The sequence below is a fragment of the Symphalangus syndactylus genome, chromosome 18 (genome assembly GCF_028878055.3).
Source record: "Symphalangus syndactylus isolate Jambi chromosome 18, NHGRI_mSymSyn1-v2.1_pri, whole genome shotgun sequence".
Lineage (NCBI taxonomy): Eukaryota > Metazoa > Chordata > Mammalia > Primates > Hylobatidae > Symphalangus > Symphalangus syndactylus.
In genome coordinates, this window is record NC_072440.2 from 22,460,024 (window position 1) to 22,599,071 (window position 139,048).

A 139,048-nucleotide genomic window follows, 5' to 3' on the forward strand; every position below is an offset into this window, starting at 1 on the left:
TACTTGGGAAGCTGAGGTGGGAGGATCTCTTGAGTCTGGGAGGCAGAGGTTGCAGTGAGCCGAGATTGTGCCACTGCACTCCAGCCTGGATAACAGAGGGAGACCCTATCTCAAAAACAAAACCCCAAACCAAAAAAACCCACCCAAAACAAAAAGAAAAACACGGCAAGAAGGCCAGGCTGTAGTGTGAGGGGCACCCCCTGGAGCTGTGCAAGGCCACCATCCCGCAAAGGCCTCAGGGTACTCCCTGTCTCTGGCAGGCCCTGGTGAGCATCTCAGCAAGTCTGCTGGAAGGCTGAGGGAGAAATGTCTCCCCGAAAGTCATGGGGCCTAAGTCAGCAGGCCTGGGCCCTATGTCTCCCGCAGCAAACCTACTGTGTGGCCTTGGGCCATTTGTTTCACCTCTGGATGTAGTTCACTTAGCTAACAAAGGCTTTTCTGAGCACCAGCTGTATGCAAGGACCTGACATGAAGCTGGGGGCCAGTGCAGGCAAATGGACACGGGTCCTGCACTCTTAGCACTCACAGGCAACCACACAAGGAAGTGTAGCCCTATTTTGGGGGCTCAGTGGGGAGGGAGAAGTGCAGTGTGCTCTGGGAGAGCGTAAGGAAGGTTTGGGGCTGGTGGGAGCTGCATCTAGAGTGGAAGTTTCGGCCTAAGTGTGCCAGGCAGAGGTATCTGCATGTGCTAAGGCCCTGAGCTGGAGGAAGGCAGTGAGTGAAAGGAAGAAAGGTAGCGAAGAGGCCCCTTTTTAGGGACAGAGGCTGTGTCACACAGGGCTTTCTAGGGCATCCATTCCGGTTAAGGCTGAATTCTGTCCCCCCTAAATTTCTATGTTGAAGTCCTAACCTCCAGAGCCTCAGAATGTGACCTTATATTTGGAAATGGGGTCATCACAGTTGTAGGTAGTGAAGAGGTCATACTGGAGCAGGGATGGCCCCTAATCCAATACGACTGGTGTCCTTAAGAAGCGGGGAGGCCAAGCACGGTGGCTCATGCCTGTAATTGCAGCATTTTGGGAGGCCGAGGCGGGTGGATCACCTGAGGTCAGGAGTTTGAGGCCACCCTGGTCAACATGGTGAAACCCCATCTTTACTAAAAATACAAAAATTAGTCAGGCATAGTGTCATGCGCCTCTAATCCCAGCTGCTAGGGAGGCTGAGGCAGGAGAATCGCCTGAATCTGGGAGGCAGAGCTTGCAGTGAGCCGAGATCATGCCACTGCACTCCAGTCTGGGCAACAGAATGAAACTCCATCTCAAAAAAAAAAAAAGATGGAGATTCAGACACAGACAGGCACCCAGGGAGACACCACGTGAACATGAAGGTATCACTGGCATCCGCAAGCCAAGGAACGCCAATGATTACCAGCGCAGCAGAAGCTAGGAGCAGGCCTGAAACAGCTCTTCCTTCCCTTGCAGCCCTCAGAAGGAACTAACCCTGCTGAGGCCAAGCCTGGACTTCTGCCCCCAGAACTGTGAGACAATCAGTTTCTGTTGTTTAAGTCACCCAGTGTGTGGTGCTTTGTTAAGGCAGGGCTAGCAAACTCAAAATTCCTACTTGCAAAATGGACATAATGGCTCCTTCTCTCCTGGGTCTCCCAGAGGACCTGTTGGGTTAACCCATTCATTCCTTCAAACTCTCCAACAAGGTCCAGAGCCTGGTGGCCAAGGGCTGTTTTGGGTCTGAGCCAGACCCAAAACACAGTTCCTAGTCCAGGGCCCATAGTTTAAAACCAAAACTATGAAAATGGGGGCTGAGTGGACGGGAGTGATGCTAGGGGTGGGGAGAGCTCTGAGGCCACTGGTGTCCCTGGTGGCCACTAGCCATGGCAGACAACACCCTCCAAGAAGACCCAACAGGCAGAGGGCAGCCCAGGCCCCATGGGGACCTTGGTTCCTCCCCAGAATCCCAGCAGGCCTCCAGCAAGCCTCACAGCAGCGTGTACCACACTGAGGGGTGAATGACGGGCACACATGAGTGCACACTTGTGTGTGGAGGGTGAGACAAACCTTCACTTTCTCATAGGCTCAAAAAAAGTGCCTGGGCCGGCTGGGCGCAGTGACTCATGCCTGTAATCCCAACACTTTGGGAGGCCAAGGTGGACGGATCACAAGGTCAGGAGATCGAGACCATCCTGGCTAACGCGGTGAAACCTTGTCTCTACTAAAAATACAAAAAATTAGCTGGGCCTGGTGGTGGCACGGGCCTGTGGTCTCAGCTACTTGGGAGGCTGAGGCAGGAGAATTGCTTGAACCCAGGAGGAGGAGGTTGCAGTCATCAGAGAACGTGCCACTGCACTCTAGTCTGGGCGACAGAGTGAGACTCCATCTTAAAAAAAAAAAAAAAATAGGTGCCTGGGCCACACTCAGGGTCCCCTGGGGTCCCAGACACCTCAGGTTCTGGCTCACACTCTCCTGGAACCCACATCCTCTGTCACCATCTTACAGGTGGAGAAACTGAGGCCTATGGTTGGGGTGGGGTGTATCAGAGCCTAGCAGGGGAAGAGCTGGGATGTGGCCTCTCCACCCTCCTGTCCGCTTTAATGGCCGGCAAATGTGTCAATATTTGCTCAGGGGAACTGCTGGCTCAACAGGCCCCAGAGCCTGCCTGGTCGCTCCCTCTGTAAGATCAGGTATTGCCTCTGAGCTCCAGCCGAGACCCTGCGCCTGCTCTTCAGAAGGGAGGGGCTCTCCCTGCTGGGCCGTATCAAACGGCAGCTACCAGAGGGAGAACGGAACAAACGCACGATGCCCATTACGTGGGCAGCAGTGGCAGGTGAGCTCCTGGCCACCCAATCGGGTTTGAACCCCAGCGCCACTGCCTCTTAGCGCTGAGTGCCTTTGAGCCAGCCTCAGAACCTCTCGTAGACTCAGTTTCCTCATCCGGAAAAACGGGCTCCCACGCCCATCTCAAAGGCCTGTCGCAGGGCTGCGGGGACGGCTGGCGCGTGGCTCTGTGCTCCCCAGGTCCGGCAGGGGGCGCCGCGGGTCCTCAGTCCTCGCCCGGTCGCCGCGTGGTATCCGACCCGCAGCTCCGCTCGGCTGGACTCGTCTCTATTCGGCCACACTTGGCTCCACTCGGCCAGGCTCGGCTATGTTCGGCTGTATTCGGCAGCACTCGGCCAGACTCGGCCTTGTTCGGATCTGCTCGGCTTCGCCCCACGCCGGAAGCGCAAAGGCACTTTCCCGGCGCGGCTGCGGCTCCGCCTTCGGGGCGCGAGGCCCGGCGTTGTAGGCCAGAGACACAGCTGCTTGGCCCTTGGCGCTGTCGTGGTTGTGGGGGTCCCGCTTGCCTGGGCCCTGGGCCATGCAGAGGGAGACACGAGCCAGGGTTTGAGGCCGAAGCGGGTGGAGAGAGAGGGGCTCCCCGAGCCTGGCGTGGGGGCGTCGTTCGCCTTCTTTTTGCAGGGAGAAAGGGAGAGGTTGGCGCCTGCCGCACGCCCCAACAGGCGGGCTCTGTCACTGTTCTGTCGTGTCGGGGGAGGAAGTTGCTGCCCCTCAGTGTCCTCCAACAATCAGCAGGTTTCCCGCCGGGGCAGAGGGCCTGGCGCGGCGCTGGCGCTCTCCAGACTCAGTGTCCCCTTTTGTAAAACATGACAGCCCGCCCAACTCCGCTGAACACCTTTGGGATCCGAAGTCCTGAAAGCCCAGGACGGGGAACCTGGGTCCGGAGAGCGAAACTTTCCCCGGCCCCTGGGCGGGTCAACGCGGGGGATTCGGTAGAACCAGGCCCGGGGCTCTCCTCGCGGGAGGAAGCCGGTTTGTGTGTGGGGGTTGGGGGTTGCTGCGGGGACTGCGGGGTTTTGGAGGAAGAAGCGAGTGCATGGGCGCCCTGGCCTGCCCCAAAGTTCCCTGAGGGGACGGGCTGGTGGGACGGGCGCAGGGCGGGGGCCGGGGGGCGGGGAGCGTCCCAGGTTCCTGGGCGCGGGGGCTCTGCCCAGCAGGAGGCGCTCGCGTCTTCCTTTGTTGAAATTGATCTCTGCGCTTGAACAATTAGATCTGTGACTTGCCACTCACAGCCTACATAGCGGACGCCAGAAATCATCATGTTTACTGTCCTGTCTCCTTTTTTGACAGGCACACATTTTATTTTTTAAATACATGAAGCGCGCGGTGCTTTGTAAGCGCTGACTGAATGTGCCTATTTTCACACCCTCTCCTGACCCTGGGCTGGAACGTGGGCGAGTGCAGGATGGTGGCCAGGGGCGTGGCTCTTGGTCAGTATGTGCCTCATCTAGCTCGTCTGTAAAATGGACAGACGAGGTAACACGTGTGCCTACCTCAGAGCATTGTTGGAAGGATTAGAGGAGTCAAGACATGGAAGGCCCACAGAATGGGTGGGGCAGAAAAGCCAGCTTCTGGGGGCAGGGGAAAGGGTGGGGAGTGGCTGCGGAAACAGGGCCCGTACCCTGGGTTTCTGCGTTGGGGTTACTCCTTTGCTGCTGGGGGTGATAGCAGCGTGGTGAGAGCCACCCTGGGCCTGCGCTCCTCCTGGTCATGCTGTTGTCCTGGGTCCCAGGGTGCCTGGGAAAGGGCACACAGCTTTACTGATGGGTGGCCAGTGGGGAGCGTCCCCATCGGGCATTCCACCAGTCGGCTCCGATGGTCCTGGCCTCCCCATGTTTATCTGGCCCAGGGACACCAAGGCTCAGAGAGGTAAACTTGCCCGAGGCCACACAGCTAGGGGGGGGGAGCTGAGTCATCACCCAGGTTTGTCTGCCCCAGGGCTGGAGCTCTGTCTCCAGGCCACCTGACCAGCTGAGGAGATCGTCAGAAAGGCTGGGATACCAACGGATGACGCACAAATGGAGGAATTTTCAGGCACGGTCAAAGCTAATGGGAGGGAAAATATTGAACTGTAATATTCCAGAGTTCTCTCTTGTCTGCTCTGACTCCTGCCAGCTGCCCTGCACCTAGAGGGACAGGAGGCTCTTCTCTGGGGCATTGCATGGCCAGGAGCCAAATGAGCTGGCCCCAGAACCTGGTGAGTTGCCTAGCTTTTCAGACCTCAGCCTCCTCACCTGTGAAGTGGGTTGAGCAGCTCTTCTCTGCAGAGGAGCTGTTGAGGGCGGTATGGAATACTGCCAGGCACACAGCTGGCCCTTGACAAAACCATTCCTGTGTCCCCAGCCTATTTCTCCCCAAGTCCCATTGATCGTTCTCTCCATCCCCATTTCTTCAGAAGGTCAGGTTTTCTAAGCCCGAAGGCTTGGAGCCAGCCAGGAGCTGTCTCCCTCTCCAGTGCTGCCGACTCAACCCTTTTCCCTTAGAAGCTGCAGGGAGGGAGGCTCCCCTTGGCTCCCTCCCTCTGCAGCCCTGGCTCTGCGCCCTGGGAATGCTGCCTGGGGCAGGGCCACGTAGAGAGCAGGGCCAGTGCAGGCCTTTGGGTGTTCCCAGCAGCCAAAGTCCTTTAGTCTGCTTTCCTTTGGGCCCCCTTGCACCCCTGAATGGACGACCTGGGGGATTCCAAGTCGGTTTGGGAGGGGTGACAGCACAAGGCTGGAGGTTGGGAGAGTCTGGGTGTCATCCCAGCTTGGACTGCAGTCTGCTACGTGACCTTTGGGCCAAAGATAAATCCTCCCTGGGCCACAGTGTCCCTGCTGGTCAGATGAAAGAATCAGATGAGATCATTTCTGACGATCTTTCCAGGCTTCATATTCTTCTGTTTGATTATCCCCCCCAAATAAATTGGAAATTGGAGGCCCAAGGATGAGCCCTGGTTGAGGATGCACAGCCCAGGGGCTGTCCCATCCTCCACACTTTGTCCAGCTGTGAGTGGGGACTGGGATTTAGCACCTGAAGCCCCAGATTTAAATGTATCCCCACTCCCCGCTGGGGTCCCCGCACTCCTGCACCTCCCTCCTCCCAGGACGGCCCTGATCTGCAGGCATTGTTCCCCACCCATGCCCAAGCCCCAAGGGAATTCCATCGGGTTGGAGAGTCTTCCCTTCTGTAGGGGGCTTTGCTCCTCTCTACCAGTTATGTGACCTTGGGCAAGTCACTTCAGCTGCCTGACCCCAGCTCCCTAGGACTAATTGAAGTAATGGATATAAACACCCTTTGGGGACCAAAAGCCCCTAGAGAGATGAGACCTGGCCCAGGCAGTAAGTCCTCGACAAATGTAGAATAGGAAGATGCTGTAAACAAGCCGGCCAAAACCCACCAAATCCCTTGGTGGAGGGCAAGGGACATTTGAAACAGTCTTTATACAGGAGTCTCGGGCCCCAGGAAGCCAGGGCAGAGAGTCTGTGCCAAACTTCCCCGTCTAACAAGAAGGAAACTGAGGCAGGACCCTGCCAGACCCAGAGGCAAACGGGCCACCCTCCTGTGAACTTGTTGGGGGTCATTTCCACAGGGGAATAGTTCTAGAAGACCAGGGTGAGTCAGTAACAATGGCAGAATTCCAGTCAGAGGAAGAAGACTTTGGTGTAGCTGGGGCTGGAGCATGGAGGAGCGACTTGGCTGCCGCCCTGGCCCCGTGTCAGAGGTGTTAGAACCAGAGCGACTCCATCTTGAGTAGGGGCTGGGTAAAATGGGGCTGAGACCTGCTGGGCTGCATTCCCAGGAGGTTCGGCATTTTTAGTCACAGGATGAGATGGGAGTCGGCAGGACTGGTATCATAAGATATAGGTCATAAATACCCTGCTGATAAACAGGATGGGGTAAACAAGCCGGCCAAAACACACCAAATTCAAGATGGTGATGAAAGTGACCTCTGGTCATCCTCACTGCTCATTATACACTAATTATAATGCATCAGCATGCGAAAAGACACTCCCACCAGCGCCATGACAGTTTACAAATGCCATGGCAATGTCCAGAAATTACCTTATACGGTCTAAAAGTGGGAGGAAAATCTGGGAAAGTTCTGGGAAAATCTCCTCCCCTTTCTTGGAAAACTGATTAATAATCCACCCTTTGTTTAGCATATAATCAAGAAATAACTATAAAAACAGCCAACCAGCAGCCCTCAGGGGTGGTCTGTCTATGGAGTAGCCATTCTTTTGTTTCTTTACTTCTCTATAAACTCGCTTTCACTTTACTCTGTGGACTCACCTCAAATTCTTTCTTGTTCGAGTCCAGGAACCCTCTCTTGGGGTCTGGATTGGGACCCCTTACCAGTACCATTTTGCTGGTGAACCACGAAGGGACGATACCAGAGAAACCCCCCAACCCAAAGGAAATAGACTACAGCCCCAGTTGGCTGACTTTGGGTAAGTGAGGGATATTTTATTCTGGGTAATGTATGGGTTTGGGTTAGGTTCCCTCCTCAGAAATAGGGGGTTAAAGGCCCATCTTAGTAAAGGGCAAAGATGCTTGTCAGAAATTGGGTTAGAGGCCCAACTGAAGAAGGTTGGAGTCCTTAGGGAGTTAGAGGTTCTCCTCGGTCAAGTCCCTTGGTAGGGAGAAATGGATTAGGCACTATGGGATGTTAACCACTATTCTCTTTGGATTGATCTGCCTTTCACTGTTTGCTGACAGCTGTGAGTGACAGGTTAGGCACGTACAGGATCATGGGACATGGGGAGCTTTCTTCTCCCCAAAGGGGGAAACTTCAGAGATGATGAGATTGCTGGAAAAGATACCTTTGCTACTGACAAGCGACCTCCTGAACTACTGATCCAGTGTCAGTGGAATGGATGCCTCTGGCCTCCCTGAGCTCCTCAGATTCTCCACCCCCCAGCAGGCAATGCTTTCCTTCCTCTCTCCTTTCTCTTTTCTATCTTTTCTGTCACTCAGGGTGACTGTCCACTCTTCCATCTTGCCCAGCCACCACATGTTGAAACTCCTGGTTGGAGGGCATTCCACCTCACTTGGAGTGGATGAAAGATGACAAGGACCATTGGGAGCAAGTTTGAGCCTTGCCAGGTTGATGTTGGGCACTGAGTGGGGTGGCCAGTATCCTGGAATAGAAAATGTTAATTTGGTTTCCCCATGCAGCCTGTTGGACAGCATCTTACGAAATTAAGAGGCTTTTGCCTGTGGTTCCATGAAACGGAAAAAGACGATTTTCTTTTGTAACGTATCTTGGCCCCCATAGCAATGGCACAGTAAGCAGGGCCATCAAAGCCACAGAGAGAAAGGAAACCCAGAAACTTGGCATGCTGGCAAAGGGTAAGAATTTCTTGCCAGTCAAGCTTCTGGCCTCTCTTGGTGCAAACTGGTTGAATAAATGATAAAAATCACTGTTTGTCTCTCCTGCAAGGAATTTGATTAATACGAAAAAGAATTCGTGGGGGCTAGTCTTAAGCTTTAGAGAATCTGGTGTACTTTGTGCTATGAATTTTTCTTTCTGTGTCAATCGGTCATAAAAAGAGGTACTATAGGAGAGAATGTGGGCCTAGGACCTCTGTCAGCCCATTATTCAAGTTGGCCCAGCAAACTCGTCAGTTACAAACTTTGCATCAGGTCCCTGAAAGAAAAACTAGATGAGGTTTCTGTCTTGTCTTTTTTTTACGTCCTTGGAAGTTTAACCTTGTGACCATGTGGGAGTACTTTCTCTTAGTCTCCACCATCCAGAGGACAGGAAGTTGGGGCTTCATGTGATAGCCCTAAAAATTATCCTGAGCAGTTAAAAGCCTTTGCAAGCTTGAAATTGGCTTCCCTAGGCTCCTTCCAGGAAAGAAAACAAAAACTGTCTAGTGCCGTGGCTCAGTAGCTAAGGCTTTGTCCTTTCACAGTGAGGACCCAGGTTCAATTCCCACCTTAGGGAATGAGTCCTTTCTGGTTTAATATCTATGTGACCTTTGCCATTTATTCATTCTCTTCTCTTCCATAAACAGCTTCCGACTTCTCGTTTGAATTTTCCTTTCTCTGCGCTACCCTTGGTGATTCTAGATCTCATAGAAACTGCTTATCACCTCTTTGAAAATACCTTGTATACCTGGGTTAAGTGCTAACCTTAGTTAAGGCTTACTGGTTTCACCTGGGAAGTTACTGTTGGTGAAGTTCAAAAGCCAGAAATATTGGCTGTTTGTCCCGGCTAGAGTCTGGTAACAAGATTTGGTTAAAAGTCACCTTAATTAAAAATGGATATCCAAGCTATACATATATTTAAAAGGCCTTTATCCTTTTTTTTTCTCTTCTTGGCTCTTATTTTTCTGAAAAAAAGTCTTTATTTTCAGTCGACTTAATTTTTTCCCCCATTTTGTCTTCTTGCCACTCTTGATGCCCCACCTGAGAGGACCTAAGATAAATTTTAATAGCCTGGGGCTTCTCGGGAGAAACAGGAGGTGCTACAGACCCTGTTTTGGGAGAAACCTCTGTTCTCCTCATGGACCCCCAGGAATTGAAAGCAGATAGACCACTCTCAAAATCTAAGGCTCTGCTCTATTTTGTATTGTGTTATCTGACAGTTTTGACTTTTGAGGATATCAGAAATTACTTTGCATTTTAAGAGAGCTTTTAGCCTTGCTATGTAATAACTAGGTGGGAAATATACTTTTAGGGACGGCTAACGGCAGTTTTGTGGGGATACTTGGCTCTTCGCACATTTGGATCAGAAAAGCATGCTCTTGGCCACCTAGAAAGTATGGAAGTGTCCCCACCCTCCATTGAAAGATAAGACTGCCATGGGGGATGAGCTGATTCCCTCTCTTTGGGATCCAGGATCCAATATAAAAATGAGGCCCTTAATTTTGGGGATCTGTTTTGCCTTCCAGCTGTGCCTGCTTATTAGGCCTTAGAAACTGCAGGCTTTCCTGGCCCTGTTTCTTGAAGGGCTCCACCCTGAAGTCAGTAATCCAATTAAGTAACTTAAAAATTGGCAAATGAAAAATCTTACAACTACTGGATCTTCTGTCTGTCTGGTATTTATATATGTTATGTGTGCGATGTTGAGATATGAAAGAGCTCTGATTAATTGGCTTAAAAATAATAAGTACTTAAATCAAATATTTTGTCGGAAAAATAGAAACATTAATGCCTTTTGGTTCACATGACTTTAATAATCTTTCTTTGGGAAATAAAGACAGTTTTAAAGATTATCGGTAACATTAAAATATCTTCAAACTTTAGACATTTGGTCTAAATTAGGCAGGTCAGATTTTAGGCTTGCTAAATGCTTCAAGGTCATAAACTGCATCATTGACTTTTGAAAATTGCCCAGCTTACCTGCTTTGGGGCCATTTGATTCTAGATAAGGCCTGGGGACTTGTCGAGTTAGCCATGCCCCCAGCTATGCTGGAAAGAGTCAGACCTTATCTGCACTTCTTCCTGGTGTCCTAGGCTCCACACCTGGAATATAATTAAAACCGCTTACTTACCAGGTTTTTCACCAAAAAATAAAAGTTGCTAAGAGTTAACATTGTAATATGTTATATGTAATTGAGACTACTAGAGAAACAGTTTTGTATGCAAGGTGTGTAAGGAAAATATCATATGCTTTTGGTAAGAAGATTATAAGAAAGCACGGGAATGTGGATTTTCCCCCTGCTTTAGAGGGTTACAGGATTTTTTCAAGTTAGGTAGGATAAAGCTGAAGGTTTGAGCGAGTTGTGGAAGGTTTGTGAAAGATTAATCTTGTAAAAGAAATTCTGTGTGAACTTATTGGCTTAAATTAAAGGGATATTATTCAGTTTTTCCATAAATTAAATATGGAATAAAAGTATAACAAGGTTTTCTTAGAGCACTGGTATACTCTTTAACAAGAAAATTGTAAAGAGCTATAAAAGGTTTATGAGACTCTTACCTCATGGTCAAACATTAAAATTGGATAGAGTTGTCTATAAGGCTTTATTATGAATTGGGTTTGACATTAATAGTACACAAATACAAAGGTAAAATTTGGCTTTCTCTCTTGAACAAGTTTTTCATGTAATATTGAAAAATAATTAAAGATTTTTGTTTGCTTTTTGAATAAGCTATAGGAAAAAGAAAGGAAAGAAAAGAGACAGTTTTTTTGGAAAGCTAAGTCTTCCCTTTATCAGTGAGTAAAAGTTTTTGCCCTTAAAAACATCTTTGAGTTATCATTTTGGCCAAATAAATGACTTACGGTGACCTGGGATGCCATTTTGTAGTATCAATGTTTTAAATTTTTGATATTTGACAGACTTTCCAAAATCAAATTCTAAGTTGTGCCTTTTTCTAACCTGATTAGTCCTTTAGATATTAGGTCCCCTAAAGTCCAAAAATGACATATTTAGCTTATTTGGTACATTAAAATAATACAGGAAGCATTGTCAAATATGAAATTGTGTTTGGCTTTCTTTGGGCTGTGTTTATATCAGTATGTTATTGGTATGTGTTCCAAAATTATGGGAAACTCCTAAAATTCTGATATGAACATTATCAATACTAATAATGTACATTATCAATAATAATTATAATTGTTATGTTAAATTATTATGTGCCACAGAGGTATCCAAATTTCCTAGTCAATGATATTAATTCTTTAACCATGGCTGCTCTAAGCCTTTCTGTCATCCATAGACAATTGTTGTCTTGTTTTTATTCTCTTCAAAAGGTGGTTTATAATCAGCTGTAGGACTCTGATGAGTACTCTTAAATGCAGAGAGAAAGAAAACAGCATCCAAGACTCTCTTGGAAAACTAACACATATATATCAAGCAAAACAGGAATTAATTGCATAGACTGAACTAATAAAAGACTGAAATAATCTTTTATGACTTTTTGCTTAAAATGTTGTTGATCTTTCTGTTTTTTCAGAGTCAAGAAACCCCCCCTTCTTGAGCTATTTACAGCTTTTAACAATTGAGTAAAGTACGCTTCTATAAGGATTATAAAACAAAGATTTGTCCAAAACCAAAATTTGGAATATTTTTTTTCTCTTTACCTGATTTCTGCAGAATTTGGAAACTATTTGTGAGTGTTCTTAACTTATGACAATATAGTTATTTGCATAAGTGCAGTAAGAATCTGTTTTTCCTTCTTTCTTCTTCTTTTTTTTTTGTAACAGGACACAATTAGAGAAACTGGTTATTTAACAAGGGTTTGACTGGAATGGCATGCTTTCAAATATAAACAGACTTCTTTAAGGAATTAAAGTTGACTAATAGAGCCAATAAAAGCCTCTTGGAAAAACTGGTCTTGTACCTTGTGTATGAAGTCCTGTATAGGGTTCCTGACCTGTGGTAAGTAAAGAATGTAACTTTCTGACAGGCCTGGGAGCCCCAAGTTATCTTGGGACCTCAAGAGGAGAGGAATTTATCTAACTCATACAGGTTCTTGCAGGCATAGGTAAATCCATGGCTGGGCTCAAAGCTTTAAAACATCTAATCTAAGATACCTTATGAAACAAAGCCAATTTTGAAAGGAGCTGATATGGCAAATAATTATACTTGCTGCACTTTATGCAAATAATGAAGCCAAGTATAATAAGACTAAAGCTTATTTTGCAAATAAATTGGTCCTACCGTGATTTGTTTTTAATAAAAAATGGGAGACTGGAGAGAGAAAAACGGTGTTTCAAAAAATATGGTACACCTGTCATAGATTCTAGTCTCATCCATTGTTTTTGAGTTTTTTTTCCTACAATTTAGACTGACCTTGCTTCTTTCTGTGAACCAAGTAGTCATCTCTTGACTGCGTCTCATCAGAAACAAGAGGGATGGATAACATAAAAATCTGGATCAGTATCTAATTCTGGGCATGTATTGGAATCGTCTAGCAACTCCATATCAGCTCATCTAGCAATTCCTGTGACTAAGAATGCCTAACCTCCTGGGATTGCAGCCCAGTAGGTCTCAGCCTCATTTTACCCAGTAAGTCACAGGCATTCTTGCCCAGTTCATGGAAAGCCTTCTTATTTGGATTACTTGGGATAATTTTACTTTGCTGCTGTAGAATATATTGCTGTTATACTCTTTGTGTAAGAATGCAAGATAAGCTTAATCAATGCTTTCTTAAACTGAACACCTACTAATCTTCCAGATGTCACCTTTTGTTAGGACTCAGAGTTATGAATGACTCTGAACACACCAACATTTTCTTACTGGGCTCCTCTCTGCACCAAACACAAGAGACTCTGATAGTTAGGCAGGAATATCATCGCCTCTGTTCAGCCTGAAGAAGTTACAGAAGATGGATCTTCATCCCTCTACAACCCTTCAGATTAAGCGTTCCCTCGTAAAAGAGAGTAGGGAAATATGTCAGAGGTGTTCAAAATAGGGCAACTCCATCTTGAATAGGGGCTGGGTAAAATGAGGCTAAGACCTGCCGGGCTGCATTCCCAGGAGGTCAGGCATTCTTAGTCACAGGAAGGGATAGGAAGTTGGCAGGACTGGTATCACAAGATACAGGTCATCAAGACCCTGCTGATAAACAGTATGCGGTAAACAAACCAGCCAAAACCTGCCAAATCTAAGATTGCAATGAAAGTGACATCTGGTCATCCTTATTGCTCATTGTATGTTAATTAAAATGCATTAGCATGCTAAAAGACACTTCTACCAGCACCGTGACAGCTTGCAAATACCATGGCAATGTCTGGAAATTACCCTATATTGTCTAAAAGGGGGAGGAACCCTCAGTTTCAGGAAATTCCCACCTCTTTCCTGGAAAACTCATGAATAATCTGCCCCTGTTTAGCATATGATCAAGAAATAACTATAAAAATAGCCAACTAGCAGTGCTTGGGGCTGCTCTGCCTATGGAGTAGCCATTCTTTTGTTTCTTTGCTTCTCTAATAAACTTGCTTTCACTTTGCTCTGTGGACTTACCCCAAATTCTTTCTGGTGCAAGATCCAAGAATCCTCTCTTGGGGTCTGGATCAGGACCCCTCTCTGGTAACACCTGCATGATACCTCAGGAGGTCAGCCTGGTCATTCACCCAACAAACATGGGTTAAGCCCTCCCATATGCCTGGCACAAAGGGGGCTGAGGACTGCAGTTCTGGAACACCTGGGCTCTGAGAGGCGATGTGAATGTGGTAGCAGGGCCAGGATTCTAGCCTGTGCCTGGAGGGCCAACACCTGCACCTTCTCTGCTATCCACCCTGCCTCTGTGACTCAGAGAAGTTAAGCACTTTAGCTCAGGGTGGACTCAGGGCTGCCTCCCCCTTCCTGAGCAACCTAGGGGCTCCTATGCCCCATCCCTGTGTCCATTTCCCAATCATCAGGGGGCCTCAGACTCCTGCCTGCTCTGATTTTCTAGGCCTTTGAATCAGACAAGACCCCATTGGATCACCAAAGAGTTAAGCAAAGGAAATCCCTGCCTCCCTTTATCTCCGCAGAACCCAGAGGCTGAAAGGGAGGGAGCAGGGAGGAGGGGAAGTGGGAAGCGGCTCTGCCCTCTCCCTCCGCCCTCCCTCCGCCCTCTCTCCCTCCATCCCCTCCTCTTTCCCTCCTCTGCTGGGCCTGGGGGTCTGGGCCAGCAACAAGTTAGTATTGCAGACATGGGCCAAGGAGCCAGAGGCCATGCAGTGGCTCAGGGTCCGTGAGTCGCCTGGGGAGGCCACAGGACACAGGGTGAGTGACCAGAGGCTCCTCAGCTTGGGGGCTGGGGTCAGAGCCTGGAATTCCTCTCCTCCCTCCTTGCTTCCTGGAAGCATCTCGGGCCCTGCTCTCTCCCTCTGACTGGGACAGCCTCTCCAGGCTCTCCCCTCCACATTTCCTCCTGCCTCTGGCTGAGGGCTGCGCTCCACTGCTCCCGGTTTGTGCCCGCCCCTACCCGGGCACACACAAACTCAGCTCTGCACGGCCTGCCTGGACCGAGAAAAGTTGCCCTGCCTCTCCCTCCCCAAAGAGGTCCCAGCTCCCCAGTGGACGCAGCAAGGACCCCAAAAGTCCTCCCTATGACTTGGTTCCCACACTTGGTCCCTGCCTGGCACCCACCCCCAGAGCTAGTTCGTGATCCTAGCTGCGGTTATGATTCCTTGTTAACGGCTTCCTGATTCCTGCTCCCAGGCCACGGTTCTGTGTCTCACAGCCTTTGACTCCCATCTGGCTGGGGCCAATAGGAAACAAATGCTCCCAAACCATGCCAGTCCTCTGGGAGAAGTTCTTCCCATCCCATGCAGGCACAGGGAAGAAGTCAAAGCACACTTTTTTTTTTTTTTTTTTAAGTCTTTTATAAGGCAGGCACTTTCCCTGCATTGAAATCCTTCCAAATTACCTGGGAGGGAGAGGGTGGTGTCATCTCCTTGTAAGTAACAGGGAACAGGAAGCCCAGAGAGGTTCAGCCACTAGCCCTAGGTCACACAGTTTGCAAACTATTCTGGGTCTCAGATTTGACTCTAAGACTTCAGCTTTTCTCATGAGGTCATATCTATGACTGGGAAAAAGAAGGGAATTTTGGGATTTCCAAAACCACTGGGATTTGTTATTTATAAGTAAAAGTTGAGGATGACGGTCTCAGACAGGGAGGATGTTGATCTCTGAGGATTTGACCTCCTTATTGAGCAGAACCCGGAACCCATCCAGGGTGGGCAGAGAGGAGCTTGGAAAGAGTCACCTCCGGGAAGAGGGAGGTGGCTCTGGAGACTTCCTGTCCAGCCCCCTTCTCCTGCTGCTACCACCCAGCTCTGGGGGTGGGGGGCAGGGCTCCTGCCGCTTTATTTATTTTTAATTTTAATTTTTGAAAAACAGAGACAGGATCTCACTATGTTGCCCAGACTGGTCTCGAACTCCGGGACTCGAGTGATCCTCTCTCCATGGCCTCCCAAAGTGCTGGGACTACAGGAGTAAGTCACTGCACCTGGCCATCCTGCCCCTTTAAAACTCTGCCCTCACCTCAGTGCTCAGCTGAGATAGGGTGGCATTTTAAAAAGTAATAATTGTACCTTGTCTACATGTATTAACCACAAAAAAAAATATTTTTGAATTCTACTAAATGTTAAAGGAGAACAAAAAGGAAATAAACAAAGAAACGCCAGAAGTGTAAAAACCAGTCTGGTTTCAAAAGCAGAGTTTCTGATCCTGTGATAACTCGGCGCCAGCCCCCAGAAGCTGCACCACCTCAAAGGTCTTTGCCCGGCTTCCTGCCCACCCAACCCAGGACTGTCTCTAGCGCCTGGTGTCCAGGCTACTTCCTGCCTCTCTCCTGGAGCCCTAGACCCCTTCTTGGCCAAGGCCAGAGACAGATCTTCACCAACACTTACACTTTTCTGATCCTTTAGAATTTTTCATACCTCCTAGTCCTACCCCTTAATTCCAATCTACCACCTTGGCATCTGATTGGCAGGTCTACGATGATTGACACAATCATCTTCCAATGAATTAACTCTCTCTCCAGAACCCTCCCTGCAGGGCTTCTGGATAAGGTTCGGTTGCATAGATCGTTGACTGCACAAAGGTGCTGAGCAGGGAGGTGGACTAGCGCCAGCTCTTGCCAAGCTGCACACCCTCAGCATCACGTCCCTCCAAAGGGGACTCTTATCATTTCTAATGTGTCCAGAGGGGCACCTTCTTTACTTTGCACAAAGGCACTCGAAAGACTAGCAATGGGCTGCAGTCAAGGACCCAGTATTCCTTCTCCTGACTGCCCAGCGATGCAATGACACCATCCCCGCGCACCACCCCACATGCTCTCATGGACGTTGCTTTCTGTCTGCTAGGATCAATGAACTCTCCTATCTCTTTTTTCAGAACTAAGGTGTTCTCACACCAAAGCATGGGCTCAGCCACCCATCCCCTCTCCTGAGAACAAGCCTACAGAATCCTCCACGTTTGTCCCCAGTGTTCACTAACCTCTGTCCTCCTGCCCGGAGGGCATGTGTTTGCTGGTGATAGTGGAGTCGGTGGCAAGAAAATGCCAGAGGGAGGTGCGCGGGCGGGAAAGCATTTGATGGTCTCCTGGGTTGCCACCCATGGCCAGGTGGGGCATCTTCTCACCTGCCCCAGCAAAGCTTCCTGGGATCCCTGTCTGCTCTCAGCTGTGGCTGTTTTCAGAGGGGCTTCATCCTTCCAAGGCCTGTGTGTAGCAGAAGCCTCCATGGACTGGGTGCCGGGAGACTCAGCATCCAGGCCCTGGCCTGCCACAGTCTCCTCCCAATCTTGGGGACCTTGCTGCTCTGTGGAGGTCTCAGTCTTTTTGTCTGATAGATGGGGACGATAACCTTCCCTCTGGAGTTGGGTCAGGAGTGCTCTGGCTGGGGGAGGCAGCACCCACCCACCCCAGGCATCGGCGCATAGTAGATGTTGAGTGAAGTATAGTTCCTGTCCCTCCTTCCTTGTTTCAGGTCACCATGGGGACAGCCACCCTGGGTCCCCTCTGGGCAGTGCTCCTGCTCTTTCTCCTGATGTGTGAGATCCCTACCGTGGAGCTCACCATTGACAGAGCTGTGGCCAGCGGCTGCCAACGGTGCTGTGACTCTGAGGACCCCCTGGATCCTGCCCATGTGTCCTCAGCCTCTTCCTCTGGCCCCCCCCACGCCCTGCCTGAGATCAGACCCTACATTAACATCACCATCCTGAAGGGTGAGTGCCCTCCCGTGGGGCCTGGTAGTGGACAGGGAGGGCCAGGGAGCTGAGGTGGAGGGAGTAGAGGGCAGAGCGGAAACCTGTCCAGACTCCCCTTTCATCCTGAGTTATTGAGCCCCAGTGTGAGCCTGGACTGTTCCAAACACTGATGATGGAGCGTGAACAAACCAGACCAAGATGCCTCCCGCCTGAACGTCTGTTCTCGGTGGGGAGATGGGCTGTGAGCAAGGGACACATCACCTAAGTTAGTGGAGTGGAATGTTCGACGGTGATCAGTGCTCTGGGAAATGAAAAGGGGCTTCAGGAGTGCGGGTCTGGGCTGCAGGCTGCGTATTGAATGGGGTGGTCAGTGGAGGACCCATGGAGTGCAGGCTCCTAAGAGGTGGCGGAGGAGCCTCCTGGCAAAGGGCACAGCTGGTGCAGGGGCCCTGGGGCAGGGCCGGGAGATGCACCAGGCTCAGATCACACAGGGTGCTGTTGCCACTGGCCACTGTAGGGACTTGGGCTCCGCTGAGTGGAGTGGGAACAGGGGCAGGTTTGAGTGGGACAGGGACTTGATCCCACCCAGGTTTCAAATGGATCCCTCTAAGGTCATATGGAGAGCAGCCAGCGGGGGCCAAGCGTCAGAGCAGGCAGCCCTGTGGGGCCTGTCCAGGTGAGGGGCGTCCAGGTGAGGGCTGTCCAGGTGAGGGGCGTCCAGGTGAGGGCTGTCCAGGTGAGGGGCGTCCAGGTGAGGGCTGTCCAGGTGAGGGGCGTCCAGGTGAGGGCTGTCCAGGTGAGGGCCTGTCCAGGTGAGAGGCATCCAGGTGAGGGCCATCCAGGTGCGGGCTGGCTAACCGCTCTCTCAATAGGATGCGGAAGGACTCGCTTCCCTTCCAGGCTGTGGTGGCTCACGGCTGTGACCAGGCCTTGACATCCTTAGCTTCCGTCTCTGCCCACAACAGCCCGTGAGGTCAATATTTTCTTATTCCTCCCACTTTGCAGATGGGGAAACTCAGTCTCCTGGGGCCACACAGCTATCAGGGATGGAGCCAGGATTTGTTCCTGAGCTCTCCCCGGGGACACTCCACTGCACAGCCAGTGGTCACCTGGCACCTGGCCTGCCCTTGTTCTGATTTCCTGGTGAGGACATTGCTCTTCCTTACACCCCCCTCCCCACCCAGCTTCCCCAGGGCTGACTTAGCTCTCGGCATGAAGTTGAAGAGGTGCCTGGCTGCTGATGGTCCCTCCTCATTGCCCTCCGCAAACCCAGGGTCACTGCTTCTGGGCCCAGCTCAGCAGCCTGCTGGCAGGCGGGTAGGCTGCCGTGGCTGAGGGACCCTGAGCTGGCTTTGGGAGTCCTGGGTCCCAGCCTCACCTCTTCCGCCCCCTTGCCCAGTGAGTCAGGCTGGTCTCTCCCCTGCCCTGAGCTTGCTGCCTTATTTGTAAAAAGAGGATAGCCCCTTCATCCTGTCCACTCTCCACTCCTTCCTTTCCCTGGGCTGGGGCACAACAAACTTTCTGCACAAGGTCTGGAGCTGTGCAGGTGAGGACGCGGTTCCCCAGCGAGGCGGTGGAGCCAGACCCCCGCAGAGCTGTGGACTTGCCCTGCCCAGCCCCCTGGGCTTCTGCCTCAAGGGCCTGTGCCCTCCTTTCTGCCCCCTTCCCCACCTGTGGAAAACACAGGGCCCTTCTAGCCCATGCAAGGATGTGGTTGCTGGTGTGACTCCAGGCACTGTGATAGGTGGCAGGGAGCGATGTGAAGTCGGGTCCCTCCAGGCATGGGTGGTCACCTGCTTTTCTTATGTTCAAAGTCAGCCTGGACTAAGGGCCGGGCAGGGCTGTGCCTGCCTGGGGGCCATTGTAGATGCTGCCAGACCTCAGAGCAGGTCGAGATGGGCCAGCCGTGCTGGGTGAACTGTTCTGCCTCTTATTTGCAGAGTTTGCAAAGTGCTTTCCCACAGGAAATTTTGTTGAGGGCTCACAAACACCCCTGAGATGGACATAATCCTCTTTAAAATATAGACCAGAAAACCGAGACCCCAGCCGTGGAGTGCCTGAGGTCACACGGGGCAGGACTGCCAACCAAGGGCTTCCTGACTCCTAACCTGGGCTTTTCCTCCAGGTGGGCAAAGGTATTTTTCTTGGTTTCTTCCCTGGGTCAGAAACCCAAAGTATGTTCCAGCACACCCCACATCCCCGCCAGCCTGGACTGCGCTGTGGTCCTGGGGTGGGGGCCTGGGCCTAGCCTCCCAGAGACAACAGTCGGACCCTCCCTGCTGGGTGAGGGGAAGTCAAGTCACCCTGGGGACAGACCATATTTTAAGTCCTGCCTCTTCTGCTCCTGCACTGTGTGGCCTGGGGTAAGTCACTTAACCTCTCTGTGAAGTGAAGATGGTCATGATGTTTTCTTTAGGCAGGCATTGGGGGAGGCGATGTCTGGCATGCAGTAGGTGCTAAATAAATGCTGGCTTCTTCTCTGGGCCAGGACAGGGGCAGAGCCGTCACAGATGAGTGTGGGCACCTCCTTGGAGCAGGCTCAGATGTCCACCCTGACTTGTCCCCTTTTTATCCCCACAGGTGACAAAGGGGACCCAGGCCCAATGGGCCTGCCAGGGTACATGGGCAGGGAGGGTCCCCAAGGGGAGCCTGGCCCTCAGGGCAGCAAGGGTGACAAGGGGGAGATGGGCAGCCCCGGCGCCCCGTGCCAGAAGCGCTTCTTCGCCTTCTCGGTGGGCCGCAAGACGGCCCTGCACAGCGGCGAGGACTTCCAGACACTGCTCTTCGAAAGGGTCTTTGTGAACCTTGATGGGTGCTTTGACATGGCAACCGGCCAGTTTGCTGCTCCCCTGCGTGGCATCTACTTCTTTAGCCTCAATGTGCACAGCTGGAATTACAAGGAGACGTACGTGCACATTATGCACAACCAGAAGCAGGCCGTCATCCTGTACGCGCAGCCCAGTGAGCGCAGCATCATGCAGAGCCAGAGCGTGATGCTGGACCTGGCCTACGGGGACCGCGTCTGGGTGCGGCTCTTCAAGCGCCAGCGCGAGAATGCTATCTACAGCAACGACTTCGACACCTACATCACCTTTAGCGGCCACCTCATCAAGGCCGAGGATGACTGAGGGCCTCCGGGCCACCCTCCCGGCCAGAGAGCTCGGGTGCTGGTCCCGTCCCCTGCAGGTCTCAGTTTGCATTGCTGTGAAGCAGGAAGGCCAGGGAGGTCCCCGGGGACCTGGCATTCTGGGGAGACCCTGCTTCTTTCTTGGCTGCCATCGTCCCTCCCAGCCTATTTCTGTTCCTCTCTTCTCTCTTGGACCTATTTTAAGAAACTTTCTAACCTAAATATTCTAGAACTTTCCCAGCCTTGTAGCCCAGCACTTCTCAAACTTGGATATGCATGCGAATCACCTGGGGTTCGTGTTAAATGCAGATTCTGACTCAGCAGGTCTGAGTGGCTCCAGGATTCTGTGTTTCTAACATGTTCCTGGGTGATGCTGATGGGGTCAGTCTATGAACCACACTGGAGCAACCAGGTTCTAGGACTTTCTCAATATTCTAGTACTTTCTGAACATTCTGGAATCCTCCACATATTCTAGAATTCTCCCAACATTTTTTTTTTTTTTTGAGACAGAGTCTTGCTCTGTTGCCCAGGCTAGAGTGCAGTGGTGCAATCTCAGTTCGCTGCAACCTCTGCCTCCTGGGTTCAAGCGATTCTTCTGCCTCAGCCTCCCTAGTGGCTGGGATTACAGGCGCCTGCTACCATGCCTGGCTAATTTTTGTATTTTTCGTAGAGATGGGGTTTCACCATATTGGCCAGGCTGGTCTTGATCTCCTGACTTCAGGTGATCCACCTGCCTCGGCCTCCCAAAATGCTGGGATTACAGGTGTGAGCCACTGTGCCTGGCCTCTTCCAACATTCTTAAATTCTCTCATCCCTCCAGGGCTCCCCGTGCTATGTTCTCTTTATCCCTTCCCCCTCTTCTCTTGCTCAGGCCTGCACCACTGCAGCCACCGTTCATTTATTCATTCATTAAACACTGAGCACTCACTCTAGGCCGGGTCCCGGGAAGGGTGAGGGGGTCAGACACAGGCCCTGCCCCTGCCCTCAGTGACTGTCCAATCCAGCCCAGGCGGGGAGAGATGTGTACATAGGTTTTAAAGCAGACCCAGAGCTCATGGGGGCCTGTGTTCTGGGTGTTCAGGTGCTGCTGGTCCTCCATTACCCACTGCTCCCCAAGGCTGGTGGGACGGGGTCCCGGTGGCAGGGGCAGGTATCCCCTTCCCGTTCCTCATCCACCTGCCCAATGCTCATCGTTAAAGCAAACCGCAGGGGGCCTTGGCCAGGTCCAGGGTTCTGTGAGGAGAGGACCCAGGAGTGTGGGGGCATTTGGGGGTGAAGGGGCCCCCGAGGAATGGAACCCACACCCATAGCTCTCCCCACAGCTGATAACGGCAGCCTGCGAGAAGACCTGCCCTCCTCACTGGGATCCCCTTCCTGCCTCCTCCCAGGGCTCTGCCAGGGCCTTGCTCAGCCCCTCCCACCAAAGTCATCTGCACTTCAGTTTCCCCAGGGCCTCCAGCTGCCCTCAGACACTGATGTCTGTCACCAGGTGCTCTCTGCCCCTCATGCCCCGCTCACTGGCCCAGTGCCCCGACTCTCCAGGCTTTATCAAGGTGCTAAGGCCCGGGTGGGCAGCCCCTCATCTCAGAGCCCTCCTCCGGCCTGGTGCTGCCTTTACAAACAACTGCAGGAGAAGGGCCAGGGAAGCCCCAGGCTTTAGAGCCCTCAGCAGGTCTGGGGAGCTAAAGCAAAGGAGGCACCTCAGGCCTTCCATTTCTTCTTCCAGGGTGGGGTGGCCTGGTGTCCCCCTAGCCTTCCAAACCCAGGTGGCCTGCCCTTCTCCCCAGAGGGAGGTGGCCTCTGCCCATTGGTGCTCATGCAGACTCTGGGGCCGAGGTGCCCTGGGGGGTGATCTCTGGTGCTCACAGCCGAGGGAGCCGTGGCTCCACGGCCAGATGACGGAAACAGGGTCTGACCAAGTACCAGGAAGACCTGTGCTATGAACCACCCTGCCTGATCCCGCCCCGGCCTGACCCCGCCACACCCTGCCATCCAGCATGATTAAAGAATGCTGTGTACTCTTGGCGATTCAGACTGGTTCTTTCTGCTCGGCTCCCTCTGCCCACTCTGCTCGCTCCCTGCCCACAAAGAAGCGAGCCCCCAGGTCACTCACGCAGCCGGTGCCCCTTGGAGCTAGTGGCACCAGCATAGAGTCAGCCTTGTCACTCTCTGGTTGTGACCTCGGGCAAGTCCCCACATCTCTGCGCCTCAGTTTCCTGTCTGTAAAATGGGGACGATGGTAATCTACATCATGCGGTGGACATAAGGATCAGATGCCAGGTTGCTTGATGAGTGCCGCGTTCATGCTCAGCATCTACCGAGCGCCAACTGTGTGGTGCAGAGCTGAGCACCCGTGCTGTTTATGCTCCAGTGAGGCACACGCAAGCATCCCCACCTCCCGCCCAGGGGACCCTGTCACGTGTTTTGTGTTTAATTATGAGAGAACCGTTGGATCTTCTCTGTGGGAAAACACACACTACTACATTGTACAGTGGAACATCTTGATGGGTCTGGCTTCTTTTTTTTTGAGATGGAGTCTCTCTCTGTCACCCAGGCTGGAGTGCAGTGGCACAATCTTAGCTCTCTGCAACCTCTACGTCCCGGGTTCAAGTGATTCTTTTGCCTCAGCCTCCTGAGTAGCTGGGATTACAGGCGCCCACCACCACGCCCAGCTAATTTTTGTATTTTTAGTAAAGATGGAGTTTCACCATATTGGCCAGGCTGGCCTTGAACTCCTGACCTTGTGATCTGCCCGCCTCGGCCTCATAAAGTGCTGGGATTACAGGCGTGAGCCACCGTGCCCAGCCTGGCTTTCTAATATGTCGTCAAGTTTGGACTCTCTAGGCTAGCCTGGTGGCTACTCGCATAAGTATATTTAAAGTGACCGACGCTGATTTTCCAACAGACTTGACGGGTCATCCTGCTGTACTCTGTGTTGTCCCTGGTGCGTTGCATGGCTTTTGGGCACCAGGTAGAAGAAGCGTGCTATCAAGAACCGACCATCTGCACCTGTGCCAGGATTCAGCCCAGCCCAGCAGCCCACCTTACAGGGGCGGACAGGTCTCCGTTTCCCCGGAGGTCCCCTGACACTGAAGGGAGGCTTCCCACTGCACCTCAGTGTCATACGGCTCTTGCCAAAGAGGCTGCTCCCACGTCAGAGGCTACCCCGGGGAGCGATCTGCAGCATGTTCCTGGGCCAGGCTCTATTTGTACACAATCGGCCTCACCAGCCTCGGGACAAAGGCTGCCCTGAGTGCCAGCCAGGAGCCTTTTGTCGTGTACAGCACAAGGATGAGCCATTTGCTGATCGCTCGGGCAGCAAAGCTTTGAAACTTCTTGCCAAGTGCCTGCAGGAGGATTGAAGCTTGCCCTTTGTAAACTGAAGCCAAGTCCCCCAGACAGTTCCAGGCCAATTAGTTCAGGGAACAGAGGCCGGCTGTCTCTCTGTCATCCCATCTGACCCACTGCACACATTGCTCCACCCAGGGCTCAGATGTGGCCTCTGGACTGTCTAGGCCAGGTTTTTTTTGCACTAGGTCCGGGTTTCTGACTCAATGGCATGGCCCGGATGGGTGCTAGGAGCCACTAGATCTTTGTGATAGGCTTCTCCCAACAGGCACATTCTTGGCGGGGGTTGGGCAAAGGTCCTGGGAAACTGGAGGCCCCCAATCCTGCTGCCAGGTCTGTGGGGCACAGCGCCCCCCAGGAGATCTGCCATGCCTAGTACTGGTGACCTCAGCAAGCTGGCTGAATGCCCGTGTAATCACCTCTGCGGCAACCCCTTTCGGTTACATATTTTGAAAACGTTTTCTGCCTGAAACGTTAGGCAATGAGGAAGGGGAAGGAAAGGGTGGTCAAGAGGGGAAGCAGCCGTGGGAAATGAAAAATACCCGTGACAAGGAGTGTACCCCAGACAGGGTGACCTCACCTCCACCTTGCCATCGTTTTGTTGAGTGGCCATGGGCAAGTACAGGGAAGATTGAGGGGGAAAGGGTGATTAGATGGGAACCTGAGTTAAAATCAGGGGCAGAGCTGGTGCAGGGATTTTAGCTTGATGGTGTCCCTGGTGACCTGCTGTCTGGATAGATGGGCTGGATCCATTTCATGGGCTAGGTTAGGTTGTGTCTGAAAGTGTTCGGCCTTCCTGGGAAGATTTGCACAGGATCTCCTCTGCCACATGGGAGTGTGGGGAAGGGAGTAGATAATTCTTATGTGGTGATCTGGGAAGGCTTCTTAGTGGAGGGGACATCTGGGAAGGGCCTTGGAGGGTGAATAGGAGTCTCAAAGGCACTTGACATGGGGCAAGGAGCCGATAAGAGGAAAGGGTTGCAGGCGGACCAATGTAGTCTATGCTCTGGGCAGTGGGAGAGACCAGTAGGTTAGACAAATGTCTGGAAAGGAGGCAAGGAGAGCGGAATGGGGTTTGAGACAGGAAAGGCATGGAATGTCAGGCTAAGTCTAGGGTTGACCTCTTAGGTGCTGGGGTGATTTTAAGAGGCAGATCACTCTGCAGTCAGGTGGAGCTTAGGCTGCAGAGGGTGAAGCTGGAGGCAGTGAGGGGGTCTGTGCCGTGGTCCAGGGGAGGACATAGAATGCCTAGAAACTGGGTGAATCATGATGTCATCCTGGAGAGGGAGGCATGTCCCCAACTGACTTTGAAGTTGGTGAGAGATTCAACAGCAGAGAGGAGGCAGGAGGGCAGCTGGGGGGTGTTGGGGGGGCGGGGTCCAGCTTGGATTAACGGTCTACCAGAGTGTTTCTCCCACAAGGCTTTCGTTAGACAGTGGGAAGCCAGCAGGCCGGGGTGCCAGGAGGTGGGCTCCGGTGGCAGCTCTGCCCAGGAGAGTCCCTTGTTTGGCTGGAGGACTGGAGGGTGCGGGGCAAATCGTTTAGCCTTTCTAGGCCCCCATATTGTCCTTATCTGTAATATCAGATGCAAAAGCCCTTCTCTCTTACCCCACTGAGGACTTCAGGGTATCCAAGGCTGCAGGGGCATGGCTATTTTCAGAACCCCAAACCAGGGCCCATGGAGAAGTGGCAGTGGGGCAGAAAACGTGAAATTAGCAGCAGTTGTCCCAGAGAATACTTAGTGTACGGGACAGGGCTGGGGAAGCCTGAGAGAGGTGGTGAGTGCTCAGACGCTGGCGTGTATGGAATCTGGAGCCCGGCTGCGGGTTCTGACCCCAGCACACCCTTTCCTTAGACCAGCTCCTGGTTCAGGCTGCACATTATTTTTCCTATAGTATGACCTGGGCTTGTCACTTCCTTGCTGTGAGTCTTGGTTTTGTTCCGACATAGAGGACTCCACGTGACGATGTATCTGGGTATTAGCAGTGTCTGGCACACAGCCGTGCTCAAACGGCATGGGTTCGATGAGTGACCTCTCTGAGCATCGTGGGAAAGGTGCGGAGGGAAGTGAGAAGCAACAGTCCTTGGCCAGGGAGGAGGCCCTACAGCGCCCCCTTCTCTCCCCGCCTCCTCCTCCACTTGGCAGGCCCGTCACAGTAGCCACATACTGCCACGTGTGCGTCTGGAGGAAAGGAGAAACACAGGCAGAAACTTAACATGACCAGAAACAGATGTCAAGAACATTATGGGTGAGGCCAGCGGATGGCCGCAGGAGCCAGAGAGGAAGGAGGGATTTCCAGGACACGAGTCAAGGACGCACGGGGCTAAGCTGGCGTGGCTTTGGAGCAGCTGGCCTTCAGACCCAGGAGGACAGGAGGCAATGGTGGCCAGCACCTGGGGGCTGGGGTCGTAGCACACAGTCAGGTGGGCTGTGGAGTTGCAGCCTGGAGGTGGTGGCATTGGCGGCAGAAGTAGGGTTGCTTCGCGGGAGGAAGGAGTCATTGGAGAGGGCTGGCTGTAGGCATGTGGAGGAAAGAGGTGACCCTCTGCAGGTCAGCAGTAGAGTGGGAGGGTGGGGCGGTTTCTGCAGGTAGGTGGCTGGCTGATGTTCACTGCTGGTGGGAAGGAATGGATGCCACAAATGCAGATGTATACAAAACAGGCCGTGCTTTAGTTCTCTGAGTAAATTTCACTCCCATTAGGCATTTCCATGGGCTGAAGTCAAAGAAATGTGATTTTGGCCAGCTGGGATTCCTCCCCACCCCCTGACATTTCCCTGCGGCTGCATCTAAGTGCCCCTCCCTGCCAGCAGGGAGGAGCTGGGGCACTCCATATCCACGTTTCCTCTGCAGAGTTTGGCAATGTCCCGTCTGCTCTGGGCTCCGGGTCCCACTCCCATACCTGCTGAATCATGCTCACTCCCACAGCGCCTCCCGGGTCCTCATCCCTCTTGGGACACCTGGGTGCTCCCTGTACACAAGTTCCTTGCCTCTCTGAGAGCTGTCTCACCCAGCCCCATCTGGCTGGATACACCCTGGGGCCATTTCTTCCCTGGGGTCTCAGCCGCCTTCCTAGGGTTCTTCCCAGGAAGAGAAGAATGGCCCCTCTGAAGCTCAGATGTCCCAAACCTGTTGGGGGTCTGCCTGGGAAGGAGGAGACAGGATCACTTTGGCCAGGAATCCCAGTCCTAACTCACTTCTTGTTTCCCCTCTGCACCTCCCCACCCCGTTACCCAGGGATGACGCTCCTTGAGCTCACCTGAGCTCCTCTGAGTGTCGGGAGAGGGCTCAAGGCAGCCTCTCCCAAAGCTTTTGGTGGGGCTCTCCTTGTTCTGAAACCTAAGAACCTGCAGCAGCCTCCCTTCCCCCCTCTGCTTTTTGCTACTTAGCCTCTGTATTTGTTAAGATGCTTTTGGGTGCAAGGTACACATATTCAACCCAAAGCAGCAAGAGAGAAAAGTAACCCTAAGTCCCAGGTAGGGCAGCTCAGGGTCTTTCATCAGCAGCTCAGCAGCTCACTAAGGACCTGGGTCTGCCCCATATCTCCACTCCTAGCACAACAGCTTTGCCCTTAGGCCAATGATATATGATCTGGCTCTGTGTCCCCACCTAAATCTCATCTTGAATTGTAATCCAAATTGCAATCCCCACATGTTGGGGAAGGGACCTGGTGAGAGGCGATTAGATCATGAAGGCGGTTACCCTCATGCTCTTCTCGTGATAGTGAGTGAGTTCTCACGAGTTCTGATGGTTGTATAAGGGACTCTTCCCCCTTCACTCTGCACTTCGCTCTCCTGCCAGCAGGTGAAGAAGGTGCCTTGCTTCCCCTTCGCCTTCCACCATGATTGTAAGTTTCCTGAGGCCTCCCCAGCCATGTGGAACTGTGAGTCAATTAAACCTCTTTCCTCTCTAAATTATCCAGCCTCAGGCAGTTCTTCATAGCAGTGTGAGAACGAACTAATACAGCCAGCTTCCCTCAGGGCCACAGGATGGCAGTCCCAAGATGGTGGCCATGAGATTTCTGTTCTGGGTCCAGGTGTCATACATATCTGGGTGTCACCTGCCAGGTCCCAATCTGTTCTGCCAGTGTGCAGCCAATCACTGTGACTTGGGTTTTGCAAAAGAGAAAAGATTGATTCACAAGCCTGCCAAGAAAGGATGTGGGAGAACAGCGTTCAAATCTGCCTCCCCAAAGATAAGGTTTAGGGATATGAATGGGTTAGAGAAGTGGGGTGGTCTAAGGTGTGGGGACAGGTGATTGGCAGTGGGGAAGAATGACGTAACCGGTTTGTTCTGTACAAGCATAGTTGGGGTTCATGGCATTTCAAAGGACACATACAGAAAACGGATGCATTGGCCTGATCTGAGGGTGGTGCTTTTGGTCCTCCAATATCAAATGGCCATCTCTTGGGCACATATACGGGCCCAGTAGAAGGGTCTCAACCGGTTTCAGCTGGCCCAATTCCTGAAAAACAGCCAAAGCCGCCATTACCATGGTGACTTATGAATGTTACCTTTAAAGTAGCCAGTGAAGGTTAAGTTTCAGCATTCAGTGGCAAGGCTTTCAGCTTCCTTGGCTTTCAGCTTCATGGAAAAAAGTCTCAAAACCCAGCGACGAACCCTTCTGTTTCATGGATATGGCAAGGGTGGGTGAAAGAGAATCAGAGATTCTTCTGTCCAAAAGCGTCTCCTCGCTTCTCATTGGCCACAGCTGGTCACATAACCGTACCTAACCCAACCTCGGGGAAGCGAGATTTACCCCTGAACCCTGAGGGGCTGGGCTGGAGCCCCAGGCAAGATCAGAGTCCCACCCACAGGTTGGGGTGGGGCGGGGAGAAGCTGCTGAGAGTCCAGTTGGTTCACATTTCGTAAAAGCTCTCTGGCCATATTGTCAGATGCGGGTACCTGACTCAGCCAGGGTGTATTGGTTCCAGGAAAGCTTCCCAGATGTGAGAGGCAGCTGGATCCCTGAGCATCCCCTGGTTATAGTGTTTAGCAATAGTTGGCTCTGCTCATGAGGCTTCAAGCTCTTGGGGCAGCAGGGCCACAGCAGCGCCAATGTTACCACCTCCGGGACCCATCCCCAACCCCCCTTGGCAGTTTAGTGTGTGGTTACGGCTGAAGCTGCTGGAGGCACTGCCTGGGTTCAGATCTGAGTAAATTAGGGGAGGTCACGGAACTTCTCTGTGCCTCAGTTTTGTCACCTGTAAAATGGGGATGATATTAACACTATCTTCACCAAAGGGCTGTTGTGAGGATTAAAGGAGTAAGTATATGTAAAATACTGGTACGTAGGAGGTGCTCTATAAATGTTAAACATTATTTGAAGGTAGACACTTTCTTATATTTATTTTACAGAAGAAGAAACTGTGAAGTACAGAGAAACTGATTAACTTCCTTCCTTCATGTGTCATTTGTTTACCCAATCAATAATTATGGATTGATACCTATTCTATAGGCTTGGCCCTGTGCTAAGCACAGGGGACAGTGTGGTGAGCCAAAACCCCACACAGTCCCTGCCCTCATGCGGCTTCCAGTCTAATAGGGGACAGAGACATTACACAGTCACAGCAGGGCTTCAGCAGGGGGTAAGTGCTGTCAAGGGAGAAGCAAATTTGGAAGGGAGAAGGGGTCAGGGAAGGCCTCTCTGAGGAGGAGGTGGTTCAGCTGAGACCCAAAGATGAGAGACACAGCACAGCTGGTGGAGGGGCCAATATGGGTCAAGGCCAGGAGGTAGGAGGCTGCTCAGCCCCTCCCAGGAACTGAAAGAAGGACCCAGAGGCCGGAAGGAGCCAGGTTTTGCAGGACCTGGGATATTCAATCTTGTCCAGTGGGTCTCACCAGAAGGAAGGAATGGTTTCCGGGAAAGAGGGGAGGCTCATCCAGGACCTGAGCTATGACTTCTCAGAGGATGGCTGGAGGATGGGACACACCCTCAAGCTCTTTCGGTGGTTCTCAAGACAAGGTAGGGCTTCTTACAGGAGTCTATGAGGAGCCTTGTGCCCTCAGCCCCACAGCCAATGGTGGCTGGAGCCAGCTTGCACCAGAGCCGACTGCATGCATGTCTTCCCGATCGCAGATTCAGAGACATCATGATGCTAGCTTGAAATGGGTCATGGTGGCAGGATATATACTGCTAGAAATTGGCAGATGTTGCGATTTGCCAATTTCTAATTAAAGCATTTAAAAATTCTTACAAAACAAGGCCTTCATTAGAAATGTGGCTTGGGTGGGGACTGGGCCCAGCGAAGGAGGCACTTTGGGTGTGGCTCCAGGCTCGCAAGATCTCCTCTTCTCCGGGGACCCCTCACCACTGCCCACCCCCAAAACCTCAGCCCCTTACCCCACCCTCGGGCCCATCTTTCTACCTCACTCTGGCCCCTATTGGATGGTTGATGGCTCCAAGGGAGGCCCCAACCCTAGCAGGGCCAGCTTGAGTCCTGCTCTGCAGATTCGGGAAGCAGAACCACAGCCAGGAGCTGATGGAGCTAAGTGCATTAGGAGGTGCAGCCAGGGATCCCAAAAGCACAGCAGGCGCCAAGGTCCTGGGGCCACCCTGGCTTTTCCTTCCTGCAGGTTTGGTTGGGGCTCTAGCCCCTTGCCTCCATCCTCAACGTCACTTTTTTTTTTTTTTTTTACTTTACCTTTAGCTAGTAGGAGTTGAGTTATCTTGCTCACAACCAGAGAGCCTCAACTGAGGTGCCAAAGGTCACAGAAACGCAAACCACCTACTTGAGAGGGAGAATTAAAGCAGTAACAGGTCATTTCAATCCTGACTACATTAACCGAGCGTCTGTCCCAGGAGCTCTGGGGATCCATAAATAGCTCAAACAGGTCAGATCCCCTTGCGGGTTCTCAAACCAGGGGAAAGCTCTGACCCGCAGTAAAATGAGGGAAACACAGTGTATTGGGGCTATAAAAGAGGTTTATATAAGGTGCAAGAGTAGCGAGCTCAAAGGAGGAGCAACAAACTCTGCCCATATGTGTTTGGGTCTTGAAGGCTGGGTAGGAGTTTTCTAGGAGGAAAGGTGAAGAAGAGGATTGTGAGCAGTATTCTATTCTGTACAATCGCATCTATAAATCCCATAAATACTTTTTGAGAACAAGTCAAGCAGTCTCTTCTCACGTGGAGCTTGCAGTCTAGCGTAGGCAAAGGCATGCATTGGGGATCACGTGGCACATTTCAGGGAGTTATAAATTGCTTCGCATATTCAGGAAGCATCCCATAGTTTTCATCCTTCCTCCAGTTCTGCCTGGCTCCCTCCTTCCTTCAGATTTTCCCATCGCCTTCTCGTGAGGTCCATCTACCCTGACTGCCTTGTTTAAAATTGCGCTCCTGATTCTCTGTCTCCCATTTTTTCTTTTCTGATAGCGTTTGTCATCTTTTAACCTCCTATGAAACTTACTTAGTCCTCATGTGTATTGTCTGTTTCTCACCCCACTCCCCATTAGACTGTAAGCGTCATGAGGGCAGGCGTCTTTGTTTTGTTCGCTGTTGTGTCCTAAGCCTCTAGAAAAAGAGTTTGGCACATAGTGGCTCCTCAATAAATATTATTTGAATGAAAGAGCGTGAGGCCAAGCGTGATGACTCACAACTGTAATCCCAGCCCTTTGAGAGGCCGAGGCGGGTGGATCACCTGCGGTCAGGAGCTTGAGACCAGCCTGGCTGACAGGGTGAAACGCTGTCTCTACTAAAAACATAAAAATTAGCCAGGCATGGTGGCCGCGCCTTGTAGTCCCAGTTACTTGGGAGGCTGAGACAAGAGAATTGCTTGCGGGGGGCAGAGGTAGCAGGGAGCTGAGATGGCGCCACTGCACTCCAGCCCGGGCAACAGAGTGAGCCTCTGTCCCCTGACCCCTCCCAAAAAAAGAGCGTGAGTCCTAGAATTTGGGAGGTAGTAAAATCCACCCTCATCCGTAATATCAGAAGTTCCACAGGCTGGCAGGATCATCCCAACACGTGCCCAGCTTCCAACCAGAGAAAGGCGCTCCCAGGATTTTGCAGGATTTCTTTGGATTTGCTGCATGTTTATCTTTGAGATTGCTTCATCTCTTTGGAGATCAGCAGTAAAGTCCTAAAGACAGCAGGAATCTGTGTGTTTGCGGAGACAATGAGGAAAGGAACTGGGGGAAGTGTGTGTGGCCCGTGCAGTGAGGCTGGGAGGCCATGAGCCACGTCAAGCAGTGACCGCGTGGTGGAGGACCCCAAATGTGGCACCCTTGGGATTGAGAGGTGGCCAGAAGAGGCAAGTCGACTCCCATGATGCCTCCACAGAGAGGGATGGAGGCTTGGGTTCTAGACTCTCCACCCCCAAGAGGCCACGCCTGTCATTCCCCCAGCCCCTTGGTGGCGCTGCTTCCCCTGTGGCAGACATGCATCTCTCCACGGCTGGGGGCAGCGGGGACAGTGCAGAGTCTGCCCCCGCTGCTGGCCTAGCTTGTCCATCCCTGTCTATGAGGAGCTGTTGCTCTTCTCAGCTGCTCTCCTGTAAGGTCTTGGGACCTGCATCTTCTGTGATGTCAGCTGCTAAAACATACCCCATCTCTTCTGCAAAACAGGTAGCTCATTTCACCCCCAACCTTGGCAAACACCAAACTTCCTGCAGCTGCTTTGGTTTTCTTCAGGGCCTTTCTGCTGTGTTCTGGTCTTCCTGAAAGAGTCTTGTTATTCTGTCCATCCATATCTACTGTCTGTTCATCTGTCTGTCTGTTCGTCCCTTCATCCAACCATCCATCCATCCATCCATCCATCCATCCATCCATCCATCCATCCTTCCTTCTCCCCCACCATTCCTTCTCTCCTTCCATCATTCCCTCCATGATCCCCCCATTCATCCTTCTTCTGTTCATCCATCAGTCCATTTTCCATTCACCCATTAACCACCCTTCTATCCACATCACAATGACTAAGCACCTCCTATGCTCCAGGCACATACCAGGCAGCATAAAGAAATACAGAATGAATGGGATTCAGTTCCTGCCCTTGGGGAGCACCCACTTTAGTTGGGGAGAGAAGGAAGGCCTCTGGCAGGTACCTAGCCCCATCAGAAAGCAAGGGTAAAGGCCTGGGAGGCTTCACGGAGGATGTGAACCCGGGGCCTGAAGGATGATGAGTCCACGGGATGAGAAGGCAAAGGAAGGATGCCACATGCAGGGCAGGGAGGGGGCAAACCCTGGGAGAAGGGGGAGGCGTGCAAGTCATTCTGCATTCTGTGTGGCCAGAGGATTGGATGCAAAGGGGGATCTTCAAGAGGGGGTGTGTGCCTCCATTTAGGGAGGGCCTTGAAGCCAGACTCAGGATGCTTGGATAGTGTCTTGAGGGCAGTGGGGAGCCCCTGAAGAGTTGTGTGCAAGGACTGCTCTGGCTGCAGAGTGAAGGACAACATGGCAGGGACCCATTAACAAATATGAATCCCTCTGTAAACAGAACCCCTGTGTAAGCAAGAACCCTCTGTAAACAGAATCCCTCTGTAAACAGAACCCCTGTGTTAGCAAGAACCCCTCCGTAAACAGAACCCCTCTGTAAACAGAACCCCTCTGTAAACAGGACCCCTCTGTAAGCAGAACCCCTCTGTAAGCAGAACCCCTCTGTAAACAAGAACCCCTCTGTAAGCAGAACCCCTCTATAAGCAGCGCCCCTCTGGCCCTGGGCATGGAGGGAAGGAGATGGAGCTGGGGAAATATTAGGCTCTGGTGGTAACTGTTGTTCCCCACCTGCCTTCAGCCACCTAGTCTGTGCCTTGGCTCCTGCAGCTCCCTCTGTCTTGGGCCCTTTCTCTCGACGCGTTCCGGCCTATGGAACACTCATTCCCATCCTCCCAGAGAAGAGGAAGAACCCAGCCTTCCTCAGGTGCCTCCTGCAGGCCAAGAACTGTGGGTGGTGGCTTCTCTGTGTGCACAACCTCATGCCATCCCCATGAACCTAAGAGGCGGGGAGTAGTCCCATGTTTCAGATGCGGAAACAGAGGCTCAGAGAGGTAAAGGAACTAATCCAAGATCACACAGCTAGGAAGTGGCCAAGGTGGGATGGAGACCCAGCCCTCACTGCCTTTGCACAATGACCCACTGCCCACAGCACCGATGCCACATCCTCCGGAGCCTCCCCTATGGCTCCAGCCAAGCCACGCTCTATTTTTGGGTTTGTGTTTTTGTGTTTTGTCATTTGCAGGCGTTTCAAACTGGGCATGCTCTATGCCTCTCGTACTCATTATGACCACATTTTCTAAAGACAAAATTGCACAGATAACCTGAAAAAGTATTTTTTCTGTCTTGTTACTTTCTTTAATAAAGTCTTAGCCAGTTTAGAATCAAATCACATGCATTTACTCTTCTCACGTGATACGAGGACTGTTCTGAAAGTTCAGGCCAAGGGTCACCACGCTGACATGATTTCCTTAGTTATAATCATTTGCATATTTGTCCTACCTCCGTACCAAGAGCAGGTACCCTGAGTTAGAGTTCAAATCCCACACATCCTCGTCATTCCCACAGTGCCCAGCATGGTGCTGCCAGCAGGTGCTCAGTAAATTCTTACTGAACTCATGCAAGGGGGATAGACACCACCTCAGCCCAACACCAAGACTGTCCTCCCTCCCTCCCGCACCCCTTCCCTTCCTCCCTTCCTTCCCATCTTTCAACAAATGCAGTTTGAATGCATTTGTCACACAAAGCTTTAGGCTCAGAGAAGCTGTGGGACTCCATGCACTTCACCTGTGGCCTTGAGGCACCGCAGTCCAGCCAGGAAGATAGACACCAGGCAAATCCTCCCACCTATGTCCAGTCGATTAGGAATACGAGCACCTGCTCCAGTGATGGGCAGAGCAGGGCAGCGTCCACTTTAGATGTGTGGGGTGCTGGGAAGGCTGCCCTGAGAAAGTGACCGCAGGCTGAGGCCTGGGGCAGAGAGAACGTGGGCAGGGGCTCGAGGCAGGGAAGAACTTGGAGACTTCCAGGAACTGCCAGGCAGCCAGAGGCAGTGGGTCAAGGGAGAGAAGAAGCCAGAGAGGCCGCAGGGCTGGGCTTTCCATGGCGAGGAGGCCTGGATACTGCATAAGTGCAGCAGGAAGTGTTGGGTGGGGTCTGATTTTCACTTTACAAGAGCAGTCGCTGGGACAAGGGCATGAGACTCAGGGAGGGACTCAGGAGGCAGACGGATGGCGGGACGAGACTGAGGGTGCTGGCCGGGGCTGGGGGTAGAGGACTGTAAGTGCTTGGCACTTGGAGGCAGTCAGAGCTGGCCTGGGCAGGGGTGCTGTCACCCAGGGCTGAGGAAAGGGATGCAGGAGGGGCAGAGGGCAGGCTGGAGGCTGTCCTGGGAACCCTAAACGTGGGGGCCAGGAGAAGGAGGTGCTCCCGTTTCTGATCTGTACGAATTAAGGGGAAGGTGAGAAACTGCTTGGGTGGAGTGTCCTTCTCTGAGTCTGGGGGTTAGGTGGGATGAGGGGACCTGGGAGGCTGGAGGCCAGAGGCCAGAGTTTACACTCCTGCCCTGCTGTGTGACCTTAGGCTGAGAGCTGCCTCTCTCTGGGCCCAGGTGCATCATCACCTACGTAGCAAGGAGCTGGGCCTGAGAGCCTCCGAGATCCCTTGCAGATCTGCTGGTCTCAGCTGTCTTTCCTTGGTCTGCCCTCATGCTGTCTTCCCAGAAGCCAGGGGCCCAGTTTGCTTCCCCTGCTTGTCCTGTGGGCACTTGCGACTCCCAGGGAGGCAGCAGACACGGTCCAGCGTGGCCACGCTCCTGGCCGCGAGTTCACCTCCATCCCGCAGAACAAGCCCCGAGGAGGCTGGGGAGGTGTGCGCACTGCCCTCTGGTGGCAACTTCTGGGCCCACCCGTCATTGTGCCCTGCTGTTTTCTAACTCAATTATTGTTGAAGCGATGATCGAGCGCCTTTTGCATGCAAAGTCCCGAGGTAGGCATGAAGTAGTTGGGCGGTCCAGACGGGGGAGAAGGCGTCCTGGATGTGGAGCCCAGCGTGTGACTCTACACTCTCCTGATCCCTCCCAAGGCCTAGGCGTCCTCCCTCCACCATGGGAACAGAGCAGTGGTGGCACAGAGCTCCTGTGGCTGCAATGAGGGTTCAATGGTTGAATGTGTGGAGTGCATCTTAGCCTTACTTCTGGCCTAGGAAGCACAGGCTCCGTGTACAACACACGCAGCGGCACAGTGCCTTCAAAGGGGGCGTGGGCTGTGTGTGTGGATGTGCCAGTTTTGGGCTTCCTCTCGGCAGGAGGTGGGGGGGGCGGGGAGGCTCTGGTGCTGAGCGCCCCCTTTCCATTGCGGTCCTTTGGTGCAGTGGAGGGTCCCCCCAGTGGCAGGGGCATTTCCAAGGAGCCAGGACTTCAAGGGCCTAAGGCTGGAGAGGCCCTGTTCGGTGCAACAGGGAGACCTTGAGCATGGGTGGTGAGGTCACCTCTCCCTGCCCCGCTATCAGCTGAGCTGGATGTGCATGGCTCAGGTTTGCACAAAGGAGGCCCACCTGTTCACAGGAGTTCTGGAGAGAACACACCTGTGGCACAGACACACACACACGTGCACACCAGACAGACCATGATCTCGGTCCCCTGGCGAGGAATGATTTCCCTGCCGTAGGGAGAATTCAAGGGAGTCTGGCCCTCTTGGGGAGATGCTGTGGAGGGGAGTTGTGGACGGTTGGATTCAGGATGTTTTCAGCTCCAAGTGTCTGCTTCAGGCCGGTCTGCACCTGTGTCCTCCCCGCCTCTGTCCCTCTGGCACTTGCCCTGGGTAGGCCTGGCTCAAAGCCCTCTTCTCCATGAAGCCTGCCCTGAAGAGGCAGCTGCCCAGGAGCGTCTGCACACCTCATACAGACTTCAGCTGTGGTTATATTGCATTCGTTCCCAGGCCTATTTCCTGTCCCTGCAGCTAAACTCTGGGCTCCTTGAGGGCTGGGTGGGGTCTTGGGCCATCTTTTGTGGCTGCCATAACTCCCAGCCCTGAGCCAGGATAATACAGACGCTTGACAAATGCTCCATGCTGACTGGCAGGTGTTCCTACCTTCCATGCCTGGGAAAATCATGATTCAGACTCTCCCTGGAGAGGCCACGGTCAGAGAAACAGTAGGAAGGACAGAGTGGGTTCTGGAAGGCTAGAGGTGCACAGCCAGAGCAGGCACAGATGCAGCCAGCCATAGCTCAAATTCCCATGGCTCTCTTCTTCCAAAGGTGGCGGCAGCCTGGCAGTTAGGAGCATGTGCTTAGGAGCCAGATGGCCCAGGCCCACATCCCATCTCTGACACTTATCACCTGTGTGGCCCTGGGCGAGTTATTTAACCTCCCCGTGCCTCAGTTTTTTCATCTGCAAAATAGGATGAGTCCTAGTCTGCAAGTGCTATTGTCAGGATTCATCGCGGTAACATGGAGCCTCTCAAACTTCTGCGTGCACTTGAGTTGCTTGGGGACGTAGTGAAAACGCAGATTCTGGCTCAGGAGGGGCCTGAGCATCTGCATTTCTGACCAGCTCTCAGGGAACGCTGATGCTCTTGAACCTGAAACTGCCCTCGGCATAGTCGGGAATCAATACGTGTACTTAGAATAGGGCCTGGTGCATAGTAAGGGCTAGAGGACTTACTTAGTACCTCCCTGGGAAGGCTATGCTTCTAGAACTTTCTGCCCTGTAGCATTCTGCCCTCTGCATCCCTGGTAGCCCTCTGCTCTCTGGAACCTCGGTGAGGCTGGAGCCTCTGATGTCTCTGAGGTGGGCTGTTCAGAGCCTCCTTGGTGGTCTGCATTCTGGGCCTCAGGAGGGACAGACAGGAGGTGATTTCAAGAGAGAGAGAAACAGGAAGAAGGCCCTGTGGGGAGAGGTGGCTTGCCTGGCCCACTCACCTGAATGTCCAGGCTTGATGTGATCTTCACAACCTAAACCACACATCTCGCAGCTTCCACCATCCCCCCTGCCCACCCCCCGCCACCCGGCCCCTCACCCCTCACTCCTGCCACACTGCCTCATGCAGGAACGGCACAGATGACTATAGCCAGAGTGTCAGCAGCACCTCTGGGCTCAAACCGCAGGCCTGAAGCCGCTGACCACATCCTCCTGATCAAAGCGTCCCCGCGCCCCCTCCTCACTCTGCTCCCCTCCTCTGACCCTTTGTGCACTGGCCAGGTCTCTTCTGGGCCCTGACGCCTGGCTTAGGGAGGAGTGAGGCTGGGGTTCTCTGGTACTTTTGGAGAGGTGGAGGAGGTTGGGGGTGAAGTAGTGGGGCTGAGGGGCAGGGAGCACAGAGGGAGAACTCTGTGTTGAGAGGCCAAATGGCTGACTGTCGCTTTCCGCTCTGCTCTGCGGGCCGCCTCTCCTCACGCACCCTCACGTGTGACACAGGTGATGGTCTCGGGGCTGTTTCCAGGGGTCCCATGTGCAACCTACAGAAAGTGGTGTGCGAACAGCAAAGCACCTTTGTGCATGAGCAGCAGCCGTGGCACTCTCGTCCTGTGCTGCTGGCTGCCACCTGAGCTCCACTTTGGGGCCGTTTCTCACAGAGCAGCTCCAGGCACTGAGGAATGAGCTGGTCTCAGTTTCCTCCAGCCTGGCCCAGTAAGCGGGTGACAAGTCTGGGGCCCTTCGTCCCCTGCTGCTTTCAGGTTTGCTCATGAGTTCCCGGAGGCCCATGAAATCAAGGTCACAGGCTCAAGCCCATGTGGGTGGTGGAGACGAGCGTCCCTCTGCTCAACTCAGGTAGCAGCACCGACCCTTCCTGGCTTTCTCCCGAATGGGGGGGCCTCAGGGCGGGGGTGTAAGGCATCGTCATGCCAAAAGCCCCTCCCAAGGTCTGAGGAGAGTCCCTCCTCCCTTGAGGGAGGCAAGGTGCCCAGTTTGGATTCCTCCAATCAGAGGATGCCTTTCCTGGAAGAGCTTCTGGGATCATCCAACCCAAGCCCGTCCTTGCGGGGCATCTTTGCTTCCCGCTTGCTCAGTAGGCATCTGGCCTCCTGCTTCTAGAAGCGGCCCCCCGTTTCTCTTTGGGGGATCTACCTTCCTGCATTTGGTGAGGTCTTGGTTGAGCTGTCAATCAAAGTACCCCACCCTTTCCAGCTGGAGGGTGGGCATTTGACCTGATCTTAGCCAATGAGACTCTTTGAATTCTAGTGAATAAAGCCAGCAAACAGCTGGAGGTTGGTGCCTCAAAAGGGTCTTTGCAGCTGGACCACACTCAGCTGTAGGTGCGGCTGGTCTGGAGTCTGCCTGTCCCTGAGGTCTGGGTCTTCAGCTCCCTCCAGAACCTGAGAACCACTCCAGATCCTTTAACTAGTTCTGTTTGGCTCAAGTTAGCTACAGCCTGTTCCTGTGGTCTGTAGCTCCAGGGCAGTGATGACTGCAGGGAGCGACCCTAGTGAGTTGGTGGCACTGCTGGGGCTCAAACTTAGGTCTCCAAACTCTCAGTCCAGTGCTCATGCCCCTGGGGAGAAGCCTCTGGCCTGGGGACAGGGGTGGGACTGAAATGAAGTGGAACTGAAGGGAAGAAATGAGTGTTCTCATCTCATGGTCTGGTGCTGGGGTGTGGGTGTTGGTGGTTTGGCTGCTGGGCAGAGTGAGAAGGTGTATAGAACTAGGCAGGCAGGGGTAGGATGCGGTCAATCAGACAGGTAGCCTTGGGCCCTCACAATCCCCTGCCTCTTCCCCAGTATCCCTGGCATGTGGTAGGATCTCTGTTCTGGGGTAGAGGGGTGGGGTGGGGGTCAGGGATGCAGGGCCCTCCAGGGAACAGGGATTTGGTAAACAGAGCCTGTGCCTGACCTGATTCAGACTAACCAGAATGGGTTTGTGACTCCGTGTGGTAGAGGATTCACAGTGGGACTGTCTCTAACTCACTTTGAAAGTGAAACCAGCCACTCACCAAACATGGGGGCCCCTGCTGGTTCTGAAAGCTCTGGCAGCCTCTTTATTCACCAGCCACCCAAAGTACAAACCAGTTAGCAAGACAGCTTCAAGGTCAACCAGCCAACTGGTGTGTGCAGGGGCCTCACCAGGCCTTCCAAGTGGGCATTTAGGTAGCCTTCCAGCAAGTCCGTAGGCTGTGAGCTCAGGGTCAGCCCTCCCCCATATTTGGGTCACCTACCCCACCAGTACACTAGGCAGAGGAGGTTTTTATCAAAGACCTCCTGTGCTGTCTTTGAGCATCCAATGCTCACACTGGCACCAGGGCCTGTGGTACAACACTGGTCCTACTCCAAGGCCCCGCAGAGAGAAAACCGTGGGGGCGGGCACAGTTCCCCTTGCTGCCCTCTCACTCGATCGCCATCACCCAACGTGGTCAGTCATTGCTGTAATTAAAGACGATTTCAAATCTGACATCTGTACTAAATGTATGCATGCCCCTGTGCTTGGCTAAGGCACCTGTGTAGCCAGGCACTTCAGTTGCAAAAACTCTACTGGCTACTGTCATTAGAAAAGGAATCATTCAGGATATTCTGAAGCTCAGGAATCTCTGGCAGGACCCACAAATCAGGCTTGGAGAAGCTTGGACAGGATTGGAGAATTGCTGCATCCTGTACACGATGTTCCTACACCACCCTCGCCAGCCTCCAGGTCCTGAAGTTGAGGCTTCTGATTGGGGAAGCCTAATCACACGGGCACTCTTCAGGACTGAGGTCTGGACCTGAGGCTTCTGATTGGGTGAGCCTGGTCACATGATCATATTCCCAGCCTGTGGTCTGGAACCCAGGCTTCTGATTGGAGGAACATGGTCACATGCTCTCCCAGTCTGCGGTCTGGAGCTGAGGCTTCTGACTGGGGGAGTCTGGTCACACGCTTACTTTCCCCGCCTGTGTTCTGGAACTGAGGCTTCTGACTGGGGGAACCTGGTCACATGCTCACTTTCCCAGCCTGAGGTCTGGAATGGAGGCTTCTGATTGGACAGCCTGGTCACATGCCTATGTCCCAGCTGCAAGGGAGGCTGGAAAAGCAGTTTCAGCTTACTGGTTAGGGTAGGAGACTCCTAAAAAAGGAGATGACTCCAACACAAGAAAGGTTTGCAAAGATGCAGCGCACCCAGATGTAAACTAAATATCCAGAACAGCACCTGAGAAGAAACAGGGCTGCCAGAGGGTCCCTTTGTCAATGCTGCCCTCAGCTGCACTCCTCCCTCTGAAAGTGGGGCTTCCTCAGGTATGGGCCGGCTGTGGTGGTGGAGTTTTGTTGCATGTTTAAGTTAGAATTAATGGCGAGTATTTTAAATGGGAGGTTTTCACGTTTTTTTGTTTTGGTTTTTTTGAGACGGAGTCTTGCCTGTGGCCCACGCTGGAGTGCAGTGGCACGATCTCGGCTCACTGCAACCTCCACCTCCCGGGGTTCAAGCAATTCTCCTGCCTCAGCCTCCCAAGTAGTTGGGACTACAGGCATGTGCCACCACGCCCAGCTAATTTTGTATTTTTAGTAGAGACAGGGTTTCACCATGTTGGTCAGGCTGGTCTCAAACTCCTGACCTCAGGTGATCCACCTGCCTTGGCCAACCCAAAATGCTGGGATTACAGGTGTGAGCCACTGCATCCAGTCTTTTTGTTGTTGTTGTTTGTTTTTTTGAGACTGAGTCTTGCCCTGTCACCCAGGCAGCAGTGCAGTGTCACGATCTCACTGCAACCTCTGTTTCTTAGGCTCAAGCGATCCTCCCACCTTAGCCTCCCGAGTAGCTGGGACTACAGGTATGCACCACCATGCCCAGCTAAATTTTTTTTTTTTTGGTATAGACAGGGTTTCAGCATGTTGGCCAGGCTGGTCTCTAACTCCTGAGCTCAAGCAATCCACCCGCCTTGGCCTTTCACGTTTTTTAAAATACCAATTTTAGCTTCTTTTGGAAATTGAGTTTCCTGGTAGTATGATGCAGACATCTCCATCTGCCATTTCTCCTGTAGCTGGAGTCTCCAATGTGCCATGGTCCTCACCTGTCCACCTGATGTAACTTCACTTCCTACCTGGCCCCCATGGGCATCTCAGTTCCCTGCCCAAACCCTCCCTGAAGGAGAGGCTAGGCTTCCTTAGTGATCGTGCTGTGTGGTACTGGTTCTTGTAGCCCCCACCTTCTCCTGTACCCACTGGGCCTGCCTGGAGAAAGAGCGAGGCCCCGCTGAATCTCATACACTCCAGTGATGCTCCCTTAGCCACGGACAAGCTGCCATCCCTCTGCTCCCCACAGGGAGTTGCCATCACTGCTTCAGCCAATCAGTGTCCTGGCCAGTCAGAAAGTGGGTTGTGTTGTCAATCAGTAAGGGTGTGCCTAGTTACCTCTGGCCATGGATGTGAAGAGTCTTTGATGTTGGGAGGTCAAGAGTAGGATATATTTTAGCTAACCGTTGATTGTCCAAAAATGCTATTTACTCAAGGAGGTCTTTACAACGCATGAGGTCTTTACAATGCGGTGGCCCTCGCAATGTGCCCACAAATGTGTATACGCAGAAATGATATCAAGAGAATCATGTTTTAAACTTGGCTAGGAACAAGGCTGGGCACTCTGTGAGCACACAGGTGGAGAAGGCTTTGGGCTGCCGATGCAGGGGCCATGGGAATAACAATGGGTGGCCCCCACGCCAGCACCCCTGAGTGCCACCCAGAGTGGGGGGTCCTTCTCCATGAATCCTTGTCACTGGTCAGGCACTTTTGGGGGCTTTGCCCTAGTCCAGAACTTCCCTTCTGCAGGCTGAGTTCAGCCCCTTCGTTCTGGGGAGGTCTTCCTCTGCATCCTCACTGTGGCGTGATTCAGGATCTGCCAAAATGCACCTGCCTCTCTCCCCTTGGCCTCACCTTGTTTAGATTCTTGAAGTGGTAACGGAACACAAATGCTAGGACTCCAAGAGGCAGAGACCAAGAGGCAGAGGTTTTACAATTTCTCTCTATATATGTTGTAGGGCCAGGTGATACCCAGATCTAGCCTGCCTTGCTCCTTCCCCCTGCCTGAAATGGGCATCTTTTCCGCTCGGAGGAGTTCAGGGTCCCCTGTTCTCGGCAGGCCCAGGGTGCTGCTTCTGGAGCCAGGCCTGACGGAGGGCATCGTCACTCTTGAGTGAGAGCATGTTTCTGACCCCATTTTTTGCTTTTCCCCAAGCAGACTTTGCAGGCAATGGTGACAGCCAGGCACAACCTTCTTAGAGGGACATTTTAATTTTTTCCGATTCTTTAATAAAAACACAAAGAAAAAAAAAGCAAGCGTTACTTCTCGATAGAGAGGAACTTCTCACAGACACTTTGCAAACATCACACGTCCTTTTTCCTCACAGCAACACCTAGATTGTCTTCTGAGAAAGATCGCAGATTTTGGTGAAACCTGCCCAAGAATAAGAAAAAGCAAAGAGAATGTTTTCACTCTACCTGTTTCCCACAGGAAAAGCGGAAACTGTTGTGGGTACTGGCTTTCCTGGCTGTCCCCATCACAGGACACTGGCCTGGCTGTGAGGAGACCTGGGTTAGGAGTTCGCCTTTTGCCAACCAGTGTTGTGGCTGTGGACAAAATGCTTCCCTCCCAGGGCACTCTCAGCATAGTGAAGATGGCGGAGGATGGCTGGTTCCACGGGCCTGGTGACTCAGGGACAGTTGCAGGTAGGAAACTGGCTGGAGGACTTGGCTGCTAGCTGTCTCCAGGGATTCCTGCCAGAGTGGCTCAGTGCAGGTACGCGCTAGTTCACAGACACGCTCCCACGCACCTTCACAAACGTATGCCACACTCATGCCTTCGAACACAGGGCTTACCCCCTTTATGTTTACCTGCGTGGTGGTGCGCTCACATGTATTCTGAACTTCGTTTTTTGTCTCTTCTCTGTACATCCTGGAGATTGCTCCATATCAGGACCCAGAGAGCCTCCCCTTCCTTTTTTTTTTTTTTTTTTTTTTTTTTTTTTTTAGACGGAGTCTTGCTCAGTCACCTAGGCTGGAGTGCAGTGGTGCAATCTTGGCTCACTGCAACCTCTGCCTCCCGGGTTCAAGTGATTCTTCTGCCTTAGCCTCCTGAATAGCTGAGACTACAGGTGCACACCACCACGCCCAGCTAATTTTTTTTTTATTTTTATTTTCGGTAGAGACGTGGTTTTGCTATGTTGGCCAGGCTGGTCTCGATCTCCTGACCTCGTGATCTGCCCGCCTCAGCCTCCCAAAGTGCTGGGATTACAGGTGTGAGCCACCGTGTCCGGCCCTCCCCTTCCTATTTTGGTGTAGCTACATGGCATTCCACTGGATGGAAGTTCCTTAATTTGCTCATCACCTGTCCCCTATGGATGCGCATTTTGTTGGCCTCGGGTCCCGTGACTGCAGGAGTTACTTTGTACACACATGTTCAACATGGGTCACTCTGTTGATGAGTTTTAGGTGTGGAATTGCTGGGTCATGTGTCAGAGATGTTGGCAGATGTCAGATTGCCTTCCAGGGAGGTGCTTGAAGCCCACACCAGCAGGGTGACTCGCCTTTTCAACCTGCCTTTGATGGCAAAGCTTTTGAAACTTCAAATATACTATCCTGGTGTTTTTAATGTGTATTCTCAGGACTCTTCAGGGTATTAGAGACTTAGCACTTTTGATTCTTTCTCTTTTCCTTTTTTCTTTCCTTCCCCTCATATTGACACGTTCTGTATGTCAGGTAATTTTCTGGGTTCTGGAGTGGTGTGGATGAATCCCACACTGTTCCTGTTGTCCAAGAGCTCCTGGTGTAGACTCATAAGCAAGGCTCTGACATGAGATATCGTAACTGGCTTGTGCCCAAAATCTGCCTTGGCCAGAATGGGAGATCAGGGAAGGACTGGTTTTAAATCGGGGAGCTGATTAGTCTGAGTAATTAGGGTGGGAATATGGTGACCAATTTTGTCCTAGGAATATCACTGTAAATCTCATGTTCTGGAAACCCCCCTCAGTCCCAGGCACAGTGGGACAGCTGGTCACCTTGGAGCGATCCTGGTAAGGAATGGCATGGTTTGCTCGAGATAGGAGTTGCTCAGGGCGCTGGTGCTGGTGTGGCCATGAAGCAGGCAGCTCCCAGATGAACAGGGAAGAACGCTGGGCTTCAGGTCTAGAGCCTGGGGGGCTGGCGTGGAGGTGGCTACTGTGGCAAAGCAGAAATAAGGGTGATGGCTTGGAAGGAGGGGGCTGAGGGAGGGAAGGAGTCAGGGAGAATGGCCGCAGTCTGTCTTGGGGACTGGTGGGTGGGGCGCCTCCAGTGAAGAGCAGGTGTCAGCAGAGGGGTATGCTCGGAGGAGAGCCCTCAGGAAGTCGGCCGCTAGCCTGCTCTTTCTCCTTGTTCTGCTCTGGCCCCTCTGTGGGCCCCTCCAGCTTTGTGATCCTCATTTGTCATGAGGGGTACCCCACAGTCTGATGGGGACTGGGCGGAGGGTCAGACACCAAATTATGCATACCGTGGTCCTCTTGACCAGGGACCAGGACTCAAAACTAGGTCACTGGTGAGGCCCGGCACTGTGGGGGCAGGACTTTTTTTCCAGTTGGGGACTCAGCTACCTGCTGACTTTCCAGAAGACAGGTCACAGCACCGAGCAGGGATGGGCGGAACACAAGGACTTGAGGGTGGGTGACAGTGTCAGCTGGCTGAGCCAGGGAGGGCAGGAAGGGAGGTGGCCCTGGAGATACTGGAGGTCTTCACAATGGCAGAGGACAGGCGGTGGCAGAGACAGTGAATGGCGCCCCCAAACCTGCTCTCCCCTGCCCGTGTGTCCTCTACTTATAGCCGGCTACATCTTCCAGCCTCCTCTGCAGCTTGGTGGGCTATGTGACTCAGGCGTAGCCAATGGGATGTACATTAGAAGTGGCTATGGCAGCTTTGGGGAAGGGTCCTTAACAGGCAGAGGCGAGCCCTCCTTCTCTCCTTCCTTTCCCTTCCATCTACAGGAACGCAGAGGTGATGGGTGGAGCTTGAATAGCTCTCTTGGTCTATGAGGAGACGGGAGAAGGATATTGAAGAGACCCTAGTAGCAAGACAGATTTAGCTCAGGATCCTGACATCATAAACCACCCCACCTAGCCTGGGTGTGGCCTCCCTTTGGACTTCTTTTATGTATGAGAGAAAGAAAACCCTCTCTTATTTTAGGTCATTGTTTTCTTCTTCTGTTCTCTTTGGACACACGCAGCTGAACTTCATCCTAACTGGGACACTGTTGTACAGTGGAGGCGGTGATGGCAGCAAGGGGATGAGCTGAGGTGGAGGTTCAAGGGGTCTCGGTTAACACAGGTCAGAATGATGGCAGGGTGCAAGTGCGGGCCTGGGCGTGGGACTGGTATGGAGCAGGTCAGAGGGAACAGGAGGCTGGAGGCTGCAGTGAGGACCCTGACATCTCCTGGGAGGTGGAGTGGAGAGGGAGGCTAAGCGCAAGGGCCAAGCACTCCAGCGAGCAGAGGGAGGAAGTGTAGGGCGTTTGGCAGATACCAGGACTGAGGAGGATGCAGTCTGGCTTGGCCCCAAAAAAGACAGCCCCGTGATGGGTGGGGGAAAAATCACAGTCAGGAAAGGACATCAGGGCTGGAAGACCCCAATCTGCCCTTGTCCCATGGCCCCTGTGAAAGAGGGGTCTGGGTCCAGTGGTGGGAGGGCTGTGGGACTGGGTGCATGGAAACAGATGGTATGAGGCGGTTTGTTCCCAGTGGGACCCATGAAGATGCAGTGCAGAGGGTCAGGTGGGGATGTGTAAGACCTAAGAGAAGTAGTTATAGGAGCAAGGCGTGGGGCCTCCTGGAGGAGGCTGGGTCCAAACCCCAGCACTCCTGAGACCCAGGTCTGGGTAGGCCTGAGTGGGCTCTGTCAGGGCCCTGCCATCAGAGAAGCTTCTGGATTACATCTCAGGTTGCCTCAGAGAGAATCGGATGTCCTCTGGGACAGACCTAGGTTCTAATCCTGGCTCTGCCACATTCTGGTAGGATGACTCATGAGCCCCGGTTTCCTGGCCTATAAAATGGCAAGGGAAGAGCAGGCTCAGCACACACAAAGCCCTGACGGAGCGAGAAAGCACAGGAGGCAGGGTCAGAGATGAAGATGGGGCAGCCCCTATAGGACGTGTGGGTCAAGACTGAGAGTTTGGATTTTACTGTGAATGCACTGGGAAGGTTTGAGTGTGTGTGATGGGGAGTGGCTGGGGGGTGAAATGACGTGCTTTGAGTTTGGGAAAGGTTGCTCTGGCTGCTGAGTGGAGAACAGACCAGAGAGTCAGGAGTATTAACAGAAACAGGGAGACCAGGGCGGAGGCCACCATGGGCCTGCTGAGGTGGGAGATGACACGGCTCTGAGCAGGACAGGGGCTGAAGAAAGCAGGTGCACCTCTCTGCACACCCCTGCTGGCCACCCATGCCTCTGGGCTTCTGCTGGCGTCCTGTCTCACCCCTCCTCACCTGGTTTTATGTTCAGCTGTAGCACCTGGGGGACAGACTGTATGAGTCAGAGAAAACAGAAACAGCAGTCCCCAGGTCTCAGAGGCCCAACAATAGAGGTTTATTTTTCACTCAAGTTATAGCCCAGTGTGAATTGTCTGAGGAGGGGTGAGGGCCTGTCCTTCAAGGGACTCCAGCCCCTCTCCCCAAAACTTCACTGGATTCTGGCAGGGGAGGGGAGAGAGAGAAAGAGATAGACGGTTGGCTGGGCGTGGTGGCTCACGTCTGTAATCCCAGCACTTAGGGAGGCCAAGGCAGGCAGATCACAAGGTCAGGAGTTCGAGACCGTCCTGGCCAACATGGTGAAACCCCATCTCTACTGAAAATACAAAAATTAGCTGGGCGTGGTGGTGTGTGCCTGTAATCCCAGCTACTTGGGAAGCTGAGGCAGGAGAATTGTTTGAACCAGGGAGTTGGAGGTTGTAGTGAGCCCAGGTCGCGCCACTGCACTCCAGCCTGGCTACAGAGCAAGACTCCGTCTAAAAAAAAAAAAAAGAGATAGAGGGATTAAGAGACACAGGAGATCATAGGTGAGATTTTTTTTAGGCCTAGAAGTAGAACAAATCACTTCCTCCCACATCCCATTGGCCAGACTTGGTCCTGGAGCCCCAGCTCACTGCAAGGGAGGCTGGGAAGCAGAGCCTAGCTGATGCCGTGAGGAGGGTGCACGCCATGGCCTGGGGACCCATTCCACCAGGTGTCCCTCCTACGTGCTCCCACAGGCCATGAGGTGTTACGTAGAGGATGTGAAGGAGGATCCTTCTCTGCATAGCCCCCTCCCTGCCTCTCCATCTGAGGTGTTCTGGGCTAGGACCCTTGACAAAAGAACGAACCTGCTCCATCCCCTGTCGCCTGGGGTGGGAGACTCTGCATGTGGGGGCTGTACCATCCCCCATTCTGCTCCCCACTTCCCTGGCTGCTGCACATCCCAGAGGCACGAGGGTGGAGAGTGGCCTACCTCCCTGCCTTGGCCCTACCCCACTGGCCTGGGCTGCCCGCCTCAGGCTTCCTGTGTCTGACCTGGTCTTTGGGGCATCTGGGGTGCTCAGTAAATGTTTGTTGAATAAATAAAAGAAGGAAAGCAGGATGAGGAGGAAGAAGAGTCTTGGGCAGTACATGCCAGGCAGACTGATGCTGTCTCATGGATGAAATAGCTGTACACAGCTGCTCCTTACAAGCTGGGTCTGTGACTTCTGGCTTTGGCTGGGGATGCATTTTTTTTTTCTTTATATGTGCGTGCTTTTAAAGTGTTAACTGAATTCATTTATTTGGGGGCAGGAAATATGTTCATGCCATACAAAAGGGTCTGTAGAGAAAAGCGTCCTTCCTAACCCTTCCTCACCTGGCTCTCCTCCCCGAGACAACCAGTGTTCCTAATTTCTTGCAAAGCTTCCGGCAATATTTGAGGCTTAATAAATGTTGGCTGTTATTCTCATGGTTGTGGCTGTTGTGTTTAGTATCCTCTCCTGCCACCAGACAGCCTTACTGTAGGGGAGAGGGAGGGGCAGTGTGGAAGGAACTGGCCCTTACAGCAAGCCTGCTGTGCGTGATCACATTAAATGCTTTATGCACTTCTTATCCAATTCTCCCCTTCATTTGATAGGTGTGCATACTGAAGCACAGGGAGGCCTAGGTCACAGCCTCAATCTCCAGTCCTGCCCCTCCTGGGCAGCAGCGCTCCACGCTTCTTCTTTTCCAGCACCGGGCTTTGCACATGGGAGTTGGGCCTGATTCTCTTTTTGGAGTCTTGAATTCCACTTTCTCACATTTGCAGAGCTGCCCTCTCTGCTCTTCTCTCTCTTCTTTTCAGGAGAGGTGGCAGGCTGGGGGCAGTGGCTCACGCCTGTAATCCCAGCACTTTGGGAGGCCGAGGTGGGTGGATCACCTGAGGTCAAGAGTTCGAGACCAGCCTGGCCAACATGGGGAAACCCCGTCTCTACTGAAAATACAAAAATTAGCCGGGCGTGGTAGCAAGTGCCTGTAATCCCAGCTACTCGGGAAGCCGAGGCAGGAGAATCGCTTGAACTTTGTGGGCAGAGGTTGCAGTGAGCCGAGATTGTGCCACTGCACTCCAGCCTGGGTGACAGAGCTAGACTACGTCTCAGAAAAAAAAAAAAAAAAAAAAGAGGCCGCAGCTTGCAATAAAACCCATCTGAAGCAGGGAATCAGGAAAGGGAAGAAGCAGAGCTGCTGCTTCTGGACTCTGAGGATGGAACTTCACAGGGTCTATGGGGCTGTGATGCAGCACGTAAATAGATGTGCATTTTTCTAAAGACCAGTCCATAAGTTTTCATCTTTAAAAACAAGAGCCCTGAGCTGAGCTCCCACACCACCCTTCTCCCTCGCCAAAACAGGGGGAAAAGGATTAGGAACCATGACTTGAGAGGAAGAGGAAGGTTCTAGAATGTTCAGTAAGTGACCGTCAAATTGTTCATAAAGACCTGATAGTCATCTCTGGGAAGTGCTAGCTAGAATAAACAGACAAGAGAAAGAAGTAAAGGGCATCCAAATTGGAAAGGAAGAAGTCAAATTATCCTTGTTTGTAGACGATATGATCTTATATTTCAAAAAGCCTAAAAACGCCACCACAAAACTGTGAGAACTGATAAACAAATACAATTAAGTTGCAGAATACAAAATCAACATACAAAAATTAGTAGTATTTCTATATACCAACAGCAAACAATCTGAAAAAGAAATCAAGAAAATAACTTCATGTGGAATAGCTACAAATAAAATAAAATACCTAGGAATAAACATAACCAAAGAAGTGAAAGATCTCTGTAATGAAAACTATAAAACGTTGGTGCAAGAAACTGAAGAGGACACAAAAAATAAAAAGATATTCTATGTTTATGGATTGGAAGAATCAATATTGTTAAAATGTCCACACCACCCAAAGAAATATACAGATTCAATGTAATCCCTATCAAAATACTAATGACATTCTTCACAGAAGTAGAAAAAATAATCGTCAAGTTTATATGGAACCACAAAAGATGCAGAGTAGCCAAAGCTATCCTAAGCAAAAAGAGCGAAGCCGGACAAATCACATTATCTGACTTCAAATTATACCACAGAGCTACAGTAACCAAAACAGCATGGCACTAGCATAAAAACAGACACATTGACCAATGAACCATTAGTCAGAACAGGGAACCCAGAAACAAATCCACACAACTACAGTGAACTCATTTTCAACAAAGGTGCCAAAAACATACCTTTGGGGAAAGGCCAGTCTTTTCAATAAATGTTGCTGGGAAAACTGGATATCCATATGCAGAAGAATGAAACTAGACCCTCATCTCTCCTCATATACAAAAATCAAATCCAAATGGATTAAAGACTTAAATCTGAGACCTCAAACTATGAAACTACTAAAAGGAAACATTGGGGAAACTCTTTAAGACAAGGGACTAGGCAAAGATTTCTTGAGCAGCACCCCACCAGCACAGGCAACCAAAGCAAAAATGATAGATGAGATCACATCAAGTTAAAAGGCTTCTACACAGCAAAGGATGCAATCAGCAAAGTGAAGAGACAACCCACGGAATGGGAGAAAATATTTGCAAACTAACTATCTGACAAGGGATTAATTTCTGGAATAGATAAGGAGCTCAAACATCTTTACAGAAAAAAAATTATAGCAATCCCATCAAAAATTGGGCAAACGATCTGAATAGATAGTTCTCAAAGGAAAACATATAGGTCTATGAAAAGGTGCTCAACATCATTGATCATCAGAGAAATGCTCATCAAAACTACAATGAGATATTATCTCACCTCAGTTAAAATGACTTTTATCCAAAAGGCAGGCAATAATGAATGCTGGTGAGGGTGGGGAGAAAAGGGAACCCTGGTACACTGTTGGTGGGAATGTAAGTTAGTACAACCACTATAAAGAACAGTTTGAAGATTCCTCAAAACACTAAAAATAGAACTACTATATGATCCAGCAATCCCACTGCTGAGTATATACCCAGAAGAAAGGAAATCAGTATATGGAAGAGACATCTGCATTCCCACATTTGTTGCAGCACTGTTCACAATACCCAGGATTTGGAAGCAACCTAAGTGCCCATCAACAGATGAATGAATAGAGAAAATGTGGTACGTATAATACACAATGGAGTACTATTCAGCCATGAAAAAGAATGAGATCCTGTCTTTTCAACAACATGTTTGAAACTGGAGGTCATTATATTAAGTGAAACAGGCCAGGCACAAAAAGACAAAGTTCACATGTTCTTACTTATTTGTGGGAGCTAAAAATTAAAACAATTGAATTCATGGAAATGGGAAGGGCAGTGATGGAGATGGGAAGGGCAGTGGGGGCTGGAAGGGTGGGGATTGTTGTTGGGTACAAAAACAGAATTAGATAGAATGAATAAGATCTAGTATTTGATAGCATAACAGGGTGACTTTAGTCAACAATAATTTATCGTACATTTAAAAATAACTAAAAGAGTATAATTGGATTGTAACACAAAGAAAGGATAAATACTTGAGGTGATGGATACCCCATTTATACTGATGTATTATTATACATTGTATGCCTGTATCAAAATAGCTCATGTGCCTCATGAATATAGACACCTACCACATGCCCAGAAAATTAAAAACTAAAAAAAAACAGTCATCTCTGAATGCTAAACGGAGTAAGGGGCTTCCTGGAAGGCTGGGTGAAATGGGAGTCTCTGAAAGATGGTGTGTTGCAGGCTGGAAGGAGGGTGAGACACTGGGGTCACCTAGAGGGACCTGCTTGTGTGAAGCCTACGTGTTAGTGGGTATGTGTGTGACCGGATGGAGGCGTCAGAGGTGTTGGGTAGCCTGTGTGAGCTGGCGTGGGGGTGATGTAGGAGGGGAGAGAGGGAGGGCCTGTGTTCCCTTGGCTCCTGTGTGCAGCTAGGCCCCTATTTGACTGTGTGTGAGTGTGTGTGTGTGTGCGCGCGCGCGTGTGTGTGTGTGTGTGTGTGTGTCTGTGCCGCCCCCAGCGTAGGAGGCAGATCTTTATCTGGCCCTGGGTGCTTGAGGAGTTTCAGGCTTTCTCATAAGCTTCGTCTCCCCGCCTCTCCACCCCAGGCCTTGCCCCTCTATCCCCTGCACAGGAAGTGGGCTGGCTCTGGGCTTTTAGTCTTTGCGGCCCCAGCAGCCGCAGCCGTCTCCTGGGCCAGAGCTGAGCAGGGCCCTGGAGAGATGGCCACGGTCCCAGCAGCGGGGAGGACTGGAGAGCGCGCGCTGCCACCGCCCCATGTCTCAGCCAGGTGATGCCCCCCTGCCTCCCTCCCGGCCCCTGTGGACCAGCCAGGGGGCTGGGAGTGAAAGTCACAGAGAAGACTTTCAGCTCTGACTCAGTTCCCCCAGCAGTTTCTGCCTGAACTCCCATCCCCTAACTTTATCTTAGAATTCCCCTGGGGAGGGAGTGGGCCCAGCTCTCACGGCTCCTGGCTGGAGGAAAAAGCGGTCCCCAGTCCCCGGTCACCTCTCCTTCCCAACCCATTCAGGGGAGGCTAGGGACTGCTGTGGGATGAGGGGCTTCCCTGGGCCCTGTGTGCTGGGCCCCCAACCCGAAGAGGTAGAGAAGGGGTGGGTGGATAGCCTGGGTGCCCGGAGAGGGTACGGGATATGGGGTGGGACAGGGAGGAGTCCCCTCCTGACCTCTGTGGAGTGGGGCCCATATACTGGGGGAGGCAGCCTTGTGTCGACTGCTCATCAGGAGGCTTTGTGGAGTAAGTGGGGAGAGAAGGGTCCCCTTGGAGAGCCATCTATGAAGTGAAGTTGCTGCGAGGCCTCTGGGAGCCCCAGGCTGGAGGCAGAGCCCTGGGTTTGAGTTTGGGTTTGTCCCTCCTTTGGCTGCATGACTAGACAGGTCAGTAGCATCTCCAGACATTGGGGATGGGACCCCATCTTTGGGGCTGCCTGGAGCTCATGCTCTCTCCTCTCCTGGGGGCCGAAGCCTCCCACCCTTAACTGTGTTCGTAGCACCTCAGGGGAGGGAGGTGGAGTGAGGGGCTGTGCTATCCCCAAGGGTCCCCTTCCTTCCCCCAGAGCCAGGGTCCCGCACCCAGCTGGAGAAGCCCCTGAAGTTAAATAGCAAGAGACAAGCACTGTGTATGGGAGCTGGGGGTGGCAGGTGGAGGTGGCCAGAGGGGACGAGGGGACATAGGCCCCATCGAGTTCGGAGGTCAGGTGGGATGCACCATGGGCTCCCGAGCTCCTGCTTTACCGCCCTGCCCTAGCCACCATGTACCCCTGATGGCAGCAGGGGCCCCAAACTGCACCTAACCAGGTTCAAATCCCAGCTGTATGCCCTTCTTGCCTGGGCGAGAGGTTGACCTATTTCTCAGTCTCCTTATCTGGCAAAAAGGAGGCATACTAGAGCCTCCTCATGGGGCTGTAGGGAGGGCTAAACGCTGAACTACCCCCGAGCGCTCAGGGCAGGCAGTGTAGGCAGAGAGAGAGCAGGCACCAGTCCCTGTCCCCAGCAGCATCTCTCTGGAGATCAGATGGCTGGGGTCAGCCGCTCCGGGCTTCAGTTCTGGCATGGATCAAATGGGGCAGCGAGACCCACCTTGCAGGGCTGTGGTGGGGACGTAGGCATCCGTGGGTGTGACCAGTTTCAGAGTCATGAACCACAGGGCACGTGTGGGTGTGCCTGAGGACCCAGGAGGGGGTGCTCAAACTCGAGGTCCTGGGCTCCACTTGCTGTCACCCGAGTCTGGGCTTCTCCTCGCCGTGTGACCTTAAGTGGGTTCCTTGGCCTCCCTGAGGCTCAGCCTCCCCCTTGCAGAATGAGGGTGCAGCCTCAGTGACTGCCAGGCACTCCCTCAGCTCTGTACCCCTCTGGCACCCTCACACCATCCTCCCACGGACTCTGCCCTCTCCGAGCATCGCTGCACCCCTGGGCTCCAGGCGGCGGGAAGCAGACTCCAGATGGCGCTTTCTCCTCCTGCCTGGCTGCCTCTAGGCTGGGCCTGTGGTTTGCCCCAACCTTCCTTTGACCTTGCACCCCTTTGTCTCCCAGCACCTTCCTCACACACTGGGGCTCTCTGCAGGTCCTGTCCTGGGCATGGGGTCATGGGGTCATCCTGAGGCTGGGCCCGACCTGGGGTGACACCCACACAAAACATTGATGGTCCCCTTGCCCCACGGCCAGGCTGGCATGATTGAGCGTGAAGGGGCACAGGGGCTGTGGGAGTCCCCTGGTTGGGCTATGCACCCTTTGGGGTCCCAACCCTATGCCCTCTGCTTTTGGGGTATCCGAAGAAAGAGGTGATCAGCCCCCACCCTGGGGAGCTCACCCTCCTGTGGAGACGGTGGACCAAGCAAAGGTGAGCCCATGGTACCCAGAATAAGCACCTGCCAGTCTGTGAGCTGCTGGGCCCTGACTCCCAGGACAGAGAGGGTGGCAGCCTTACCTCTGGGACCAGTGTTACCTCTGGGACCAGTGTCTGGCAGGGTGGGACAGCATGAGAGAGTGAGCCTGGAGCCCTAGCTCCGCCTCTTACTGTGTATATGACCCTGGGCAAGTTAGGGACTTGGAGCCTTAGTTTCCTCATCTGTAGAATGGGATAATAAACCCGTTGGGCAGCTTAGATGAGCTGGCATATGTGAGGCACTTGGCCCTAGGCCTGGCATAGAGTATGTGCTCAGTACGCATAACGAGTGGTATTAGATCACCAGTGCATATTTACCGTCATGTGAGCTGTCGTGGTGGGAAGACGCATCTGGGGAGTTCTGGGAGGGGAGGATCCCTGCCTGGGCACTGGGCAGTCTGCCCTGACTCAGATTCCAGAAAGGCCTCTTATCCACTGCATGACCTTAGGCAACGCACTTCACCTCTGGGTGCCTCCGTTTCCTCATTGGAAAATGGGGATAATAAGAGTATCCCCGCTAGAGGCCCTTATTGCTGCATTTAAAGAGTTTTAAATGGAGCCTGGCTTACAGTAACCTGTCAGCCAATGGTTTTGGCATGGTTAAGGGGGTGGCAGAGCAGCATGGAGGTGGGTTCTGATCCCAGCACAGTGCTAGGCTCCTGATGTGACTTTCAGCAAGTCTTTCCCACTTCGGCACCTCAATGTTCTCAAATGTAGAACAAGGGACTGTGCTTGCTCAGAGAGCCTTTGCAGCTGTGACAATGTGTAGGCCTCTGACTCTTACTCCCGTGATATCTGCCTTAGGAGATGGAACCCATGGCTTTTGGGGCCAGGGCGTGGGTCCCAGCTCCATGGTGGCTCTGATGTAAGCCAGGAGACAATCCAGGGCCATCTAAAGAGCTCTGCTTTTCTTTGCAGTACTGAGGCCTCTGACCACACTCATTCATTTCACTACATTTATTGAGCACCGACTGTGTGCCCGGCCCTGTGCTCAGCAGTCCCTGGAGCGAGTGTGCTGGTGGGCCAGCCCCTGGCCAGTGCTGGCTCTGCTGCTGCCAGACTAGAGGGAGGAGCAAGGCGCTCAGAAGAGGAAGCCCTCGCCCTCCATCACGGAAATCAGGGAAGGCTTCATGGAAAAAGGCATGAGGGCCTGTTTGAAATGGGCTTGAAGGATGGCAGGATCTGTAGGGGACCCAGGGAAAGGATAGACTTGGGAAGGACTTTTGGAGGGTGAGTGTCGGTTTCCTGGTCACCTGGAGCCACTGGCTTGTGCAGGCAAGTAGGTGCAGTGTGTGTGTGCTTTGGCCTGGGTACATGCACCTGCTCCTGTGAGGGCAGAGTCTGGAAGGGTGGGCTGACCTCATCCCGGTCCCAGAAAGCCTCGAAAATGGGAATTTAGGCTTTGGTTGCAACAGGGCCACTGCAGGTTCCTGGGCAGGGAGGTGGGTGGTTGGAGGCGGGCTTCAGGGAAGGCAGGTGAGAGCCTGCAGATGGGGTGGTGCCGTCGTCTGGGCTGGAACAGCACGAGGCTGGCCTGGTGAGGGTGGGGAAGAGACAACAAGTAGTCATTGGACTGTCCTGCTGTCTAAGGAGTGTCCTGACTGGCTAGGTATGGGGGCAAAGGTCTCCTGGAACAGGAAGGGTACAGTTGTCCCAGAACTGAAAGTCAGATAGGAGAAGAGCTGGGGATGAGCTGGGTTTTTGCCGGGTCCAGGAGCATCCCCTGCGAGGGGGTCCTGCAGACCATCGGGAGGGACGTGGAGGCTTGGGGCTGAGCTGAAGAAAGACCCTTGGAAGCTGAGGGCTGGAGCCAGTGAGAGGCTCAAAGAGAGAAGGGAAGGGGAGTGAGAGCTTGAGTTTGGAGCCGCTGGAGAAGGGGGAACAGCGGGGAGAAAGCCCAACACTCAGGGGCCTTGGAAGCTCTTGAGATGGAAGAGCAGGAGGGAGGGAAGGACGCTCCACCTCCTCCGCATCTCTCAACTCACATGCTCCTCTCCCCTCTGCCCCTGCCCCCTCTGACTGGGGCCACCCTCATCTTTCCCTGGAAGCCTCCTCCTCATCTCCCTGCCTCCCCCTTTGCCTGCTCCAAACACCTCTCCTGGAAGCAGTCCCCTTATCTTCCCCAAATGACCACGCGCTCACTTTCTCATTCCCCTCCGCACACCCAGCCCCTGCAGAGGGTGGGGGCACCTACATTTCTTTCCCGTTTCCACTGCGACAGTCGTGGTCTCGCCTCATCTGTGTGCTGAACGGGAGCTTCCATGGTTGGCTAGAGGTTCCCTGAAAAGCAAGGCTTTGTCTCAAAAAAAAAAAAAAAAAAAAAAAAAAAGGCGCCGGCCAGTGGCCAGCCAGTGCATAATAGGCACTCCCGGAAACCTTTTGAGCCTCCCTCTGACAGGGCTGGCTTAGAGATTTCATGTCTCTTTCCTCCCTGGGGTATAATCTGGGTGACCAATCTGCCCCTGCCTCCAGGGAGCTTCCAGACAGGTAGGGGAATACGAGTATGGACAAGGTCCTCCGTAATGGCTACTGCAGCCCTCTGTGCCTCAGTTTCCCTGTCCTCTAGGGATTTTCTGCTTCTCCGAGTTCATGTCCTGATGCCTTCACACCATTGCCTCAACTCCCTTGAGGGAGAGTGAGGGGCAGAGGCAGGGGGCTAGGCTCAGAGCCCTCTGGAAGCCCTTCTGCCTGCTGACTTTAGCTCTGTCTATATTTATTCCATCACTTGTTTGTTCAAGAATTTTTTTTTTGCCAGATGCCTACTATGTGCCGGGCACTGTTCTAGAAATTGTGGACCTAGCAATGAACAAAACACAAAAATACGTGTCCTTAGTGAGCTTACGTGACTCTGTGTGTGTTTGTGAAGAGAGATAGAGGAAAACATAAATCAGTCAGTAAACAACAAATAAATAATGCTGTGATGAAAGTGTCGGGGGGTGGTGAGTAACAAAGGGTGCTTCTTTTATTTTTTTTGAGACAGAGTCTTACTCTGTCGTCCAGGCTGGAGTGCAGTGGCGCCATCTTGGCTCACTGCAACCTCTGCCTCCCGGGTTCAAGCAATTCTCCTGTCTCAGCCTCCTGAGTAGCTGGGACTACAGGTGTCCACCACCACGCCCGGCTAATTTTTGTAGTTTTAGTAGAGACGGGGTTTCACCATATTGGTCAGGCTGGTCTCAAATTCCTGACCTCAGGTGATTCGTCTGCCTCGACCTCCCAAAGTGCTGGGATTACATGCGTGAGCCACACGCCTGGCCATGACGGGTGCTTCTTTATGTAGTCTAGTCAAAGAAGACCTCTCGAAGGAGACAGCAGTTGAACAGAAACTTGAAGGAAGGGTGTGAGCCTGTGTGGGGTGGTGGGACTAGCAGGTGCAAAGGCCCCGGGGCTGGACTGAGCTGGCACCGAGTGCAGACCATGCACACTGAGGGGGTGGGCCCAGCCTGCCTCTAGGGGCAGCGAGGCCTGGGATGTGTATTCACGTGTGCTCTCTCTTTCTCCTCTCCTGCCAGGGCTTCCTTCCTCAGCTCCACCCTGTGGATGTAATGGCGGCCGCCGCTCTGTCCTGGCGTCTGCCCCTCCTCATCCTCCTCCTGCCCCTCGCTACCCCTTGGGCATCTGCAGCCGTGAATGGTAAGGACCCTGACATTTGGACAGCCATGCTTTCCCTATGGGGAGATGGCTAAGGCCCTGCTAAAGCCTCTTCCCAGAAGGGGATGGGGCCAGAGACCAGGTGTCCATCTCCCGCCTCACCCTCTGTCCTGGACCCCTGCCCTGGCATGCAAGCACAAATGCACACACACAGACACACACACACACACCTGCCTCTCCAAGCCACAGGCATGTGCTACTCTCTGTCCCTGCCTTGCGTTAGTTTGCCTGTAGGAACTTGCAGCCTCTGGGGCTCCATTTCTTCCTCTCTGATGTGGGTCCATGAATCCCTTCTCTGCTCTCCAGAGTTACCCACCTCCTCCTCTGGCAAGCGTGGGTGCCAGGTGCAGGGGCAGCGTGCGTGTCTTGGGGGGCCGTGGGCACCTGCAGTCAGCACTCACACCTTGTCTTGCCCGGCAGGCACTTCCCAGTTCACATGCTTCTACAACTCGAAAGCCAACATCTCCTGTGTCTGGAGCCAAGATGGGGCTCTGCAGGACACTTCCTGCCAAGTCCATGCCTGGCCGGACAGACGGTGAGTCCACTGGCCACACTGCAGAATCTTAGGATGGTGGGATCTCGTTTTCTGGATCATATACATTGGACTCCAAGGAGTCGGCATTTACAGAATCTTGGACTAATGGGACCCACAGACTCTTCGAATCACAGGAGTTGGGGCCCAGACCTGGAATCAAGGGATCGTTTGCTATTTAGACTTCTAGAACCTGGGTGGAGTCCAGGCTGCTGTGAAGGGGCTGGGGATGAACTGGACAGGGTAGTTTGGGGACACTGAGCTGCAAGCCTGCTATGCCAAGGCTGGACTCCACTCTAGAGGCAAGCAGAGAGGAAGTGGGGAGAAAGGAGTGTCCCCAAGCTTTTTGGATAATCTCGGATTTTGAGAGAACTTGCAGGCAGCTGTGGGGACAGGGAACCTGGGAGTGGTTGGGGTGCCTGGTGGATGGGAGAGAGATGTCACTGTGATGTAAACATCTAGGCGGCCATGAGTGAGGGACTGACCCCAGGTAGGCTTGATGGGGTCAGGGAGAAGGGGAAGGCCACAAAGAGGTGGCTGGGCCCAGGTGGATTCCATAGGGTATGGGGTGGGGGAAAATGGGGAGGGAGACGGAGGGGCAAGGCAGGTTCGGGCCCTGGCTTCTGGGCGGGTGGTGATTCCACAGGGCTCTGAAGGCCTAATTAAGGATCTATCTTCATCCTAAGCCTCATGGAGCTTTGGAGGGCTCTAGGTGGGGAGGACTGCCTGTCTTGAAGTGGTTTGTGTTTCTAGATCACTCCAGCTGCCATGGGACCAGGCTGGGATGAGGGGGAAGGACAAGGTGCCCATGAGGGAGGAATACCACGGAGCCAGTGGGGGAGGCAGTGCCCCTCACAGTGGTTGGCACAGGGGCCCCAGCCTGGCCTTGCTGCCTGGTGCCATCCTCGCAGCAGAGAGATCTGAGAAGAGTCCCTTGGGCCAGCTGTGTGGGTCCTTCCTGTTCTTCTAAAGAGGGTCTTTTGCCATGAAAGGTGGTGGAACCAAACCTGTGAGCTGCTCCCCGTGAGTCAAGCATCCTGGGCCTGCAACCTGATCCTTGGAGCCCCAGATGTGAGTAGCCCACCCGGGGAGACAGTGCAGGGAGAGGGTGGTCTCCCAGCTCTGGGCTGCGATCTCAGGGTGGGCCGGATGCCAGGGGAAGAGCTGAGGCCCGATGGCTGGGGCTGTGGCCAAGCAGGATGCCCAGCGCTGAGCAGGAGGCAGAGAAAAACAGGTGACACCCCAGGGCGTGGACTCAGGCCTGCCCCAGGGCCGACGGACCCTCTGTATGTGAGGCATCTGCCATTCTGCCACTGCTCCTGCTGTCTCCCCTGCGCTTTGTGGGTCCTGTGACACTTGTGTTCCTTATCAAGTAAGATGGCACTCCAGTAACTGTAATGACCACACCCAGCTCTTCCTGGGGTCTTGGCAGTGCAGCGCAGTGTGGGGGGTGAAGGGTGTAGACTTTGGAGCTGGATGCTCCAGCCCTGGCTCCGCCAGCTGGCTGACATTGGGCAACCCCTGTGCCCCAGTCTCCCCTTCTGTAAAATGGGCATAATAATGGCACCTACCTGGTTGGGTCAAGGCCCAACAAGGGCCTTGTTTTTCAGGCCCTCCCCAGCCTGAAGGTGGGACCTCACCAGGGACCCGTCTCCTTCTGCCCAGGGTGCTCGGGCCAAGGCGCATCTGCAGGCCAGTGCCAAGCTGCCCCCTGCACCCCCGTGGCTTCCCACCCCCCTGTGCTCATTGGTGCCTAAAGTCCAGAGGGGGCCGAGGCAGCTGGGGCCAGTGAGTCGGTGCTGCCTCGAGCGTGCCAGGCTGTGGTAGTGCCTGGGCTTGGCCCCGCTCTGAGATTGGAGTGGGCACTGGAGCAGGAGGAGGCCAGACAGTAGGAGCAGACACCCCTGAGCTTGCAGGGGCAGCAGAGATGCCTGGGTCCTGGCTTGGGCAGCTGCAGCTGCCCCAGGAGAGCTCCTGGCTACCTCGGAAGGGGCGGGGGTCCCGCTTGTCCCCGACTCGCACTGGATCCATGGAGCGTGTAGCCCTGACTGTGCCTCCAGGATCAGATCGGGTGCCAGAAGCAGGGGAGAGGCCAAGCAGTGGGAACAGACAGCTCTGAGCCTGCGGAGGCAGGGGGGACCTTCCCAGCCCCTGAGAGTGCAGGGATGCCTGGGTCCACAGCCACAACTTGGGTAGCCGCAGCTGTGCCCAGGAGGGTGGGTCTCCTGCGTGCTCCCTGCTTGCAAGGTCACCTGGAGGCTTGGGTTTGGACCAGGGCCCCTGAGAGTGCAGGGACACCTGGCTCTGAGACTTGGTGGCTGCAGCTGCACCCAGGAGAGCGGGGCTCTTGCCTGATCCCAGCCCCCAAGAGCACCAGGGGGCCTGGGTCCACAGCCAAGACTTAGGCAGCTGCAGCCCTGCCTGGGAGGGCAGGGCCCCTACCTGCTCCGTGGAGCAGGAGACCCCGGCTACGCCTCCCCGCTGCAGCCAGAGTTTTAGCAGCGGCCGCTCCAGATGGGCAGCTGCTGCCTTCACCTACAGCCCCATAGGTAAACATCAGCACTGTCCTCTTCTTACCAATGAAGACACTGAGGCTCAAAGAGGTATGGTCCCTCCCCAAGGTCACACAGCCAGGAAGTACAAAGCTGGGATTGAACCCAGGCCTGTGGGCTCCCAGTTCGGGCTTCTCACCGTTGCATTAGGCTGCCTCTTGCAGGGCATATGGCCGTGTCCATATGAGTGTACATCAAATTATTGTCTGTCAAAGCCTCCTGGGCAGCAGCGGGCTCCAAGGACACCCAGACCACATCTTCTAACCATCATCAGGTTATACGTCTTCTTGAGGGGCAGGAGAGTGTGAAGATGGAGTCCCACAGTGTAGCTGATAAAATCACAGCCTCTGGAACCGGATGCTGTGCCCGTGCAGGGAGCTCTGTAGGTGGCCTGGTTTCTGATCCTGGCTCCACCATTTCTTAGCTGTGTGACCTCAGGCAAGTCTCTAAGGCTCTCTGTGCTTCAGTGTCCTCAGCTATAGAATGGAAATAGTGACAGTGCGTGTGCCCAAGGGTGTTGAGAGAATTAAATGAGACAATATATGTAAAGTGCTCTCAAGAGTGCCTGGCACAGTGTGAGTGATCATGCGAATGTATGATTGGCAATATTTTTATAACAATAATAGTAATAACAATAATAATGAGACTACTATTATCTGGGAAAATCTAGCCCCCATAGCAGCTATAAGAAGGCTAGGACAGGGTCTATGGGGTGGAGAGGAACTGGCCAGTTTGGGGAATTCCAATGATCAGGCTTAAGGTTTGCTCATAGTGGGTCTTATGCAGATCAGAGGGACTGTGCCCAAGGTCCTGGCCCTGAAATCAGCATCCTGGACCCCAGATCCTAAGAGGCCTGTGCTACAGCTTCCTCCCACAGGGCTGCCGGGCTGCAGGGTTGGCACCTGCCCAGTGGGAAGATGCCTTAAGCTGCTCACTCGGCAGCCCTCTGTCAGGCATGACAAGCCAGGACTCGGAGATGCAGTCACACTGTAGGGGGACACAGAGGGCCTGGGTTTAAACCTGGGCTCCCCTGCTGTCCATCTGCATGACCTGGGGCAGGTCCCTTGACCAGCCCAAGCCTCAGCCTCCCCACCCATACCATGGGATGGCTGCTGTGTGCATTGAGGGGCTAAGGCATCTGAGCAGTGACTGCTCACAGGAGAATGCTCAATACCTGGCCATTTTCTTCCAGCAAATTCAAGGCATAGGGATGGGGAGAGATAGGGGAGGGGAGGGCCTTTCACACTAAAAAATGTTAAACAGGTATAGTTCCAGACCTGTACATTTGTGGGGGCTCGCCAGCTTGCAAGCCTCCTGTGACAGGGAGCTCACTCCCTCTCAAGGTAGCTCATTTCATTTTAGATCAGGCATTGGTAAACTACCTTGATCCATGGGCCATATCCAGCCCATTGCTTGTGTTTGTAAATAAAGTTTTATTGGAACATGGCCCTGATAGTCATTTACATGTTGTCTGTGTCTGCTTCATACTACAGTGGCGGAGTTGAGTCATCGTGACAGAGACCATGTGGCCAAAGCCAAAAATAGTTACTACGTGGCCTTTTACAGAAAATGTTTGCTGCCCCTTCCTTGGGTGGCAGGGCATGTGGAGAGGCCCCCAATATTCCCGGGTCATCCCGGTGGCCTCCTCCTTCCCCTACCCCTAGCTGCTAGAAGCGTCACCCCTGCCCTCCTTCCCTTGCAGTCTCAGAAGCTGACTGCAGTGGACATCGTCACCCTGAGGGTGATGTGCCGTGAAGGGGTGCGATGGAGGATGATGGCCATCCAGGACTTCAAACCCTTTGAGAACCGTGAGTGAGGAAGCCAGGGTGGGGCTGGGGCAGGGCTGGGCACCTCCTTCCTCCCACCTCCTCTGGGATCCTCCCTGCTCCATCCTCTCTCCCCCGCAGCTTCCACACCCACATCTGACCACCTCACTGCCCGCTGTTCTCGGGGTGACGTCCTGGCTCCTTACTCTGGCATTCAAGGCTGCTCAGGATCCAGCCCTGGGCCTCTTCCCTGGCGCTCCTCCTCTTGCGGCCTATATTTCTGCTGCAGCCAAAGGCCAGCTCTCCAAACCCACCTTGCCTATCCTTGCCTCTGAGCCCTTGCACATGCCGATCCCACTGCCTGGAAGGTTCTTTACACCTGGAAAATTCCCACTCATGTTTTGAGGCTTAGTTGAGAGTCACTTCCTCCAGGAGGCCTTCCTAGACTCCCCTAGCCCTTTGTACCTCCTCTTTCTGGGAATGTATGTCCCGGGTTGTCACCGCCTGATTGTAGGTCTGTCTCTTTCACTGGGCTGTGAGCACCCTGAAGGCAGAGTCTCTGCCACCCCTGTGTCTCCTTGCCACGCACCCAGCACTAGGTCTCATCAGGACAGTGGTCTGGGAAGGTTTGTTGAATGCCTGAGCGACTGCCTGCTGATCTTGGGGGCCATCTCCAGGGAAGCAGTGGGGTAGAAAGTGAGAGTCAGGCCTGAACTGGGTGTGATCTGACTGGCAGACCATCGAACCTTTCTGAGCCTGAGTTTTGGGGATAATCGGAGTCACCTACCCACCAGGCTTGTAAGGCATCTTTGAACTGAGACACAGAAACTGCTTACCATGTAGTCAGCACTCAGCATCTGCTTATCACTTACGTGGTTCTATAGAGTCTCAGAAGTATAGAAACTGAGATTCATTTAACTTCAGAATCACACAGTGTTATAATCATCACACTTAAAATAAATGAGATGATCCATGGAAAGCTCTCAGGTCAATTCTAGGTGCAGAGAAAAGCTGCCGTGAGTTATTCATCCAGCAGCTACTGAATCAAGTGCCAGGTAATCTTCCAGGTGCCAAGGACACAGCAGACAACCAAGTCCCTACCCTCGGAGAGCTCACAGTCTGCTGGGGGCGACAGAAAATGAATAAAGAAACCAAACCATATATTTCATAGGTCAGATGATGATAAGCACTGGGAATAAAAATGAAACAGGCAAGGGGGATGCAGAGTGGTGAGTGGTCAAGGAAGGCTTCTCTGAAGAGGTGATCATTGAGAGACGCCTGGAGGCAGTGAGGGAGCGGGTCCTGGGGCTTTGGGTTGGGGGGTAGGGGAGGTGGTAGCATGTGCCAGGAGGGAGGAGTGGCAGGTACAAAGTGGGAGTTGGAGGTCATGGCTGACTGCTCTCCCGTCCCCCATCTCGTCTCCAGTTCGCCTGATGGCCCCCATCTCCCTCCAAGTCGTCCACGTGGAGACCCACAGATGCAATATAAGCTGGGAAATCTCCCAAGCCTCGCACTACTTTGAAAGACACCTGGAGTTCGAGGCCCGGACACTGTCCCCAGGCCACACCTGGGAGGTGAGAATGTGGCCCAGTCCCCACCTGCCCTGGTTCCTCCTTCCTGTCCTGGTCCATGTCCTGTCCCTTTTTCACTGTGTCGAGGTCCCATCAGCCCCAGGTGGATGGTGGGTGGCTGAGTCCACTCCTGTGCTCTTTCTGCACTGCCTGGGGCTGCCTCCCCGACTTCCACGTCCTTATCTAGCCCCCTTAATCCTGGGGATCCGGCTGGCAGCAGGTTCCAGGCTGACACCAGGGAAAGACTCAGAAAGCCAGGAGACAGGCAGCTGCCCAGCCCCATGGGCTTTCAGAGGCCAGGGAAGCCACCCCTCCACGTGTCAAAGCCCATCTGCTCCACATCTGTGCGGGCCTGTCGCTTATTCATTCACTTGCACTCATTTCTTTATTCACTCAGCTGCTCAGTCAACAAATATTTGCTGAGCACCTACTATGCACTGGATGATGGGGAGAGAGTGGAGGGTGAGCTCAGCAAACTTCCACTCTCAGGAGTCTCAGACTGGGGCAGGGCAGGCAGGCAGTCAGTCAGCAGATGTAGCCACAGGGTCTGGGATAGTGAGGCACCGGGATGGTGATAAGTTCCATCAAGAAAACCCAACGGGGCAAGGTATTTGACAGTAACTGGCCCAGGCTACTTCAGACTCAGGTGACCAGGGAAGGCCCCTTGGACACCTGGGCATCCAGAAGGAGCTGACCTGCAGAGATCTGGGGAGAAGTTTTGCAAAATTAGAAAGACCTGCCACGGCAAATGCAGGATGCTGCTATATGTCTGGGGAGCAGGAGGAGGCAAAAAGAGCATCCCAGGGTGGGAGAGGTGTGCGGGGATGTCCCGCTTTCTGGTCCTGTGGAGATTAGACTGCAGCAGGGCATGGTGGGAACCAGAGACCAGCTGCAGGCTTGGCAGAGGGTGGCAGCTCAGGCCTGGGTGAGTGCAGCGGGGAGAGGGGGGATGGTTCTGGAATGGCTGTGGAGGTGGAACCAGGTTCTGGGGGTGGAACCAGCTGATTAGCTGATGACTTGGGCTTTAGAGGATGACCCTGGGGTTTGAGGCCCCAGCAACTGGGTAGTGAGGGCGCTTTGGGTGGCAGGGAAGAGGGGGTGCAGCTGGTGGGGGTTGAGGAGGGTGCTGTGGTGCTCAGCCTCCTGGCCCTGCCATGGGAGGTGAGGTGGGCGCTGACAGTCCTGTCTCTGACCCAGGAGGCCCCCCTCCTGATCCTCAAGCAGAAGCAGGAATGGATCTGCCTGGAGACGCTCACCCCAGACACCCAGTATGAGTTTCAGGTGCGGGTCAAGCCTCTGCAAGGCGAGTTCACGACCTGGAGCCCCTGGAGCCAGCCCCTGGCCTTCAGGACAAAGCCTGCAGGTACTGGTGGGCAGCAAGGGCGGGAGGGGCCTCAGGCAGGAGGGGGTGGCTGGGGGAGGAGCTGCTCCATTCTATCCCCGTCTGGGGTGAGGGTACAGCAGTCAGCTCCATCCCTCACTTGCTGTAACCCTGCAGGGGGCTCGCTTTTCAGACAGGAACAGGGGTTCAGTGAGGGAAGGGGGCTTGCCATGGGCCTTGTGAGTTGGGGAGGGGCAGAAAGGCTGTTTTCACTTTTCTCCACCCTGAAATCTCTAACTCCTGGTTTCTGCTGGGGCTAGGGATGGCTGCTTTCACCTCTCGGCCTGATCTGTGAAATGGGTACAGATGGGCAGAGCTGCTGTGAGGAAGGCGTGTGACGTCCCGGCAGCCTGGCCCTCAGCAGGTCTGCTGGGCGCCTGTCCCTCATCGCATCACATTTTGAGTTCAAGCCCAGACAAGACCTGGGGTCCTCTAAGTGGTGCTTGGAGGGAGGTGGAGAGAGGGGTGTAGCCAGCTGGAGCCCAGGCTGCTGTGGGGGCGGTGGGGGGCTGTAGGCTCACCAGGTGGGCCCATGGGATCTGTCTGGAGCCAGAGGAGCTCTTGGAATGCCACCCTGTCATTTCTTTTTAGCATCAAATCTGGCTTCCCAGAGAGGATGAGCTTAGCAGAACCCTGTCCCCAGCCCCCCCAGACGCAGGCCTGCCTGGCAGGGCCCTGGATGGGGGTGTTGGGGTGACTGACCCAGGGTGAGTGAGGGCACTTCTCTAACCCCTCTCCTTGCTGTTTCTCCCACCCCTGGGCAGCCCTGGGGAAGGACACCATTCCGTGGCTCGGCCACCTCCTCGTGGGTCTCAGCGGGACCTTTGGCTTCATCATCTTAGTGTACTTGCTGATCAACTGCGGGAACACCGGGCCGTGGTAAGAAGGTTCTCCTCCCCTTCCTTCGTGCTCCCACCCCTCCAACATGCACACACATGCACACACACGCACACAAGCACACATACACACATGCACACACACACACACTTACATGCATACATGCCACCTTGCCAGGTCAGATTCTGGACCGAACCCCCTGCTCTGATAAACCCGTGCTTCCTCTACCCTCCAGAGAGTCCTCCCTGTCCAAAACCTGGCCTTTCCCTGTGTCCCATCCCCACAGGGGGAACCTGTGGAACCAACCTGAGGGGAAGGTGGGAGGTGCAGCCCTCCAGGGAGAGCCCCCGGGGACCTATCCAGAACACTGCTGTCAGGACTGGGGGTGCCTGTGTGCACACGTCAGCTGTCTCTGTGTCTGGGTCCCCGCTGGTCCATCTAGGTCTGAAGGTCATTCGCTTATTCCCGTATTCACTGAGTACCAGCTGCATGCCAGGTACAGCTCAAAGAGCTGGGAACACAGTGGCAGGCCACATGCATGCGCCCCAGCTCCAGGCAGCTCACGGCCCAGTGGGAGAAGGCAGACAGTCATGCAGGTGTGTAATGACACACCGGGATCAGGATGGCGGAGGAGGATGTCGATGTATTGCCATTCCTTAGGATCCATGGAAACCAGTTCCAGGACCCTCCCTACCCCCTGCAGATACTAAAGCTGGTGGATACTCAAGTCTCTGATTTTTATTTTATTTATTTATTTTTTATGAGACAGAGTCTCACTCTGTCACCTAGGCTGGAGTGCAGTGGCATGATCTTGACTCACTGCAACCTCCACCTCCAGGGTTCAAGCGATTCTCCTGCCTCATCCTCCCAAGTAGCTGGGACTACAGGCATACGCCACGATGCTCGGCTAATTTTTTGTAATTTTAGTACAGACAGGGTTTCACCATGTTGGCCAAGCTGGTTTCAAACTCCTGACCTCAGGTGATCCACTCGCCTTGGCCTCCCAAACTGCTAAGATTACGGGTGTGAACCCCCACACCCGGCCTCAAGTCCCTGATTTAACACAGCAGAGTATTTGCGTGTAACCTACACACATCCTCCGAGACTTTAGGTCATCTCTAGATTACTTATAATACCTAATACAATGTAAATGCTATGTAAATTGTTGTTATGCTGTATTTTAAAAAATTGTATTATTTTTTATTGTTGTATTGCTATGAGAGTTTTTTTTCCTGAATATTTTTGACCAGAGATTGGCTGAATCCGTGAATGCAGAACCCACGGATACCGAGTGCTGATTGTATCAGGAGCAGACAACAGGGAGGGGAACCTTGGCTGGGGCATGGCCAGGGCTGGTTTCCCTGAGGAAGGGATGATTCTGTTGAAATCTGTATCAGGAGCCCATGGGGAGTGTGGAGGGGATGGGAGAGTGTCCCAGGCAGAGGAAACAGCATGTGCAAAGGCCCTGGGCAGGAAGGAGGGAAGAAACTTCCAGGAACAGAGTGCAGGGACGCTGGTGTGGCTGGAGACAGAAGCGGGTGGGGGAGGAGGCTGAACTTGAGCCTGGACATGTGGTGGCAGTGAGGCTTCCTGGGGCCTCAGGCCGTGGTGACGACTTGGGCTGTGTGCTGAGCAGTCATGGAGGGTTTCCCCAGGAGTGGGACAGGATCCACTCTACCCTCTGTGGCCCTGGCTGCTGTGTGGAGCGTGGCCTGGTGGAGGGCAAAGCGGTGAGGAGGTGACTCTTCTGACCAGGGGATGTGGCCCCCTGATGAGAGCCCTGCTTCTCCCAAGAGTTTTGCAAAGCGTGCCTAGCTGTGTCACCTCACTTGACTTTCCACAGCACTGGGAAGGCAGTGAGTCAGGGGCTACCATTGCCTTTTAACTGATGCCAGGACTGGCCAGAGAAGTCAGCTGACTTGCCCAAGGTCACATAGCCAGTTAGTAGTGAGTGCCGCTCTCCTGACCCTCGTCCTGGAACAGTGGTTCTCGGCAGTGTTCGGAGCCCCGTTTCCTCTTTCCTCCCAAGAAGACAGGCATTCCTCCACCCACCCGTCCCCTCCGCCCACAGCTCCCTGCAGGCCTTTGGGGAAACCATGTCCCTGTAGAGGGAGAGGCCCTCTCCCAGGCGTGGCTTCAGTGGCCTCCTGACTGCCCTCCTCCTTGTCGTTCTTGCGCCCCCTCAGTCCTTTCTCCACCATGTCATTCTCCTGTTTAATGCTCTTCAGAGGCCGCTTACTGTGCTGCAATACACCCTGGCCCTTGAGGGCCCCCACCAGCAGTGTGGAACCTTTGTGCAAATCAAAAATGGTGCCTCTTTCTTCAGGGTGAAGTACACAGGTTCCAGACACTCAGCTTGGCAACATGGGCTGGAATTCAGCCTCACTCACCACCACCTTTCCCACTCCCTGCCCAAGCCTAATGCCCTTGGGCAGTGTACAACCTGAACCACCATCCATGGCAGCCCTGACAAGAAAGCCTGTCTCCTCTCTCCCTCCTCTTGGTTCATTCCACTTTTTCTAGCCATCTCCATCCCTGACCACTCTGGCTTGTGTGTTCACCCCCATTGACCCCCACCTCCCCGTCTTGTGTAGCACTCTGCTCTCTGTCTCCACAGAATGAATGGTGGTGTTGCAACATGCTTTGTGTCCATCTCCCCATCAGAACGTCAGCTCCTTGAGAGCAGGGACCTCCTCTGTTGGCCATTCTTGTCTCCCCAGTGCCCAACACAGCGTCCTCCCACAGTGAACACTTAGTATCGGCAGCATAAATACATGAGTAAATGTGGCGTGGCTCCATGCCCAGCATCTAGAGCGGTGGCGCTGATGGCATAATGCCATGGCCCTTCCCTTTCTCACCCCCCTCCTTCCCTCCTCTCCTCTGTCCAGGCTGAAGAAGGTCCTGAAGTGTCACACCCCAGACCCCTCGAAGTTCTTTTCCCAGCTGAGCTCAGAGCATGGAGGAGATGTCCAGGTAGGAGGGCAGGGCAGGGAGACAGAGGTGGGCAGGGCTGTGAGTGGGATGAGGGGGTGGCAGGTTAGTAGCTAATTTTGTGTTTTGTGAGAGGAGACAAAACGCTGAAGTGAACAGCCTCCAGGGTGGGCATGGGTCTCTTCTCCAGCTCTGGCACTTTCCATCTGAGCCAGACTGCCTGGGTTCTAATCCCAGCTCCACCACTTTCTGGCTGTGTGATCGTGGGCCTATAGAGCCTCCCTGGGCCTCAGTTTCCCCACCTGTTAGATGAGGAGAAAAACAGTGTTACTATGTGTCCTGCCCTGAGAACATTGCCATTGTGTTCAAAAGAACCCTATCAGGCTGGGTGCAGTGGCTCATGCCTGTAATCCTCGCACTTTAGGAGGCTGCGGCAGGTGGATCACGAGGTCAGGAGTTCCAGACCAGCCTGACCAACATTGTGAAAACCTGTCTCTACTAAAAATACAAAAATTAGCCGGGCGTGGTGGCGTGTGCCTGTAATCCCAGCTACTCAGGAGGCTGAGGCAGGGGAATCGCTTGAACCCAGGAGGCGGAGGTTACAGTGAGCTAGGATGGCCCCACTGCACTTCAGCCTGGGCGACAGAGTGAGACTCCATCTCAAAAAAAAAAAAAAGTACCCTATCTGGTATTACCGTTGCCAGTGTGCTGAACGAACGGGACCTGCCAGCACAAGCTCTCTCCACCCTACTGTCTGTGCAGACATGCTCTGTGCTTCTCCTGTCCCTGCCCAAAATTCCTGAGCAGGCTCCATAACTTAGCACGGATACTAACAAGTCTTCCCATCACTTTGAGTCACAAAACACGGATTCATTTTTAAAGTGCTGGCCCACAGAGCAGTAATGCTCTAAACTCCATCTCAAATTCATCGTCTCCTCTTCCCTAGCCCATGCCCCCTTCAGGCAGGAAGCTTCAAAAATGAAGGGGGGACGTGGGGAGTACTTTTTTACCACCCTAGCCCCACTCTAGGCTCCCAAGATTGGGGGGTGGGGATGAGGTAGGGGCAGAAGGAGGTCAAGAGGAGTGGCAGGGGAGGAAAGCCATGCCGGACCAGAGCTGTCATGACCTGGCTTTGGAGTTCTCTATCAGGGCTGATCAAGGGCCCCTTCTGGAATTCCCTGGAAAACTCCCAAGATGAGAATATCTTAGTTGCGTGTTTTTTTTTTTTTTTTTTTTTTCGAGACGGAGTCTTGCTCTGTCGCCCAGGCTAGAGTGCAATGGCGCGACCTCAGCTCACTGCAAACTCCGCCTCCTGGGTTCAAGCGATTCTCCTGCCTCAGCCTCCCGAGTAGCTGGGACTACAGGCACACACCACCACACTTGGCTAATTCTTCTACTTTTAACAGAGACGGGGTTTTGCCATGTTGGCCAGGCTGGTATTGAACTCCTGATCTCAGGTGATCTGCCCGCCTCGGCCTCCCAAAGTGCTGGAATTACAGGCGTGAGCCACTGTGCCTGGCCATTAGTTGCAGTACTCTTAATGTGCAGGAATGTATTTCCTTAAAATTCTTCCCTCAGCCTTGAGGGTAGCAAGATTCCCATCTATAAAGGTATTCAAGCAAGCCATGGCTGCCTATGTGTCAGAAACATAGAGATTGCCCCATTGAACTGGTTGGAGGCTGAGCTAGATTAGCTGCATGCTCAGATACCTTCCAGCTTTAAGTCCTGATTCTATGAACCTAGAACATTGTGAGGTGGGAGCTGCAAACCATTCCAGCTTCCCATGAGGGCATCCTTGGATCTAGGGTGTGGAGCGGGGTCCCAAGGAGGAAGGCATGATGTGGCTGGGGGTTAGGGCTGGCAAAGCGGGCCCCACCTTTTCTGCATCTGGGTGAGAGACCTACCCCTCTACCCCAGGACCCACAGGGGCCACAAGGCCCACCCCCACTTCCCAGGGGATCCTGGAATGTGTGTGCGAGTGTGGGAACGTGTGTGAGGGGCATGAGCTTCTCCTGAAGCCCCTTTCTGGGCATTGTGGGCAGAGGCTCAGGCCCAGGAAGTAGCCGGCCACAGGCAGTGGGCCCCTGGCTCACCGGCGCTGGCCACAGGCCTGGCCGCTCCCTCTCTGGCTGCACACTCGGGGCTGCTGCCTGGCCCTGCCCTTGCCCTGCGTATCATGAACCTCACCCGACCAGTGCTTTTTCTCTCTGCCCAGCCAGCGACCCCTCTTTGCCATCCTCAGTTTATCCGTTCTGCCTCTGTCAGCCTTTTCTTATGTGACATAACTTCTGGTTTCGGGAAGGGGGCGAATTTAATTGAGTGGTGTGTGCACGTGTGTGCATGTGTGCATGCATGTAAGCGTGTGTGTGTGTGTCTGTGGAGCAGCTGGCTCAGCCTCAGGGACTCCCCCTGGAGAGGAGAACTGGGCATTCGTTGCTGGTTCATTAATTCCTCTGAAATAGATCCATGAGACCTGCCAGCCCTGTGCTGGGCACAGAGGCCTGGGGAGCCCACTGGGCCTGGCCCCTGTGCTTAGGGGGCACAGTCCAGCTGCTGTGGGTTCCCGGGACAGAGGGTTGTCAGGGCTCCCAAACTCACCCACCAGAGGCCCCTGCCACACTACCAGGAGGGCCTGCTGTCCCCCACTCTGCTGTACAGTCTGTGTCTTACCCCGTTTCGGGTGTTTACATCTCCATTTGCTTACCTGATGTCTCCCTGGTGACCTGATGGGTGACAGCGAGGAAGTCAGGAGAGACGTGGCTAACTGTCATGGAAACTGAGGCCCAGAGAGGTGCAGGGGCCCGCCCAGGGTCACACAGTTAGTGAGTGCCAGGGCCAGGGCTAGAACCCGGCTCTTCCCACTCCTTGCCAGGGCTCTCTGGAATCCCGGGCAACTGAGAAGTGCTCTGATGGCCACTTTCCTCTCTCTGGGGATGGGAGGCGGAGGAGGTGGGGGTGGGGGCTGCAGGGAACTGGGGGAAAGGTGAATCAGGAAACCATCAGCTTCCCCAAGAGACGTTCCCACCACAGTGTAAGCGGAGACCCTGGATCCCAGCTCTGCCACCTGCCAGTCTGTGATCGGGGCCAGGGCATGTCCCGTCTCTGGGCGTCTGTAAGGTGAACAGGCTGTGCTCTCAGCGCCCTTCTGCTTTGGCATGGGTGCATCGATTCACACACTTGTGCTAGTGCCCACTGGACAGTCTGAGGATTCTCTCCTTTCCTGGGTCCCCAGCATCTAGAACAGTGCCAGGCTCACAGCAGGTGCCCAATAAACAGTCACTCTTGAGCAGGCAAACATTCCTGGGCACTACTGGGAGCCAGGCAGGCCTGTGCTGGGCTGTGGGTCAGGCAGTCTCCCTGGCCTGGTGGCCCAGAGGGCTCCCCAAGCCAGTGGGTGGGTTAGGGGAGTGCGGGGCTATAGTCAGGGAGGACTTCCTGGAGGGGGCAGCCCTGGGCCAACTGCTTCAGGAGGAGGAGGAGTTAGGAGCTGTTGACAGTCCAGAGGAAGGGGTGGAGGGGGAAGGAAGCCCCCACTCACCCACCCCTGGCCTTTCTCCCGCCAGAAGTGGCTGTCCTCGCCCTTCCCCTCATCGTCCTTCAGCCCTGGTGGCCTGGAGCCTGAGATCTCGCCACTAGAAGTGCTGGAGAGGGACAAGGCGATGCAGCTGCTCGTGCAGCAGGACAAGGTGCCTGAGCCTGCGTCCTTAAGCAGCAACCACTCGCTGACCAGCTGCTTCACCAACCAGGGTTACTTCTTCTTCCACCTTCCGGACGCCTTCGAGATAGAGGCCTGCCAGGTGTACTTTACTTACGACCCCTGCGCAGAGGAAGACCCTGATGAGGGTGGGGCCGGAGCACCCACAGGGTCTTCCCCCCAACCCCTGCAGCCTCTGTCAGGGGAGGACGATGCCTACTGCACCTTCCCCTCCAGGGATGACCTGCTGCTCTTCTCCCCCAGTCTCCTCGGTGGCCCCAGCCCCCCAAGCACTGCCCCTGGGGACAGCGGGGCTGGTGAAGAGAGGCTGCCCCCTTCCCTGCAAGAAAGAGTCCCCAGAGACTGGGACCCCCAGCCCCTGGGGCCTCCCACCCCAGGAGTCCCAGACCTGGTGGATTTTCAGCCACCCCCTGAGCTGGTGCTGCGAGAGGCTGTGGAGGAGGCCCCTGACCCTGGCCCCAGGGAGGGGGTCAGTTTCCCCTGGTCCAGGCCTCCCGGGCAGGGGGAGTTCAGGGCCCTTAATGCTCGCCTGCCCCTGAACACTGATGCCTACTTGTCCCTCCAAGAACTCCAGGGTCAGGACCCAACTCACTTGGTGTAGACAGATGGCCAGGGGTGGGAGGCAGGCAGCTGCCTGCTCTGCGCCGAGCCTGAGGAGGACCCTGTTGAGGGTCCTTAGTCCACTGCTGAGGACACTCAGTGTCCAGTCGCACCTGGACTTCTCCACCCAGATGGCCCCCACCCAGTCCTGCACACTTGGCACATCCATTTCCAAACCTCCATTGCTGCTCCCTGGCCCTGCCGCCCGAGCCAGGAACTGTGTGTGTTGCAGGGGGGCGGTAACTCCCCAACTCCCTCTTTAATCACAGAGTCCCACGAGTTTAGGCTCTGAAACATCGCTCCTCTCCAGCCCTGCAGCTATTCACCAATATCAGTCCTCACGGCTCTCCAGGGCTCCTTGCCCTGACCTCTTCCCTGGGTTTTCTGCCCCAGCCTCTTCCCCTCCCCTCCCCTCCCCCTCCACAAAGCAGTCTGAGCGTGCTTTCCAAAACCCAAATATGGCCGTGCTCCCCCTCGGTTCAAAACCTTGCATGGGTCCCACTGCCCTCAGCCCCGCTTCTCAGCCTGGTACTTGCACTTCTGGTGTCGTGTGGGGATAGCCCCTTCTGCAATCCTCCCTACCGTCCTCCTGAGCCACTCAGAGCTCCCTCACACGCCCTCTGTTGCACGTGCTATTCCCTGGGCCTGCTGTGCCCTCCCCCTCATCTAGGTGACAAACTTCCCTGACTCTTTAAAGTGCCGGTTTTGCTTCTCCTGGAGGGAAGCACTGCCTCCCTTAATCTGCCAGAAACTTCTAGCGTCAGTGCTGGAGGGAGAAGCTGTCAGGGACTCAGGGCGCCTGGAGAAAGAGGCCCTGTTACTATTTCCTTGGGATCTCTGAGACCTCAGAGTGCTTGGCTGCTGCATCCTTTTTTTTTTTTTTTTTTTTTTTTTTTGAGACGGAGTCTCGCTCTGTCGCCCAGGCTGGAGTGCAGTGGCGCAATCTCGGCTCACTGCAAGCTCCGCCTCCCGGATTCACGCCATTCTCCTGCCTCAGCCTCTCCGAGTAGCTGGGACTACAGGCGCCCGCCACCACGCCCGGCTAATTTTTTGTATTTTTAGCAGAGACGGGGTTTCACTGTGGTCTCCATCTCCTGACCTCGTGATCCGCCCGCCTCGGCCTCCCAAAATGCTGGGATTACAAGCGTGAGCCACCGCGCCCAGCCGGCTGCTGCATCCTTAATGCTGGGGCCCAAGTAAGGGCACAGATACCCCCACAAAGTGGATGCCTGCTGCATCTTCCCACAGTGGCTTCACAGACCCACAAGAGAAGCTAATGGAAAGTAAACTCTGGAGTCCGAGGCCCAGGCAGCAGCCCCGCCTAGTGGTGGGCCCTGATGCTGCCAGGCCTGGGATCTCCCACTCCCCCCTCCACTGGAGGGGTCTCCTCTGCAGCTCAGGGGCTGGCACACTGGCCTCCAGAAGGGCAGCTCCACAGGGCAGGGCCTCATTGTCTCCTCTGCAGCTCAGGGGCTGGCACACTGGCCTCCAGAAGGGCAGCTCCACAGGGCAGGGCCTCATTATCTTTCCACTGCCCCAGACACAGTGCCCAGCACCCCGTCGTATACCACAGATGAACGAATTAATTACCTGGCACCACCTCGTCTGGGCTCCCTGCACCTGACGTTCACACAGAGAGGCAGAGTCCCGTGCCCATTAGGTCTGACATGCCCCCTTCTGCAAGGGGCTTATCCCCCCACCCCGACCCCTCCACGTATCTTTCTTCTGCCCCAGGCAGATCACACTGCAATGGCTCAAACAACCTTCCACCCTAGCAGGACAGTGACCCCAGTCCCAGCGACCCCAGTCCCAGCTAACTCTGACCTGGCAGGCATCAAGCACCTGCACTTACAGGCCCTGCTCACAGTTGATTGGGCACCTGACCACACGCCCCCACAGGCTGACCAGCAGCCTATGGGGGGCTTGGTGCCAAGCTCTGTCCAATCAGGTAGGCCGGGCCTGAACTAGCCAATCAGATCATCTCTGTCTTAGGCGTTTGAACTCAGGGAGGGAGGCCCTTGGGAGCAGGTGCTTGTGGACAAGGCTCCCTGGAAAAGGTAGACGAGCGTTGAGCCGCTAAGCAGAGGACCTTGGGCTCCCAATACAAAAATACCTACTGCCGAGAGGGCTGCTGACCGTTTGGTCGGGATTCCTGTTGCCTTTATATCCAGAATAAACTCCCCTTTCTTGAGGTTGTCTGAGTCTTGGGTCTATGCCTTGAAAAGAGCTGAATTATTGGACAGTCTCACCTCCTGCCATAGGGTCCAGAATGTTTCAGACCACAAGGGGCTCCACAGCTTTGCTGTGTGTTCTGGGGCAACCTACTAAGCCTCTCTGCAAGTCAGTTTCCTTATCTCCCCAAATGGAAATTGTATTTGCCTTCTCCACTTTGGGAGGCTCCCACTTCTTGGGAGGGTTACATTTTTTTAAGTCTTAATCATTGGTGGTATATGTATCTATACATCTGTATTTTTTAATGGTCTGTGTGTACCATCTTTGTGGTTATCTTCTTAATTTTTTTTTAAGTCAATTCATTTTTGTTGAAATAAATTTATTTAAAGAAAAATCTTTGTTACTCTGTAAATGAAAAAACCCATTTTCGCTATAAATAAAAGGTAACTGTACAAAATAAGTACAATGCAACAAAATAGTGTTGATATTCATTGCCTGCGGTAAACCTGTTTTCTCTTAAAGGGGAAATGAGAAGCTGCTGGGGAGCTGTCGAAGACATCCCGGGGCCAAATGCAAACTTCCTCCTTGAGAGAAAGGAAAAGGATTGTAAAGGGAATATCTTTTTCACTAATAGGAGTCAGGACTGTCTGTCTGTCTTATTCTGTGTCCAGGTATCAGCTCATGACCATATCCCACAAGTCTATGCCTGGAGAAGTATGCACTTGACGAATCTCTCTCTCTCTCTCTCTCTGTCTCTCTGTCTGTCTCTCCCTCCTTCCCTCCCTCCCTCCAGATAGGCTGATAGATGATAGATAGATAGCATCCTGATAAAAGTTGGACCAGACCAGGGATGGCAATTCCTGGCATTCATAAAGCCACACTCATGGAAGACATTGCTAATCAATTGCACCCATGCACGGCAGACATTTCTAATTGACCACAGCTCTCCTCCTGTAGAGCCTGGGTGCTGCAGCTTCAGATTCTGCAATGCTGTGCTGTAGGCAGCCCCCAGTTGGTCACAGCTGATAGCTGATGACATCTCTGGACCACGTAATTCCTCAGGTTCCTAACACAAAAGGAGCTCTTATGTTTCCCAACTCCGATTTCCCAGGCAGGGAAAACTGAAGCTGAGAGGATGGAGACTGGAAAGCTGAGAGGGACCTGTGAGAGGCAAGCCCAGGGAGCCCAGCTGTCCCCACCATGTCTGGTGAGAAACTTGAGCTGGCAGGGAGCAGAGTCAGGGCCACCTTATACCAGGTGCAGATGGAGGGATGGGCCAGCGGTCACTGTGTGTCATGCCTAGTGTGGATCCGAGTGTGGCTCTTGGGAGAGGAGACAGACAGGAAGCAGCTGGTGGCAGGGGTGGTGGTCAGATTGCAGGAGGGGCCTGGGTCAGATTCAGGAGACAGGAGTGGCACCAGCTGGGGACCGGGCAGCCGCTGGAGCCCTGGAGAACCATCAGGTACAGAGCGGGAAGCAGGAGGCAGCCAGGGCAGATCTGGGGGTAAGAGAAAAAGGAGGAGAGGTGGCGGGGGGCGGCCTTCCAACCTCTCGTGTTTCCTCTTTGTTGAACTAGGTTTGTTCCTTTGCTTCCCCCATTCCCCCACCCCCCGTCTCTCATTCGAAGCAACTTCCGGTGCCTGCATTTCCCGAGTAAATTATGGTGGAAACTGTAGGCCCAGGTCTAGGATGAAGCACCCACCACTGTCCTCCTCATTACTGACAGCTGAAAAAAACAGACCAGGGAGGACAGTAAGAAGGGGCAGGAGAAACAATACTTCCACTCTACACATTGTGCCAGTATGGCCTGGGCATCGTCTCTCATCATCTGGAAACAACCTTGAGAAGCAGGTGCTTTATTCCCCATTTTGCCGATTAGGAAACAGGCCCAGAGAGGTGGAGAAACGCAGCTGATGGTTGGTAGCATCAGGATTCAAACTTGGGTACATCTGACTCCAGAACTTTTGGCCCTTAGCATATAGAAGGCTACGTAGGAGATAATTGTACTAATGGGAAAATACCTAGTAAAATTTCATTCTAAGCTTCCTGGCAGTCAACTTCGGGGGGAAGAAAGATGCCATGATCCATTAGTGTGATTGTGGGAGAAAAAGCAAAGCCCTTTGATAGTTTGGCAGGTAGATGGGGCCGAACGGTGGCCAGGAGAGGAGGCTGAGGGCGATGCTGGTGGGTCACGCCAAGGTGGTCTTACCCCCTCCTCCTCCTCCGTAACTGAGCCCCTCCTGCTACCTCCACCCTCCAAGCTTGCTCAGTGTCCCTCTGGGCCAGCATTTCACTGGCTGCTCCCGCCCCCACCCTGGTGACCCGCGTGCCACAGACCTGACAGCATCACTCTCGCTCGTATCCCTGTTCAGCCTCCTCCTCGGTCTGCCTGTCCCCACGGCCGCCTGCCCCTCTGATCCTTCCACCTCTGAGCCCTGCCAGGCTGATCTGGCTAAGAGTCATATCTGGCCACACTACATCCTTGCTAGACTTCCAGTCACCCACTGTCATTTTCAGGATAATGGCTGAGGTCCTTAATGTGATCGTCCATGACTTGGGGGACTTTAGGGTGGTCCTATCTGCTCTTATGCCTCAGTTGCCCCATCTGTGAATTGGGCAGGCAGATTGGATGATTTCTAAGTGCTCTCCTAGCCCTGACATTCTGTGGTTCCAGGTGCCACATGGAATATGGCTTGAGGCCTGGACTACATGTATTTTACGTCAAGCGTTCGCGCTGGGGTTGGGGGGTGGGGATGAGAGTAGGGATTGCAACTGACTCATTTGCCTTGGCACTTGCTGATCCCTGGGTTTGAAGTAGCCCTGCCCTGCCACCCAAGCTATCTACCCTCAGGTTCCTATGCATCCCTCAGAACCCCACTCAAGCATCTCTGCTTCTGGCAGGCCCCCTGATTTGCTCCCAAGTAGAGTAGATTGCTTCCTCCTACTGTCCCCCTCCTGAACTACCTCTGTTATAACCAACTGTTGTGCCGTGGGTCAGACCCTGGGCTAGATTCTGGGGATCTAAGGGTGATACTAATAGCGTTGGAAGAACATCAGGTAGAGCCCTGTTAGCTCAAGCCCTTAGTCAGAAAAGCCAGGCACAAGAAGACTCTGAAAGGACCTTCTAATCGGGGAAGGAGGGTGGAATGTTGGGTGGCACTTTAGCAAGGGGGCTCAACTGGAACTCAGCTAGTTTTGGATATAGTTGATTGAGGATGGTGCTTGGAAGAGAGAGGAATTGTTCTTGCAGATTAGCAGCCACTATTTGACAATTTGGGCTTTATTAACAGGCAGTGGGTGAGGGACAGCTTTGGGGTCAAGGATCTGTGAGAGCCACTGTGGAATGTTCTCGGTCCTTCAAAGTCTTCGAGAACTGCACGTATTGAGCATTTAGATGCGTCAGACTCTGTTCTAAGCACATTGATCCTTCCACTCGCTGAAAGGATCCTTAACTCACTGGATCCTTAAACAAATGCCATGAGGGAGGTACTATTCTTAGTCCATTTTATAGCTGAGCCTATAGCTCAGAGTGGCCAAGTGACTTGCCCATGATCACACAGCTAGAATGCAGTGGAGCAAGGAGTTGAACCCAGGCAATATTTAGCACCCACATGGCACAGCTCCTTACAGCTTTTAAAGTGTGTGCACCCCTGGTATCTCATGCAATCACACAGTGACCTAGCAAGGCAGGAATGACAGAGGTTCTGAGTCCTGTTCCTCAGTGGCGGCCTGGAGGCCCTGAGGGGATGGTGGTGCCATGTCCCAGGCTACACAGTGCATTTGGTAGTGGGGGAGGGAGTGTTGATTAAATTTGAGCTCACCACCAGCACCTGTGACAGGCCTGGGACATCCCCTGGGCTGACTTGCTTAGAGACATTTTCCACCACCAGGGCTATGACACACTCGAGGCTCCCATCACAGAGCCTGGCAGAGAGTGAGGCAGGAAGCGCTGAGTGGTGAGAGACGCAGGTCGGGTAGTGGAGGGGGGAGTGCCCAGTCTACGATTCCAGGAAGCCAGGATGCAGAGGGAGGGAGGGAGGAGCGGAGCTGGCAGACAATGTCTCATCTCCCATTCCTCTATTTACCTGGCCTCATGCCGGGCGCTGGCCACAGAGAGGAGGCCAGCTACTGCTCTGTCCACAAAGAGTCTCCAACCTTGTCTGGGAGGGAGTGACTCTGGAGGACACACACAAGTAGACAAGCTGATCACAGCCCTCCCTTGGCGTGGAAGAAAATCAACCCAGTCCTGTGAGCACAAGCCTTGATCAGGAAATTGTGCTAGTGAACACTCTGGTGGAGGCTTCTAACCTGGGGAGGAATTGTGGAATGCCATGTGGGGCTTTAGCAAGAGAGGCTGAGCCAGAGTTTAGCTAGTTTTGGATAGTTGGTTGAGGATGGTTCTTAGAAGAGGAAGGAATTGTTCATTCATTCATTTATTCATTCAATAGACATTTAGGAGGGCCTAGTATGTGCAAGTCACGGTGTTGGGGATCCAGCAGCGAACAAAGCCCCTTTCATTCTACCCTTTCAGCCTTTGTGGCCGCCTTGGGGCAGTGTGGTATAGTGGTTACAGCCCTAACTCTGGAGCCCCGCAGCCTGGGTTAAGTACTGGCCCTGCTGCCTATCAGCTGTGACTTTGGACAAATACCTAAGCTTCTCTGTGCCTCAGTTTTCTCATCTGTAAAAGGGGACAACACCAGGACTGTTGTGAGGATGAAAGAAATAATTGAACGTGGCAGGGTGCTGTGGCTCCCACCTGTAATCCAGCACTTAGGGACGTCCAGGTGGGAGGATCTCTTGAGCCCAGGAGTTCAAGACCAGCCTGGCCAACATGGTGACACCCTGTGTCTACAAAAAATGTATACAAAAATTTAGCCGGGCATGGTGGTACATACCTGTAGTCCTAGCTACTAGGGGGGCTGAGGTGGGAAGATCCCTTGAGCATAGGAGATTGAGGCTGCAGTGAGCAGTGATTGTGCCACTGCACTCCAGCCTGGGCAACAGAGTGAGGCCCTGTTACGAAAAAAGAAGTAAGTGAATGTAAAGTACTTAGAGAAGAGCCAGCCATGGGAGAGACAGACAGGGACAGGGCTGTGACCAGGCAGCCCAGGGGCCACAGATGTGGAAGCTGCTGACTTATTGGCTGGCCTTTTGGATACTCTGTTGCTGTGTTGGTGATGGCTGTTTGGGGCAGGGGATGAGCTGGACACCTGCAGGCTCGGTGTCTCCTGCCACCTCCCCATCCTTTTCAACCTCCTATCCCTGACAGCTCATCTCCCTCAAGCACCTGGGTAGGTCTTGGGGGATGATGGTTTGAGATAAGGCCCAAATCTATGATGACAAGATTCTAGGAGGTGTGACAAATGCTGAAGGAAACCTATGAGGTCTTCTTCCTACCTCTCAAATCCAGCCGTGCTGGCTGCCACCCGCCTAGCTCAGGGCCAAGGACATCTTGTCCCTCCCAATTCTGTACCACTTGGCCCAGTCTCTTCATCTAAAATGGGGTGAAGAAGTGAAATTTCAAAGGCTGGGTGCGGTAGCTCACTCCTGTAATCCCAGCACTTTGGGAGGCCGAGGCAGGTGGATCACCTGAGGTCGGGAGTTTGAGACCAGCCTGACCAACATGGTGAAACCCCATCTCTACTAAAAATACAAAAAAATTAGCTGGGTGTGGTGGTCTGCGCCTGTAGCCCCATCTACTCAGGAAGCTAAGACAGGAGAATCACTTGAACCCAGAAGGCGGAGGCTGCAGTGAGCTGAGATCGCGCCACTGCACTCCAGCCTGGGCAACAGAGTGAGACTGTCTCAAAAAAAAAAAAAAAAAAAAAATGGTAGCCCACCCTGTGCCCAGTAACTACTACTCATTCATTCTAATCTATTTATTGAGCTTCTACTATGTGCACTGGACTGTTCAAATTGGACATTTCAGTTTGAGAGAGCTGGGATTGCTTGGAACGGGCTTGATGGTGGGTGGCCGGCTGTCCCCGGCCAACGGTCCAGTGATTCTCGTAACAGTGGGTGTAGGAGAGCACCCGTTACAGTGTCAGTCCGAGCAATCAGCCAGGAACAGTAGTACATGTTGGCGAGAGAATTCTATTGCTTGTAATTTATGCAAATATGAAACTAACAATGAAACCTTTGCTGCTGAGATCCCAAACGCAGATGCTGACAGGGGCTGGGGTTTGGGTAGATATTAGCTGCAGTGATGAAATGCTGACGGTGTACACCCAGTAGATGCGGGGCCCGTTCTAAGTTCCTCACACAGGTTCTCTCAATCTTCACAACACTTAGGCTTATTGTCTCGTTTTCTATATGAGGAAATGAAGCCCCAGTAAAATCAAATACCTTAGAGCTCAAGGGCATGTGGCTAAATAAGTGGTGGAGCCAGGACTCAAACTCAGGCTCCTGACTCTAGTAACTCTTTTTAACCCATGCAGCGTGATACAATAGGGAGTGGCGGGGTCTGTGTCAAACCGAAATTGCTCCAGGGCAGCCATCGCTGATTGTTGCCATGTTGGGGGTCAGCTAGATCTTTTTTTTTTTTTTTTTTTTTTTTGAGACAGAGTTTCACTCTTGTTGCGCAGGCTAGAGTGCAATGGTGTGATCTCAGCTCACGGCAACCTCCACCTCCCGGGTTCAAGCAATTCTCCTGCCTCAGTCTCCTGAGTAGCTGAAACTACAGGCGTGCACCACTACGCCTGGCTAATTTTGTATTTTCAGTAGAGATGGGGTTTCTGCATGTTGGTTGGGCTGGTCTCGAATTCCCGACCTCAGGTGATCCGCCCACCTCCGCCTCCCAAAGTGCTGGGATTACAGGCCTGAGCCACTGCACCTGGCCTGATCTTCTACATTTTTAAGAGAAGCTGAAAATTCAGTTTTTCCTGCAAAGTGTCCTTATTTTTAAATATTGGCCAGTCATCTTTTAAAAACAGAAAACAAGCAAGCCAAGCAAAATGTGTCTGCATAGTAGAGAGGGAGGGAGAAAGGAAAACCATCCCGCAGGGATTTGTTGTAACGCTCACTTCTTCCTGATCCCAGCTGTGCTGGCTGCTCCGTGCCCCACCCCCTGCTCTCTGAGCTCAGCTGCAACTCCTTCCAGGTAACGATCCTCGGTGGGTGATCCATCTATTACTGAATCCCAGCACCTGCCGCAGGTTAAGAAGGAAGGAAAGGTGGGAGAAGCAGTTACATAGAGGCTCTGAGAACCTGGAATGACCAAGGTTCTGAGAAACCAACGTGGAGGGAAGAAGGAACAGAGCCGACTGGTGTCAGGAGCTCTCTCGGGCCCACCAAGTCAACAGCTGTCTGACACAGATGACCAAGGAGAATAAAGGTACTCGGGGAACCTCACTGAGTGAGTGCTGGGGTCTTCCCATGAAAGGGCAGCAGGAAAGAGCCTCCTTGGGGAAATTTAGGTGCCTGTGACCTTGGACAGGGCCCCCTTCAAGGGCAAGAGCTAGTCCCACAAACCAGGCTGTCTTTAGGGGAGGCTCTGCCTGCAACGTTTTGAGGCAAAAAAAAAAAAAAAACAAAGTTGAAAATTGCAATTTTGTGTCCTTTGCAAATTTTTGTTAACTCTCTGCCTAAAGCCTATGTATATGGAAATGAGTAATATTGTTCTTTTGTTTTAGTTTTTATAATTCATTTTTGGACAGTATACTGGGAAGAGTACAGGCTGGGAATCAGGTCACCTGGGTTCTAGTCCCAACCCTGCCTCAGCATTGCTGTGCAACCTTGGGTAGTCTCCACCTACTCTCTGGGTCTGGCTCCCTGATGTGGTTTGGTTGTGTCCCCACCCAAATCTCATTTCAAATTGTAGCTTCCATCATCCCCATGTGTAGTGGGAAGGACCAGGTGGGAGGTAATTGAATCATGGGGGCAGGTTTTTCCCATGCTGTTCTCGTGATAGTGAATAAGTCTCATGAGATCTGCTGGTTTTATAAAGGACAGTTCCCCTGCATACACTCTTGCCTGTCACCACGTAAGACGTGCCCTTACTCCTCCTTTGCCTTCTGCCATGATGGTGAGGCCTCCGCAGCCATGTGGAACTGTGAGGCCATTAAACCTCTTTTTCTTTATAAATTACCTAGTCTTGGGTATTTTTTCATACAGCATGAAAATGGACTAATATAGTCCCCCTATCTATCCTGGGAGCCCCATTTGCTACAATCCCACAGTGGAGGAGAAGGTCAGGCTGAGTGATGCATACAGAGTTTCCATTCTGTGTCCCCAAGGTGGCTTGAAGCAGCCCCTCCCAAACCCTAAACACTTGATCAGCATCTGTACCCCGACTGCCCATCTGGGAAAGAAGCGACTGGGCATGCCAGGGCCTGGTGGTGAGTTTGTCCCAGCAGCATCTTCAGACAGAGGCCAGAGGCCAGGACCCAGGGCCAGACAGAGGGCGAGGGCTCAGGAGTGGTGGTGTGGGCAGTGGGAAGGAACACAGAGACAGAAGAAGGTGTCACTGGGAAGGACAACTGGCTCTGAAGCCAGAGGGTCCTGGGTTTGAATCCAGCTCCTAGCACTTCCTGACTGTGTGACCTCAAGCAAATCACTGCTCTGAACCTCCACTTTCTCACCTCAAATGGGGTGAAGTGACCATTTTTCTTATTGGAGATCAGGCCTATCCTGGATCTGGTTAGCTGTATTGTAGGCCATATATTATTCTAAGCCTTAGGACCCTTAAATCCCTGTACAGATGGAGGAAGACAAGCCACGGAGATGGGGACTCCTGAGAGGTCCCACACCTGTCGGTGACAGGCCATTCTCGTGGATACTTATTCCTCCAAGCACATAAGGAGGATCTCCATGTACTGCTGAGGGTCCTGTCCTCCACTGGGTGTCGTGACGTGGGGGGCAGGGGACAGGAAGCACCATGGCCAAGTGCCTGCCAAGCGTCTGTCCCACTGTCTGTCTCCCTAGGCTTGGCAGCTTTCTTCTTCAAGGGCAGCAACTGAGACTTGTTCTATTTCTTTTACATCCTTATTCTTTCTTCCTTTTTTTTTTCTTTTTTGGAGATGGAGTCTTGCTCTGTTGCCCAGGCTGGAGTGCACTGGTGGCTCACTGCAACCACTGCCTCCCAGGTTCAAGCAATTCTCCTGCCTCAGCCTCCCGAGTAGCTGGGACTATAGGCGCCCACCACCATGCCTGGCTAATTTTTTTGCATGTTTAGTAGAGATGGAGTTTCACCATGTTAGCCAGGATGTTCTCGATCTCCTGACCTCGTAATCCACCTGCCTCAGCCTCCCAAAGTGCTGGGATTACAGGCGTGAGCCACCGCGCCCGGCCCCGTTCTCTTTTCTTTTTTTTTTTTTTTTGAGATGGAGTCTTGCTCTGTCACCCGGGCTGCAGTGCAGTGGTGTGATCTCGGCTCACTGCAAGCTCCACCTCCCAGGTTCACACCATTCTCCTGCCTCAGCCTCCCCAGCAGCTGGGACTACAGGTGCACGCCGCCACACCCGGCTAATTTTTTTGTATTTTTAGTAGAGACGGGGTTTCACCGTGTTAGCCAGGATGGTCTTGATCTCCTGACCTCATGATCCGCCCGCCTCGGCCTCCCAAAGTGCTGGGATTACAGGCATGAGCCACTGCGCCCGGCCTCCTTCTCTTTTTATTCTTGTCTGAAATCAAAGTGTTGGCAGGCTCATTCCCTCCCTGAAGGCTCTAGAAAAAAAATCTTCCTTGCTGCTTCCTAAACTCCTTAAATTTTTATTTTTTTAGAGACAGGGTCTTGCCCAAGTTGGAGTGCAGTGGCAGGAGCATGGCTCACTGCAGCCTCAACTTCCTGGGCTCAAGTGAACCTCTCCCCTCAGCCTCCCGAGTAGTTGGGACTATAGGTACATGCTGCCACACTTGGCTAATGTTTGTATTTTTGTAGAGACTGGGCCTTGCTATGTTGCCCAGGCTGGTCTTGAACTCCTGGGCTCAAATATTCCTCCCACCTTGGCCTCTCAAAGTGCTGGGATTACAGGCATCAGCCCCCTTGCCCAGACTCCTTATCCTTTTTATGTTATTTTTCTTGTTCTCTTTTGTGGCTGTGTTAAGGCTCAACACCAGCTCAATGAATGAACAAGTGAATTGCAGTAGGGACACCGGGCATTGGAAAGAGATGGCAGAGGTGGCCTCTGGGGACCCTGCCTGGGTGGCCTCAGAAAAGTTGCATCTATTGAGCAGTTCAGGCTTTAGAGGCCTGTGGGAGGTGGAAGGAAGCAGGTCATAACTGTGATTTTTGGGGAGGAGAGTAAGGATGGTGGTAGCTGAGGTGTAGAGAGAGGACACACTTCGGAAGTGACTTGAGGACTCATGGTCATGTGGAACCTTTGGGACGCTTGTCCACAGCATTGTCAACAGCCCAGCCTGCCCTTGCCTGCCTCACTCTGTTTAATATGGGCTGGATTGTGTCACCCCAAAAGATACATTGAAGGCCTAACCCTTTAACCTATGAGTGTGACCTTATTTGGAAATAGGGTCTTTACAGATGTGAAGAAGATGAAGTCCTTAGGGTGGACCCTAATCCAGCATGGCTGGTGTCCTTTTAAGCAGAGGAGAAGAGGCATGGAGCCGCACACAGGGAGAAAGCCATGAGATGGCAGAGGCAGAGTTTGGAGTGGCACTGTCACAAGCCAAGGCACACCAGGGATCGCTAGCAACCACCAAAGGCAGGAAGAGGCAAGAAAGACCCTCCCTTGGAGACTTCAGGGAGGGCGTGTGGCCCTGCTGCCACCTTGAGTTTGGACTGCCCGCCTCCAGAACTGGGAGAGAATAAGTGTCTGGTTTTTTGTTGTTGTTGTTGTTGTTTTTGAGATGGAGTCTCACTCTGTCACCTGGGCTGGAGTGCAGTGGCTTGATCTCAGCTCACTGCAACCTCCGCCCCCCTCCCAGGTTAAAGCGATTCTCCTGCCTCAGCCTCTCGAGTAGCTGGGATTACAGGTGCCCACCACTATGCCCAGCTAATTTTTTTGTATTTTTAGTAGAGATGGGGTTTCACCATGTTGGCCAGGCTGGTCTCGAACTCCTGACCTTCTGATTCGCCCGCCTCGGCCTCCCAAAGTACTGGGATTACAGGCGTGAGCCGCCGTGCCCGGCCATGTCTGTTGTTTTGAGCCACCCTATTGGTGGCGGTTTGTTTTGGCAGCCTGGGAAGCTCATACCCTGCCCTGAAGCCCAGAGGAGCCCCATGCTTCCAGCCACCGTCTAGACAGCGTCTGGCTGTGGCACACACAGCCCGCCCCTCACCTCCTCACCACAGACCCTGGGCCTCCCCTGCAGGTTTCAGAGAGAGGCTCGGCTCAGCAAAGAGTGGAGAAGGTGGTAAGGTATTTCCCACAGCAGCCTCCTTGAGCTCTGAGACGTGGCTAGCCCACAGGACAGGAGGATGAGGAGAGGGTGGCCCTCCTGCTATCTGATCCCTTCCTCCCACCCAGGATAGTACCATCAGTTCTTGTACTAGGACTGAACAGTGTCCCCTCAAAATTCATGCCTACCCATAACCTGTGAATATGACCTTATTTGGAAATAGGGTCTTTGCAGATGTAATCAAGTTAAAATGGGGTCCTAGTGGTTTCGGGTGGGGCGCAAATCCATGATGACCGATGTCTTTATAAAGCGTGTGCAATTGAACACCGAGACACACACACAAAGAAGAAGCTCGTGCTATGATGGAGGCAGAGATTGGAGCGTTGCACCTCCAAGCCAGGAAACACCAAGAATTGCCAGAGGACCAAAAGCTAGGAAGAGGCAAGGAGGAATTTTTTTTCTAGAGCCTCTGGAGAGGGAATGAACCTACCAACACTTTGATTTCAGACATCTAGCCTCAGAGCTGTGAAGGAACAAATCCCTGTTGTTTTAAGCCACCCAGTTTGCGGTCATCTGTTATGGCAGCCCCTGGAAACAGCGACATCCCCCATCAAAGAGACCAGGCTGGAGTCCATGTTCCACCTGCAGTGGGCGGTGGGACCTGGGGCAGGTCAACTTCTCCTCTCAGATCCTCCATCTCCTCTTCTGCTAAGTGGAGACATATATTCCCACTCTGAAGCCTAGATTTGTGGCATCATTGTGATCGGCTGTGTGGAGGGCCCAGCTGTCAAAATCCTTACTGTATTATCAGCAAAGGAGTTAACAGTAACTGTCATTTGTTCACTCAACAAATATTTATTTATTTATTTATTTATTTATTTATTTATTTTTTTGAGATGAAGTCTTGCTCTGTCACCCAGGCTGGGGTGCAGTGGCGCAATCTCAGCTCACTGCAAGCTCTGCCTCCCAGGTTCACGCCATTCTCCTGCCTCAGCCTCCCAAGTAGCTGGGACTACAGGCGCCCGCCACCATGCCCGGCTAATTTTTTTTTTTTTATTTTTAGTAGAGATGGGGTTTCACTGTGTTAGCCGGGATGGTCTCGATCTCCTGACCTCGTGATCCGCCTGCCTCGGCCTCCCAAAGTGCTGGGATTACAGGCGTGAGCCACGGCGCCCGGCCTCACTCAACAAATATTTATTCCTCCTGTGTGCCAGGCACTGTTCTAGGCTAAGAGTGTCGAGGGAGCGGGACCGGCAACTTGCAAGACTGAGACACCTTTATGGGACTCACAGTCAAAAGGGGGTGGGGAGAATAGAAACAAGTAGACCCCAAATTGGAAAATTTCGGAGAACAAGTGCTGTGACTCGGGGGTTTGTATATAAGAGCTGGGTTGTTGTGTTCTTGCTTCTAGGGCTTTCTCTGAGCTCAGACAAGGTTACCCCCAACCCCGTTCTGCCTGAGCGTCCACTCCATGGCTTAAGGCATCACATGGCCTGAAGGCTCCTGATAAAAATACAGAGATCTTGGCTCTTCAGTCTCTTCAGTGGACAATGAGTGAGCACCTGCTGTGTGCAGGAGCCCTGGAGGAAGCTGGACACAGGAACAGGCTTTGCATAGCATTTACCCAGTACTAGTGCAATGGCCATTGTATTCGTTGGCTAGGGCTGCCTTCACATGACACCACACCTGAGGGGCTTGAATGACAGAAATGTGTCTCACAGTTCTGGGGGCTAGAGTCTCCAAGATCCGGGTGTCAGCAGGCTTGGTTCCTTCTGAAGGCGTGAGGAGGAGTGTTCCGGGCCTCTCTCTTGGCGTCTGGTGTCTTCCTGGCAATCAGTGGGGTTCGTTGGCTTATAGAAGCATCGCCACGCTCTCTGCCTTTACCTTCATGGCGTTCCCTCTGTATGCATGTGTCTCTCTCTAAATTTCCGTTTTGGATAAGGACACCAATCATATGGATGAAGAGCCCACCCTACGTTTATTTTTTATTTTTTTTTTTTACTTTTTTGCCTACAACAATCCAGCTTTATCACCCACAGTCTGTAGGCCATGAAGTGGTAGCTTGGGAACGTCTTGTGGGTCACCAACACGCAGAGGGACTGGGATTTTGGCCGGGTCTGCCCACTCTCCAGCACCCAGCTGGATCTTGGTCACCTGAGTGTGGTGGGCACACTGAGGCCTGCTCTGCCCTGTCCTGCTGGGTCAGGGCTGTGCTCCCTGCCGTCCGGCCCCCACCATGCCCAGCCTCCAAGCCTCCCCTCATCCCCTCACCAGGCCTCCCGGAGGCTTCTCTGTCCTTGGGGACCAAGGAGACTGAGGCACAGTGTTAGGAATGCAGATTCCCAGAGCCACAAGGCTTCCGTGCCATCCGTGTGAATGTGTCTCGTTGCTGCGAGGACAAAAGTGTCCCTTGTTGACAGAGGAAATCCCTGACTCCTTGGCAGGCTGCCCCGCACCCCCATGGCTCTCTGGGACCCTTGTCTGTGCTTTTCTCTTCTCTTCTTTCCTTTCCTTTTCTCTTTCTTTTCAAGACAGGGTCTTGCTCTGTCACCCAGGCTGGAGTGCAGCAGCACAGTCATGGCTCACTGTAGCCTCCAACTCCAGGGCTCGAGTGATCCTCCGGCCTCAGCCTCCCTAGTAGTGGGATCTGCAGGTGTGTACCACCACACACAGCTAATTAAAAAATATTTTTTTTTGTACAGACAAGGTCTCACTATGTTGACTAGGGTGGTCTGAATCTCCTTGGCTGAAGGGATCCTCCCTCCTTGGCGTCCCAAAGTGCTGGGATTACAGGTGTGGGGGTAAGCCACCGCACCCAGCCACGTCTGTGCTTTCAAACACCTCTCTCAGCATTTTGCTGCTGCCTGCTCATTGCCAGCCCCTCCCCCAGGCCATGTCAGATCGATGGCCAGGTGGCCGCCAGGTCTAGAGGACGTTGATTGTGCAAGATTGGCTTTTCAGACTGTCAGGCTAGCAGCCTGCCTGGGCCGGGGGCCTGGGCCTCTTGATCTTCCAAAGGACAGGATGGAGTACAGAGGCTGGGCTCGGGGTGTCTTCACCCCCTACACACACACACACACACACACACACTATTCCTGCTCTGTCTCAAGCATCTGTCCCTCGGGAAGTTTGCAAGGTGGGGGCCAGGGCCTGGGATAAGGGGAGTTTGTGGGGAGGAGGGAGAGTTGCTGGGGCTGGGTCGAGGGCCAATGGGCAGGGCTATGGTGTTCGGTCTCAGGGTCAGGGTTAGGCCCATGGGCAGGGGCCAGGGCTCTGGGGAGGGCCACAGGAGAAGGTGAGGGAAGGTGCCCCCTAACCCAGAATCCTAACCAGCCTGACAGTGCACCCTCTTGCCCTGGCCCAGTCCTGGCTCTGCCTGGGGATGGTGCTGTACTGAGCTCATGCCCAGCCCCCATGGGCACGGGCCTTCACACCTCAGGACACACGGGTGCCCCCCACGCACATGTCAGGGAGGTCCCTGCCTACTGCCACAGGCCCCCTTAGGGAGCACACGCCAGAGAGCATGGGTCATCTACGTGCTTGAGACATGCGTGAGGGGCCACATGGGTAGGCACCACACACATGCCACCTGTCTTTGCCTGGACTTCAGTGCACAAGCAGACCTGGCCCCTACACACCAGCGTGTCACCATGGGAAGAGGAGAACCCCACTCTTGGCTCCCCCCACAGTGCTGGGCCTTCGCACACGTTGTTTCCCGTTCATCAAGAAGGGGCGAATTTTTTTCATTCAACAGATGGAAGAAGCACAGCTCAGAAGTCAGGGAGTCTGCCCAGGTTCCTGCAACTAAAAGGGAGCCAGGTAGGGCTGAAAACCTGCGGTCACGGCAAAGCCTGGGCACGGGGCCCTGTCCCATCCCAGCCAATCCATAAGCATCTCACACTTCACACCCGCTGCACACTCCATACACATGCCTCACGCTCCACACATGCCTCACGCTCCACACATGCCTCACGCTCCACACACGCCTCACACTCCACACATGCCTCACACTACACACACGCCTCGCATTCCACACTCGCTGCATACTCCATACATATGCCTCACACCTCACAAACACCTCACATTCTACACACACCTCACACTCCACACATGTATCACACTCCACACACACCTCACACCACACATGCCTCACACTCCACACACACACATCACACTCCACACAAAGCCTTATACTACACACACACCTCACACTACACACATGCCTCACACTCCATACCTCACACTACACACACGCCTCACACTCCACACACACCTCACACTCCACACATGCCTCACAGTCCACACACACCTCACACTACACACACGCCTCACACTCCACACATGCCTCACACTCCACACACATGCCTCACATTCCACATCCCACACATGCTTCATACTCCATACATACTTCACACTACACACATACTTCACACTCCACACACTTCAATTCCACACACACCTCACACTCCACATACACCTCAAACTCCACACACACCTGACACTACACACACACCTCACACTACACATACATGCCTCACACTACACACACACCTCACATTCTACATTCCACACATGCTTCACACTCCATACACACTTCATACTCCATAAACCTCACACTCCACAACATGTCTCACACTCCACACACACACCTCACACTATGCACACACCTCATACTAAACACATATCCCTCATATTCCATTCATGCCTCACACTCCACACACACACTCAACATTCCACATTCCACACATGCTTCATACTCCATACATGTTTCAAACTACATACATGCTTCACACTCCATACACACTTCACACTCCACACACACTTCACACTCCACACACGCTTCACACTCCACACACGCTTCACACTCCACACACACTTCACACTCCACACATGCTTCACACTACATACACCTCACACTACACACACACCTCACACTATACACACACACACCTCACACTATGCACATACCTCATACTAAACATATCTCTCATACTCCACACATGCCTCGCACTGCACACACACCTCACACTACACATACCTCACGCTATGCACACACCTCACACTAAACACATGCCTCATACTCCACACACACTGAGCATACACACACGCACACACACACACACATACACACAGCTGCATACACCTCTCATGCTCCACACACACCTCACACCATACATACCTCAAAGACACACACACCTTACACTGCACATTCCCAGCACCCACACTGCACACACATACACAGTCCATACGCCCACACACCACACTTCACACACACCCCCCACCCCACACCATACACACCTCACAGACACACCCCTCACACAAATCTTATACCCCACACACAATCCCTGCCCTCACACATACACACACACACACACACATGCACATTCTACACATACATAATCTACACACACAAATTCCAGACTCTCTCTCTTACACACACACTGTGGGACCCATATGCCCACAGCACACAGCATCTCAGGTGTGCACCCCGCATTCTGGCCTCAGGATGTACACTCGCTGAAAGTCAGCCTTGTCTGAGACAGACACCCGCTGGCCTGCACGCACCCTAGAAAGCCCTGGCTCCCATCCGGCACTTTGGCACACATAGGGCTCAAGCCCATCTCCACAGCAACGCTGTTCCATAGAACAACAACGCAGGTCACACTTGTGACTTAACCTGTCTAATACCCACATGCAACAAGGGGTGTGGTGGCCTACGCCTGTAATCCCAGCTACTCGGAAGGCCAAAACAGGAGGGTCATGTGAGCCCAGGAGCTCCAGACCAGCCTGGCAACCCAATGAGATCCTGTCTCTGAAAAAAAATAAATAAAAATAAAAAATAAAAGTGAAGAGAGGCAGGTGAAAATTGATTTTAATAATACATTTTATATATCCCATGATCACCAAAGTGTTATTTCAACATGCAATCAATATAAAAATTGTAATCGTGTTGGTTGACATCCTGTTTGCACTTGGCCTTGGAAACCTGGTGTGCGTCTCCCCCACACAGCTTTTCTCAGTTCAGACTGACTCAAGAGCCACGGGTGACCAGCGGCTACCGTCATGGACAGCACAGCGCTACGGAACCAGGTAGGAGTTCATGCTGTGTGTGGTGGCTCATGCCTGTAATCCTAGCATTTTGGGAGGCCGAGGTGGGTGGAATCACTTTAGGTCAGGAGTTCGAGACCAGCCTGGCCAACATGGCGAAACCCCGTCTCTTCTAAAAATATAAAAATTATCTGGGCATGGTGGTGGGTGCTGTATTCCCAGCTACTCGGGAGGCTGAGGCAGGAGAATCGCTTGAACCCGGGAGGCGGAGGTTGCAGTGAGCCGAAATCACACCACTGCACTCTAGCCTGAGTGACAGAGTGAGACTCCATCTCAAAAAAAACAAAAAACAAAACAAAAAAAACCCAACAAAGTAGGAATTCAAATAATTCCCAGCTAAACAGAAAATAGCATCAAACCCCACCCTTGCCTCCCCTTTCTCCTCTCCAGTCCCCAGAATATATGGGCCCAGCCTCCTTTTCTCTCTTTCAGGCCAGCAACTCCTTTAGTCTCGCCAGTCCAGGTAAGCACCTGGACTCACCCTTGTGAGCCCCTGCACTCACCTGCACCGGCCTCTGCACAGTCCCCAGTCCTTGGCCGCCCCTACCTCACGCTCTTGGGGACCAAGGGCTGTAACCAGGCAGGCAGGTCACCAGGCAACGGGCCTCGGGGGAGAGCTCAGATCTCCCGTACCTGCCTGCCAGCCTCTGGGGTGCCCATGCGGGGGTGGGGGAAGATGGGGCGGGGCAGGCACTGCCTTCTCCTACCTCCTGCCTGTTTACCTGTACTCAGTCACAGTGCCGTCCCGGACCCTGCAGGAGGAGCCCCATGGAGCCTGGGGCCACAGGCCACAGGGGACAAGGGCCAGACACCCTGGTCATGGCTCTAGGCCATTGATCCAGCCTGGGCTGGCCGGGTGGGGGTGGGGAGGCCTTGGCCTGGACAAACAGAGGCTCCTGAGGCCTGCGTGCAGGCCCGGCACCTATCCGCCACTCCCAAAGGTAAGCGGGGGCCTCCAGGGCAGGGGACCGGGATCTGTAAATGATCTAGTGACAGTGTCCACCCTAAGAGCTGGGCCTGGCTCCCTGGGGCCTGAGCCACCTACCCTGCTCCGAGGCCAGAACTGCAGGGCCTCATCGGCCAGAGGGTGATCAGTGAGCAGAAGGTGAGGGGCCCACAGAGCTGGGGAGGGGAGGGACCATGCAGGGTGACACCAGGTGTGTGGACAGGCACAGCATCAGTGCTGGGTGGTTGGTGGCCTGGGATTCAGGTGGCAGGGACAGGAGGAAGGGAGAGGCCACCCTACCCCTGCCTCGCAGGACTGGACATGCTACCACCTCCATACCCGGTACCCCACCTGGGCCTTCTGGTGTAGGAGACAGGCCCAGAGCCCCACATTGCACCTGTGTACTGACGTAAGCAGAGGACCTTGGGCTCACAGGCTCAGAGTTGGCATGTATGTGTGTGTGTGTTCGTGTGTGTGTCTGTGTAGGAAGGGCGTGCATCTATGAATTTTTGTGTCATGAATAGATGTGTGTATATCCCTCCGCGTGTCTCCATCTGTGTACATCTGTGGGTCTGTGTGTTTATATGTGTGGAAGGGACCCCCACCCAGTCCCCCACAATCTCAGGACTCTAGGGCCTAATGGCTTCACTGAAAGATGCCCCTATGGCCCTAGCCCAGAGTCCCTGCTCTGCTCTGCTCTGCCCTGGCTGAGGGACCTCGGGTAAGTCATGTTACCTCTCTCTACCTCAGTTTCCCCAGCCATTAAATAGAGTCAGCAAAGTATGCACCCCAGGCTGTTGGAGGCTGCAGTGGAGTTTGCAGCACTGCCCAGCACAGGGCTGGCACATGGTAGGAGTTCACACGCAGTGGTTGAATCTGGGTCTGTATTGCCGGGGGAGTCACGGCCCCGCCCCAAGGAACTCAGCCTCCAGCAGGCAGACTAGAGACCCTCCAATGGCCAGAAGGGCAGGAGGGAGTGAGGAGCAGGTGCCAGGGTGGGGCCCAGGTGCTTAAAGCTGGGGGACAGCTTCAGGCCCCTTTTGGCAATTGGAGCACAGTCCCCGCTTCCAGGAGCTCAATGTGAGGGGCAGAGAGAGAGCCCACAGGTGAACTGCACATTGAGAGCGGCAGCCGCCCCTTCCAGGGCACTCTGGGAGAGCTTCGAAGAGGTGAGGTCTGAGCTGAGGTGACAGGGGCTGCATAAGAGCTGGCCAGGTTGGGAGGTGGGGGCCCAGGCAGAAGGAAGAGTGTGGGGACGCCTGGCCATGAACAAGCACTGACAGGGCTCAAGGTCCAGGAGGGCTCTTGGTACTGGCTGGCTGCTCTTAATCCGTAAATGTTTGCTACCATCCCATTGTTAAAATTTCCTACCAAGGGAAGTCCACTGTCCCTGGGGTGTGACGGGGAAAAGAGAGGGTGGGAAAAAAGGAGGCAGGAGAAGTTGGCCAGGCCATATATGCACACAGCACCTTGGAGTCCTGTGGGGATTAAGGAGCTGGGACCTTGTCATTCATTTGTTCAACAATTACTGAGTGTCCGCTGAGTACCAGACTCTGCTTTCATGCAGCTTACAGACAGGGAGGAGGCTGTGCGGCGTTCCACGGGGAACCCCAGAGGTGAGCAAGATGCCAGCCCTGCCTATTCTATAGGTGACAGAGGCAAGACCCAAAGCCAAGGCATATTCTTGATCTGATCAAGGGCTGCCCAGGGGAGGGGGCAGCTTAACTAACCAGGGGCCTGGAACCCAGTGCCCGGCAGGTGGCCTGGTAAGAGCTCCCCACAGTCCAGGCAGGAGGACTCAGCTGCACAAAGGCAGGGTCTCGTGGGCCTGGGGCACCAAGTGCATGATGGAAGTTATAGCCACGAGGAGGGTGGACAGCAGCCTGGCCATGGAGGGTCTCGGATGCCGCAGCAAGGGGTTTAGATGATAAGTGGCTGGGAGCTGTGAAAGGATCCTGAGCAGGTGAGCGATTGAGCTGGGGAGGGAGGATACGCTGGAAGACGCAATGGAGGAAGGGGACCTAGTGAGGAGGCCAGGTCGGAAGGAGTTTGGGTCGGAAGTTATGATGAGTCCTGGGGAATTAATTTCCCACTACCACCATTTGGACCATGGCTTGGGTTTTTACAGAGGGTTTCCTGAAAATTAGCCTCTCTGTGCTGCTCAAAGTCCTCCCAGATGGATTCGAGGGGCATTTAGAGGGAGGCAAAATCTCCATAGAGAAGGAGGCCTGGCTTGGAGGATGAGAGGGGAGGGGCGGCCCACCAAGCACCCCACCATGAGCTGCCCCTTTTCGGGCCTTCTCTAATGGACCCACGACCTGCTCCGAGCCTCAGTTTCCCTCTCTTTACATTGATTATCTGAGAGGTAGTAGGGCACAGTGGTCAGGGTGTCACTCTGAAGTCAATCTGCTTGACTGCAGCCTGGCTCTGCTGCTGACCAGCTGTGTGACCTTAGCCAAGCTGCTCAACCTCTCTGTGCCCTGACTTTCCCATCTGTGAAGTAGGAGTGATCGGAGTACCTGTCGCCACAGGATCTGTGTAAGGCTCACATGAGAAAGTGCACATAAAGCAACAGAGACAATTGAAATAAATGTCACCTGTTATCACCTCTATGCCCCTGAGTCCCCATGGCACTATGAGTCATCCCAAAATAGCTCCTTGGTGATCCAGACTCAAGAGTAAAACAGGGCCAGGTATGGTGGCTCACATCTGTAATCCCAACACTTCAGGAGGCCAAGGTGAGAGGATCGCTTGAGGCCAGGTGTTTGAGACCTGTACTATGAAAAATAAAACTAAAAAATTAGCCAGGCGTGCTGGTGCACCTGTAGTCCCAGCTACTTGGGAGGCTGAGGTGGGAGGATCACTCGAGCCCAGGAATCAGAGGCTGGAGTGAGCTATGATCGTGCTACTATACTCCAGCCTGGGTGACAGAGTGAGATCCTGTCCCTTAAACAAAAGGGGTGCAACAGGAGTATGGCGTCCTCCTCTGGCAGAGGGAGGGGATGAGGGATTGAAAGAAGGGCAAGGAGCCAGCCCATCACCTGGGATCTTCCCAATCCAGCAAACCTTCTCAGATTTTGAGGACAGCCACCTCAGTCACAGGTGGCCAGCCCAGGACAGACAGGCAGCTCTGCGCTGGGGATTCAAACCTGCCATGTGGCCTCATGCAAGAGTCTCAGCGCCCTGTTACTGGTCTGTTTCTTGCCTGTTTCTCACTAGGGATGCTGTGAACATTTGAGGAAGTGGGCGGGGCTGTCCCACCCATTGCCGGACATTTTCCATTTACCATTTACCATTCCCTGGCCTTGGCCCCATAAAAGCCAGTAGGGCCCACTCCACATGCAGGAATATCCTAGCTTAGTTGTGGAGGGGGGTGTCATGCCCAGTGAGGGTCCCCTGCAGCCCCTCCCTTCCTTGTATCTGATGAGGGCCACTCAACAGAGTCACTGTGGCTGGACACCAAAGACCCTTAGCTGGGAACGATGCCAAGGGGAGCTGGAGGGAGCCGGGAAGCTGGGAGAAGGGCCAGGGCCCTTCACATCCACCTGGGAGGACTTTGAGCATTACTAAAGAGCCCCATTTTTGGAAACCCACTGTGTAAAACCCCAAGACACATCCCAAAGGAAGCCCCTGCCTGCATCTGGGGTGCATTTTATTTTTTTTAAGTTTTTTTTTTTTCGAGCAGAGTCTTGCTCTGTCACCCAGACTGGAGTACAATGGCATGATCTCAGCTCACTGCAACCTCCCCTGCCCAGGTTCAAGTGATTTTCCTGCCTCAGCCTCCCGAGTAGCTGGGATTATAGGTGCCCACCACCACGGTCGGCTAATTTTTATATTTTTCGTAGTGACAGGGTTTCACCATATCGGCCAGGCTGATCTCGAACTCCTGACCTCATGTGATCCACTCACCTCAGCCTCCCAAAGTGTTGGGATTACAGGCGTGAGCCACGGCACCCAGCCCTGGGGTGCATTTTAAAGCTACACAGTATTTATGGATATAGTAAGAGGAGATGAACTTCGCAGTAGTCTGGAGCCCTTGCTCTCCTGATGGGTGGGTCAAAGGCTTTCTCTGTACTGTGGGGAAACCTGCCTGAAAGGCCAAATATATTGGAATGTTTGCTTGAAAGGGTCTCAAAATAGAGTTGGAACCCTGGAGCGTGGAGAGGGGTGACATTCAGTTGCTATTTAATCATGATTTGTTAATTAACAGCTCATTTATGGGAGGCATCTTAGATTTGTGCAAAAAGCAGGGAGTCAGACATCTAGACTCAACCTCCACTTCCCTGCTGTGTGACCTTGGGAAAGTGGCTTAGCCTCTCTGGGCTTCACGGTTTTTTTTTTTTTTTATCTGTAAAATGCGTCTGGGAGTGAATGTCAGGTATTCAAATCACATTGGGAAAATGGCGCTAGGAAAAGCCCTAGACTGAGTTATTGCTAGAACACTCTGGGTCTCAGTTTCCTCATCTCTTCAATGGGTGCAGAACTGGAGGTTTAAGTGAGATAATGCAGGTGAAGTACCCACATGGTGTGGGCTTGAGGAAGAAAACATGGGACAATGGTTCCACATCCCTGGGTGACCTGAAAATTAAGTGTGAAATGTCTCATGAGGGCACGAAATGAATATTAGTTTTTGTTCCCTTCCTCTGCTGCGAGACTTTGAGAGTAGAAAGGTGAGAGAGACGGTACTCTGTGAAGGAAGGCAGGTCCCTGGCCCAGCGCAGTGCCAGCTCAGGGGATTCTGGGGCAGGGGCTAAGTGCATGGACTGTGTGGGCATGGTGGGAAGCTCCGTGAACCAGGACCAGGAGCAAGAAACAGCATTCCTTGCGTGGAAGGGAAATGAGGGCAAGAGGTTGGACGTCTACAGAAGTCTGCACCCCATGTACTTCAGTTCTCTCTGTGGGTGCAGCCTCTAGGGAGGTAGGTGTTCAGGCACTGAGACCTCTGTCTGTCCTCTGACTGTAGGGAAACTAGTGGGAAGCAAAGGTGGGGTTCTCGAGCCAGACCCAGTCCAGCTCTGGTGCCTGCCCTCTGGGGCGAGCTGACCTGAGATGCACTTCCCTCCTCTGCGAGCTCTCTCTGCGCCCACTTCCAGTCACTGCCGCCTGATGTTGTTACTCTTCCACTCCAAAAGGCAGGGAAGTCCTGCTTCTGTGCCCCACTGGCGCTCAGCAGAGGCTCCCTTGCAAATGCGAGGCTGTTTCCAACTTCGGTCTGTTTCCTTGGCAGGATGTCCGTGGCCGAGGCCCCCCAGGTGGCTGGCGGGCAGGGGGATGGAGGTGATGGCGAGGAAGCAGAGCCGGAGGGGATGTTCAAGGCCCGTGAGGACTCCAAGAGAAAAGCCCTCCACCTGGTGCCCCTGTTTGTGCTGCTGGCCCTGGTTGTGCTGGCTTTGGTGGGGGTGCTACTCTGGTATTTCCTAGGTAACGTCGTGGGACCGCCTGGGAGAGGCACCTGGGGAGGACTTGGGGTGACCGTAGCAGGCACAGCAGGACAGAACTGGGTTCCAGGCACAGCCGTGCTTAGCATGTTGCTGTGTGACCTTGGGCAAGTCACTTCTGTTCTCTGGGTCTCCCTCCCTGTCCTGCCAGCTGGAGATGCTGTCAGACCTTGGTTCCAGGTCCTATGGCTCAGGTCTGCTTCCTGCTTGGGCAAAGTGCCCCAAAGCTCCCCACCAGGTGGGGAAAGTGGGCTCTCCTAGCACCCAGTTCTTGTGAACCAACCAGCCCACAGAGCATAAACATTGTCTTCCCTTGCCTACAGTCCTCCTGGGTTGCCCCTGAGGCTTGGAGCCAACCCCGCCCTAAAGAAGGAGGCCCAGAGGCACTGATGGTGCCTGGTACCAATTAGTGCCTCTGCTCACTTGAGCCCAGCCTGGGTTCTCCTTTAGGGTAGGGACCACAGCTCTATCCCCTCTGGGTCTCCAGGGTCCAGCATGAATGGGGGACAGAGCAGGCAGCTGGAGAGCAGCTAGCCTTAGGGCCCTCTGCCATGTCCTTAATTATGGCCGGCCCCTCCCTGATGTCACAGCCATCAGTCAGTCCCCTGGTGCTGGGGAGCGATCGGCCTGTGCTCTGGGCTCATTCATCCAGGCCTCCGTTCATTCACTGATTGAATAAATGCTCTTGAGCATCTATTATCTTTCTCTAAGATTGATGGAGCCTCTCCTCTTCCTTCTGCCTTTGACAGTGGGAAGTAACGGAGAAACCGAATTAGACTGTGCCTCTACACTGTACACTGTACGCTGTGGAAGACACATTCATTCGTTCATTTACTCAGTGCCAAGCACCTCCTGTGTGCCAGGTTCTGGGGATAACCCCTGTCCTTGTGATTTAGCCAAGGCGTCAGACCTGACATTTACGCTAAAGCACAGCATGTGCTGGGACAGAGAAAGCTGAGGGCTGGGAAGCCACGGGAGGGACAACCCAGCTGCCTGTGTGATCAGAAGCATCCCATTAAACATCCTGCAGAGGATAGCTAGTGCTCTTACTGGCTGAATCTCCTGGTGGAATTCCAGGCCTGTTGAAAGCAACCTGGGGACCAACTTTGTAGCAGTGGAGAGAAATCCATGTAGGCCTAGATCCAAGGGGGTCAGGGTTGGGAGTGTCTGGAACCAGCATCTGGGAGTGACGCTATTGGGAACCCCAGGTCTGACATGGGCCTGCTTGCAATGACTTACAGTGATTCTACCCAGAGTTGAGCACCGCAGGCAGTAGATGCCATGTGCATTTCACCACCGGCAGGAAGCCAGTGCCGCAGATAGCACAGGGCTGTGGGGAGCCTCCTCAGCTAGCGGGCTAATTAGTCTACAGAGTAAACCACGGGGCACTGGGCCGGAGGGCCAGGAACTCACCTGCCAATTATTTCTCTTTGCAGAGGAGTTTAATTCCCCCTGATTATGCTCCTGGGGTCAATCACCCCCACCCCAGGAGAGGTGCTCCATGGGGCTGAGGACCCAAGGGGTGAGTGCTCCCAAGCCTCTGCTGGGGGAAGCCAACTCCCCCACAGAGGGATTGAGGGTTGAAGGAGGCACTTCGGGAGCTGTTTGAAAGACTCCTCCCGCCTGGGCCAGGCTGTGCTCCTGGGACTGGGTGCTGGGCAAGGAGGTGGATCAGAGACACGCCCTGCCCTGTCTGGCAGAGGAGGTGCACAAGTGACCAGTGACACTGGAGCGGGACAGGCCCCAAGAGAGGAGGACAGACTGGCCCGAGGAGAGGGTGTGGCTGGCTTCCTAAGGAGGATGGTAGCAGGACCCTTAATACCACCAACCATATTTCCCAGGTCCTTTCTCTTTCCTGCTCTCCCAGGCAGGAGTTTTATGTGTTCTCAAGCCCCCAGCACCTGACTGCCCCTGTCTCCTGCTTCAGTGAGAAAACAAAACAGCTTAGAAGAGAAGCCCCATATATGTTGGCCCACCTGCCCCACCCCCCGGCTGCATCATGTGCACTCCTCCTGGGACTCCGATCCCGCCCCCTCTGCCCGAACAATGGCCCGGCACCAGCAAGGATGCCCTCTCTGACATTGTGAACCAACCAGCCCACAGAGCATAAACATTGTCTTCCCTTGCAGCAGCGTCTGTCAATGTCCCCTGGGGTGCCTCCCCCGTTTCTCTGCTCCTTGAAGGAGCTGTCAGTCCACACACCCAGTCTCTCTGTGCCCTTTCCAACCTGGCTCCCTCTGCCCCCCAACTCCAACGGCCATTGTCAAGCTCGCCAACATGCCAGGTTGCTAAATCCAATGTCCACTTCTCAGTAATCATTGCACTTGACCCGGGGGCTCACCCCCACCTCCAGAAGCCCTTTCCTCCCTAGACTTTGGGCCGCCACCGGGTCCCTTCCGCTCAGCGGGTTGCTTTTTCTGTTTCCCTGCTGATGGGGGGGTCTCTCCTTTCTCTCTCCACCCACTTCTTCCGTGATCTCATCTGCTACCCTTAGCTTCAAGTGCCCTTTATACCCTGCTAACACCCACATTTGCATTTCTAGCCTGGGCCTCTCCCTTGAGCTTGACTCTAGAGCTGCCCCTGCTCTTCCTCTTACATGTCTGAGGAGCATCTCGGACCCCATGCGTTCAGACCATGAGGTCTCTGCATAATTTCCCCCAGACCTGTACCTCCCACATCCCAGTCCAAGACCACTTCTTCTTCTGGCACCTTCCTCTTACTCCTTTCTTTCTTTTCCACCCCAGCCCCACTTTGCCAGCAAACCTGGTCATCTCTAACTCCAAAATACATCAAAAGCGGCTGACGCCAATCACTTCCCACCCTCTCCTCTGCCACAGCTGGGGCCAGGCTCTGCCCCCTGGACATCTCTCCCCTGGAGCCCTGCAGGCTTGTCCTCAATGCTCTCCCTGCCTCTGCCCTGCCTCCTTAGAGCCTTTCTCAACTTAACAGCAGAGGGGCCATTTGATAAAGTAAACCAAATCCCCTAACTTCGCTGCTTAAAACCTCGCATGGGGCCAGGCGCGTGGCTCATGCGCTTAATCCCAGCACTTTGAGAGACTGAGGCGGCTGGATCACCTGAGGTCGGGAGCTTGACACCAGCCTGACCAATATGCAGAAACCCTGTCTCTACTAAAAATACAAAATTAACCGGGCATGGTGGCGCATGCCTGTAATCCCAGCTACTCGGGAGGCTGAGGCAGGAGAATCGCTTGAACCTGGGAGGCAGAGGTTGTGGTGAGCCGAGATCGAGCCATCGCACTCCAGCCTGGGCAACAAGAGCGAAACTCTGTCTCAAAAACAAAACAAAACAAAAAAAACTACCTCCCATTCCTCCCATCTTACCCAGGGTGAAAGCCTGAGTCCTCCCAGGCCTGGCAAGCCCTACCCGGCCTCTCCCCTTCCCCATATCATACCCTCCTGCTGTCCTGTTGCTCACTCTTTGCTGCTCCTAAAACACACCAGGCCTTTGCACTTGCCCCCGCCTGGGACACTCTTTCCACAGATGTATGTCACCTTCTTCCCTGACCTCCATACTGCAGCCCGCCCCATGCCCTGATTTCCACCGCACTGACCACCTCTAACCTGTTACACACGATGTGTGGTTTACCGTCAGATTCCTTGCTAGTCTGCAAGCTATTAAGGGCAGTTTTTTCTTGATCGTTCTGTTCGTTGTTTTGCTCATATAGCCTCAAGTGCTCTGGCTCAGTTCCTACACATAGCAGGCTCTCAGGAAGTATTTGTTGAGTGAATGAATAGGGGTGTAAACCAGGGCTATGAGTCTACCCTCTTCACTTCAGCCAAAATAGTCTTTGCAAAACAGAAGTCTGATGACATCATTCCTGATTTTAAACCTTTCATGGTTTCCCTTGTTCACTGGGTAGAGACCCAGTGGGCCCTGCCCTGCGGAGGCCCCAGCTCCTTGCCGCCCCTCCCCATCTCTGACTACTCCAGCCAAGCAGACTTTCAGCCCAGGCCCTCACCATGGTCCCCGTGCTACCGGCCCCGTGCCCCATGCTGCTCTCCCTCTGCTTGAAGGTACTTCCCTCCCTCTTCTCTTACCAATTTACAGTTTCCCCATCCCTACATCTCAGCTGGAGGGTCACTCCACTCTGGCCCAGGCTGAGTGTCCTCGTCACGTCCCCTCAACAGCACCGTGTGGCACTGCTCCCTGATGGCACTGCCCACAGACAGATGCCACATGCTGTATGGTTGCCAGAGCCACGCCTTTCTTACCCACCACTGTCAGCTTCATGAGGGGAGATACATCTGTCTTGGTTAACTGGCATACCCCATGTAGTAGGTGGTTAGCACACACCTTTGGGATCCCTGGATGACCTCATAAGTGGAAGGATGCCTAGTGGTGCTGACCCATGACCTTGGCCTCCTGGGCCTATGTGGATTTCCTGGCCTTCATGTCATTGGTGTCCTGGACTGGTCACTGTGTCAGCCTCTCCCTGGGAACCTGTAGGACACCATCCATCTGGGAGCCTCTCACCTCCCTGCTACCTTGCAGCCAGTTTGTCATCCAATAAACTTTAGATGACCACGATGACAATGGGAGTGACAAAGATGACGATGATGACGTTGATGGTGCCGTGGAGACCCAAGACACTGAGGCTGAGCTGAGGGTGTGGGTGGCAGGAGACGGCATGGAAGAGACAGGAGACTTTCCCACCTGCTTCCTCCACTAACCCTGCTGGTTCCTTCCCGGGCAGGGTACAAGGCGGAGGTGACGGTCAGCCAGGTGTACTCAGGCAGCCTGCGAGTGCTCAATCGCCACTTCTCCCAGGATCTTACCCGCCGGGAATCCAGTGCCTTCCGCAGTGAAACCGCCAAAGCCCAGAAGATGGTAGGAAAGGATTTGGGGGATGAGAGGGAAGGAATGTGGGGGTGAAAAGAGAGGGTTGGGGTCTGATCACATGGAGCCAGTTGATCAACCCATCTGGAGCACTCACGGGGACCACAGCACTGCTCCAGGAACCATGGAAGCAGACGAGGTTGAGGGTCATGGGAAAGTTAGTGGACGCTTGGGTCAATGGCACTCGGATTAGATCCTGATCATGCCTCTTACCGGGGTGGAGCATGACCTTGGGAAAGGTCCCGCAGTGCAGCTGACACTATCGAGGGCCCAATCCTGCCCTTCCGTTACAGGACAGTGGCCCGCTCCTGCCCCTCCGTTACAGGACGGTGGCCCGCTCCTGCCCCTCCGTTACAGGACGGTGGCCCGCTCCTTCCCCTCCATTACAGGACAGTGGCTGCTCCTGCCCATCCATTACAGGATGGTGGCACACTGCACAGAGGCTGGTCTACTGCCTGCTACTCTCAGGCTGCAGGACCACTGCCCAACAAGGCAGGCCAGAAGTGCCGGGGAGTTCTTCCCAGGAGCAACCCTGAACCGTGAGCACTGGAGTGGGTGGATCAATACTGCAGCTTCTTTGGCCCTGGTGCGGGGAATAGTTCAGAGAATGTTCCAGGCTGTCTCCCAGAGATGCCCTGTTGGGCTGAGCTCAGATGCTCTCAGCTCTACACTGCACATTCATGGCCCCATGTTGGTTGCCCACTTTCCAGTCTCTCCCTCCCAACTACTGTTTCCCAGAATCACCTCCAAATAAACCACTTGCCCCACCTTGTCAATGGAGGGTCTGCTTCTGAGGGACCCAGCCTGAGGCTGCCCGTTTCCTCCTCCATGAAGTAGGGGTGATAACAACAGGACCCGGCTGCAGATTTGTTGTGGGTTGTAGTGAAGTTGAGATAACACGAACACTATTCCCACGCTGTGCAAATGCTTAGGAGCCTGTAATCCTGCCAGCAGCACTGTAGTTGGAGATGTGCAAAAACTCCAGCCAGCTATGCTACCCATCCGAGCTGCTGGCTTGTCCCAGGCCATGGGAGGAGGTGCAGAGGGGACCCAGGAGCCGAGCGGGGTTTTTCAGAGTTGAGGAGTGACTTTTGGCAAGGGGCAGAAAGGTCATTGGCAGTGCAGGTGGAGGTGAGAGTCGGGCGTAGTGGAAACAGAGAGAAGGGGACGGGGTGTGAGATTCATGCATGCCCCGGCCCGGCCACTCGGCACTGTGTGACTGTGATCAAGCCTATCCATCTTGGAGGCTCATGCATGGAGCCGGGCTGCCAGTAGGAGCAAAGGGCACCTCGAGGTAGGAAGTGGCCCTGTCTGCCCTGAAGAGGGTCCCAGGAGCTGTTGTCTTTCCTTCTCACAGCTCAAGGAGCTCATCGCCAGCACCCGCCTGCGAACTTACTACAACTCCAGCTCCGTCTATTCCTTTGGGTGAGTTGTCCTTGCCCCTGACCAGCTCCTGCAAGAAACTGAGATTCAAAGAATGGGAGGGGCCTCTGTAGGCTTCTGATGCAACGCCTTCATGTTTCAAATGGGGAAACTACGGCGTGGAGAGGGAACTTGGCTTCTTGCATGTCACCCTCCCTTCACTGGGCTCATCTGCAGAATGGAAACATGGGTGTGATAGGTTTGCACCAGACAGTGACTGTGATGGCTGATTAAGGGCCTGACACCATCAGGCGAGGCGACGTTGGAGGGGAATGGTGTTAAGAGCACTGGCTCCAGGGCCCGACTGCCCCGTCCACATCTGGTTCTGCTACTTGCGGCATAGTCTATGAGGCACAAGTTCACCTCTCGTGCCTCAGTTTTCTCATTCGTAAAATCAGGATTATGAGAGCGCCTCCTTCAGAGGTCGCTAGGAGGCTTCTGCGTGAAGACGGACAGCAATGGCTGGGGTGCGGAGAGCTCGATGTGCATGAGCGGGGATGGAGCTGAGGCCAGACCTCAGAATCCTTCCCTGGCCCCTCTCACTTCTGCCTGCCTTAGGGAGGGACCCCTCACCTGCTTCTTCTGGTTCATTCTCCAAATCCCCGAGCACCGCCGGCCGATGCTGAGCCCCGAGGTGGTGCAGGCACTGCTGGTGGGGGAGCTGCTGTCCACGGTCAACAGCTCGGCTGCCGTCCCCTACAGGGCCGAGTACGAAGTGGACCCCGAGGGCCTAGTGATCCTGGGTCAGTACTGGGAGCGGAAACATGGGGTCGGCCTCATGAGGTTGGGGGAAACAAGCTGTGGTGTGGCCCGGGGAGGCTGCCTGCCAGGGCTGGGGTGCTCTCAGGGCGGGCCCCCCAGGAGAGCCCCCCAGGTGAGGTAGCAGTGCCATTGCATTCAAGAAGCCAGGACAGAAGGGTGGGGTGGGGGCATTTAGGGTGAATCTCAGACAAGGCTGACTCCAAGAGTCTCCTCTAATTTTATTTTCATTGTATTTTCTTTTCTTTTTTTTTTGTTCTTGTTTATTTGTTTGTTCATTTCCTTTTATCAGAAGCCAGTGTGAAAGACATAGCTGCACTGAATTCCACGCTGGGTACGCTACTTTTTATCCCTTCCCCACTTTCCTTTTGAGTTGGTGTTTGTCTTGACTTTGTTGTGTGTCAGGGGGACACATGGCTTCTATCGTGTGTGCAGGGAGCCCTGGCTAAGAGTCACCCAGGGGATGCCATGGTAGACTCAGTGATGTGTCCCAAGCAAGTCTTGGAGCCCGTAGGGGGAGAGGAGGTGGCGTTGTGCACGCGTGTATTTGTGTGTGTCTTGTAGACGGGTGTGCATGCGTTCCTGTATGGGTGTGAGGATGAGTCAGGGTTAGTGGTCCACGAACGTAACTCTCCTCTATCATTGACTTCAACCTGCCCACAAGCTAGTTTCCACTGATGGTAGAAAATCGTCTTGCCAATTCACGGTTTATCAGTCACATTGGTTTTAAAACTTGGTCTTTTGGAGGTAGCGGTGCCATCGCATTCAAGAACACTCCTTCCACCTTTTCCTCTCCTTCCCAGTCAGGCTCATCAGCCCTTCCTCCCTACCTGGTGCCATATTTCTAGAGTCACCTTGCGTTTCTCCAAGCAGACCCACAATCTTTCAGCTGACCAGCAGAGTCACCACGCTGCACAAGGCAGGAGGTGCTGTCCAAGTTGTAGTTTGTGTGAGTTGTGCAGTGCACCAACTGGCTGCTGGACTCTATGGCCCCTAAATTCTCAGATTCCTCCCACACTATCTAGCGTTGTCACCCAGAGCCAAGGTGGGGGTGAGCATCTCAACCCCTTCTCAGGGAGGGAGGCAGAGTTTAAATCCTTGTTATACCTTTCCTTGCCTTCCCCTCTTCCCATCCTGCTGGTCAAATGCTTGCTTCTTTGTTGGATGGAGGTGATGAGGTCAAAGTACAGTTTTCAAAGAGGTGAAATCATGATTCTTATACATAGAGTGACCATACGTCAAATATTTATTTAGCTGATTAATGGGGGAACCAGTGGAATGGTAAAGAATGCAAGAAACTGATCTATTTTCTGTCTGTCTGTCTATCTATCTGTCTGTCTGTCTGTCTGTCTGTCTATCTATCATCTCTCTGTTGATATCTGTCTGCTTGTCTATCTAGTTATATAGCTAGCTAGCTGTCTATCTATTATCTGTCTGTCTCTCTGTCTCTGTCTAGCTAGCTAGCTGTCTGTTTATATCTACCTATCTATCTATCTATCATCTATCTATCTATCTATCTATCTATCTATCTATCTATCTATCTGTCATCAATCATTAATGGAAAAAGAGAACTGCTGGAATAAGATTACCAAGTTAGATATGAACCTGGTTAAGGTCCTACCAGGCAAGAAAACAAACCTTTGGGGTTGTCTTTTCTAGTGAATTAAAATCATTGACAGCTTATTATAGTCTTCTGAAAGTTAACGTCTACCTCTACAGAGTTCAAGGTTGATAATCTACAACCAATAGTAACTCAGAGTTATTACTCCTGAGAGCCTCAGGGGGACTTAATCAGATGATGCTTGGAGACAGAGACTGGCTCACTGCAGCCTGGACACTGAATCTGGTCCATTGCTGCCTGATTTTGTATAGCCCATGAGCTAAGAATGACATATATATATCAGAGTCTCACTCTGTCACCCAGGCTGGAGTGCAGTGGCGTGATCTTGGCTCCCTGCAACCTCCACCTCCCAGGTTCAAGCCATTCTCCTGCCTCAGCCTCCTGAGTAGCTGGGACTACAGGCGCCTGCCACCATGCCTGGCTCATTTGTATATTTTTAGAAAAGACGTGGTTTTGCCATGTTGGCCAGGCTGGTCTCGAACTCCTGACCTCAGGTGATCCTCCTGCCCCCACCTCCCAAAGTGCTGGGATTACAGGTGTGAGCCACCATGCCTGGCCCCATAGGACCTTTTTCAATCATTAAAAAATATAAAAGTCAGCCAGGCACGGTGGCTCATGCCTGTAACCCAGCACTTCAGGAGGCAGAGGCAGGCAGATCACCTGAGGTCAGGAGTTCGAGACCAGCCTGGCCAACAAGGCGAAACCCTGTCTCTTCTGAAAATATAAAAATTAGCTGGGCATGGTTGTGCGCACCTGTAGTCCTAACCGGTCAGGAGGCTGAGACAGGAGAATCACCTGAACCTGGGAGATGGAGCTTGCAGTGAGCTGAGATTGTGCCACTGCACTCCAGCCTGGGAGACAGAGTGAGACTCCATCTCAAAAAAAAAAAAAAAAAAAAAAAGAAAAAAAAGAAAGGGAAAATGTCCTATGGAAAGTTATTTTTTCTCCTGCAATAGAAGTGCTATGTAATAGCCTCATGTTGCCTCGTGCCTCTGGGTCCCCATGTTCCTGGCAGTTGTTCTGTAATTATCTGTGCTCAGTGAGTGTTTGTTTCATGAATGAATGATTGAACAAATGAATGACAGCATGAATGAGGAGACTGGTTCAGTGCATGTCCAGAGCACAGAGTCTCAGAGGGCAGAGATAATAACTCAAATCCTTGAAGTTGACTTTATGAGCACTTCCTTCATGCCAGGCCCCATTCCTGCGCTGAGGACACCAGGTTGACCGTGTCCTCACCCCTGCCCTCAGAGGAGCTTCAAGCCCCATGAGGGAGACAGACACATAAACAGATTCTCATAACACCAAGTGCCAGTGTGAGAATAGAGGCCCCAGAGGCAGCGGAGAGAGGGAATTGTTCGTTCCAAAGCAGAGGAGGGGGCAAATCAAGAGCCTCACACAGAGTTCCAGATCTACAGGAGGCAGGGGTTGCTCCCGACTAGGGGATCCTGGAAGACTTCATGGAGGGGGCATCAGATTTGGGCATGGGCTGGGCATGGTGGCACAAGCCTGTAATCCCAGCACTTTGGGAGGCCGAGTTGAGCGGATCACCTGAGGTCAAGCGTTTGAGGCCAGCCTGGCCAACATGGCAAAACCCCGTCTCTACTAAAAATACAAAATTAGCTGGGCATGGTGGCCCATGCCTGTAATCCCAGCTACTTAGGAGGCTGAGGCAGGAGAATTGCTTGAACCCAGGAGGTGGAGGTTGCAGTGAGCCAAGATTGCACCATTGCACTCCAGCCTAGGCAACAAGAGCAAACTCCATTAAAAAAAAAAAAAAATTAGCTGGACATGGTGGTGTGCACCTGCAGTCCTAGCTACTCGGGGGTGGAGGAGGGAGGGCTAAGGTGGGAGGATCACCCGAGCTCAGGAGGCTGCAATGAGCTGTTGTGATTGCATCACTGCACTCCAGCCTGGGTGACAGGCTATCTCAACAATAAAATGAAATAATTTTCGAAAGAAAAAGAAATTCAGGCATAGGGGTAGGCAGAAATTTGTCAGGGTGAGAAGGAGAAAGTGTTCCCTGGGCAGAGGGAATGGCAGGGGCAAAGGCCAGGGGAGGGGAACACCCGAGGCATGTTCAGTTACTTCCTCCCAGCCCCGAGAGGTGCCAGGCTCCCTGAAGGTGTTTCTGATTAACAAAAGGTTAGCACACACCTCTCCACGGAATTCGTCTCAAAAAAAAAAAAGAGTAATTATTAAAGTGGCAAGAGCAAAAAAGAAAAAGAGTAATTATTAAAGTGGCAAGAGCAAAAAAGAAAAAAAAGAGTAATTATTAAAGTGGCAAGAGCAAAAAAGAAAAAAAAAGAGTAATTATTAAAGTGGCAAGAGCAAAGGATCCACTTGGAGCAAGATTTAAAGAACACAAAACCTTAGGAAGTGCCTGGCACCTTTCCCCAGCTGCTGGTAGAGGACCTGTCCCTTCCCTAGGCAGATATTGTTGTTCTCTCTCTGGGGAGGTCAGCTCCCCACTGCAGTCAGCACGGCCAGGGGTCAGGGAGAAGGGGCTGAGCCACAGGTGGCAGCATCAGAGCAAACTATATTCACCTCCATTCCCTTCCTGGTCCTCAGCACTGCCCAGAGGAGGTCATATGACATCCATTTGACAGAACTCGGAACGGCTAAGCCACTGGCCCAGACTCAGTTAACTACCCAGAGGTGGTGAACACCTACCTCTACAGAGTCTGAGGGTGATAATCGACAACCAATAGTAAGTCAGAGTTACTACTCCTGAGAGCCTCAGGGGGACTTGATCAGACAATGCTTGGGGACAGAGACTGGCTCACTGCAGCCTGGACACCGAATCTGGTCCACTGCTGCCTGATTTTGTATGGCCCTTGAGCCAAGAATGACATCGTCACACAGCTGATGAGTGTTGGTGCTAGGTGGGGAGGGTAGTGCCCCTCCCTCCTTCTCTCCAGTTCCTTCCCCCTACACCCCCTCCGCTGGAGGCCCAGCAGATGGCGCTAGCCTTGGGGGGCTGCCCTCAGGCTGACCAAACTGACAGGGGGACCTTTGCTCGTCTGTGGCCTTCCAAAGAAGACGATTTAAAGCAGAGTAAATAGACTGAAAACTCAGGTTTTATAATTTCATGTCACCAGGCTGCCTCCCACATCCCAGGTTCATTCCTAAATCCCCACTGGCTCCTGGAAGAACATCAGGCTTCTAGTGAGGTTTAAATGAGATACTGGATGCTCCATGGGAGAGAATATGTTCACTGCCAGACCCTGGTGCCTAGATCAAACACACAGTCGGTGCACAGTAACTATTTTGAATGAATGAATGAATGAATGATGCAGGTGGTACTGCTTTGCAAGTTCTAGCAGAGCATCAGAGCTTACTGATTAGATGGAAGAGCAGAGGCTCACTGGTGTGTGGGGTAGGGGCGGAGGGTAGGATGGTGAAACAGTTGTGAAGTGAGGCAGCCGTGAGATGGGCTAGGTCTGAGCCTCAGGTGGGGCCAGCTGCAGGATGACAAGTCACAGGCCTTTCTCCCCAGCCCTACCTGCTCCATCTCCCTCACACCCACCTGAGGAACAGGCACTGCCTTTACTGAGCTCCTACTGTGCAAGGCGCTGTGCTGGGCATTCAAACGTGTTTCATCCCACAGCCTCCGCTGGCGGCCCTGCAAGGGTGGTGGTATCGTCCCATTCTATAGATGAGGAAACCAAGGCCCAGGAAAGATTAGGTGGTGGCTGGGCAAACCCAGATGTGTCTGGCCCAGGTCTGTGCAATGGACACAATCATTGAAAGTATCTCACAGAGCTGTTGTGGGCATTCAGTGAGACAGTGAGGGAAGGCATTCAGCTCAGTTTCTGGCCTGTAGCAAATGCTTGATAAGCACCTGTTTTATTCTGATGGCTTCACCGTCATTAGCTCAAAGCTCATGTCCTCCCCCCAGGGCAGCCTCCCAGACTCCTCCTTAGGGCACTCCCTTCTCTCTAGCGGAAGTGAAGCCCTCATCCCTTCACCTGCTCATTGCTTGTGGCCTCGCTGGTCTCCACAGCAGCCAGAGGAGTGTGTGGTCCAAGCCAGCCCGTGTCCAGCCTTGCCCAACCTTCTGTGGCTCCCTATGGCTGCAGGAGAAAGCAGCGCCCATCCTGGGAATGGCCTGGGCCGGGCCTCCCTGCCTTCAGCTTGTCCTCTAGATACACGTGCCCTGTGTGTACTTTTCTCAAAGCTGCCTGGCTCGCCCCAGCCTCTTTGCTCACGCGGGGACCCCCAGGACGCCCCCAGCCCACAGGCCAGGTTTGGAGCCGTCACCTCCTGAGCTATTCTTGCCTGTTCTGTGTCTGTCTGTCCCTGCTGTCATCCATGTCCCCAGGCAGTGACTGGATCTTTACCTGGGCACTGAGAAGGCATGAAGCTCAGTGTGTGTCCATTCCATGAGTGAATGACTGAACCAATGAACAAATGCATGAATGAGGATACTGACAGGGAGAGAGAAGGATGGGGTAGAGCGTGTCTGGCTGTCCCCACCCGGCTCCCCCGCCCAGCCCATCCTGCCTGGGGGAGGACGTTGAGGGACCTGGACCCCAGGGTCCCCTCCTTCTGGCTCACAGGAATCAGGGGCTGTGCCCCTCTCCCCACTCCAGGTTGTTACCGCTACAGCTACGTGGGCCAGGGCCAGGTCCTCCGGCTGAAGGGGCCTGACCACCTGGCCTCCAGCTGCCTGTGGCACCTGCAGGGCCCCGAGGACCTCATGCTCAAACTCCGGCTGGAGTGGACGCTGGCAGAGTGCCGGGACCGACTGGCCATGTATGACGTGGCTGGGCCCCTGGAGAAGAGGCTCATCACCTCGTGAGTCCCTGGGAAGGAGGGCGGGAGGGAGGGCTGGAAAGGGGAGTGGTTGATGGGGGGATTAAAAGTCACACACAGCATTCTTAGACAAGGGGTGGGGGTAGGACCTTGGGCCTGGGTATCTGGGAGACAGGACAGCTAGCCTAGAGGGGATAAGGGAGAGGAGGCTGGAGATGGTTGTGTACTGGGGGCAGCGCTTCCCCTCCCCGAGCCTCAGTTTTCCCATCTGTAACAAAGCCGTTGTTCTAGATGACCCCTAAAGTCAGCTCTGGGAGGCACCATGGCTTATTGGGATGTTTCAGAGTCTGGCTGCAGCCTGGACTTTCAACCTCTGGGCTCATTCCTAAACCCTGACTGCTTCCTGGCAGAACACCCACCCTCTCTGCTTCCCAGGCTTCTGGTGGGGTTTAAATGAGATACTAGATTCTCCACGGGAGGGGATATCTTCACTGCCGGGCCCTGGTGCCTAGATCAAACGCACAGTAGGTGTGCAGTATCTATTTTGAGTGAATGAACGAATGATGTAAGTGGTACTGCTTTGCAAGTTCTAGCAATGCATCAGAGCTCACGGATTAAATGCAAGAGCAGAGAGGCTTACTGGTGTGTGGGGTGGGGGTGTGGGGGTGTGATGGGGAACCCCCTGTCTCCTAGCTGTGTGCCCTAAGGCAAGTTACTTTGCCTTTCAGAAACTGCTTCCCTTGCAGGATCATTGGAGGATTTAAATCAGACCATCTGTGCCATGATCCTTACACGTAGTGAGTGCTCAGTAAACGTTAGCTGTTATTATTATCATTATATATAGTCTAACTGGGACTGGGCCACAAAAGGCATTGAGTGATAGGAGCCGTTTGGATTTTAATAAGTGGGAAGCTGTTGAAAGTTCTGAGAGGCAAAGTAACTTGCCTTAGGGCACGCAGCTAGGAGGCAGGGGGTTCCCCATCACACCCCCACACTCCCACCCCACACACCAGTGAGCCTCTCTGCTCTTACATTTAATCCGTGAGCTCTGATGCATTGTTAGAACTTGCAAAGCAGTACCACTTACATCATTCATTCATTCACTCAAAATACCTACTGCACACCTACTGTGCATTTGATCTAGGCACCAGGGCCCGGCAGTGAAGACATCCCCTCCCGTGGAGAATCTAGTATCTCATTTAAACCCCACCAGAAGCCTGGGAAACAGGAAGGGTGGGTTCACAATCATGCTTACCTTGCAGGATCATTGGAGGATTTAAATCAGACTATCTGTGCCATGATCCTTACACATAGTGAGTGCCTAGCACTGACACACTAGCCATTATTTTTATCATTATATATACTCTAACTGGGACAGGGCCACCAAAGGCATTGAGTGCCAGGAGCCATTTGGGCTTTGATAATTGGTAAGTAGGGAGCTATTGAAAGTTCTTGAGCAGAGGAGTAGGGCTTTGGGCATGAGATATGGTGTGGAGTACGGAAGTGATCAGGATCAGAGGGCAGGTGGTTGGGGGGTGGGGAGGAGGGACTGGAAATGGCCTTGACCTCTGGGAGCCTGGTCCTCCCACAGGATGGGGAGATGGATGTTAGCCTACAAAGCGCTGCAGGAGGTGGGGAAGACGCTCTGGGCTGGGCAGTTCTCAGTGATTGTTTATCGAGCACTTACTTTGTGCCGGGCGTCCGGCTGATGCCTCTTCTGTCTCACTTGGGCCGTGGACAGCCTCCAGGCAGATGGGGAAGGGACCAGTGTGTTCAGATCAAGCGCAGTCTTTGAATGTGAGCTGGCAGAGGCTCTTGCCACACCCCTCCTCCAGGGCTTCTCCGAGCTGCTCTCTCCTCGTCACCCCTCCTGCTGCCCTGCTGGGTATGACCTCGATCTGAGGCATGTCCGTGGGCTGAGTTCCTGGAGGGCTCTGGGAAGCGCAGAGAAGCCAGACACCTTCTGACTTCCAGGTCCAAAAAGGGTGGGGACACTTAGCGGTTTCCCCTGGGGCTTCTCCGGGTGCCCTCAGCCTGGGAGGGGACCTGACTGCCAGGCCCAGCTCTGTTCCTACTCACTGGTGGCTCTCTCGTCCCAGACCCTTGGAGAAGCTCTAAAATGACAGGTCAGACAACATTTGGGGTTCTCAAGCTTGTACCCCAGAAACCTGCTGGGGAATGGGGGTGAGGGGGACTTTGGTGGTGATGGGAAGACAGAGCAGGTGGCCCCTTGCCCAGCTTCAACCATGTGCTTTGATTTTGCGTTCCATATTTCATTGACAACAAGGGCTCTGCTGCTAGGTAAATAAAATAAAACCCCCTAACAATGAAAGCTAAAGCCCCCATTAAAGGTGACCTCCAGGTCTCTTCCTTCCTAATACCGTATCTCCCACCTCCCAGGGAAGATGAGCCGGTAAGGCCAAAAAGGACGGGCTGTGTGGGAGGGTGGGGGGCACCGGTGTGGTTGGGGAGACTTGGGCACTGCAGCAGGAAGATCAAGCTGGAATGGTAGGAAGAAGGGACAAGGGCCTGGGGGGTGAGGGGAGTGGTGCCTGCTACTGGAGGCCACCTCGCTCCCCTGGCAAGAGGCCAGGGGAAATGCCCCATCCCCGGACTCTGGGCACCAAGACCCTCCCAGGGAGCCCCTTGGGGTTATGCCCACCATGCCTCCAGCCGGTTGCACCTGCTCGGGTGCCACGTGTAGCGATTTTGAGGCTGTGCTTGGAGGAGGTAGGTACTCGCTTGCCAAAGTGCCCGAAATCCCTCCAGCGGCACCCCTTCCTCCTGTCAAGGCCCAGGGGCCCACGCACAGTCGGCAGGCAGGGACGCTATTGGGTTGCCCACTCAGAGGGAGGTGGGGCCGTTAGTTTCTTATAAATTGACCCATCAGATGCGCTGGACTCCAGAGAGTGTTGTCATTCACACTGGGAAGTTTGGTGGAGGTTGGTGAGAGGGTGAAGGGGAGCTGGGGAAGCCCTGTCTGAGACAGGCAGACCGGGGCAGCTACATATGTGGGTGGGTACCAGCCATCACAGGCAGTGCCTAGCACAGGCCTGTCTCTGCCATGGACTGCTGGTAGGGCCTCAGTTTTCCCTTCTGGAAATCAAGCAGCTGACCTCAACGGTGTCACCAGTCTTTTCAGGGCTGACATTTCAGATTTCTAAAAGCCCAGAAGTCTGAGATACGGTTATTTGTTCCGAGCCTCCCAGGCGCCAAGCTCTGGGCAGATTTCTGGGGCACCCTGGGGGTCACAAGACCACACCTGCCTTCTCCCTGTCCCATCCTTGAACACAGCCGGGAGTCGCGGTGCCAGAAGAGGTGGTCCCTGCAGATGCCAGTCTAGTCTTCCTGCCAGGGGCCCTAGGGGTCACAGATGATTCTGTAGCAGGGTGGAGGGGTCTGGGGAGGGAGCATGGGACTTGAGCCAGCTGTCATCATCGAACTGTAAGCTCCAGAAGTCTGAGGAACCTCCTGGCCTCTTTCACCCGAGGAGCTAGCCTGGTCCTTGGAGGGCCTTCAGTCTGTCCTCTGGGGCCGGGGAGACACAGAATTCTCCCCACAGACACCCAGTGGTCTCTGGTAGCAGACCTGGACCCAGAATCCAGATGTCCAGACTCCCGTCCACCCTTCCCCAGCAGCCGCCTGCCACCCTCCCTGCCACTCCCCTCCCAGACCCCGGCCCAGCCTTGCCACCTTTCTGTTCTGCCAGGGTGTACGGCTGCAGCCGCCAGGAGCCCGTGGTGGAGGTTCTGGCGTCGGGGGCCATCATGGCGGTGGTCTGGAAGAAGGGCCTGCACAGCTACTACGACCCCTTTGTGCTCTCCGTGCAGCCGGTGGTCTTCCAGGGTGAGAGGTCAGGGGTCCCTGGGGCAGGGGAGGGGTGGTGGTAGAATCCCAGGGCCCTCCACTGGGCTCATTGCTCACCTTTTTTGCCCAAATCGGGGATGGGATGGGGAGAGGGAAGATTCTGGAAGCTCCTGCTGCTCTCCACTCCCCACCCTGGCCCCCCCTCTTCCTTCTGCCATTTGCACTCCCACCCCTCTCTTCTCCTTGACCCTCCTACCATTCGCAGTCTCTGTCTTCCTGGCATCGCTCCCTCGCTTCCCTCCTCTTTCTCTCTCCTTCCTTCTTTCTCCTTTTCTCTTTTCTGTGCTGACCGCCTCTCCTCCTTCCTCACTCTGCTGGACCTGTGTCCCCTCCCATCTGCCCCTCACCCCCTCCCTGCCCTCTCCCCTTGGCACCCACCAGTGGCTGGGCCTGGAACGCGAGTCTGTTTGCAGCAGGACTAAGAACTCTTTAGATTCCACCGTAGACAGTCCGCTCACAGCCAAGAGGGCGCAGGGAGCTTGGGGAGGTGTGATGGCAGCACAGCCAGGCCATGGCCACTGGTGTGGCAGGTGCCCCACTGCCCTCCCAGCCCCCACCCTCCTCCTGCTTCGGGACCTCCCTCCTTGCCCCCTTCCCAGGAAGGGCACATCCCACCCCACACGGGACAGCTGTCCTGGGCCTGGGCCAGCCGTACCTCTGTGCAGGAGGCCCAAACTTTGCCATTAATGGAGCTCGGGAGGGGAGGATGGCAGGGAGGAGGCCACAGAGTGTTGGCAGCTGCTTCTCCCTCACCCCTCTCCCCACTCTTCTCCCTCCCACTCAGGGTCCCAGCCCTCTTCTTGGTTTATCCCCAAACTCTCTGGCATAGACCCAGGTTCCCAGCTGGCCAAACTGGAGCACTAAATGGGTAGCAGAGCTGTTCCCTTGGGAGTCTGACACAGGCTCGAGGCGGGAGGGAACAAAGGGCTTTGGGGGCCCTGGCCCCGTGGAGAGATGGCCAGGGCAGCTGAGCATGCTCCTGTCCTGACCCCTGGACCCCTCAGCCTCTCACTGTGTAGCCTCAACCAAGCCACTCCTTTTCTCTGAACCTCATCTTGGAAAAGGGGAACAGCTCTCTCTCCCCCAGCCGCCACCCTGAGGCCTGTGCAGGTGTGAATGCATTTTGTAAACTGGTGAGTGCTGTCCCGCGAATGTCAATAACTAACACGGATCAAGCACTTACTACATGCGAGGCCGTTTGAATGTTTAGGTCTTTTTAATCCACTCTACTACCCTATGAGGTGTGTGCTATTATTGTCCCCATTTTACAGATGAGGAAACTGAGGCCCATGTTCACACAGTCACATTCAACCACAGCACTTTGCTGGCAGAGGTGGTAGGGGTGGTGGGGTTACAAGCTGCGCCAGCCTGCTGGGAGGTGCAGCCAGGGGACCCCTGTGTAACAGCTGCTCTCCTGGTCCAGCCTGTGAGGTGAACCTGACGCTGGATGACAGGCTGGACTCCCAGGGCATCCTCAGCACCCCGTACTTCCCCAGCTACTACTCGCCCCGAACCCACTGCTCCTGGCACCTCACGGTGAGACCCCACCCTGCCTGCCCACCTGCCCTCTACCCCAAGCACGCTACAGGTCCCTGGCGACCCGGTATGAGAGGGGGCAGTGTCCCGCCTCTGCTGAAGTGCCCACAGGCTGAGCCCTGGGTACAAATCCTGCCAGGGTGGAGAGGGGTGTGGGCGAGGTCTTCCTCTGTGGGTCACAGCAATGCCTGTTTGTTGAGTGACTGACAGATTTTAGCCCCACCTGGGATTCTGTGTTTCCTTCTCTTTGTTGTTAGGGAGGTGGGTTCACCAACCTGGCCACACCCCATGGGCCACCTGATGGCCCGCTCCTCCCTCCCAGGTGCCCTCTCTGGACTACGGCTTGGCCCTCTGGTTTGATGCCTATGCGCTACGGAGGCAGAAGTATGATTTGCCGTGCACCCAGGGCCAGTGGACGATCCAGAACAGGAGGTACCACTTCCTCTCCTCCCTCCGGCTTCCTTTCCTCCCTCTCCCTCCCTCTCCTCCCTCCCGCATAGTGACCCCCTCATTGGAAGCCCAAGTCCCCAATCTCAGAGGGGCAGCAGGGGGAGTGAGCAGAGGCTGGGGCTGGTGTCGGGCCTGTTGCCCTTGACCTTGTCCTCGTCCCGGCCTCCGCCCTGGCCCCAGCTTCCCCTCTAGCTACCCCAGAGGTCTCAGACATGTTTGGTCATCAGACACCTTGGATGTTGATTCTAATTACAGCAAAATGGTCTCATCTTCTTGGGTGCTGTAACCCCCTCTGGCACCCTCAATCCTTCAATAAAATGTTTCCAGAGCCAAAGGACTCATGGGCACTTCGGTGCCTTCCCTCTAAACCCAAGGTGTACAATCAGAGGCGCCTCTCCCTTATCATGACCCCCTGCTGCACAGCCAGGTCCAATCCCATTGCACAGGGTAACATGGAAATCACGGGTGCCCTGGATCCTCTGAATCCCCAATGGGGCACTTGCCCTCTTCCCTGCTCTTGCCCTTGCCCCCTCTGGTAACTAAGTTTCTGACAAAGATGTGAGTCCTTCCAGAGATGTGAGCAAGAGACAGTGGGGTTAGGGTAAGCGACCACCGTCGCCAGGGTCACTACGGCATGAGGCCAGTAAGTGCCCCCTGGGCCTAGCCACCAGGAGGCCATGGGTAGTGCCAACAGCTTCAGAGGCCTGGGCTGGGCAGGAAGGCAGGGAAACAGAGACAGTGTATATGGACAGGTTTTCATTTGTCTGGGAAGAAAAGAGAACTAGGAAATTCAAGGAAGGGGACATTTAAGACAGGAGAGGTTCCATATCTCAAATGTGTGGATCATCCCGGCATCCCCAGAGGGAGAGAAGGAGGCTCAGGTGCAGGTAATATTGTTTAGAGGGTGGAGGGTGGGCAAGGGGAGAGGGAGGCCCTCCCATGGCTCCATTGTGGGGAAGCAGAGGTTTGGGGAGAGAGAAGAGGAATATTGAAGCAGTGATGGCAGAGCCAGGGAGACCCTTTCCCTGGGAATCCGGGGTGAAAACGGTCATTGTGTCGGCGTCAGGGAAGAGGAGACTCTACCCTTCATCGCAGGTTGGGCCCCTGCCCTCCCTTCCAACCTCGGAATTCTGTGGGCCTAATGGGTTGAGAGTCTAGTACACAAGATTCGTCATTTCTTGGATTCACACAGTTTGAATATCTAAGATGCCAGTCTTGGAAGATGCCATAATTGGAAGGCTCTGGGGCTCTAGAATTCTTGGATTTCTGGGGTCTGTGTTCCCAGTCACCAACACTTGTAATTTGCTTGTTGGCTGATCCTATTCAAACAGATCATCCAGACAAAAGGTGACGAAGAATGACAAGGTTTGCTTGACTCCTTTTTGCAATTTATCTGGGACTAGGATTGAAAGAAAGGAGAAGAAATACTCATGGTATGATTTAGGGCTCTGCTGTTGGGGGTAACGTGGGGAGTGACTTTGGGCCTGTGCTGTTGGGGGTGACATGATGAAGCAGTGGCTTCAGGGCTTTGCATTTGGTGGCGATATGCTGATGGAGTGTGACATCAGGCCTGTGCTGCTGGGGTGACATGCGGGTTTCGTGATGTCAGGCCTATGCTGTCTGGAGGGCAGAAGGCTTCTGTAGCATGATGGGGGCACCTCTGGGAATGGCTGCCCTGACCCCTCATGGAGCTCCCTTGAGGCCTCCTTGCTACTCACCTAGGCTGAGGATGGCTGGCTTCTCCCCCTGCCACAGGAACCCACAGGGTGACCCTGAGATCGATCCATGATTCACAGTTCTGCGAATGATGAGAACATGTTTTCCTGCCTCCCTCCCTACCCCAGAGCTGAACTTTATGTCTCAGGGAGGCCCAGAAAGGAGAAGGGACGGTGTTGGGTCTGACACTCCCTGTCTCATCCCTCACCCCCATGGCGACTCCATTTGCCAGAGGTGGGGCCCCAGCATTCAGAGGCTGTGGAGGGTTCGGTGGCGTGGAGTTAGGTGCTAAGACAGGCGTTCAGTGCATTGGCCCAGCAACTTGTGTGGTCATTGGTGCCATTCCCATTTCCCAGAGAAGGAAATCAAGGCTCAGCAGGATTAGGTGGCATGCAGATGGGGCCACAGTTGGGGTCTCTCCCATACCCGCAACAGCCACAAACAGCAGGCCAAGGGATGCTCCACCCCATGCTTCCTGTGGGAAGGCCCTCCTGCCTCCCTGATGCAGTCTGGCAAGGGTCTGGGTACTGGGGAGACAGGGACTTCGTGAGCTGCCCTTGGGTAATGACAGAGAGCGTGTGGAACACGGATGGGAGAGTCTTTTCCCTAATCCAAAGGAATGATGCCTCAATGGTGAGTTTGAGGCACTAGGACAGCTTCTAACAGGGTGGAGGGATCTCCCCAGAGTCTGAGCACCATTGAGCTATAGAATGTGTGGGCTGAACTGGTCCTAGCACCCAACCTATTGTACAGGTGGGGAAACTGGGACCAGCGAGGGCTAAGGACTTGGCCTCTTGTCCCTGTCTTTTCTGCCTTTCAGTGGTGAAGATGGGCTTCAGGGTATAGCCAAGTGGTGGCTGGGTGGTGAGGATGAGGCCTGACAGCTCCCTGTGCCCCCACAGCTCCCCCTCCCTCTGTTCAGGCCTCGCTTGCCACATGGGGGTAGAAGCGCTCAGCAGGGTCTGGCATCAGGGTTTGCATGGATCTCTAGATGCACCCCCTTCCTTGTCTGTGAAACAAGGGGTTCAGGCCAGCCCAGGGCCCCAGTCTTTGATTACTTACCCATCAGGAAGATATTGTCTCCCATACAAGTTGCGTTTATTAATTCCTGGCCAAACGCCATTCCAGGTCAGGCTGGTGAGGTGGAAAGCGCTTAAGTGTCGAAGCCAGAGAGGCCAGGGCTCAGCACCTGTCTCCTCTGCTTCCTACCTGGGTGAGGACTTAGATTTCCCAGCCTCAGGTAACTCATCTGAAAAAAGGGCATGAAAGGGACCACCGCCCTGGGAAGACTAAGTGAGACAATGCATGGAGAACATTGCACACGCGGGCGTAGGTCAAGTGCAACGACCCTGCATTCATCACCGGCTGTCACTCCGCTCTGGGCAGGCACAAGCTGAGGGGTTTATGGTGCTGGCTTTTTCAGCCTCAACAACCCAGTGAGGAAACAGGTGCCTGTACTGCCTTCATACAGTGAGACACCCAAGGCACAGAGAGATGAAGTAATTTGCACAAAGTCACCCAGCTCATTGAGCCAGAGTTAAGGCCAGGCAGCCTGATCTGGAGTGCACGTGGGTGCACAGATGCATGTCTGTGTGCGTGTGTGCATCCATGCATGTCTGTGCACATGTATGTGCATGTGTGTGTGGTCCACGTGTGCGATTCTTCCCTCTGAGCCTCTAGCGGCCCATGCCAGCTGGTGACTCCCTCAGCCAAGGCATCCCCAGCCAACCCACTGGCATCCGGGTGGGGGGGATCGACAGTTTCTGTGGCTGTCCCACCAGTTGCAGAGTGGCCTGGGAAGTCCCAGCCCTTTCTTCTCAGACTTTCATTAAGGGTCCAGTGTCCCCAGAGGCAGACTCTTGTCCCCTCCCTGCAGACTCCTCCTGTGTGAATGAATATGGAAGGGAAGGCAGAGGTGGCGCCTGCGAACCATCTGCACTGGGCCACCGTGCCCTCTAGTTATGATCATGACCGATAGTGATCATCCCATGTAGATGCTGAGAAATTCTTAGAATGAGCATTTGTTGGAAATCTGCTTGTGTGGGTGGCAAAGACATGAGAGGTCTAGGAAAGAGCAGATTTTCAGACAAGGCACTTTAGGGAGGGGGAGGTACAGCCCTTTGGCCCAGAATGCCCATTGACAGAGAGGGCGGGTCAAAGGAAAGGGTATCTTAATCCTCAAGTGCCAGCGTAGTGATGAGGAAAGGCCGGCCTGGGCCCCGCATGGGCTAAGCATCCTTATGCACTTCACCTGACTCCTCTGAGGCCGTGGTGCCTCCTTCACCCCTGACCTGCCCGCTTTCTACCTAGCTTCTCCTGGTGCCCACTTGAGCCCAGCTGAGGCCTCAGGCCCTTGAGTGGCCTGGGGGTGGTAGAGGGACTTGGCCCGTGAGATCTGGCCGTGGCTGCTCCATTTCGCAGAAGCCACTCTCACGGGCTGCCACCGAAGCACAGGCTTCCCCCTTTCCGGGAACCTGCCTCCTGCCAGCTTCCTCTCCCGTGACATCACTTCTCTTGTGATTTGCCCCACCATTTCCACTCACCCCCAGCCAGTGGGGACAGGCAGAACCATGGGTTCCCTAGGCCGGCTGGAGCTACCCCCGACCCGGCCTGGCCTGGCTATGGGGTGGCCCTTGTGTTCTCTGGAGCCCTAGTGGCCAGCACAGCTGGCAGCCACAGACACTCAGTGGGAACTTCAGTGTGGCTGACCTCAGCTGGGCTGGCCACGCAGGAGAGCGCAAGCTGCTTCCCCCATGAGCTCACAGCCTGACGTCGGCAAGTGCTTCAAAGAAGTCATTTCCTATGCATGCCTTAAACCGTGCCACAAGGGAGATATGATCACCCCTGTTTTACAAATGTGAAAACTAAAGCTTGCTGAGGGTGACCCAAGGTCACACAGCTTGTTCCTGGGGCAAAGCCAGGCTGCCAATTCAGCTCTGCAGCCCCAGGTCCAGAGCTCCGGCAATGCCGGGTGCTGCTCTCCTTCCCTCTTCAGCACTTGCCTTCTGTGATCCTCCTTCCCCTTTAACCTGTCTGTAGGTAAGGGCACGGGGGTGTGCATTCATCCACCCACGCACCCTTCTTTCCTTCTTCCTTCTTGTTTCTCCCCACCTTTCCATCCATCCACCCATCCATGCATTTATCCCTCCAGGCAGTACATCCTGACAGGGTCCCTGTCTACCTCCTGGATGAGGCAAGAAGGAAATATTCCCCATATCCAGAGAGCTGAGGAAGCAAGGCAGGCCACACGGTGCAAAAATGTGCCTTCAGACACTCAGTACTTTCTAGCCGAGATGAACTGGCAGGCATCGCAAGAGTCAGGCTTCTGGTGCTTCTTGGAGAGGGCTAGAGGGGAGCACTTGTTGGACGGGAGGCACTGGAGAGCCAGAGAATATGCACCCTCCCCCAGAAAGTTCTGCAGCAGAAACAGAAAACTCAGATGGGCCAAGGGGCCAGGCCAGGGTGAGAGTCTATGACCGGGGGTAGGGTAGTCCAGTGGTGTTTTCGGGGCTTCTTCTCCCTTCTTTTCTTTTCTTCTCTTTTCCTTTCCTTTCTTTTCTTTCTTTCTTTCTCTTTCTTTTGCTTGCTTTCTCTCTCTCTTTCTGTCTTTCTTTTCTCTGTCTCCTTCTCCTTCTTCTTCCTCTTTCTTCTTTCTCTTTCTTCTTCTTCCTTATTCCCCTTTTCCCGTCTTCTCCCTTCCTCCTCTTCTCCTTCTTCTCCTTCTCTTCCTTCTCCTCCTCCTCTTTCTCTTTCTTCTTCTTCTCCTTCTCCTCTTCCTCCTTTTTCTTCTCCTCCTCCTCCTCCTTCTTCTCCTTCTCCTTCTCCTTTCTTCCTCTTCATTCCCTTTTCTTCTTTTTCTCCTCCTCCTCCTCTTTCTTCTCCTCTTCCTCCTCCTCCTCCCTCTTCCTCTTCCTCTTCTCCTTCTAGAGGAGCAAGCGTCTGGATTATTATGTGAAATTAGCTTGCGACTCAATGAAGCAATTTCTACATGCTGCATAAACAGATTGTCTTTATGCTGAGTGACTCCCCTTGGGCCACTAGATTTCAGCCGCTGCCTGGAATTCCTCTCTGGTGCCTCCTAAGCAGACGCTTGTTCCAGGGGTTCCACCACCTCTACCCGTGCTCCAGGCCTCCAGAGTGAGAACCAAATACTGCCCAGGCAGACAGGTTCCCGGATACACGGTGAAGCCCTGGGGAAAGGTTGCTGCCAGCTACACACTGGTTCTAGGACTCTCCCTGGAGGTTGAAAGAGAGAACGTCCTGTAGCAGGCACAGGTGTCTTTGCCTTACAGCCCCTGACCAAGGCTTGGGTGACACTACAGGCCCTCAATGCAGTTGCTTCTAGGGTGAAACGTTCCACTGCCCTCCAACCCCGGCTTGGGTTCCTTCTCTGTCTCTCCACAATCTCCCTATGACTGTGGGAGGGACACCCCAAGGCCCATGGGATGTGCTTGACTCCTCATTCCCCGGACTAGTCCTTCCCAACCCCTGGCTCCCCTGACTACTTCCTGAGGTCCTTCTGTGAGGAAAACAATCCATGATAGCTTTATAGACAAACAGACATCAAAACCTGCGTTTCCTGGGTTTTACGAGGGCAAGAGGGCCAGGCTTGCTCAGGGGCGCCCCCTGGCGGTGCCTCGTGCCCCACTGGCCCTGCTGGGCTGGGGGAACCATGGTTGGGGGCGGCGGCTCCCAACCTGTTCTGTCTCAGGACCCAGTTACTCTCTGCAAAATGACTGAGTACCCTAAAGAGTTTTTGCTTATACAGGTTATAGATCTATACTTGCAGCATTAGAAATTGAAACAAAATTTAAAAATGTTAATTCCTTTAATATAATTATAAGCCTATTACACATTTGAATATAAATAACATTCTATGAAAATTAGTTGCATTCTCCAAAAGTAAAAACGTTTAATGACAAGAGTGCTGTCATTTTACATTTTTGTACATTTCTTTAACAACTGGCTTCACAGACCACAGGCGGGACCTTCGAATCTGCCTCCGAGTTCAATCAGTCCCGATGTCACACATCACGTAGTCTCTGGAAAACTCTCCTGCCACCTTACGAGAGAATGAGGGCAAAAAAGGCAAATGACATCTGAGTGTTACTATAAAAATGACTTTTGGATCCCTGGGGGTCCCCTGACTGTGCTTTGAGAACTGCTGGTTGGTGTAAGGGTAAGATTGTGGTCACTGTGGCCAGATAGAGTTAGGGGGGTGCCAGAGTCTAGGCCAGGCCTGTGGAGGACATGGGGCATGTAGGGGACTCAGACCTCAGAGCTCCTGTTGTAGTGGGAATTCGGATCCCTCCCCCCAAGCAAGCTAGGTGAGCTCTTCTGGGTCCTGAGGCCAGATTTTGGCTCCACCTTGGCTCCTACGCTCATGAGCCACATCTGTAAAATGGGATGAGAGCAATTCCTCCGTCCCTGGGTGGAGGTGCTGCTTGAACCTCAGAATCCCCGTGCAATGAGGCCTTGTGATGCCATAGCCAATGAGGCTCAGCCCCAGCCACACACCTTGAGATGTTAAAACAGCCTCAAAGCTCATCTTCAGCTGTTCAGTGGCTAATGAATTGATTAACTTATTGAATGGTTAAGTGCTTACCACGTTCTAGAAGTTCTGGGGAAGTGCCTGGCCCTTGGGAATCATGGTCGGCTCCGCAGGTTGTTGGATTTGCTGTGGGATGTCCCCATCGGCCTTCAGGGGCATTCCTGATGCTCTCTGGATTTCCATCTGCTTTCTCTGCCAGGGGCATTTTCAGCTCTCCCTGCAGATTTTCAACCTGCACACCGGGTGTGTCTCCCCCGTCTGCAAAGCGCTCTGATTCGCTCTGTGGAGGGCATTTCTATGAACTGATGAAGCTGTCCCCATCTGTTCTGCAAGGGTGTCCCACCTGGGATGAAAAGGAACCCCCAGCTGCTGTGGAGGGAGGGTCCCACTGTTCTGGGGGAGTGGTTGCACCCACTCTGTGAAGGCATGCCGCTGCCCACTTGCTCTGTGGGGTGAGGTGCACCACACTCTCTGCAGGAGGAACCCCTGGGCCCATGCCCCGGAGATGAGAGGGCTCCTACCTGTTCTCTGGTAGGAGATAAAGACTCAGCCTCTCTGGAGGTTCCCCCATCTGCTCTGTTTGAACAAGGGTATCTTCTTGGTGGTGGTGTGGGAGGGGTGCAGGGGCGGTGTTGTCCAGCAGGGATGTGAGGGTGCTCCCACAGCTGGGGGTGGTCCCCCCCGCCCCGTGTGGCCATGCACAGAGAAGGTGCTGCCCATCAGCACTAAGCTACTGGTCATGGGAGAAGGACTGGTCCTTCCCTCAAGCCCACAGTGTCACAGGGAGGCAGGAGGGTTGGTGCCTAAATGGGGAGCACTGCTGTCCCCTCGTCCCATACCAAGCTCAAGGCAAATGACCTTGCACATCTGTGGACAGTGGGGCAGTCAAGGGCTTTTGCCTCAACTGACACATTGAAGCCTTTTGTCAGATTCAAGGTCAACAGAAATAATTTTTCCTCTCTTTCTTTCTCTTTCTTTCTTTTCTTTCTTTGCCTCCCTCCCTTCTTCCTTTCTCTTTCTTTCTTTCTCTCTCTTTCTTTCTTCTTTCTTTCTTTCTTTCTTTCTTTCTTTCTTTCTTTCTTTCTTTCTTTCTTCTTTCTTTCTTTTCTTTCTTTCTTTCTTTCTTTCTTTCTTTCTTTCTTTCTCTCTCTCTCTCTCTCTCTCTCCCCCTCCCTCCCTCCCTCTCTCTCTCTCTCCCCCTCCCTCCCTCCCTCTCTTCCTTCCTTCCATCTCTTTCTTTTTTTTGACATAGTTTCACTCTTATTGCCCAGGCTGGAGTACAATGGTGCGATCTCGGCTCACCACAACCTCTGCCTCCTGGGTTCAAGTGATTCTCCTGCCTCAGCCTCCCAAGTAGCTGGGATTACAAGCATGTGCCACCATGCCTGGCTAATTTTGTATTTTTAGTAGCGATGGGGTTTCTCCATGTTGGTCAGGCTGGTCTCGAACTCCCGACCTCAGATGATCCACCCACCTCAGCCTCCCAAAGTGCTGGGATTACAGGTGTGAGCCACTGCGCCCAGCCAATTTTTCTTGTTTTATAAGGGAGGAAAGTGAGGCTCAAAGAAGGACCCTGACTTGCTAGAACCTCACAGTTCACAGGTGACTGTGACTAGAATTGAGTTTTATCTGGCAGGCAATGGGGAGCCATTGAAGATTTTTGAGCAGGGGAGTGACATAGCCAGGCTACTTTCTAAAAGATGACTTTGGGGGTGAGCACCCATCCAAGGGAGAAATCAGGGCAGAGGAGGCACAGTGGGTGTGCAGCTCCCCCTGCCCCTCTGGCTGCCCTGTCCTTGCTCTGTCTGTGCACGGGACCCAGGAGACCAGCCAGTGCAGCCCTGAGTCGTCTCTGATTCCCCCCAGGCTGTGTGGCTTGCGCATCCTGCAGCCCTACGCTGAGCGGATCCCCGTGGTGGCCACGGCCGGCATCACCATCAACTTCACCTCCCAGATCTCCCTCACCGGGCCCGGTGTGCGGGTGCACTATGGCTTGTACAACCAGTCGGACCGTGAGTATGGGCAGCCGGGGGAACCCCCTGCAGCGACTCGCTGCCTCTTGGCCATCCTTGGAACCACCAAGGGGGCTGTGGGCAGCTGCTTATGAGGCTGAACAAAAGGAGAGAGAGAGTGTGTGTGTCTGTGTTTGTGCTTGCACAAATTTATGCAGCTTTATGTGCCCACGTGTGCAAGGCAGCCACAAGGGTTTGCAGGAATACACTCATACATATCCATGTGTGTGTTGTGTATTCTGTGTGTGTGTCTGGATATGTATGTCTGCTTGGGGTGTGTACGCAGGTGCCCAGGAACACATGTCTGTGGGTGCCTGTCCATGCGCGTGTGAGTGAACAGGTCTTTGTTCTTCAATGCGTGTCTTTGTGTGCCTTCGTGGCTATGCATGGCCTAATGGCTCCCTCCCTGCCTCCACGGTCCCCTGTGGTTTTGCAGCCTGCCCTGGAGAGTTCCTCTGCTCTGTGAATGGACTCTGTGTCCCTGCCTGTGATGGGGTCAAGGACTGCCCCAACGGCCTGGATGAGAGAAACTGCGGTCAGTAACCCGCCCGCGCATCCCTCTTCTCCCCGCCCATCCCTTCTCCCTCCTCACCTTCCCTGCTCTGAGCTGAGTGGAGACCCCACCTCTACATGCAGCTTCCATTATCAGCACCCAGGAAGTGGGGTTCTGTCACTGTGCCGGGATGGCAAGATGAGGCAGACTAGGAATGCAGCCTCCCCAAGACCACCTCGTGGGATGGTGGCAGGGACAAGTGGGGAGCCAGGTCTCCTGACTTCCAGCTCAGGGCCATCACCCCCAGCCCCTGAGCCAGCCAGTCTTCCAGGAAGGAACAGAATGGGTGAGGGAGATGTCCCCCTCCTCTGCCCTGTCAAAGGTTTAAATATGTGGGAAGAGGGAAGCGAGATGTTCATGGCGGGGGGATGATCCTGCCACTGTGCTGGGGGAGGTACCTCATATTCGGAAACAGAACATCTGGCTTCAAGTTCGGGTTCAGCCAAGTGACCTTGGACGAGTCACCTCATCTGTTTTCACCAATGAAATGGGGTATCTCACCGGGTTGCTGTGAAACTTTGGGTGTAAAGTAGCAGAGAAAGAGGCCGGGTGCAGTGGCTCATGCCTGTAATCCCAGCACTTTGGGAGGCTGAGTCGAGCAGATCACCTGAGGTCAGGAGTTCAAGATCAGCCTGGCCAACCCCGTCTCTACTAAAAATACAATAATTAGCTGGGCGTGGTGGCAGGAGCCTGTAATCCCAGCTACTCGGGAGTCTGAGGCAGGAGAATCGCTTGAACCTGGGAGGCTGCAGTGAGATCGTGCCATTGCACTCCAGCCTTCGTGACAAGAGCGAGACATCAAAATAAAGTAGCAGAGAAAGAGATTTGTGATCAGTAATGTGCAATACAGCACACCTTCTACAGGCATCGCCAAGCCCTGGCTGGCTCCTCTGGCTTCCTCCCACCTGTCCCCTCTCTGTGTCCCCACACAGTTTGCAGAGCCACATTCCAGTGCCAAGAGGACAGCACATGCATCTCACTGCCCAAGGTCTGTGATGGGCAGCCTGACTGTCTCAACGGCAGCGATGAAGAGCAGTGCCAGGAAGGTAGGGCAGGGCCTGGCTGAGTGTCTGGAGGGACACCAAAGGCAGTCTAGGCCTGCTACATGCTTCAGCAAAGGTTTCTAGCTTCTCCTCTCAACACCCACCAACCCCTCTGTATTTACCTCTGTATGTCTGTCCATCCATCCATCCATCCATCCATCCATCCATCCATCTATCTTCTGGTCTCCAATCACCGTCTGTCCATCGATTCATACAGCTACCCATTTATCTATGCATCTACTGACCTGTGCAACCATCAATCTCCCTGTCATCAAACTGTCAATTTACCCATTTATTGGTTTGGCTGACTACTGGTCTATATGGCCACTGTTCTATCCATCTATCTATCCATCCATCCATCCATCCATCCATCCATCCATCCATCTATCCACCCATCGATCATCCATCCATCCATGCATCCATCCATCATCCATCCACCCATCCATCATCCATCATCCATACATCATCCATCCATCCATCATCCATCCGTCCATCATCCATCCATCCATCATCCATCCATCCATCATCCATCCACCCATCCATTATCCATCTACCCATCCATCATCCATCCATCCATCAGCCATCATCCATCCATCATCCATCCATCCATCATCCATCTTTCCATCTATCCATCCATCCATCCATGCACCCATCCATCATCCATACACCCATCCATCATCCATCCATCCATCATCCACCCATCCATCATCCATCCATCCATCATCCATCCGTCCATCATCCATCCATCCATCTACCCATCCATCCATCCATCCACCCACCCATTCATCCACCCATCCACCCATCCACTGATCTCCCTAGCCCCCTGTCTGTCCACTGGTCCTTACATCCACGCATTTATCCAACCTTCTAGCTATCTGTCAGTCTCCCTAATGGACCACCACTCCACCCATTGGCTTGTCTGCTCAACCTTCTGTCTGGGTCTATTTATCCATCCATCCATCTACCCATCCAACTGACCAACTGACCAACACTTGCAGGCTACCCAGCGATAGGCAAGGTGCAGTGAGGAAGTGGGAATAAAACAGCAGAGATGCAGTCCCTGCCTTCCAAGGCTTATCTGTTAGTAGGAGGATATGATGGGTGACTCTCCTGCCTTGTAGGAAGATTGGAGAGCAGGGAGGAGGTCAGACATGAAAAGCTTCCTGGAGGAGGTAGGTGTTTGGCCCTTGGTGAGAGCTAAAACTTAAATAGGCAGGAGGAAAGGAGAGAGGCAAAGACCAAGTTGTGGAGTGGAATGTTCTTTGCAGTGAAGAGCAGGGAGGAAAAGATGGACAACCAGGCACAGCCAGAGCCTGGGAGACTGCCAGGCTAGGTGGGGACCCTGGTCTAAAAGTGGAGGCACAGTTCTGCCTTGAAGTTCCACACTGGAGGGGGAGGTATGACCTTGTGGTCAGGATATCCAGTCTGAGAATGGAGACACCGCTTTGTGTTCAACAGGCCAGTCTGAGTGGAGGGGCTGTGGGGGCGGGGGGGGGGACATGGCCTGCTTTTAGGAGACCCTAAAGGAGACTCAGGAAAAGACTCTCCAATCGCCTCCTGGCTCTTCTGCCTCCATCGTTCCTGCACCCCACTTTGGAAGGCTTCCTTGGGGCTCAGAGACCCACCTTCTGTGCCCTGTCCCCATCCCCTCTGCCCCAGGGGTGCCGTGTGGGACATTCACCTTCCAGTGTGAGGACCGGAGCTGCGTGAAGAAGCCCAACCCGCAGTGTGATGGGCAGCCCGACTGCAGGGACGGCTCGGATGAGGAGCACTGTGGTGAGCCCTGCCCGGCTGCCGGGGCCCTGGAGCTTGGGAGGGAGGGGGTGCCCACAGCAGGAAGCTGGAGGGAAATCTCACTGTTGTCCCCTGGTCCCTCTCTATCCCATCCTCTGCCCCCTTGCCTGGGTCCTGATGATCTCTCCCCCTCCATCGTTCTCCTGTTCTCTGTCTCTCCATCTCTTTCCTTTGCCGTTCCTCTCTGACTGCTTCTCCCCTTCCCCTCCTGCTCTGTCCACCCCACCACCTGCCCCCATCCCCAGACTGTGGCCTCCAGGGCCCCTCCAGCCGCATTGTTGGTGGAGCTGTGTCCTCCGAGGGTGAGTGGCCATGGCAGGCCAGCCTCCAGGTTCGGGGTCGACACATCTGTGGGGGGGCCCTCATCGCTGACCGCTGGGTGATAACAGCTGCCCACTGCTTCCAGGAGGACAGGTGAGCAGCAGGGTGTGGGGGCCTAGGCAGTAAGAGACAAGGGCAGGGAAGGCCGGGTGAGAGGTGCACTGTGTCTGAGCTCTTTGCAGATAGAGGAAAGGGTAGTGGACCCCCCAGACAGGTTCTGTGGGTTCTAGTCCTGGCTCCACCAGGACCTACTGGGTCCATGGACACGTTGTTCCACCTCTCTGCCATCTACTTTTGGTATCTTGCTTTAAGTTGGGCCAGTAATTCATTCATTCATCTCATTCACTCATTCAGCAACACTTGTGCTCCTACTATGTGCCAGGGGCTGTGCTAGATGCTGGGGATGCAGTAAAGGACAGAACTGCCCAACCTGGTCATAAGCTATGACACTCCCCCAGGTGTGACATGAGGTAGCAGGTGGGGTTGGGGACCCTCCAGGGGACATCTCATCAGGCCTCATGGCCATCTTTCCCATCTGCTTGGTGGGTTGAAACCTCCCCCAATCCACCCCCAGACCGATCTGGGCTCCAGATCCCGTCCCCAGGCCCTGCACAGGGATCCCCTTTTGTATCCTCTCTGGGGCGCAGGGCGCTCTGACCACCTAGCTCTCTTTAACCCCATCCCAGGCTCCCCACTGCCCTCAGGTTGAGAGACCCGAAGGCTGCCCACCTGCCACCCAGGCAGCTGACTGCCGCAGTCCAATTCCTCCATGCTCAACTCCCACCCGCTCCCCACTAGGACCCAGCAGCCTCAGGGAATTCAGAACAGCCTGGGTCTGTAAAGCGCACAGAACAAAAGAAGTCTGTGTCGGGGGCCTGGCACTGTGCTGCATTTTTTAGATGAACGGTCTTATTGGATTCTCTCAAGAACATTCGAGTAGAAAATGCCATTCCCATTTGCAGATGAGGTGGCAGAGGCTTAGAGAGGCACACACATGTCTAGGGAGGGATGAAGCTGGGGCGTGGAACCCAGGCAGGCCGAGTGGGTGAAGGCTGAACGCTGTATCACCGGCTAGGCGACCTTCAGGGAGGGAAGGGAGGGCTGGGTGTGGAGGGCACTGTCCCGGGCCGGGAGCTGGCTATCCTGAGGGTCCCTGGATGGGGAGAGGCAGCTTCCTCCCACCTCACCCCACCCTAGCATGGCCTCCCCGGTGCTGTGGACCGTGTTCCTGGGCAAGGTGTGGCAGAACTCGCGCTGGCCTGGCGAGGTGTCCTTCAAGGTGAGCCGCCTACTTCTGCACCCGTACCACGAAGAGGACAGCCACGACTACGACGTGGCGCTGCTGCAGCTCGACCACCCGGTGGTGCGCTCGGCCGCCGTGCGCCCCGTCTGCCTGCCCGCGCGCTCCCACTTCTTCGAGCCTGGCCTGCACTGCTGGATTACGGGCTGGGGTGCCCTGCGCGAGGGTGGTGAGCAGCGGGGACTGGCGGCGGGAGGCAGAGGGAGACCATGCGGATCTGCACCGCAACACCTGGCCTGCAGAAGGGCGGGGCTGGGGGTCCCGGGGGGCTCCACCCCATAGGCCCTCTAGTCCTGGGATTCAAAGTGGGCTGAATTTTACGGTGGAAAACCACCATTTAATGCGGCCCATAGGCCCCTGCCCCTCCCCTCCTAGCTCTTCCCTTCCTTCTAGAAGGGTGTTATGTGTGGGGCAAAGGGGCAGGTCTGGGACACCACTGCCCAAGTGCAAGCTCCACCTGCTGCTCCTTGGGCTGCAAGGGTGGAAGCTCTTAATTATTAGCACTTTCCACATCCAGGCTGGATTTTAGGGGAACATGATTTCATATAATCCACCCAATAGCCCTAGGGACGGATGCTGTGGCCCTATTTTATGGATGGAGAAACCAAGGCTCAGAGACATGTGGCTGTAAGTCACACAGCCAGAGAGGACTGGAGCAGAGATTAGAACCCAGGACTGGCTGCCTCCAGAGCCCCCGCTCTTCCTGCTCCTGCTCTCAGAAACAGGGTCTCTCCCCTTTCTACCTTCACTGACCACAGCTGGCCATCCCTGGTGGCCATCGCACAGTTTTGGGGACACAGACCCAGCTGGCAAACCTACAGACATGCCCTGCAGCGTTAGTGTTGGTGGCTTCAAAAACGTGTACAATGACTTACAATCTGGAAGCAGGTGGCGCCGCAGAGGTATTTTAAGGATGGGGAAACTGAGGCTCAGAGGAACAGTGACTTGCCCAAGGGGATGGCCGAGGTCATGGCAAAGCAAAGGCTGGTTCCTTCACTATTCCTTCACTCATTCAGTCACTCAATGACACTTTCTATGTACCAGGCATGGGGTTAGGGGAAGGGTACATAAGGATGAAGAGAGAACATTCTCGGGGGAGACAGACAGTGATAAGAGCTGACATGGATGGGGAGATGCAGCAACAGTGGAGACACAGAGAAGGCTACTGCCCAGGTAGGGTCAGGGGAGGCTTCCGGGGAGGGTTGTTTAAGCTGAGGCCTGGAAGATGAGTTGGCAACATTCAGACAAAGGGGAAAGACATTCAGGTGGAGACACAGGTGTCAAGACAGGAAGATGTGAGAACATCTGCAGCCTGCCAGAGGGGCTGAGGTGGGGGCAGGCGTGCCTGGACGAGGAGCAGCCAGAACGGCAGACAGGGCCTTACCGGCCAGTGTAAGGATCTTGGGCCAGGAGTTCTCCCTCCTACCTGCACCTTACGTGGAGCTTCAAGAAAAACTGTGTATCAAGGCTCCCCGGGGGACTGTGATATGCAGCCCCCGTGGAGAAGTGCTAGGGCAGACTGCAGCGTTGGGGCACTGCGGAGTTCTAAGGAAACCATGAAGGGGTCAGATGTGGGCTTTGGAGACATCCCCAGGTGATGTAACAGAGCAGCAAGGAGCCAGCCAGAGCCCAGAGGTGCCTGAGCAGACAGAGGTGGGGGACAAGAAGCTGGAGGAAGACACTCATCCACACGGGCTTTTTTCTTTTTCCTTTTTTGTGTTTTTTTGAGACGGAGTTTCGCTCTTGTTGCCAGGCTGGAGTGCAATGGCGTGATCTCGGCTCAGATCCCCCGCCTCCCGGGTTCAAGCAGTTCTCCTGCCTCAGCCTCCTGAGTAACTGGGATTACAGGCATGTGCCACCACACACAGCTAATTATGTATTTTTAGTACAGACAGGGTTTCTCCATGTTGGTCAAGCTGGTCTCAAACTCTTGACCTCAGGTGATCCGTCCGCCTCAGCCTCCCAAAGTCCTGGGATCACAGGCGTGAGCCACCGTGCCCGGCTCTCCACATGGGCTTTGGTCGGGGGCTCTGTCACCATGAACCCCACAGAGAAAGAGCTAGAATAAAGTGACAGGGAGGCAGAGGGGCAGGTGCGACCCCAGCAGGGGTAAGGGTGGGCAGAGCAGGAGAGAAGCAGGCTCCTGAGATGCAAAGGGAATAGTGTTAGGGAGAACAGGGGCTCCAGGCTCTTTAGATCTCACTTCTGCCCTTGACCACGGACAGGGCCCATCAGCAACGCTCTGCAGAAAGTGGATGTGCAGTTGATCCCACAGGACCTATGCAGCGAGGCCTATCGCTACCAGGTGACGCCACGCATGCTGTGTGCCGGCTACCGCAAGGGCAAGAAGGATGCCTGCCAGGTGAGTCCCCCCAGCGTGAGAGGGAGAGAGGAGGGAGAAAGGATGCTGCTCACATCACCAGGGTCTGGCCCTTTGCTCACATCAGCCTGCTGAAGCCTCCCATCCTCCCAGCAAGGTGGCGATGGCCACCCCCACTTTACAGAGGAGGCTGGGGCTTGGAAAGGTTGAGGAGCTTGCCCAAGGTTGCAGAGCCACAGATCAGAAGGGATGCTGTGATGGGCAGGTGTTAGGCTCAAACCCAGTTCTGCTCCTTGCCCACCACAAGGCACTAGGCCCAGGGTCCCACAGTGAGGTGGATGCATGGAAGAAGAAAAGGGTGTCAGCCAGAGAAGGGAAGTGGAGGCAGAGTGGGGGTGTGCGGACACAGCCACAGTTCCAGGAGGGCACAGGCTGGCTGGAGGCCGGGGAGGGCTGGCTTGGGCTCTCTCCATTTAGCAGGCAAGGGGAAAGCAGAGCTTTAAGACTGAATGTGACTCTGGCACCCAGTCAATTCCCAACAGTCAGGACTTATCCCTATGGCTCTTCACCTGGAAAAGGGGGTGCCTTACCCTGCTTCAATCCTCTCTCCTTTCCCCCTTTCAGGGTGACTCGGGTGGTCCGCTGGTGTGCAAGGCACTCAGTGGCCGCTGGTTCCTGGCGGGGCTGGTCAGCTGGGGCCTGGGCTGTGGCCGGCCTAACTACTTCGGCGTCTACACTCGCATCACAGGTGTGATCAGCTGGATCCAGCAAGTGGTGACCTGAGGAACTGCCCCCCTGCAAAGCAGGACCCACCTCCTGGACTCAGAGAGCCCAGGGCAACTGCCAAGCAGGGAGACAAGTATTCCGGGGGCGGGGGGGGGGGGGGCGGCGAGCGGGCCCTGTGGTGGCAGGAGGTGGCATCTTGTCCCTGATGTCTGCTCCAGTGATGGCAGGAGGATGGAGGAGTGCCAGCAGCTGGGGGTCAAGACGTCCCCTGAGGACTCAGGCCCACACCCAGCCCTTCTGCCTCCCGATTCTCTCTCCTCTGTCCCCTTCCCCCACTGCTGCCTAATGCAAGGAAGTGGCTCAGCAGCAAGAATGCTGGTGCTACATCCCCAGGAGTGTCTTGAGGCGCGCCCCACTCTGTACAGAGGCTGCTTGGGCAGCCTTGCCTCCAGAAAGCAGATTCCAGCTTCAGAAGCCCCTGGTCTAACTTGGGATCTGGGAATGGAAGGTGCTCCCATAGGAGGGGACCCTCAGAGCCCTGGAGACTGCCAGGTGGGCCCACTGCCACCGTAAGCCAAAAGGTGGGGAAGTCCTGACTCCAGGGTCCTTGCCCCACCCCTGCCTGCCACCTGGGCCCTCACAGCCCAGACCCTCACCGGGAGGTGAGCTCAGCTGCCTTTTGGAATAAAGCTGCCTGATCCAAGCCCCGCTGCTGGAGTTTGAATGGGGACCCAGGCACCAGCCTCATGCCCTTGACTGGAGCAGCCCCTGCTTCCTGTTCAGCCTGTTTGATAAGTGCCCAGAAGGCCAAGGTGGGCTCAGTGGCAGTGGGCATGGCCACTGAGGGCTGGGGCCTCCAGGGCAGCTGCCCAGGTACCAGAAGAAATGCCGGGAAGGCAATCATTTGGGGACCCTCAAGTCAGAGGGATGTGAGGAGCAATGGTCTCCTTTTGGAACCCTAGGAGGAAACTGAGGCTCAGGCGGTTAAGACATCCTCATGGTGGCACTGGGGGTTAGGAGAGGAGGTGGCATAGACTCCTGTCTCCCAGCTCCCTGTCTGCCAAGGCCCCCTCCAGTGCGACACTCACTCCCTTTGCATTCTTTGAGCCACTGAATAAAGCCTCGGGCTCCAACCATGTGCCAGCACTGTGCCGGGGCCATAGGGGTGAAGGACCTGGCTCCTGACCCCAGGAGCAGTGGGGATGATCCAGTGGGAAGGGGCCGGAGGGGAGCATGGACTGGGCAAGTCAAGGCAAGCTGCCTGGAGGCTGTGAGACTTGAGCTGGGGTTCAGAGCTTGTCCAGGTGGGAATAGCTGGGAAGGATATTCCAGGCAGGGAAGAGCATGTGCAAAGACACAGTCCCGGAAGAATGAGGCACACTAGGACCCAGCAAGCCGAGGGAGTGTTGGAACAGAGCTCGAGAGGACTCAAGAATTCAGAGGGGCGGACTGAGGTGGGATAGCAGAGCCTGGAGTTGAGCCAAGGATTTGACCCTGAAAGCTCTAGGGAGCCATGGTAGGCTCTATAGCATAGGAGTGACATGGGTGGATTCACATTTTGGAACCAGCCTTGGCACCAGCGTGCAGGGAGCGGCAGGCAGGGAGGCTGGTTAGGAGGCCACTGCAGGACTCCAGGATGGAGAGGATGGGCCAGGACTGAGCAGCGCCATGGGATGGACTGGAGGATGATTTTGGACCCCTGGGGGCAGTTGTGATGGAGCCAGGGGGCCCGCTGGAGGTGAGGGTGGGCGGTCAAGTGTGGACAACTCTTTCTAGACGCCTAACTGGGAGTGGAAGGGAGAGAGGGAGCTTCAGAGGGGCCCTAGACTGAAGAGGGGTTTTTCCAACATGGGTGCTGCTGCCAGGTCTGTGGGTGAATGAGGCAGAAGGGGAACCAGGGACGGGGAGCACCCACCTGGGTCCTGCCAGGAGGAGCCGGGGCAGCTGGGTGGGCAGGGAGCGTCTCCAGAGCAGGTGGGCAGAACACACGCAGAATACCTTGGGTGATCTGGAATCACCCTGGGCCCTACCTCAGTCTTCATCGGAATCCTGGAGGGCGGGGGACGTGTCATCTGTTCTCCTGACAAGCCTCCTGGTGACTCTTTTGCAAGGATAGTTGGACCCTAAAAGTGAGTCCAGCTTTGGAGTGGAGTGTCCTCGGGGGAAGTGGCGAGGCCCTCCAGGCTTGAGCTGGCAAGAGGGTGTCCCCGCCCCAGCCTGTGGAGGGTCTGCACCTTAGGGGCTCACCGACCGGCAGGATTTCCTGGAGCAGTGGGGAGACTCGGCAGGACTGGGGAGTTGAAGGAACTGGCCAGGGTGGGTGGAGGGTCTGGGGTCTGGGCTGGGTCCAGCAGGCTCAGAGAAGGGAGAGGGCGGGGTG

At 53.9% G+C, this 139,048-nt stretch overlaps 3 protein-coding genes and 1 long non-coding RNA gene across 5 annotated transcripts; all 4 read left to right on the forward strand.

Annotated features, from left to right (window-relative positions):
• The first annotated feature begins 4,957 nt into the window (after window positions 1–4,957).
• Window positions 4,958–12,013, forward strand: LOC129467717 (uncharacterized). The gene is made up of 3 exons (XR_008652441.2): window positions 4,958–4,986; window positions 7,086–7,216; window positions 11,670–12,013. It is a non-coding gene; the product is annotated as an uncharacterized lncRNA (long non-coding RNA).
• Window positions 12,014–14,181: 2,168 nt separating this feature from the next.
• On the forward strand, window positions 14,182–22,513 carry C1QTNF6 (C1q and TNF related 6). The gene is made up of 3 exons (XM_055252849.2): window positions 14,182–14,428; window positions 17,140–17,377; window positions 19,940–22,513. Exons 1-3 carry the CDS (start codon window positions 14,378–14,380, stop codon window positions 20,485–20,487), a joined length of 837 nt encoding a protein of 278 aa, XP_055108824.1. The 5' UTR covers window positions 14,182–14,377; the 3' UTR covers window positions 20,488–22,513.
• A 29,715-nt stretch (window positions 22,514–52,228) lies between these two features.
• IL2RB (interleukin 2 receptor subunit beta) lies at window positions 52,229–76,750 on the forward strand. The gene is made up of 10 exons (XM_055252734.2): window positions 52,229–52,457; window positions 58,079–58,199; window positions 58,638–58,752; window positions 59,742–59,820; window positions 63,004–63,109; window positions 64,493–64,641; window positions 65,836–66,001; window positions 66,784–66,898; window positions 69,745–69,829; window positions 73,351–76,750. Exons 2-10 carry the CDS (start codon window positions 58,112–58,114, stop codon window positions 74,101–74,103), a joined length of 1,656 nt encoding a protein of 551 aa, XP_055108709.2. The 5' UTR covers window positions 52,229–52,457; window positions 58,079–58,111; the 3' UTR covers window positions 74,104–76,750.
• A 22,862-nt stretch (window positions 76,751–99,612) lies between these two features.
• TMPRSS6 (transmembrane serine protease 6) lies at window positions 99,613–137,371 on the forward strand. Of its 2 annotated transcripts, none has more exons than XM_055252691.2 (18): window positions 99,613–99,755; window positions 99,851–100,044; window positions 104,777–104,910; window positions 106,277–106,344; window positions 106,900–107,084; window positions 107,393–107,434; window positions 113,317–113,521; window positions 117,189–117,325; window positions 118,770–118,882; window positions 119,205–119,314; window positions 128,466–128,611; window positions 129,048–129,146; window positions 130,097–130,210; window positions 131,867–131,983; window positions 132,247–132,415; window positions 133,520–133,791; window positions 135,848–135,984; window positions 136,567–137,371. In XM_055252691.2, the coding sequence occupies exons 1-18, from the start codon at window positions 99,673–99,675 to the stop codon at window positions 136,723–136,725; spliced, it is 2,484 nt and encodes an 827-aa protein (XP_055108666.1). In that variant the 5' UTR covers window positions 99,613–99,672; the 3' UTR covers window positions 136,726–137,371. The 2 variants fall into 2 exon arrangements, with proteins under 2 accessions (XP_055108666.1, XP_055108667.1); XM_055252692.2 differs by lacking the exon at window positions 99,613–99,755 and adding an exon at window positions 134,184–134,249.
• Window positions 137,372–139,048: the final 1,677 nt, after the last annotated feature.

What these genes read in the sequence shown, in the direction of transcription:
- C1QTNF6 (XM_055252849.2), top strand. Translation starts at nt 14,378, where the DNA reads ATGCAGTGGCTCAGGGTCCGTGAGTCGCCTGGGGAGGCCACAGGACAC. An exon ending in GGGAGGCCACAGGACACAGG is followed by an intron (nt 14,429 to 17,139) that starts GTGAGTGACCAG and finishes TCCTTGTTTCAG; the next exon opens with GTCACCATGGGGACAGCCAC. An exon ending in TAACATCACCATCCTGAAGG is followed by an intron (nt 17,378 to 19,939) that starts GTGAGTGCCCTC and finishes TTATCCCCACAG; the next exon opens with GTGACAAAGGGGACCCAGGC.
- IL2RB (XM_055252734.2), top strand. Translation starts at nt 58,112, where the DNA reads ATGGCGGCCGCCGCTCTGTCCTGGCGTCTGCCCCTCCTCATCCTCCTC. An exon ending in CATGCCTGGCCGGACAGACG is followed by an intron (nt 58,753 to 59,741) that starts GTGAGTCCACTG and finishes TTGCCATGAAAG; the next exon opens with GTGGTGGAACCAAACCTGTG. An exon ending in CCCCAGGCCACACCTGGGAG is followed by an intron (nt 64,642 to 65,835) that starts GTGAGAATGTGG and finishes TCTCTGACCCAG; the next exon opens with GAGGCCCCCCTCCTGATCCT.
- TMPRSS6 (XM_055252691.2), top strand. Translation starts at nt 99,673, where the DNA reads ATGCACTTCCCTCCTCTGCGAGCTCTCTCTGCGCCCACTTCCAGTCAC. An exon ending in CGAGGGCCTAGTGATCCTGG is followed by an intron (nt 107,085 to 107,392) that starts GTCAGTACTGGG and finishes TCCTTTTATCAG; the next exon opens with AAGCCAGTGTGAAAGACATA. An exon ending in CTCGGATGAGGAGCACTGTG is followed by an intron (nt 131,984 to 132,246) that starts GTGAGCCCTGCC and finishes CCCCATCCCCAG; the next exon opens with ACTGTGGCCTCCAGGGCCCC.